The sequence below is a fragment of the Bubalus kerabau genome, chromosome 1 (genome assembly GCF_029407905.1).
Source record: "Bubalus kerabau isolate K-KA32 ecotype Philippines breed swamp buffalo chromosome 1, PCC_UOA_SB_1v2, whole genome shotgun sequence".
Lineage (NCBI taxonomy): Eukaryota > Metazoa > Chordata > Mammalia > Artiodactyla > Bovidae > Bubalus > Bubalus kerabau.
The window spans coordinates 129,742,629-129,886,807 of NC_073624.1; the positions used below are offsets into that span (position 1 = coordinate 129,742,629).

Consider the following 144,179-nt stretch of genomic DNA (forward strand, 5'->3'; position numbering starts at 1 on the left):
GTGTTAGTTTCAGGTGTCCAGCAAAGTGATTCAGGCTGCTGCTGCTGCTGTTAAGTCGCTTCAGTCCTGTCCGACTCTGTGCGACCCCATAGACGGCAGCCCACCAGGCTCCCCCGTCCCTGGGATTCTCCAGGCAAGAACACTGGAGTGGGTTGCCATTTCCTTCTCCAATGCATGAAAGTGAAAAGTGAAAGTGAAGTCGCTCAGTCATGTCTGACTCTAGCGACCCCATGGACTGCAGCCCACCAGGCTCCTCCGCCCATGGGATTTTTCTAGGCAAAAGTACTGGAGTGGGGTGCCATTGCCTTCTCCGGTGATTCAGGCTAGCTGGCATAAAACTCAACATTCAAAAAATGAAGATCATAGCCATCCGGTCTCATCACTTCCTGGCAAATAGAAGGGGGAAAAAGTGGAAACTATGACAGATTTTATTTTTGGGGGCTCCAAAATCACTGCAGACAGTGACTGCAGCCAAAAAATTAAAAGACACTTGCTCCTTGGAAGAAAAGCTATGACAAATCTAGACAGTGTATTAAAAAGCAGAGACATTACTTTGCTGACAAAGGTCTGTGTGGTCAAAGCTATGGTTTTTCCAATAGTCATGTATGGGTGTAAGAGCTGGACTATAAAGAAGGCTGAGAGTTGAAGAATTGATGCTTTTGAATTGTGGTGCTAGAGAAGACTCTTGAGAGTCTCTTGGGCTGTAAGGAGATCAAACCAGTCCATCCTAAAGGAAATCAACCCTGAATGTTCATTGGAAGGACTGATGCTGAAACTGAAGCTCCAATACTTTGGCCACCTGATGGGAAGAGCCAACTCATTGGAAGAGACCTTGATACTGGGAAAGATTGAGGGTAGGAGAAGGGGGCAACAGAGAATGAGATGGTTGGATAGCATCACTGATTTAATGCACATGAGTTTGAGCAAACTTCAGGAGATAGTGAAGGACAGGGAAGCCTGGTGTGCTGCAGTCTATGGGGCTTCAAAGAGTCTGACATGACTTAGCAATTGAACAATTCTTTTTCAGATTCTTTTCCCACATATGTTATTACATAATGTTAAGTAGAGTTCTCTGTGCAGTAAGTCCTTGTTCTTTATCTATTTTATATATGTAATAGTGTGTATCTGTTAACCCCTAAACTCCAGAAAAAAACATAATTTGAAAAGATACATGCACCCCAATGTTCATTGCAGTGAAGACATGGAAGCAATCTAAATGTTCATCGATGGAGAAATGGATAAAGAAGATGTGGTACATACATACAATGGAATATTAATCATAAAACAGGTAGCTTTAAAATTTTTTGTTGTTAATTTCTTTTTGATATGGATCATTTTTAAAGTCTGTATTGCATTTGTTACAACATCGCTTCTGTTTTATGCTTTGCTTTTTGGCCACAAGGGATGTCAGATCTTAGCTCCTGGATCAGGGATTGAACCCACACCCCATGCACTGGAAGGAGAAGTCCCCACCACTGGACTGCCAGGGAAGTCCCCAGAGAGATGATTTTAAAGTATTAATATTTGGTATCCCTGGCCTGGTTGTTATATGAAACTGGGCAAGAGTCTCAGCCAGATTAGTGAAATATGGGGAAGGAACAGCCAACACATTGGAAGAAAACATCTAATGACAAGTTTTAAAGTTTGGTATCGTCCAGATGCATGCTGTCCAGGGTTTTCTATCATTACCTGAAAAGCTCCCCCAAAACTTCATGGCTGAAAACAGCACCCACTTCATTACGGCTCATGATTGAAACCAAGCTCAGCTGGGAGATTTTTCTGTTGCGGGGGGCACTGACTCCCTGGGTGGTGTTCAGGCAGATGATCAGATCTGGAGGGCTGAGCCTGGCTGCACTCACGTCCCAAGCCTCACTGAGGATGGTGGAAAAGCTAGTTTAACCCGAACTGTCACCTGGAACACCTCCATGTGGCTTCTCCAGCTTGGCAGTTTACCTTGACTAACCTCAAGGTAACAAGACACCTTAAGTGGTGGCTTCAGGCTCTGAGAGAGGGGTGTTCCAGTGAATGATGTCCGAAGCTGGGGCCTTTTATGTGCCAACCTTGAAATCACCGAGCGTCATCTTTGTTGATTGAGTCATAAGCCCACACAATTTCAAGAGTAGGAAACACAAAACCCTACCCTTTGATGAGAAAAGGATCCAAGAATTTGCAACCATGTGTCAAAGCTGGCATACATGTGTATGTATATTTGAGTGTGCGATGATCAAACCACACGATGATCAAACTTGTGTTATGCAGTTGTTAACCCCATGTATGCCACAAAATGTGGTGTTCAAAGGGTCCTAGGGACTTCCCTGGTGGTCCAGCTGCTCAGAAGCTCCCAATGCAGGGGGCCTGGGTTCGATCCTTGGTCAGGGAATTAGATCCCACATGACGCAACTAAGAGTTTGCATGCTGCAACTAAAGATCCCGCATGTTGAAAGTAGGACTGAAGATCCCATGCACAGCAACTAAGACCTGGTGTGGCCAAATAAATATTTAACAACAACACAAAAAAGGATTCTGTGGATTGGGTTGTTGTTCACTCAGCTGTGTCCAACTCTTTGTGATCCCATGGATTGCAGCACACCAGTCTTCGCTGTCCATCACCATCTCCCAGAACTTGCTCAAACTCACATCCATTGAGTCGGTGATGCCATCCAACCATCTCATCCTCTATTGTCCCCTTCTCCACCCGTCTTCAGTCTTTCCCAGCATCAGGGGCTTTTCTAATGAGTCAGCTCTTCACATAAGGTGGCCAAAGTATTGGAGCTTCAGCTTTAGCATCAGGCTTTCCAATGAATATTCAGAATTGATTTCCTTTAGGATTGACTGGTTTAATTTCCTTGCAGTTCAAGGGACTCTCAAAAGTCTTCTCCAACACCACAATTCAAAAGCATCAATTTTATGGTGCTCAGCCTTCTTTATGAGGAGGAAGAAATCACATCCCCTCGGGGCATTGGCAGTGTTGTGGATGAGGTATGGCATTTAAGCTGGGGGCTGAAGGACAGGTACATGCAGTACGTTACAGACGGAGATTGGGGCAGAGACTGTGTGAAATACATGAGCAAAGACATTGAGGCCAAACAAGACAAAGAAACAAAAACCAAGAAAATAATGACACTGGGAGAAAAGCCATCATGATATACAGAAGGATAATGAGTGTGCTGCAGGAGCAGGTGACCTCAGGAGTCAGGAGGTCCCCTGACATGTCACACTGGCAGTGATCGAGAAGAATGGGGTAGGAAGAGCAAGTATTACAAAGCAAGTTGGAGAGCATGTTACAAGATAGTGTAGACTTGAGGTGATATTTTGCACAGAAGGGAGTTAGCAGACCAGGAGGGAATCAGGTTCTAAAAGAGCAGGGGACTGATGGGGGAGGTCACAGTTCCTGGAGACTGAGGAGCTCAGAGCGGTGGGTTAAAGACTTCACCTTGAAAATAAGCAGGAGCTGTTTTCCTCAGGGGTAAGAGGACAGAGGAGCCTGGAGGACTACAGTCCATGGGGCCACAGAGTCAGACATGACTTAGTTTTTAAACAACAACAAGAAGAAAGAAAAGAAGTGGATTACTGATTAAGACATTTTGAAGTGCAAAGAAGTAAAGGGGAGAGATTGTTTCAGTCCTCTGAGTAAAGTAGGAGGTAAAGCTCATTTATTGAAAGCAAAAACAACAACAATAAAAACAATTAAAAAAAAACTGATGAGGATGTTAAAGATTTCCATAAAAATTTCTAAGTAAGTGAACACAAAATGTTTTTCATTTTGTTATTTTTTTAAATTTCTTAAAGTAGGCACATAGGAATTCTACTAAATAATTTTGTTTATTTTTAATGTTTCTTTGAATTATAAAAATAAGTCCACTGTCAGGAATTCCCTGGTGGTCCAGTGGTTAGGACTCTGTGCTTTCATTGTTGAGGGTGCAAGTTCAATCCCTGGTCAAGGAACTAAGATCCCGAAAGTCACATAGCACAGAGCTTAAAAAAAAGGTTTTTCTAGAAAATTTGAAAAATAAAAAAATGTCAAAGAAATAAATGTCACCTATATACTCCACAATTGCACTCATCTCACACACTAGTAAGTAATGCTCAAAATTCTCCAAGCCAGGCTTCAGCAATATGTGAACTGTGAACTTCCTGATGTTCAAGCTGGTTTTAGAAAAGGCAGAGGAACCAGAGATCAAATTGCCAACATCTGCTGGATCATGGAAAAAGCAAGAGAGTTCCAGAAAAACATCTATTTCTGCTTTATTGACTATGCCAAAGCCTTTGACTGTGTGGATCACAATAAACTGTGGAAAATTCTGAAAGAGATGGGAATACCAGACCATCTGCCCTGCCTCTTGAGAAATTTGTATGCAGGTCAGGAAGCAGGAGTTAGAACTGGACATGGAACAACAGACTGGTTCCAAATAGGAAAAGGAGTTCGTCGAGGCTGTATATTGTCACCCTGTTTATTTAACTTATATGCAGAGTACATCATGAGAAACGCTGGACTGGAAGAAACACAAACTGGAATCAAGATTGCCGGGAGAAATATCAATAACCTCGGATATGCAGATGACACCACCCTTATGGCAGAAAGTGAAGAGGAACTCAAAAGCCTCTTGATGAAGGTGAAAGTGGAGAGTGAAAAAGTTGGCTTAAAGCTCAACATTCAGAAAACAAAGATCATGACATCTGGTCCCACCACTTCATGGGAAATAGATGGGGAAACAGTGGAAACCGTGTCAGACTTTATTTTTCTGGACTCCAAAATCACTACAGATGGTGACTGCAGCCATGAAATTAAAAGATGCTTACTCCTTGGAAGGAAAGTTATGACCAACCTAGATAGCATATTCAAAAGCAGAGACATTACTTTGCCAACAAAGGTCCATCTAGTCAAGGCTATGGGTTTTCCTGTGGTCATGTATGGATGTGAGAGTTGGACTGTGAAGAAGGCTGAGCGCCGAAGAATTGATGCTTTGGAACTGTGGTGTTGGAGAAGACTCTTGAGATTCCCTTGACTGCAAGGAGATCCAACCAGTCCATTCTGAAGGAGATCAGCCCTGGGAGTTCTTTGGAAGGAATGGTGCTAAAGCTGAAACTCCAGTACTTTGGCCACCTCATGGGAAGAATTGACTCATTGGAAAAGACTCTGATGCTGGGAGGGATTGGGGGCAAGAGGAGAAGGGGACGACAGAGGATGAGATGACTGGATGGCATCGCTGACTCGATGGACGTGAGTCCGAGTGAACTCTGGGAGTTGGTGATGGACAGGGAGGCCTGGCGTGCTTCGGTTCATGGGGTCGCAAAGAGTGGGACACAACTGAGCGACTCATCTGATCTGATCTGATCTGATAATGTATTTAACCATTCCTCTATTTTGAAATAGTTCAATTGTTCCTGACTCTTCATTACTTCATATATAATATAGATATACATTGTTTATGTATCTATATATGGCCTTGTCTATAAATCTTTGCCTCCCAGGTTATTTTTTTCATAGGACACATCATGGAGTCAGAGCACATAAAGTCTTTCAAAGCTCTTGAAACCTATCTTCAAAGGGCCTTTGTAAAAACGGTACACGGACTTTGACTCTCACCCACAGTAAGGGCGTTCCCTTGAAAAGAAATGCCACTTGGGAAAGCTCAGTTGCTTCTGGTAGTTGGCATACTGGGACCTTTCTTCACTCTTCATGTTTTAAAGAATTGGGATTCAGAAGTGTGACGTCCAAAACTCTGCCTTACTCTTCAGGTTCAAGGTGCCTGCCAACCTTGAGATTCCAGGATGCCGGTATTTTCACCATCATCAGATTGCTCAATCCTTAGGCCAGTAAAAGAAGATGGAAAGTATCCATCCCAGCACTTGCTTTGTTGTAACTGTGGCTTTGATTAAGAAGAAATAGGTGGGAAACTGTGTAGCTGGGAACCAGGGGCTTGGGTCCACAGCGCACAGCCCAGAGGTGTACACGCACCCACACACACACCGACACCCACACTGACCTCCAGCGCAGAGCCTATAAATGTACACCACACACACTCCCTCCCTTCGTTCCTCCCACCCCGCCGCGTGCACTCTGGTGCGCCGGGTGGGTGAACCCCGGCGGGTAGCTGGAGGAGCCCGGGGGCGGGGCGAGAAAGGGCGGGGCTCCTAGAGGCCCGGGGGGCGGAGCCCAGGGCGGACGCTGCCAGGCAGCGCGCGCAGCCCCCAGCTCAGCCTCCAAGTTTGCCCGGCGGTTTGGGGCGACTCTCTGGTTACCTGAGCCCGTCACCACGTCAGCGCCACATCATCTGGGCCCTTTCTGTTTGCAAGGAAACAGGAAAAGAAGGGAGGAAAAGCTCTCCAGAGCGGCAAGCCAATCGCGGGCAGCAGGCGCTGCGGGAGGAGCGCGCGCGCGGGCAGCGGGGCGGGCCCGAGGGGGCGGCGGGCATCCGGCGAGCGGCGGTCCGGTGTGCAGCGCGGGCCTTGCGGCAGGGCGGCGGGGAAGATGCTGCAGTCCCTGGCCGGCAGCTCGTGCGTGCGCCTGGTGGAGCGGCACCGCTCGGCCTGGTGCTTCGGCTTCCTGGTGCTTGGCTACCTGCTGTACCTGGTCTTCGGCGCGGTGGTCTTCTCGTCGGTAGAGCTGCCCTATGAGGACCTGCTGCGCCAGGAGCTGCGCAAGCTGAAGCGGCGCTTCCTGGAGGAGCACGAGTGCCTGTCGGAGCCGCAGCTCGAGCAGTTCCTGGGCCGGGTGCTGGAGGCCAGCAACTACGGCGTGTCGGTGCTCAGCAACGCCTCGGGGAACTGGAACTGGGACTTCACCTCCGCGCTCTTCTTCGCCAGCACCGTGCTCTCCACCACAGGTAGGAGGCCCGCCCCGCGCCCCCGACTCCCGATCGGCCCTTCGATCCGCCCGCCCCTTTCCGCCCTCTGTCCCTGTGCCCCTCCGGCGCTGCTCGCGGGGGACCGGCTCCGCGGCGCCGGAAGCCGGCGAGGTGGCCTTAGAACTTGGGGTTGGCCTCCCGGAGCTCTTGGATCGTGGTCCCTAAACCTTCAGCCTGGGCAGCAGCAGGGGTCCCCTCCCTGGGCTGCCTTCTTTGGTTCGCGACACTCTACCTCGAACTGCCCTCTTGGAGTCGTGCAGTCCTGGCGGCCGCGCGGTGAGGCCGGGGCTGATGGAAACTCGGGTGCTCCGTGGGCGCTCACCTTCCTCCCGCCCGCGTCTCGGCTGGGGAAGGCTGCCGAACCTTTAACGCGCTGAAGGGTCACTTTCCTGAGGGAGCCTGTCTTTTCATGATACGGTGGTGTTTCGGCTCTTTCCTACGTGGGGGCCCTTTCAGGGTAAGCCGAGTGACATCATTCTGCTCTTCGCAGGTGACCTTTGAGCGCAAAGGCGGATCCGATTTCTTTTCGGAGCGGGAGGAGGGGTGAGGGAAAGGAGCATCCGATAGCCTGTGAGCAGGCAAAATGGGGGCACCCTGATTCAGCAGTTTTTGGTTTTTCCAACTTTTCGTGTCCGAGGCCACCCTTCAACTTCCAAGCACCACTTGGTTCGCATGGCTCACCTGGCAGCACATTCGCGAATGGTGGGTGTCCTGGGGGCGGGCTAAGGCCGTCCCTACGCCTAAGAGCGTCGTAACTGTGCCACGTTGGGTGGAGAAGGCTGAGTTGTCCCAGCCATGGCTAAGTGGGGCACAGACACCTAAGGGGGGTTGTTATCCATTGGAATTTGGACCCCGGAAAGTGGTCTCGAGCATCCAGCGCAGATCAGTTCTTTGAACAGTCCGTCTTGGCTTCCACAAGGTCACCGGCTTCCTAGTTGCCAGCGACGTCCTGGAACCTAAGCCTTGTGATTTCCCTGCCGGGGACGTGGGGTACCCCACCCCCACCTTTACAGGTGAATCATCTTTCCGTTTCTCGGACTCTTCCTTCTCCCCACCCCCTCTCTGCCTCTCGCGGTTTATTTCTTTATAATCCCCTAGGGCTAAACCCAGTTGATTGTTCTGGTAGTTATTTGGTAATGAATAGTGGTAAGCCATCCAGGTATCCTGTGAAACAGTGATTCAGAAGTGTGGGGTGAATTACTATACTGACTTGAATTTGCCCTGCAATAAAAAGAAGTAGAATTCTAGTTTGTATTGAGACACTTTTTAAAAGTAGCCTTAAGACAGACCTGTTATTTTACTTTTTAACTTTTCCAACACTCCTCTTGAGCTTTTTTTTTCCCCTCCCCTCCTCGACCAGTTCTGCTTTCTTTGTCTTTCCTCGCTCTGTTCCCCAGAACTCAGGGTGCCTTTCCTTGGAGTATGTGCTAAATTGGGAATTGTTTTTTTTTTGTGCAAAAGCAAGTGGTTTCACAGAGCTGCAGAAGATCTACAACTGGGTCACGATGTTGGGTAAATATTATGGAGAATGATGATAACTTTTAGTACTTTCTAAGTAACAGAGTAAGGACAGTGTTATGAGGAAAAGGACAGGTTTGCTGCTCCTGGGCAGCACACTTCCATCTCTGACACAGCCCATGTACAATCTCAACATCACAGGCACGTAGTTAAATGTCAAATATATTAGTTTACATCTTGAACAGACAATTATTCCCCAGATTCCCTTCTGTCCCTTTTTGCAATTACAAAAATCCACAGTTCTTGTTAAAAAAAAAAAGATGGGGAAAGATGTCTTATTATTGGTATTCAAATTGCATTGTAGTTCCTAAGAAAGTGTGTATTCAGGCAAAACAAGAGTTCATTTAGGAAATCAGTGCAAGGAGCACTTAAGGATAAACTAGATGAAAAAGGATTGCCTCTTGGTTTGTAAAATTAGCAAAGCAATGAATTCTTGTTATTGATAAAATAGAAATTATTGATTCAAATAGAATTCTATTAAAATGTAGAATTGTATTCTGAATCAAAGATACTCTTCTCTTGGCTTGTATTGACCCATCCGCTGGTTTTGTACTGACTCATCTTCTGCCGTGTTTGATGTTCCATGTTTTTACTGGTTTTGTAGCAGAGGATCAGGTGATTTTTAGTCAATACATTATACTTCCTTACCAGCAAAGTGTTTTCCAGAAAAGTACCAGGCAACTCAAATCAATTGGAATTGTGGTTTATGCTTTTCTTCAGGTAGATTTTTTTTTTAATTTATTTTTTATTTTTGCTGTGCTAAGTCTTTTTTAAGGCACTTGGGGTTGGTTGCCTCATGCCATGTGGGATCTTAGTTCCCTAACCAGGGATTGAACCTGCATCTGCTGCGTTGGAAGGCAGATTCTTAATGATTTGTCCATCCCCTAGACATGCTGTAATTTTTTTTTTTTTTTAACTCTTCCACCATAGTAGATGGCAACTCACAGAGATTATCATTGCCCAATCAATCAGTGTGGTCAGCTCTTGGCCTGGCCAGAATGATAACAATTCCTGTTACAAAAATGTGGTTCTTGGTAGTTATCGTCATAATACGGAACATGAACATTTTATGGCAGAACCTTCTCATCCCAGAAAGCACAAGCTTCCATTTATGGGAAGAAGTGGGTAAAGTCTTCATGGTCTGTTTGGAAGAAGCCTTGAGTTGATAATTCAGTCATGTTCTTTTCATTCTCTTCTCTGCCAAAGACTCTGAACAATTTCCAGAAAATCATTTAACATCTCTTTACTTTTTGATTAAAAAAAAAAAAAAGATATAACAATGTCCACATAGAAATCATGAGGATGGAAAAAGTACAGTTTCACTTTTTCAAAGGGAAGGAGATGTGGACTTAAGAAATATTCACAATCTAAAAGTTGAGAGTTATGTTTCACTTGGTGGGAATTTTTAGGACTTCAAGCCCAGGAGACAGCATCTCAAGCGACTGTGAGAGAACTGCTCTGAGGAGGCAAGACGGGGAGCCAGGTTATATAGAAGTTTTGCAACCAAGGGCCTTGAACATCAAAAGATTAATGCTATGAATTAAAGGAAAACCAGATATCTCAGGTTAAAGAATTTAGTGCTTGTCTAGGTATGGGAAGATGCAAGAGTCTGGGCTCATGGAAATCATGACTTTGATATGTGCCTCATCTATCTCAGGCCAGTACCCTGTACTCCCATCCTGAGTTTCCTCACCAGCTCACGCTCCATGCTGGCTGCAGTGGCTGATGATGTCCTTCTTTATTGTTATGGCAGGAAAAATTCCATTTCTCAGAGGTTATTTTAGACTCAGCTATTTCCCACTTAGAACTTCCCAGGTGGTACAGTGTTAAAAAATCCGCCTGCCAATGCAGGAGATGCAACAGACAGAGGTTCCATCCTTGGGTCAAGAAGATCCCCAGGAATAGGAAATGGCAACCCACTCCAGTATTCTTGCCTGGGAAGTTCCATGGTCAGAGGAGCCTGGCGGGCTATAGTCCATGGGATCGCAAAGAGTTGAACACGACTGAGTGTGTGCATGCACGTGTTGAGGTGCACGCACCTTTGAGGTGATGCTTGGAGAGTAAGAAGTCACTTTTATTAAAGTTGTCTTTAGTAGCCAGATAAAATGATGATTGATCTCATTCATTCTTAAGAAGAGTTTGTCATGTCAGTTACTATGATTTGCTTCTTTTTCTACAAATTTTATTTGTTTATTTATTTATTTGGATGTATCAGGTCTTAGCAGCACATGGGATCTTCTTTTCATCATGCAGGATCTTTCCCTGCTACCCATGGACTCTCCGGTTGTGGCGTGTGGGCTCAGTAGTGCAGTATTTGGGTTTAGTTGCTCCTCATGTGGAATCTTAGTTCTTTGACAGGGATCAAACCCCAGTCTCCTGCATTGCAAGGCAACTTCTTACCCACTGGACCACCAGGGAAGTCCCACATTTGTTTCTTTATTCATTCCCCTAAACAGGGGTCTATCATGATGGTGGATGATGGAAATGCAGTTTACGACCTTTGCTGCTTTCTGAGCATGGGGCTCACAGATTGCTGAGTCCCCCTTTCTGCCATTGGTAGCATGCTGCCTTACCAGTGTTTACGAAGAGATGTTTTGAAACTTGTATTTAAAGAACTCAGAAAAGGAACTTAATTTACCTTGTTTTACAGGGGCCTTTGTTTTAGCCAGGGTGGTAGCATTGGTATTTTTCAAAAAGAGAAAGATGGAAAAGGTAATAGGAGATACCTGACGGATCCTTAGTCTTCAAATTATTTTCAGAAGGAGAAATATGTTATCACTAACAGCAAATACTTAATTGAGCTTTTAGAATAGAATCAGTTCAGTTCAGTTCAGTTGCTCAGTCATGTCTGACTCTTTACGACCCCATGAATCTCAGCATGCCAGGCTTCCCTGTCCATCACCAACTCCCAGAGTTCACTCAAACTCATGTCCATCGAATTGGTGATGCCATCCAGCCATCTCATCCTTCGTCGTCCCCTTTTCCTCCTGCCCCCAATCCCTCCCAGCATCAGAGTCTTTTCCAATGAGTCAACTCTTCGCATGAGGTGGACAAAGTACTGGAGTTTCAGCTTTAGCATCATTCCTTCCAAAGAACTCCCAGGGCTGATCTCCTTCAGAATGGACTGGATGGATCTCCTTGCAGTCGAAGGGACTCTCAAGAGTCTCCTCCAACACCACAGTTCAAAAGCATCAATTCTTCGGCGCTCAGCCTTCTTCACAGTCCAACTCGCACATCCATAGGATGGGTAAACTGTGACTTCTGGGCCAAGTCTGACCCATCACCTATTTTTGTGTCTCCTAAGGATGGTTTTTACATTTTCAAACAGCTTTCTAAAAAGTCAAAAGGAAAAAAGTACTTCCTGATCTGTTAAAGTTCTATGAAAATCACATCTCAGTGTCCATAAACAAATTATAGATGCACAGGCACACACCCATTTTCTTCTGTATTACAGTTGTTTTCCACCTGCAGTGGCAGAGTTGAGTAGTTGTGACAGAAACCAGAGGGCTGCGGGACCTGAAATATTTACTGTCCAACCTTTTGTAGAAAGTTTGCTGCTGCTGCTAAGTTGCTTCAGTCGTGCCCGACTCTGTGTGACCCCATAGACGGCACCCCACCAGGTTCCCCCGTCCCTGGGATTCTCCAGGCAAGGACACTGGAGTGGGTTGCCATTTCCTTCTCCAATGCATGAAAGTGAAAAGTGAAAGTGAAGTCGCTCAGTCGTGTCTGACTCTTAGCAACCCCATGGACTGTAGCCCACCAGGCTCCTCCATCCATGGGATTTTCCAGGCAAGAGTACTGGAGTGGGGTACCATTGCCGAAAGTTTGCTAATACCTGCTTAAAATAATGCTTGGAAGAAACGGTTCAGTCAGAGGAGTTCTAAGTGCCTGACTTCTTTTTAGAAAACTTTCTAGAAGACAGTTTAGCTCTTCAGGTTTCTTTGTGGTTTTTTAAGTGGTTTTCTATATTTAAATTACGTATTGCCACCCACAGCTGCTTCTAGAACAAATGATTAATATAGGATGTCACTAGGTTTGGTCAAATTTGTGACACTTTTTTTAATGATAACAAAGTTACACTTCACATTGGGATTACCCTATTTAAAATGTGTGGTGAATCTATATATTTTGTCTAGAGAAGAAATGACAAGGACAGGAATTCCACCAGAAACAAGCAAGTAAACTGTCAGTCAGAAGAGAGATCTGACATCCCACACACAGAAGTTTCTATTCTTTCTTTGCAGGAAAGGCTTTGGCCTTGCTTCTGAGCCTTTATACTAATTCTAACAAGTTAAATGATCTGGTTTTCAAGCCTGTAACAGCTAAAGAAAAGAAAGGCACAGCTCTGGGCAAACCTAAGTGAAAGGTCATGAAAAGGTATATACCTTAAAAACCAGGAAAATAAAAGGATCCTGTGTGCCAGATAGTGTTTCCACGGATTACCTTCCGTGTATTGCCAGGAAGTGATGAGGTGTAGTCATTATACTCACTCTACAGAGGCTGAGGCAGAAGTTTTGCTTGAGTGACGTCTCTAACTAGGTCACAGAGCTAGAAGTGATTGGCCTTGATTTGAATCCAGTGTCTAACTCTTTGGACCCCATGGACTGTAGCCCACCAAGCTCCTCTGTCCATGGACTTCTCTAGGCAAGAATACGCTCACATTGCAGGCAGATTCTTTATCATCTGAGCCACCAGGGAGGCCCGCTGAATCCAGACGTGTCTGAATTAAGAACTTGAGTTGCACCTGGTATCTGGGCATAGGAGGTTGTTTCCAGATGCATCCGGTTTCCCCAGATTTGGAAGTCGAAGTCATCATCCCCATAGTTCAACGTGTGTGTTTAGAGGTAGGGCCTTTAAAGGGGTAATGAAGTTAAAATGAGGAGCCAGTGAAAAGATGGCTGGCTGTCTAAAAGCCGAGGGAAGAGGCCTCAGAAGAAACCAACTTTGTAGACCCTTTGATCTTGGACTTCCAGCCCCCAGAACTGGGAGCAAATACATTTCTTGGTTTAAATCACCCAGTCTGTGGGAGTTTGTTGTGGCAGCCTGAGCAAACTAATATAGAATTACTCAGGTAATTATTTTTTAGTTGCATAAACAGAAATAACACCCCTCCCACAAGGAAATCACCTTGAATATTCACTGGGAGGACTAAAGCTGAAGCTCCAATACTTTGGCCACCTGTTGTGAAGAGCTGACTCATTGGAAAAGACCCTGATGCTGGGAAAGGTCAAGGGCAGGAGGAGATGGGGACGACAGAGGATGAGATGGTTGGATTGCCATCACCAACTCAATGGACATGACTTTGAGCAAACTCTGGGAGATAGTGAAGGACAGGGAAGCCTGAAGTGCTACAGACTATGGGATTGCAATGTGTTGGACATGACTTAGTGACTGAACAGTACAAATATAGAAGTACAAAGATAAATAATTTTTTAAACTTATTTTTTTATTGAAGGATAATTGCTCTACAGAATTTTGTTGCTTTCTGTCAAACCTCAACATGAATCAGCCATAAGTATACATATACCCACTCCCTTTTGAACTTCCCTCCCAGTCCTACTCCTCTAGGTTAATACAAAGCCCCTGTTCACATTTCTTAGCCATACAACAAATTCCCATTGGCTATCTATTTTATATATGGTAATGTAAGTTTCCAAGTTACTCTTTCCATGTATCTCACCCTCTCCTCCCCTCTCCCCATGTCCCTATGTCTATTTTCTATCTCTTTTTCTCCACTGCTGCCCTGTAAGTAAATTCTTCAGTACCATTTTTCTAGATTCTGTATATATGCATTAGAATACGATATTTATCTTTCTCTTTCTGACTCACTTCACTCTATATAATAGGTTCTATGTTCACCCACCTCACTAGAGCTGACTCAAATGTGTTTCTTATATGTACCACGACTTCTTTACCCATTCATCTGTTGATGGACATCTAGGTTGCTTCCATGTTCTAGCTGTTGGAAATAGTGCTGCAATGAACAATGGGATACATGTGTCTTTCAATTTTGGTTTCCTCAGGGTATATGCCTAGGAGTGGGATTGCTGGGTCATATGGTGGTTTTATCCCTAGTTTTTTAAGGAATCTCCATACCATGGTCTTCCATAGTGGCTGTATCAATTTACATTCCCACCAACAGTGCAAGAGCTTTCCCTTTTCTCCACACCCTCTCCAGCATTTATTGTTTGTAGACTTTTTGATGATGGCCATGCTGACCAGGGTGAGATGATATCTCATTGTAGTTTTGATTTGCATTTCTCTAATAATGAGCGATGTTGAGCATCTTTTCATGTGTTTGTTAGCCATCTGTATGTCTTCTTAGGAGAAATGTCTGTTTAGGTCTTTTCCCCACTTTGTGATTGGGTTGTTTGTTTTTCTGTCATTGAGTTGTATAAGCTGCTTGTATATTTTGGAAATTAATCCTTTGTCAGTTGTTTCATTTGCTATGATTTTCTCCCATTTTGAGGGTTGTCATTTCACCTTGCTTATAGTTTCCTTTGTTATGCAAAAGCTTTTAAGTTTAATCAGGTCCCACTTGTTTACTTTTGTTTTTATTTACATTACTCTAGGAGGTGGATCTTAGAGGATCTTGCTTTGATTTGTGTCAGCAAGTGTATTCCTGCCTGTGTATTCCTCTTGAGAGTTTTATAGTTTCTGGTCTTACATTTAGCTCTTTAATCCATTTTGAGTTTATCTTTGTGTATGGTATTAGGAAGTGTTCTAATTTCATTCTTTTACATGTAGCTGTTCAGTTTTTCCAGCACCATTTATTGAAGAGGCTGTCTTTGCCCAAGAGGCTGCTCTTGCCTCCTTTGTCAAATATAAGGTACCCATAGTTACATGGGTTTATTCCTGGGTTTTCTGTCTGGTTCCATTGGTCTATGTTTCTGTTTTTGTGCCAGCACCATACTGTCTTGATGACTGTAGCTTTGTAGTATAATCTGAAGTCAGGAAGGTTGATTCCTCCAGCTCCATTCTTCTTTCTCAAGACTGCTTTGGCTACTCCGGGTCTTCTGTGTTTCCATATGAATTGTGAAATTTTTTCTTCTAGTTCTGTGAAAAATGTCACTGGTAATTTGATAGGGGTCACATTGAATCTGTAGATTGTGTTTGGTAGTACAGTCATTTTCACAATATTGATTCTTTCTACCCAGGAACATGGAATATGTTTATGTCATCTTAGATTTCTTTCATTAGTGTTTTATAATTTTCTGTGTACAGTTCTTTTGTCTCTTTAGGTAAGTTTATTCCTATATATGTCTTTTTGTTGCAATGGTGAATGGGATTGATTCTTTAATTTTCTTAAAATCTTTCTGATATTTCTTTCTTAGTATATAGAAATGCAAGTGATTTCTGTGTATTGATTTTGCATCCTACAACTTTTTAAAATTCACTGATTAGCTCTAGTAATTTTCTGATACTATCTTTAGGGTTTTCTATGTACAGTATCATGTCATCTGCAAATAGTAAGAGCTTTACTTCTTTTCCAATCTGGATTCCTTTTATTTCTTTTTCTTCTCTGATGCTGTAGCTAGGACTTCCAGAACTATGTTGAATAATAGTGGTAATAAAATAATAATAAAAGTGGAAACCCTTGTCTTGTTCCTGATCTTAGGGGGAATGTGTTCAGTTTTTCACCATTGAGAATAATTGCTGTAGGCTTATCATCTATGGCCTTTATTATGTTGAGGTAGATTCCTTCTAGGCCCATTTTTTGAAGAGTTAATCATAAATGGGTGCTGAATTTTGTCAAAGGCTTTTTCTGCATCTATTGAGATGATCATATGGTTTTTATCTTTCAGTTTGTTAATATGGTGTATCACATTGATTGATTTGCATATGTTGAATAATCCTTGCATCCCTGGAATAAACCCAACTTGATCATGATGTATGAGCTTTTTGAAGTGTTGCTGAATTCTGTTTGCTAAAATTTTGTTGAGGATTTTTGCATCTATGTTCAACAGTGATATTGGCCTGTAGTTTTCTTTGCTTGTGTTGTCTTTGTCTGGTTTTGGTATCAGGGTGATGGTGACCTCATAGAATGAGTTTGGATATGTTTCTTCCTCTGTAATTTTTTGAAAGAGTTTTAGAAGGATAGGCATTAGCTTTTCTCTGAGTGTTTGATAGAATTCTGTGAAGCCATCTAATCCTGGGCTTTTGTTTTTTGGGAGATTTTTTTAATCACAGCTTCAATTTCAGTGCTTGTAATTAGGTTTTTCATAATTTCTATTTCTTCCTGTTTCAGTCTTGGAAGATTGAATTTTTCTAAGAATCTGTCCATTTCTTCCAGGTTATCCATTTTATTTCTATATAGTTGTTCATAGTAGTCTCTCATAATCCTTTGTATTTCTGCATTGTCTGTTGTAACCTCTCCTTTTCATTTCTAATTTTGTTGATTTGATTCTTCTCTCTTTTGTTCTTGATGACTCTGGTTAAAGGTTTGCCAATTTTGTTTATCTTCTCAAAGAACCACCTTTTAGTTTTATTAATCTTTACTATTGTTTCTTTCATTTCTTTTCCATTTATTTCTGCTCGGATCTTTATGATTTCTTTCCTTCTACTAATTTTGGGGTTTTTTGTTCTTCTTCCAGTCGTTTTAGGCATAAAGTTAGGCTGTCTATTCAATGTTTTCTCTTGTTTCTTGAGGTAGGATTGTATTGCTATAAACTTCCCTCCTAGAACTGCTTTTGCTGCATCCCATAGGTTTTGAGTTATCGTGTTTTCTTTGTCATTTGTTTCTAGAAATTTTTTGATTTCCCTTTTTGATTTCTTCAGTAACCTGTTGGTTATTTAGAAACATATTGTTTAATCTCCATGAGTTTGTGTTTCTCACAGTTTTTTCTTATAATTGATATCTAGTCTCAAAGCGTTCTGGTAAGAAGATGCTTGGTATGATTTCAACTTTCTTAAATTTACTGAGGTTTGATTTGTGACCCAAGATGTGGTCTATCCCAGAGAATGTTCCGTGTGCACTTGAGAAGAAGGTGTATTTTTCTGCATTTGGATGGAATGTCCTGAAGATATCAGTGAGAGCCATCTCATCTAATGTATCATTTAAGACTTGTGTTTCCTTATTCATTTTCTGTTTTGATGATTTGTCCGTTAGAGTGAGTGAGGTGTTAATGTCACCTACTATTTTTGTGTTACTGTCAATTTCTCCCTTTATGTCTTAGTGTTTGTCTTATGTATTGAGGTTCTTCTATGTGGGGTGCATAGATATTTACAGTTGTTATGTCTTCCTCTTGGATTGATCCCTGGACCATTAGGTAGTGTCCTTCCTTATCTCTGGTAATCTTTATTTTAAGGTCTATTTTGTCTGATATGAGGATTGCTACTCCAGCTTTCTTTTGCTTCCCATTTGCTTGGAATATATTTTTCCATCCTCTCACTTTCAGTCTATATGTGTCTTTAGGTCTGAAGTGGGTTTCTTGTAGACAGCATGTATATGGATCTTTTTTTTTTTTTTTTTTTGTATGCATTCAACCAGTCTGTGTCTTTTGGTTGGAGCATTTAATCCATTTAAATTTAAAGTCATTATTGATATATATGTTCCTATTGCCATTTTCTTAATTGATCTTTTTCCTTCTCTTGTATTTCTTGGCTATATAAGTCCCTTTAACATTTGTTTTAAAGCTGGTTTGGTGGTACTGAATTCTCTTAACGTTTGTTTGTCTGGCAAGCTTTTGATTTCTCCATCAATTTCAAATGAGATCCTTGACAGGTATAGTAATCTTAGTTGTAGATTTTTCCCTTTCAGGACTTTAAATATATCCTGCCATTCCCTTCTGGCCTGCAGCGTTTCTGCTGAAAGATCAGCTGTTATACGTATGGAGTTTCCCTTATAGGTTGCTTGTTGCTTTTCCCTTCTGCTTTTAGTATTCTTTCTTTGTGTTTAGTCTTTGTTAGTTTGGTTAGTATGTGCCTTGGTGTGTTCTCCTTGGACTTATCTTGTATGGGAGCCTTTGCAGCTCTTGGACATGATTGACTATTTTTTTCCATGTTGGGGAAATTTTCAACTATAATCTCTTCAAAAATTTTCTCATACCCTTTTTTTTCCCCTCTTCTTCTGGCACCCCTGTAATTGTCCCAGAGGTCTCTGTGACTATCCTCAGTTGTTTTCATTCTTTTTACTTTATTCTGCTCTTCAGAAGTTATTTCCACCATTTTATTTCCAGCTCACTGATTCCTTTTTCTGCTTCAGATATTCTGCTATTAATTCCTTCCAGAGTATTTTTAATTTCAGTAATTGTGTTGTTTGTCTTTGTATGTTTATTCTTTAATTCTTCTAGGTCTTTGTTGATTCTTGTATATTTTCCATTTTGTTTTCAACGTTTTTGATCATCTTTATTGCCATGATTCTGAATTTTTTTTCAGGTAGTTTGCCTATTTCCTCTTCATTTATTTGGACTTCTGTGTTTCTAGTTTGTTCCTTCATTTGTGTAATATTTCTCTGCCTTTTCATTTTATATATATATATGTATATATTTTTTTAACTTATTGTGTTTGAGGTCTCCTTTACCTAGGCTTCTAGGTTGAATTCTTACTTTCTTTTGGTTTCTGCCATCCTAAGATTGGTCCAGTGGTTTAGGTAAGCTTCCTATAGGGTGAGATTTGTGCTGAGTTTTTTTTGTTTGTCTGTTTTCCCTCTGATGGGCAAGGCTGAGTGAGGTGGTAATCCTGTCTGCTGATGACTGGGTTTGTATTTTTGTTTTGTTTGTTGTTTAGGCGAGGCATCCTGCACAGGGTGCTACTGGTGGTTGGGTGATGCCAGGTCTTGTATTCACGTGGTTTCCTTAGTGTGAGTTCTCACTATTTGATACTCCCTAGGGTTAGTTCTCTGGTAGTCTAGGGTCTTGGAGTCAGTGCTCCCACTCCAAAGGCTCAGGGCTTGATCTCTGGTCAGGATCGAAGATTCCACAAGTGGTTTGTTATGGCATTAAATGAGATTAAAACAAATACCCCAAAATGAGAAACTAAAGATGAACCTCAGACAAATGGCAGTTACAAAATCAGGCAAATAGTAATTAAAATAATGGAATATATGCATATACATATACACCCATAAGCAAAGTCAAAACAGTCCAACAAAAATAAAGTACAGTAGATTGATGCATCGAACAGAGAAATCAAAAATTATATCTACCAGTTAAGAATAAAACTAACTAAAGCACAAAATGGAAAACAAAACTAAAGCAAGGTGTCAAGTGGGGAATAAAACCATGAAAATAAAACTAACAAATATGTTAAGAGGAAAGGAAAGAAAGAAAAGAAAGAAAGAACAGATGTGCAAAGTTAAACAGAGGTAGATAAAGAAGATTTATATACATTAAAGGTTAACTGCAAGCAGAAAAGAATAGTAGGAAAAGCAAACAAAGGAATAAATATAGAAAAAATAATAAGAGGTTTAAAACTTAAAAAAAGAGAAAGAAAGAAAAAAAAAAAAAGGAAAACTCCACAGAGCTATAAAAGCCCAACATAGAGGCAGAGTGTTATAACTACAATTAAAAAAAAAATGTGACTGAGGGAAAAAAAAAAAAGCTCAAAAGGTTAATTAGATTTCATAGTGCCAAGAAAATCGACAACTACAGCAGAGGGGGAAGAAAAAGGAAAAGAAAAATCCAAAAGAATCTATAGAACACGTACAAACGTAGGAATAATAAATGTTTGTCTCGAGTCACTGCTGTCAGAGTCCTTCCCCTCGCTGGGGGTCACAGTCCCCCTCACCTCCCTAGGATGCCCTCCAACACTGTGCTGATCTCTGGACCTGCTGTGGGGGCAGCTCAGATTCTAGTCTGGTCCTACTCCTGTGTGTTCTTGCCTCCAATGTCCACAGCTATCAGAACTAGTGCGTTTTATTTTGTGGAAGCTCTCAGTAGCGTTTTATATATTCCATAGACACAAAGTCTGCCTAGTTGATTGTGTGGATGTAATCTGCAGCTTGTGCAGCTGGCGGGAAGGTTTTGGGTCTTCTTCCTTAGCCACACTGCCCCTGGGTTTCAATTGTGGTTTTATTTCCACCTCTGCATGTGGGTTGTCCACTGGGGGTTGCTTCTGAGGCTGCCCTGGAGGGCTTGGGTTTGCCCCTGTGAGGGCCAGGTGTGGAGGTGGTGCAGCTGCTTGGGTTGCAGGGGTTCTGGCCACACCAAGTACTCAGGGGTGTTGGCAGCCACAGCAGCAGAAAATAATAGTGTTCTAGAAGGGTATGGCAACCAGTACTGGCCAGTGCGCCCCAGTATTCTTGCCTGGAGAACCCCCCTGACAGAGAAGCCTAGCAGGCCACAGTCTACAGGATTGGAACGAGTTGGACACGACCGAAGCAATCCTGTGAGCACAGACTCAAGGTTTTTTTTGTTGCCTGTGGCAGCTCTGCATGAAGGTGGTACAGCTGCTTGGCTTGCAGGGACCCTGGTGGTGCAAAGTGTGCAGGGACATGGACTGCCTCCGCTGCAGGAGCTTTGGCCCTTTTTATGAGCCTCTTGTAGCTGGTGATCAGAAGGCCTCTTTGGCCAGTCTTTCTCTGTAGCTCCCCCCATTCAGACACTTAGAGGGCTCCCTTGCCTGGGGTCCTTCTCTGTTGTTCGGTGCATCAGGCCCATAGAGGGGCCCCCTGGCTGGGGTCCTACTCTGTAGTTTGGCGCATCAGGCACTTAAAGGGGCACCCTGGGTGGGGTCCTACTCTGCAGTTCAGTGCTGGCGTGTGGGGAGAGAGAGGCTCTGGTGGTGACTCATGACTCAGCAGTATCGCCTTACTTCCACGGCTGCCTGGTTTTCCTCCACAGGCATTTCCCACCACAGTCTCCTCCCTCGCATCCCCTCGATCTGTCTCTCTGTGGTCAACAGCAGCGCTCGCCCTGGGATTGCTCCACAATCCCTAAACTCCAGCTCCCAGCCCTTGTGCCTTCCAGGGGACCTGTGTCCCTGTCCAGGGTATGTATGGCTGCAGCAAGGACTATCTGATTCTCATTCCATTTAGGCTGCCACAGATCAGCTGTTTCACTCTCGACCTTAAATGTTTCTCCTCTGACTCAGACAGTTGCCTGATGTGGGGATCGGACCCCTGCTTACATTCCCCCACCTGCCGAGGGCAGGTCCAGTGTTAGTAAACACTCCTGTTTTTTCCCCTTGTTCCTTCATCCTACTGAGTTTTACGTGGTTCTATATATTCTTACCTCTGGTCAGGTACTCCTGTCCGCTCTCAGCTGGTGTTCTGCATGCACTTCTGTGTCTGAAGGTGTATTCCTGATGTATCTGTGAAGAGATGTACTCCACATCCACCTACTCCTGCACCATCTGTTGTACCTCAGAAATAACTTTTAATGTCCTTAGTATTGTAGCCAACATTTTCATATGCTTGGTTTAGACATCCTTGTTTTATTATAGAACACAGTCTCATAATTGATAGAACTGAAATATATTGAATTGATTATTGAAATCTCAAGAGCAATACTACAACGTGCTTAAGAAAGCAGAGATGCATGTGATAAATTTTAGAAACATTTCCACCCAGTGATGGTCAAAGAGTAGATACTCGTGTTTAATGTATAAACTCAGACCTGTCTATAGAACATCAGTCCTTTAGTATTTTTTTTTCAAGACTATAAATATGCTGTTATCTGTACCTATTTTATGACATCTGGGACTACTGTTATGATTATAAATGACAGTATCTTCAAAGAAATGATGTGTTGCTTTTATGACATAACTGTACGTCTTGTGAAGGATACAATCTTCAATTGTCCCAGGAGCCTCGGCGGAAGTCTGATGCGTGTTAGGGCAGGTAGTTTTATGGCGCCGCTTGTCAGATGACAGGTGGGGCAGTGCACCTGTTATGTGTGGAGGAGGAGTGTGCTGGAAGGTTGAAGCGAGTGGGACTGCTGATGCTGAGCTGTTTGGACCCATAACAAAGTCCACTTCACATAGGTCGACTCACTACACTGTGGTTTCAGGCATAAAGACGAATCATCCACAGTCTCTCCTTGGCTGAGTGTCTGTTCCCTGAGTGTCCCAGGCTAGATTTTGTCCTCAAGAGACATCATCTGATCCCAGCTGTGGCCAAATCCATGACTGCTATGCCATCACACTGCCTGTTACTGGCGGGAGACAAAGGCGCTCTCTCTCTTGCAAAGCAGCCAACTTTGAAGGTGTCTTCTTCACCCTATGATGTTTCTTTTTCTCTTTGGGACTCAGTTGGTGCTCTGACTTTCTTTGTTTCTTCAAGATGGATTCCTTGTCCTTAGAGTTGGTGGCCACTCTGTGTCAGGGCAGGGCCATGCCCCTAACCTGAGGCTAAAATGGAGAAGGGGCGGAGGTTGTCAGATTACCTGTTCCACATTTTCAACAAATAAAGACTATAGTTTTCCAAAAAAATACCACATTTTTGCTTGACTCTGCTGGGTTTCTACTTGCTCTTTTCCGATAAATTTCTTTAATCATTTAAGTCAGGATGGTGGAGGTATCGGAGAAGGTGATGGCACCCCACTCCAGTACTCTTGCCTGGAGAATCCCAGGGACAGGGGAGCCTGGTGGGCTGCTGTCTATGGGGTCACACAGAGTCAGACACGACTGAAGCGACTTAGCAGCAGCAGCGGCAGTGGAGGTATAATTTATATATGGGAAAGTATATCCTTTTTTAAAAACTGGAGTATAATTGCTTTACAATGTTGTGTTAATTTCTGCTGTACAGGAAAGTGAATCAGCTGTATGTATACATATATCCCCTCCCTCTTGGACCTCCATGGCATCCCTTTAGTTCATCACAGAGCACCCAGCTGAGCTTCCTGTGCTGTATATATAGCAGCTTCCCGCTAGCTATCTATTTTACACACGGTAGTGTGTATTTGTCATTTCCAGTCTCCCAGTTTTTCCCACCCTCCCTCTCCCGCCGTAACAATATGTCTGTACATATGAGAAAATATATATTTTTAAGTATATATATAGGGCTTCCCTCATAGCTCAGTTGGTAAAGAATCTGCTTGCAATGCCAGGAGACCCCGGTTCGATTCCTGGGTTGGGAAGATCCGCTGGAGAAGGGATAGACTACCCAGTCTAGTATTCTTGGGCTTCCCTCGTGGCTCAGCTGATAAAGAATCCACCTGCAATGCGGGAGACCTGGGTTTGATCCCTGGGTTGGGAAGATCCCCTGGAGAAGGGAAAGGCTACCCACTCCAGTATTCTGGCCTGGAGAATTCCATGAACTGTGTAGTTCATGGGGTCGCAAAGAGTCAGACATGACTAAGCAACTTTCACTTTCACTTTTAAGTGTAGCTGTATGGTGGGAAAATGCATACAGCTGTATACTTCAAAAGGATATATTTTCTCATTTGTATGGACACATGACATGGGGGAAAGGGAGGGTGGGAAGAGCTGGAAGTTTAGGATTTTCCCACCAGGGCCTTCCCAAGTTGCGCTAGTAGTAAAGAACCCGCCTGCTATTGCAGGAGACATAAGAGACATGGGTTCCATCCCTAGGTTGGGAAGATCCCCTGGAGAAGGAAATGGCAACTCACTCCAGTATTCTTGCCTGGGAAATTTCATGGACAGAGGAGCCTGGTGGGACTACCGGCCATGGGGCCACAAAGTGCTGGACACTGCTGAAGCAACTTAGCACGCACACATGCCTTTGTTATGCCCGTGTGTGTGTGTGTGTGTGTGAGAGAGAGAGAGAGGTGATGATTTTCCCACCAACATGATCAAGATACAGAATACATCCATCACCTTACAATTTCTTTATGCCCTTTTGTAGTTACATTCTTTTACCCAAAGTCAGAAACTGGCAACCCCTTTGCTTTATCTTTTCTAGAATGTCATATAGATGAAATTATATGGTATGCCAAAAAAAGTGCAGCAGGGGTTGGAGGTTTAGAGGGGTTGCATCTGAAAGGGTTGTATGATTTTTCTGCTTGAGCACAAATCAGACCAGCAGGGCTTGTCTGTTATTTTTTTTTAGCTGTGCTCATGTTTCCCTTCTTGATCCTATAAAACAGAATCAGTTCTTATGTTAAAGAGATTAACTGGGTTCTGTTAGACATGGGTAGTGTTTTTTAATTGCCTTCCATATGCTCAATCCCAGATCAGAGTCTCACTGTTTGCCTTAACTACTTGGGCCCAGGTTGACTTGTTCTGTGAAACCAAAGCCTGCCCTCTGGAGCCTGGGTGGATTGGTACCCATTGATGAGATTTAGGCAGAAAGCTTCTAGGGGGCTCAGAGACCCAATTCACACAGTGTCAGTAAAATCCTGACTGGTGGGTGCACAGCAGAGACAACAAAATCACACAGAATTTTAGAAAGTGCTAGTTTTCATTTCTCTTGAGTGTCGTCCATAGATTACACATGAGAATAAGAGTTGGAGTCTCTGATGATAATGTCTGGCCCTTGATGCTGTGGTGCCTCCGTGAACCAAGTTAAGCTGTTTAATCAGGTCAGTGCCTCAGCACCCACTGGTTTATTTGGATCTTCTAAAGCTGAACATACCTGATTGGTGAGCCTTCTGCTTCCTGGCTCCCAAAACGCCCTGTGTACCACCTTTGTGTGTGTGTGTGTGTGTGTGTGTGTGTGCGTGCGTGTACCACCTTCTATCTGAATCTTCCATTCTTCTGTTACAGCACTTACCACCTGGTACTGACATCATTTGTTTTCCTATCTCACCTCCCCCAAGAGCCGTCTTGAGGATAAGCACATTCTCAGTCTCCTTTGCATCCCCAGCCTCAGCAGGGCCTCAGGAAATGGCAACCCACTCCAGTATTCTTGCCTGGAGACTCCCATGGACAGAGGAGCCTGGCGGGCTACAGTGACTTAGCAGCAGCTTGTGCAATTTAAGGCACACTTCACGCATCAGAGCCTATTTCCTCTTCTGGAAAATGAGGAAGGTTCTGAAGATGTTTCAAGAGACCTTAGATATAATCTTGTTGCCTTAATGGGGAAACAGAGTCCCAAAGTGCTTTAATAACTTTTGAAGTTATTCATATTGTTGACTGAAAAGTTTTACATCATCTAAAAATTGAGAACAGTGTTTTATTCTGTGGTCATATTGAGGACTTCAAGCCTGGGGCACAACATCTCAGATAACTTTGAGAGACCTCTCTGAAGGAGGAACCAGGGTATAAGGGAGTTTTTGCAGCAAAGACCAGGTAGTCAGAACATCAAGAAGTTACCATTAATTAAGTAAAACCAGACATCTCAGGTTAAGGAATTTAGTGCTTTTCTATGTATGGGAAGATGCACAAGTCTGGGCTCATTGAAATCATTCCTTTGATTACGATCTCAATTCTCTGGGGCCAGCAACCTGTGCTTCTTTCAAATCCTGAATCACCTCCAGGGTGCACAGTTGGGCGGCTGTAATTGATAGCTTGATGGCTGCAACAACCTTTGTTTACTGATATATAGCAGGCAACATTTTTTACCCACAATATAAAAGCAGTTGTATTATAATATTGTACCTATTATAATACTGTATCTTATGTCTACTCAGTGCCCTGTGGAGGGCCTTAGCTTATCTATAGGAAAGACAAGGGGATTCTTCACCCAGAGTTTTTTGTTTCTTGGGTTTTTTTTGGCTGTGCTAGGTCTTTGTTGCAGCTCTCAAGCTTGCTCTAGTTGGAACATGGGCTTAGTTGCCCCGCTGCATGTGGGATCTTAGTTCCCCGACCAGGGATCAAACCCACATCTCCTGCATTGGGGATCTTGCCTTCCTAGATGTGTCCGTCTAGCAGGGGGAGAAATGCAGGAAACAAGATAACTAAAATACATAGCACTTCCTGTGGGGAAATCAGCAGAGGAGACCAGGGTGCAGGGAGAGTGCATTAGTGTGTGCTCCAGGTGGAGTGAGGTCTAGGAAAGGGGGTCTGTGATGAGGAAGCCAAAAACAGCTTTACGGAGGAGATGGCATTTTAGTAAAGAGCCGAAGGAGGTGGGAGGGCATTATACAGCTATTAGAGCCGAAGGAGGTGGGAGGGCATTATACAGCTATTAGAGCCGAAGGAGGTGGGAGGGCATTATACAGCTATTTGGCGAACTGTGTTCCAGGACCAGGTCCCCATGCTGGAGGGGCTGGAAGCCACTGTGACTGGAGCCCAGTGTGTGGGGAGTGATGGGGCACATGATGAAGGATGTCATGTTATTGGTTAATTGCCAAGTCATGTCCAACTCTTTTGTATCCCCAGGGACTGTAGTCCCCCAGGCTCCTCTGTCCATAGGATTTCCCAGGCAAGAATACTGGAGTGAGTTGCCATTTCCTTCTCCAGGGGATCTTCCCGACCCAGGGATCGGACCTGTGTCTTCTGCATTGGCAGGTGGATTCTTGACCACTGAGCCACCACGGAAGCCCTGGAGAATGTCACAGGCCATTGCCAAGCCTTGGGCTGTTCTCTCAGCAAGGTGGAGAGCCCTGGGAGATTTTGAGCAAAGGGCGGTGGAAGTTGGTGGTGAGAGTGGTTGGATTTTGTGTACCTATTGATAATAGAACCAAGAGGGTTTGCTGATGGCTTGGACATGATTTGTGAGACAGAGTGGTCAAGAGGGACCCCAGGGTTTTGGGTCTGAGCCCCTGACCATATGGAGATGGAAGGAAAGCTGGGGAAGGATCAGGTGTTGGGTAGAGCTCAGATGTTGGCCTGCTGAACTTGAAATCTCTCCTGGGTGTCCAGGGGTCCCCAGGAAGCATGCTCTCACCCTAGCGTGGTGGTCCTGGGGAGAATGTAACTGTGTTTGCCCAGTGGGCCGAGATTTTAGGTTACGTTGGTTTATCTGATGGCAAGAGGTTGTAGACTTGCACGGGGTAATACCTGAACTTGTCCTTGAAGGAGACAGTATCCTAAAATAGAAAAGACGGAGAAGAACTCAGATTGAAAATGTGAATTCTTTGGGCCGAGTTGTCCTTTGATGATTGCATTTAACCTTAGTTTAAACTGTGTACTTTAACCACCAGGCTAGGAAAGAGCATCTAAATTATCATATTTTTTTTTATTTATTTGTTTTCTACTTTAGTATTGCATGTGGAAAACTGAAGGGGAAAGGGCAGAAGGATTTGCTTCATATTTTCTTAAGTTTAACAATAGTATATTTACTACTTGATAATAGTTTAATGTAAAATTTATGTTATATATTTTCAAAGAAACAACACATACAATGTACAATCTTTAGTACATTTTTTTTTCTTTTAGGAGCAGCTAACATCAAAGTTAGATGATGTTAACCAACATCAAAGTTAGATGATGTTCAGATCAGATCAGTCACTCAGTCGTGTCCGACTCTTTGCGACCCCATGAATCACAGCACGCCAGGCCTCCCTGTCCATCACCAACTCCCGGAGTTCACTGAGACTCACGTCCATCGAAGTTAGATTATGTTAACTAACAGTCAGCTCCCGGTCTTGTTTTTGCTAGTCAAGACTATGGTTTTTCTAGTAGTCATGTATGGATGTGAGAGTTGGACTATAAAGAAAGCTGAGCATCGAAGAATTGATGCTTTTGAACTGTGGTGTTGGAGAAGACTCCTGAGAGTCCCTTGGACTGCAAGGAGACCCAACCAGTCCATCCAAAAGGAAATCAGCCCTGAATATTCATTGGAAGAACTGATGTTGAAGTACTGAAACTCCAGTACTTTGGCTACCTGATGCAAAGAGTTGCTCATTTGAAAAGACCCTGATGCTGGGAAAGATTGAAGGCAGGAGGAGAAGGGGACAACAGAGGATGAGATGGTTGGATAGCATCACCGACTCAATGGACATGAATTTGAGTAAACTCCAGGAGCTGGTGATGGGCAGGGAGGCCTGGCGTGCTGCGGTCCATGGGTTTGCAAACAGTCAACTGAGCTGAACTGAACTGAACATCAAAGTTACTGTTCTATCAAAGTTACTAGGTCATTTCTGTTTTTAGGAAGTAAATAAGAAAAAAGTGAATTTTTTTTTCCCCACAAGGGATCTAGACATTTTAGGAGTCTATCAGCTTCAAATAAACACATTTTCAGTTTGTAACAGATGGGAAAATTATCATGTGACTCTGAAAACCACAAGTAATTTTCACTTCTTCAGAGTATTTTGTTTTTTATGTTTACTGAATTACCACTCGAAATGATCCCATTTGTATAATATAGCTCCCTGCTCCTGGCTGATCCTGGTCTAAGTATCCTTTTCTTTTTCTAAAAAAAAAAAAAAAAATTTTTTTTTTGATGTCTCCTTCACTTGTGCATAGCAGGAAGGGAAGTGGAAAGTTTGAAACTAGAATTAAAAGGTTAAAGCAGTCTTGTAACTAAAATTCTTCAAATATTTGAATACCAGTTGCCAAGGCATTCAATTATTTAAAGACTGGTTAGGTGGATTATGTTAATTAAGCAGCAGGAGAGGCTGTTCCATGGCTGCCTGGGTGTCAGACGCCCCACTGAGAAGTTCTGGAGCCCCCAGGTCACAACCTGCCTGCCCCCAGTGCTGTGACATGAGCCAGGGCAGCAAGACAGCCCCCTGCGGTGACACGTGCTGCGCCCGGTGGGGTAAGCGGAGCCGACCTCACCCCACCACGGGGACCGGCAGTCTGCCACCTCCTGTGCCCCGCCTCCATGATACATCTTGTGTTTAAAGATGGAGAGAAAGGACAAAACTGAAATTAACAACAACAGCGACAAAAATGCGAACTCCTATTAGTAGTTTATGGAACACGATCTACATCTGCATTTGTTCTCGCGGCTCTGGCTGAACACCTGTGACTCGAAAAAATCATCTGAAAGAGGCTAAAAAGATACATTTGCCACTGAATTTCCTCTCTTACTTCAGTCACAACTGTGTTTTGTGTATTGATCATTGCTGGCCATCCCCTGCCCTCTCAGTGCTGTTTCATGCCACCTAGGGCTGGTTGGGGGAGTATGTGTCCAGGAGTTTTTCTTGCTGACCCTGTGTGGCCCTCTGCAGTGTCCACATGGCCAGCCAAGGGTAGGGGCACCTCTGGGCAGTGTCCCTCCTCGTCGCAAAGCAGGGCTGGCTTTCCCTCACTAGCCCGGGGAGTGGAGCTATGGAATAGGATTCTCCTCAGTGATACCAGACTGAATTAATATGACAGAGTATAGAGCAATGAGTGAAAAAGTGAGAATCGCAAATTATTTAATATTTTTAGGGTTTTTCAGATGTACTCAGTGACTCAATATAGACTTCAGTCAGTGTTACTTAAAGTGTTCTTTGAAGAACTTTAAAAAGTGAGCCTGAGTGAAAGGTGATGGGATGGGTGGTGCAAAAACCTTGATCAGGAGAACAGAAGGAGTCATCGTTAGCAGGAATCCATTGATGATTTCTCCAGAAGTCAGTTGTTTCTCTGTGCAATGAAGGGACTAAGCTTCTCCTCCGGCTCTAAAGTCCTATATGGTCCTAGGTCTTGGGAATGTCTACTGAATGCTTATATACTGCAGCCCACATACGGAGCCACATACAAATCCTAAAAGTCGGGACTTCTTTGGTGGTCCAGTGGTTAAGACTTTGCCTTCCAGTTCGGCAATGGCACCCCACTCCGGTACTTTTGCCTAGAAAATCCCATGGACGGAGCGGCCTGGAAGGCTGCAGTCCATGGAGTCGCTAGAGTCGGACACGACTTCACTTTCACTTTTCACTTTCCTGCACTGGAGAAGGAAATGGCAACCCACTCCAGTGTTCTTGCCTGGAGAATCCCAGCGATGGGGGAGCCTGGTGGGCTGCCATCTATGGGGTCGCACAGAGTCGGACACGACTGAAGCGACTCAGCAGCAGCAGCAGCATAGGGTGCAGGTTCAGTCCCTGGTTGGGCAGCTGAGATCCCATATGCCTTAGGGCCAAAAATCCAGAACATAAACAATAGAAGTAACATGGTAACAAATTCATTAAAGACTTAAAAAAGATCTTAAATGGTCCACATCACACAAAAAATTCTGAAGACATAAAAAAGACCTAAAAGGGATAACCACTGATCTCACAAATCCTGCAGCCCAGCTACAGAGGCAAAACTCAAACATAAAACCCTCAGAGAGCCATACTGGCGTAGACACCTAACTACTGAATTGGGTGGGCGCCTGGGGGCATCTGGGCTTTTCCAGTGGCTCAGCTGTAAAGAATCGCCCTGCAATGCAGGAGCCACAGGAGATGCTGGTTTGATCCCTGGGTTGGGAAGATCCCCTGGAGGAGGGCATGGCAACCTACTCCAGTATGCTGGCCTGGAGAGTTCCATGGACAGAGGCCTGGTGGGCTACAGTCCATAGGGTCACAAAGAGTCGGAGACGACTGAGCAACTGAGCATGCGTGCACAATGGGGGCAACTGCAAGATTTTGCGGAGGGGAACAGCTGGGCTTAGGTGTTCAGAGAAGCCTCATGTAGGTGACTGAGATGAACAAGCACATTGTGTGGCACAGAGGAAGGGGGATCAGAAGGACAGGCGTGTGTGCTCAGTGCAGGTGCCCAAAGAGGAACTGAGCCTGGCCTTCAAGAGAGTGTGGGTGGCCAGTCTCTCCCAGTCCAGAGCCATCTGTGGGCGAGGGGCTGAGAAGGACCTGCAGGTGGAGGCAAGCGCCTCAGATGTGAGAGGCCGAGTTTGCTCTGGACCTTGGGGGTTAATAGGGAGCCACTGCGGGTTCCTGCGCCTGCGCTATGATGAACAGCCTGGTCTGCAGACTGGCTTACAATGGGGGAAGCTAGATGTGGGGACCATGGCTCTGAGGCTTCTGCAGACATTCAGACACAGGTAGGTTGCACTGAAGCAGAGACAGAAGTGTCCAAAGGACCACCAGAGTATGGAGAGTTGCATGCATGTGGTATCTTCCTGGACCACGGATCGAACTGATGTCCCCTGCGTTGGCAGGTGAATTCTGGACCCCTGGACCACCATGGAAGTCCGCTCAGAAATGCTTGGAGGCAAATGCACCCCTTAGTATACAACTTTAAATTCATGATCTTACTCTGTTTTCTTCCTCATCAGATGTGGAAGTTTTTTTGTTTTTGTTTTTGTTTTAACCACACACGTGATCACATTTGCCAAGTCTACTTTTCCTGGCTGCCGCCTTATTGGAAAGCTGTGAACTCAAGAAACGAGTTCCATGTTATTCTCGTAGCCAAGATAGTTCCACAGTTCCTAGGTGAGCCTGAGAGAGATTCCCATACATCGAAATGTTAAAAACTAAAGCAAAATTTATCACATTTTTTAATTCTTTTCAAAGTCTGCCAAGACAAAGTTATGGTTACTAAGGGGGAAAGGGATGGAGTGGGGGTGGAGGATAAACTGAGAGTCTGGGATTAACCTATGCATGCTGCTGCTGCTGCTGCTGCTAAGTTGCTTCAGTTGTGTCCAACTCTGTGTGACCCCATAGAGGGCAGCCCACTAGGCTCCTCTGTCCCTGGGATTCTCCAGGCAAGAACACTGGAGTGGGTTGCCATTTCCTTCTCCAATGCATGAAAGTGAAAAGTGAAAGTGAAGTCACTCAGTCATGTCCGACTCTTCGAGACCCTGTCGACAGCAGCCTACCAGGCTCCTCCGCCCATGGGATTTTCCAGGCAAGAGTACTGGAGTAGGGTGCCATTGCCTTCTCAGCTATGCATGCTACTATATATAAAACAGATAAACAGCAAGGACCTACTGTATAACACAGGGAATTCTACTCAGTACTCTGTAATGACCTGTATGGGAAAAGAATCTAAAAAAGAGAGGATATATGTATATGTATAAACAATTCACTTTGCCAAACAGCAGAAGCTAATACAACATTGTAAACCAACTATATTCCAATAAAAATTAATTTTAAAAAAGAATCTGCCATTTAACCCCTGAGGATCCACCCTGGTGCATTTCAGGGTTAGACACCACTTCAGCTGCACCTCCCTACCCCATCCCCCACCCCCACCAGCTCTCCTTTGTCATATGTGCTCTCAGGGCAGTAAGAGCCCAATAAAAAGTCAATACAGAACTCTCCTGGGACTTCTTTGGTGGTCCAGTGGTTACAACTCCATGCTCCCAACACAGAGGGTTCGGGTTGGATCCCTGGTTGAGGAACTAAGATCCCACAGGCCACGCAGCATGGCCAAAGCACACACACAAAAATAGCAGTCCAGAGCTCTCGTGCAGCAGGTGAGAGGCAAGGCTTGCTTGTTTCCAGGAGACTAAATTAGCATAGGTTAAATATTATTCTTAAAATAATGTTACCCTTGCTGCTAAGTCACTTCAGTCGTGTCCGACTCTGTGCGACCCCATAGAAGGCAGCCCACCCGGCTCCCCCGTCCCCGGGATTCTCCAGGCAAGAACACCAGAGTGGGTTGCCATTTCCTTCTCCAGTGCATGAAAGTGAAAAGTGAAAGTGAAGTCACACAGTTGTGTCCAACTCTTAGCGACCCCATGGACTACAGCCCACCAGGCTTCTCCATCCATGGGATTTTCCAGGCAAGAGTATTGGAGTAGGGTTGCCATTGCCTTCTCCGAATGTTACCCTTACTTCCATTCTAATATGCTTTCTTGAATAGGAAAAAAAAAGTGTTACCTCTGGCCCGGAGAATTTTGCAGCATCCGCAGTTTGTTTTGTTTATACTAGTGTTGAGAATTCAAAATTCTAAAAGACACAATGGTTACTGATTATCAGTGTTTCCTTCCCTGTGTCACCAATTGGATATCACGTCAGGATGTATGCCCATGAGAGTGTGCCGTTCATTGGGTAGCTGATGTCTGTTTAGCTGTAGGGGAAAAGGAGAAGAATCATTGCTGGAAGACATGAAGTTTGATTAGCCCCACCTCATTATGTTTCTTCTTAATGCATAGGCTTTTAAACCCAAAAGTTATCAGCTCAAAAGCAGAAAATACTAACTCTAGCTTGTGCCCTGATATTTTAAAGAGGGTATGCAATGTGTTAACTCAGTGTGAATGTAATTGAATTCCCCCTTGCTTGTACACATGATGGTTTTCAAAGCTACTTTCTCTTTTACCGAAAAGTGCAATAAAGCCACCCATCTTCATCTACCCACTTGGCATGTTTTAGAAGGTGAGCACATTCAGGAACCCAGTGAGACGATTCCTTTGTTTCTGAGTGTTTCCAGCCCTCCTGTCTTTCCCTCTCACCTGTGCAATGAGTCTGGGCTGGGATCTAGCGATGTGTTCTTATAGAAGCATCCTCACCCTTCTCACACAGCCTGCTCATTCCTATGTGTGGTCTCATCAAAGGCTGATGTTGTTCAGTTGCTAAGTTGTGTCCAACTCTTTGTGACCCCATGGACTACAGCACACCAGGCTCCCCATCCTCCACTGTCTCCTAGAGTTTGTTCAGATTCATGTCCATTGAGTCAGTGATACCATCCAACCACCTCATCCTCTTCCACCCCCTTCTCCTACCCTCAAACTTTCCTAACGTCAGAGTCTTTTCCAGTGAGTTCGCTCTTTGCATAAAGTAGCCAAAGTGTTGGACCTTCAGCTTTAGCATCAGTCCTTCCAGTGAATATTCAGGGTTGATTTCTTTTAGGATGACTAATTTGATCTCCTTACAGTCCAAGGGACTCTCGAGTCTTTTCCAGCACCACAGTTTGAAAGCATCACTTCTTTGGCATGCAGCCTTGTTTATGGTCCAACTCTTATATCTGTATATGACTACTGGAAAAACCATGGTTTGGACTATACAGGTTTCATAAAAGGCGGATAGGTTCAGCCTTTTCCCTAGCAGGTAATCTGCATTTCCCCTTCAATGCAGAGGTAGTGAGAGTGTGTCTTCCAGAAGCTTCAGTGACTGACACTGTCTTCTGGTTTGATGATCCCCTCAGATTCAGGCAGAGCCCTGTCCTGGACCCTGGAGAGGGATTGTAGCTCAGCTTGTCTCTGCGCCTGAAGCCCACTCTGACTTCCAGTCCCACAGACCAGTGTCTGCCCAAGATGCCAGGACCCTCGAATCTTGGCATATGTGCTGCTGTGCTCATTGCAGGAGGAAAGTATAGCTTTGTGGACTAAGTAGGAACCAGACATTTTGCTGACAAACTTGAAACAGTTAATACGTGTTTTGTCTCCTTAGTTCGAGCAAGGTTCTTTTCGTTCCCCTCAGGCCTCCTGCCAAAGTTAATGATTCCTATCATGATATGTTCTGCATGAATTCACTTTTACATGGACATACTTGACCTGTTTCCTACTTTTTTCCCCTAAAAATACTAACTCTAACTTGAAGCTAATGAGTTTTGACATGCATACAACCCAGTCAGGATGATATCAGGAGAATGTTTTATTAGTGCTATTGACCAGGTAGGATGAGAAGGTCAATTCATGGACGAGAAGCCTCAAGGGTCCATTTTTTCATAATCCTGCGGTACTGGCACTCATCTTTTTTTGCTTTTTTTTTTTTTTAACTGCCTGTAGTCCCTGTTGAGATCCATTGGCAACATTGCTGTGGGCTCTCCTGGCAATGATTTGTCCTCTGTTTGCTGCTTGGACTTCACCAGTGGATCTGGTTTGATGGTCCCGGTAACTACTACTGCTTGTTGACCACATTCTGCAGGCCATACACAGAATGTGGCTTGTCTTGCATTTAATTGGGTCCTTCTGCTGTTCTACTTGGTGGTCTTGGTCACCTTTCCTGATTATCCTGGGTTTGTACCTCATCCCAGAAGCAACTCGCTGTTTCACTGTCCTGACCTGCCTGCCAGCTGCTCTCTCTGTCCTCCAGGTTTTCTTCCACATCAGATTCCTTTGCCGTTCAGCTCTCAGAACTTAGCTTTTGGAAGCTTCTCATCTCTTAAAGGCAATGGCACCCCACTCCAGTACTCTTGCCTGGGAAATCCCATGGATGGAGGAGCCTGGTAGGCTGCAGTCCATGGGGTCGCGAAGCATCAGACACGACTGAGCGACTTCACTTTTCACTTTTCACTTTTCACTTTCATGCATTGGAGAAGGAAATGGCAACCCACTCCAGTGTTCTTGCCTGGAGAATCCCAGGGACGGGGGAGCCTGGTGGGAGCCGTCTATGGGGTCTCAGAGTCAGACACGACTGAAGTGACTTAGCAGCAGCAGCATCTCTTAAAACAACAGTCTTTGCATTTGAAGATAAGACCTGGGAGACCATACTGTCTATTCTTAGAGATATTTTGAAACCTATCTTTCCAGGGTCCAGTGTCTGCCTGTAGCTCAGCGTCAGAGCTTCCTCCTTGGCCTTTACAGAGTTAGCTCTTTCTAACTTTGGTTTGATTCCGTGTGTCATTTCAGTGGAAACTCTGTTCCTTGCCAGTGAGTGAATTGTATGAAAATAGTTGTGGCATCCTTGAGACACGGGGGTGCAGGGTTGTGGGGTGGGAGGTAGAGAGAAGGTTGTAAGCATTTCAGGTTCATTTTGTGACTCTTAGAAAAATCTGCCCTGTGGTCGAGGGACTTGTCATTTGCATCCTCTGTCAAGTATGAAACAGTAAAAGCACTGTAATGAAAATTAACAATTTAAGAGGAAAACTCCATTTAGAGTATGTATTTTAGGGCTCTTCCCCAGGGCATTCTCATGTAGGTCAGTACATTTTAAAAAGCCAGATTAACATAATGTACTTGGGAAATGTTAATGGCTCATTAAACCTACTGTTTGGTTTTCTGAGGAATTCAGAAATATTCTTGAATCTAAGAATATTTACTGCTTTCCTTAAGCTGCCAATTTTATAAGACAATTTGGATGCCCATTTGATCCTTCTCTATAGAAGAACAAAAGTATGCTGCCAGTTTGTCTAAAATCTTGAATAATACCCTGTAAAATATTATATTTACTTAGTGTTTAGGGACAGTCTGAGAAGGAGACACATTTTGGTAGTTTCCAGTGTCTAAAATTCTGTGTTTTGTTTTTTGGGGCATACATTTTTTGTTTATTTTTGTTTGAGGGTGGGAAAGACAATTTGAAATGCGATGATGTCAGATGCACAAGATTTACCAAGAAAACACCCAGCCTCGTTAATGGTAGGTGCCAAGGGAGAACCATTTTAGCTTTTTGTACCCAGAAGGAGTTTTAGAATAGTCCAGTACACAGCAAAACAATAGTTCCATTTATTCATTCATTTACTGAGTGTTTGCTGGTACAAGAAATTGTAAAGACCAGTGTTCAGCAGTGACAATGAATTAAATCTGGAGACAGCAAGAAACACAAACACTCGATAAGGATATTTACATTTTTTCCTTTGCAATTTGTATATCATTTTGCAGTTTTTAGAATTGTTCTCATTGTGTTGCCTCCTTAGGCCCGGGTCCTGTAGACTTAAAGATGTGAATGTAAATATCCTGTTTAACTGGAAGCAGTTGGGAATGGAGTATGGGACTCAAACCCCAGTGCCCAGACAGTCCTGGGGGCTCTTTGAGAGAGTGAGGTGTGAGCGCCTGAGTGTCCAGAAGCAGGACTCATGGGATTGTTACGGCCATGCAGTACCTTGCGTATAGTGACTTCGGGTTCCTCTGGTTCTTCTTTGGAAACTTCTGCTAAAGATCCCGTGTTTACCCTTCCTTCAAATCACAGGCTTCCCTAGTGGCTCAGCTGGTAAAGAATCCACCTGCAATGCAGAAGACCCCGGTTCAATTCTTGGGTTGGGAAAATCTTCTGGAGAAGGGATAGGCTACCCACTCAAGTATTCTTGGGCTTCCTTGGTGGCTCAGCTGATAAAGAATTCGTCTGTAATTTGAGAGACCTGGGTTCGATGCCTGGGTTGGGAAGATCCCCTGGCGAAGGGAAAGGCTACCCACTCCATTATTCTGGCCTGGAGAATTTCATGGACTGTATAGTCCATGGTGTCACAAAGAGTTGGACACAACTGAGCAAATTTCACTTTCACACTTTCACTTTGGAATCACTTAATGCAAAGCTGAAAGAAAATCCAGACCTTCTCTTGAGCATCTGAGTCTGAAGTGGTCACTTTATCCAGATGGGACACTTTAAATATTGATAGAAAGAAAGAATTGTTTCTTTCCAAAGTTAAATTGATGTTTCATAACCCTTATTAGTACTTAAGGATTCTACCCTTTGTTCTAACACGGAAGGAAGAGTGTTTAAATGGAAATAGTTCTCCAATCCAATCTATCCATTGTTTAGGCCAAGTCTTTAAAATGGAATTGTCTTTTGGTAGGGGGAGGGGTGAATTCAGCAAAGCACAGAGGACAAATAAACTACTCTGTATGACCCTCTAATGATGGACTCATGCCCAAACCATAGAACGTACAGTGCCAAGAGTGAACTCTAATGTAAACCATGGACCCTTGGTGGTGAGTTTATGTGAGGGATGATGATGCTCGGGGAGGCTGTGCATGTGTCAGGGCAGGAGGTATGTGAGAATCTTTGTACCTTATGCTTAGTTTTTGCTGTGAATCAAAAGTGAACAGCTTTTTTAAAAAAATCTTTTTTAAAAAATGGAATTGTCAACAGCTGAAGTAGGTAAACACCCGTATTTTATTCTTTTTCAGGGACCACTTTAATATTCTGTTAATAGCAATTATCAATTTGTGAATGGAAAAATAATCACCTTTCCCATATAAATGGTTTACATATATACCTACTGGGGTGAGAGTACCCCTGAGGTTGTATTCACCCTGACATAGCTCAATAAATAATGACACTGCACTGTAAAATAAAAGCCTTATTTAGTGTTCATTCAGGCCACAGATACCTTTTGAGTTCCTGCTGTGAGCCATCCTCTGCTAGGCTGGAAATATGGGGGAGAAACAGAGTAAATACAATGCTTGCCCAAAGGGAACCCAGTCTGTCTCCAGGGCTGTTACATTTGTTGCTTTTCATATTTTTGAGTGGTTGAATAAAAATGGAAAATTTAAGCCAGTAGAACATCACAGCTATGTATTTTTTACTTGACATTTTGAAACGTCACATATGATCTGGTTAATAATGTACTAATGAGCCAACAAAACCAGTACCTTGGGTTTTTGTTAAAGATTAATTTATAAATGTGCTTCTGCCAAGTGAAGCATTATTTCATTCACTCATTTATTCATTCATATTGAACGAAATACCTTTTGGATACCTGCCATGTCCCAGGAACATTTTTAGGTGCTGAGGGAACGTCAGGGAACAACATAGACTGAAATTCCTACTGTAGGGTATACAGTCCAGAAAGGATGAATGATAATAATTAATATAAGTGACTTACAAAATTATAAGATATTTTACATAAAATAAGTAAGAAGGAAACATAAAGTAGAGCAGAGAAGGATGATACAAGGTTTTCACTGAGGAGAAGATTGATATTTTATTTTTTAAATATTCATATAATTTATTTATTGTGGCTTCACTGGGTCTTGGTTGTGGCCTGCAGGATCTGGTTCCTTAACCAGGGATTGAACTCAGGCCTCCTACATTGGGAACATGGAGTCTTAGCTACTGGACCATCAGAGAATTCCCAGCATTATTTTATATAAGGTGCCTTGCTGAGGCTCCTCGAATAGGCCACTTTTGAATAAAGACCTGAAGTTGGTGACTCCACCAGCCAAATGGATACTAGAGGAAAGACCATTCCAGACAGCCAGGACAGCACATGCAAAGGCCCTGAGTTGGGACTGAGCCTATCATGGAGCTAGGAGGCTGGTCTGGCTGGAGCTAAGTAAAAGTAGGGTGTAGTAGCAGATGAAATTGGAGAGATATGGGAGTCATATCAGGTAGGACCATATGGGCCATAATAGACTTGGGTTTTATGGACTTGAGCAAATGAGGCAAAACACTGCTGGAGGATTGGAAGCAGGAAAAAACACCATGTGACTCATTTCCCAGGGTCACTGTGCTGCTGTTTGAAGAGCAGAGTGTATGAGGCTGGACAGAGCAGGGAGTCCAGTTGGTGGACCATTACTGTGGTCCAAGTCACCAAGTTTGGTGACTTGGACCATAGTAGTAGAGTGGAGAATGGTGAGACGTGTCCAATCTGGGCATCCTTTAATGATAGAGACATATGTAAGATTTGCTATTAGATTGGGTGCATGTGAAAGGGAACACGAAGAGATGAGCAGACTGTAGGGCTTTTGGCCTGGATACAGGGAAGTGGAGTTGCAGCTGCCACCGACAGAGCGTGTAAACCCACGGAGAAGCAAGATGGAGCTCAGCTGTGGAAGTGTTAAGTTTGGATGCCTGTGTAATGGCCACGTGGAGATACTAGTAGGTGGCTGGATGTATGAGTCTGGGCTGTTCCACATTAGAGGTCAGAAAGAGGAGGAATCGAATGAAAGACTCAGAGGTGGTCAGTGACGTCATAGGAAAACCAGGTGATTGCCGTGGCCTGGAGGTCAAGTGATCAGTGATAGAGTTGTTGCGAGGAGGTGAAGGCCGAGACTGGCTGTCGTATTTAGCAATGGCAAGGTCAGTGAGTCGGTGTGGAGCCCAACCTGAGTAAGATTGGAAAGAAAATGAGAGTGTGTCCTTCAGTGGGTGGATGGATAAATCGTGGAACCTCCAGACAATGGAACATGGTTCGGTACTAAAAAGAAATGAGCTATCAAGGCATGGAGAGACATAGAAGAACCTTCACTACATATTGCTAAGTGAAGGAAGCCAATCTGAAAAGTCCACATACTGAATGATTCCAGCTATAGGACATTCTGGAAAAGACGAAACTATAGAGACAGCAAAAATTAGTGTCCAGAGGATGGGAAAGAGGTGAATCGGTGAAACACAGGATTTTTGGGGCAAGGAGCAGCTCTTCTGTATGGTACTATAATGATGGGTACATTTGTCAAACCCATAGAATGTGCAACACCAAGAGTGAACCCCGAGGTAAACTCTGGACCTCTGGTCCTAATGATATGTCAGTGTAGGTCCATCAGTTGTAATAAATACATCACTCTGATAAGGGATGCTGATCACGGGGAAGCTGTGTGGAGTCAGGGCGTCTATGGGGACTCTCTGTACCTTCTGCTCAAATTTGCTGTGAATGGTCCTGCTCTACAAAGTAAAGTCTATTAAAGAGAGAGAGAGGATAGGAATTGGAGGTAGGCAGTGGATAATAGTTTATGGTTTTGCTCCAGAGAGGAGCAGGAAACTGAGCAGTAGCTGGCAGGGAAGTGGAGGATCAGGGGAACGGTTACCTGCTTCTTTAAGATGAGAGAGCAGCAATGTTTGTGGAAAGAAGGTAGACCTGCTGTGGTGGGTACTGGTAGATGCATGGGCCTGGGTCCTCCTACCTGGGTGGAAAACTAGCCTCAAAAACAGAAAAGTTGGCAGTCATTTTCCAGGTGGGGAAATATGCTTCTGGGTTTTTGTGGGAAGTCTTTTCTGTTGGCTTATGTTTGCTCAGTGGGATGAAAATATAAGGAGAATTTGAAACAAAAGAACTTAAAAACTCATACTTAACCAGTGTTTCTGCCTATCTCTCCGTTTTCACTAAGCTAGCCCCCTCAGGTCATTCAAATTAAAATTTCCATTTGGCAATGTTTGTTTATCTTTTCCTAAGCACAGAATTACCAAGCTTGCAATGGGACCTCTGTGACTGTGGTCTATTTCCCTGGGCTGACCAGCGATGAGATTTCACCTTTACAAAACCTGCACAGTAGGAATTCTGCTTTATTAGTTAGTTAGGAATAGTTAGAATGCAATATTGCTTTGGGAAAATCTGGATTAAAAGTAAATCAATTCAGGACTTCCCTGGTGGTCCAGTGGTTAAGACTCCTCCTGCCAATGCGGAGGACATGGGTTCAATCCCTGCTTCAGGAAGATTCCACATGCTATGGGACAACCAAGCCCATGTGCCACAACTGCAGAGTCCACACTCCACAGCCCATGACCCACAACTACTGAAGCTCATGAGCCCTTGAGCCGGTGCTCTGCAAGAAGAGAAGCAACCGCAATGAAAAGCCTGTGCACTGCGACTAGAGAACAGCCTCCAATCGCCAAAACTAGAAAAAGCCGCACACAGCAAAGAAGACCCAGTGCAGCCAAAAATAAAAAACATATATACACAAATACATAAATTAAATTCAATTCGGTCATTTGGGGAACAAGAAATTCATTTTGCATTTTAAATGGTTCTGTTTATTGGACTGATTAGAAACAACATTTAAGGCCTTTAAGAGCAGAGATTCTCAGTGGCTACATAGGGAGAGGGAGATACACTTTGAATACTATTATATTTTATAATTATTATTTATCATGCTGTTAACCAACTCAAAGTTCATACTACTCACCACACAACAGGGCATTAAATTGAGAGAGAAGTTGTTGGGACAAGGAACATTGACTTTATTCGGAAAGTCAGAGGACTAAGATGGTAGACCAGTGTCCCAAAGAACCATGTTGATTAAGTTAGAATTCAGGCTTCTTTTATACCAAAAGGGGGTGAGGTGGCTGATTGGTGCAAACTTCTTGGTGTGGGAATCCTTTGTTCTTGCAGCTATCCACATAGGTCAGGTCGTGATGTTCCTGTAAACCTCCAACAAGGCAAATGTTGTGTTCTGCAACTTTTTATCACTTTAGAAATGGGAAAGTATTAGCTTTTAAGGGTCAGAGCCTTGGGTTGTCCTGTGTATTTCAGGGTATGAGACAACATTCTTTAACTTGTAGCAAAAGCAATAGAAGACAAAGGTGAAAGTAAAAGAAAAAAACAATCCAGGTCCAAATGGAGTCAGATTTGTTCTTCCCTATTACAATACAGATTACAGAAATTAATGTTTGAGGGAATATTCTGGGCTGTGGAAGAACACAAAGAGTTATCCCTTCCCTCCCCACCCCATGATGGATTTCTTATCCTAGTTTTGTTTATCCAAAGAGGGCATTGATTTTTCAAATTAATGAAGCCCTGATTTGGATATTCACTCTTACTGTCTTAAACAGTAAAACAAAGCCAAGTTAGCGTCAGATTTGAGGTGCTTAAAAGTGGGGGGACTGCACATGCCTTTACTTTCCCGCAGACTATGGTGAATGTGCCCACCCTAAACAGGAGGCTCTCTGCTTCTCTTTAATGAGGTCATACAAAGATGTGGGTTAGAAAGACAAAGTGACTCTTTCTCTCTTTGTGTTTTATTTAATGGTGTTTCCAAAAAAGAAATCTATTGAGAAAATGATGGCTTAGTAGAAGTGAGAATGTTTGCTAAGACAGATGGGCTGAAGCACTGCAGAAGGAACTCTGTTGCGCAGTGCTGTGAATGGTGACAGATTCTGGAGGCTGCTGTGCAGCGGGGCACGGAGACCACCCGCCTCCACCCTCTCCCGGCTTCCCGGCCTCCTGGCCTCCTCTCCACGAGGCGCTCTGTGCTCTTTCTGGCTGAGCCGCCCTACTGCGCAGGTGCAGGCTGTGGGGACCCAGCTGGTGGGAAGCAGGACATGATGACTATCCCAGCTCTGCTCCGTCGGCTCCATGACTAAGTTGAACCACACTCGGGGAAGTGTTTTATGCCAGAAAATAATATTTTTAGAAAGGGAAGAATTCATGTGATTCTATCAAGCAGCTTGTCCTTCCCCCGTCTGGCTCTGTGCAGTAGCGTGTGTGTCCACAGAAATGGCAGATACATCTTCCTGCTCCCTCAGGGTAATTGCCCATAAAACAAATGATGCTTTCATTTGTTTTATGGGAATAAAATAGAAACTTTTTGGGAAAATAAAATAGAAACCCAGTGATGATTAGTTTCCTCTGACCAAAGTCTTCCAAAGTCTTTATATATTTCACCCAGGTATATATTCACTAAAGACCGTTGACTTTGGGATTGGGCTTCAATCCTGAGGCACCAAAAGCAGAGGTAAATGTGTAGGATTTGGGCTTTTCAGCCATATAACCCTAAATCGAGTTTCCCAGGTGGCACAGTGGTGAAGAATCCACACGCCAGTTCACGAGACACGGGAGTCGAGGATTCACTTCCTGAGTCAGGCACATCCTCTGGAGGAGGAAATGGCAACCCACTCCAGTATTCTTGCCTGGAAAATCCCATGGACAGAGCATCCTGGTGGGCTACAGTCCATTGGGTTGCAGAGTCGGACACAACTGAACAACTGAGCATGTCATTGGCTTCACGTGCCTACCTCTTTTTTTCCTTATATAGAGCATTTCTAACCACTCACTTTTCCCCTAATAATAGTTTTTTGTTTTAAATGTTCTCTTTTGTTTCAATAACTATATCTTTCATAAGACAAGAAGAGTGTAGAGTCGTTCCTGTGTCTCTTTGAACAACCTGTAGCATCTCTGTGTGTTTGGTATATAATAGGTGTGTCATATAGAAAGAACATCACAACCAAAGCACAGTTCCTGATTTTTTTGAGCCATTTATGAGAAGGGTTGATTTTCCAGCTTTTATGTTGCTTGGTTGAATCGCTCTCTCCCATTAGATAGCTATACCTTGTATTTTAACACCAAATTGCCTTCTCATTTATCTGCCAAGAATATTTAAAGTAGGAGAATCTGAGAGATTATAATCATTCCCTGTGTGTTTGTGTTTAATACTTGATCCTTTTCCCGATAATATGTAGTGGGGGAATCAATGCTTTTTAGACTGTCCAGTGTTTAAAACGGAGAAGGCAATGGCACCCCACTCCAGTACTCTTGACTGGAAAATCCCATGGACAGAGGAGCCTGGTAGGCTGCAGTCCGTGGGGTTGCTAGGAGTCGAACATGACTCAGCGACTTCACTTTCACTTTTCACTTTCATGCATTGGAGAAGGAAATGGCAACCCACTCCAGTGTTCTTGCCTGGAGAATCCCAGGGACGGGAGAGCCTGGTGGGCTGCCCTCTATGGGGTTGCACAGAGTCAAACATGACTGAAGTGACTTAGCAGTGTTTAAAAGAACAGATGCAGTCAACTCATGAACTTGGTATTGTGGTTTTGTTACTGACCAGGGGTCTTGGCCTCCTTAATAAATAGAAATTGATCAGAGACCAGACAAATTCAGGCAAGGCTTTATTGGGGCCCCTGCTGAAGCCGGTGGAGGGGGGAGCAAGAAGAAACAACATGTTCTCTTGTTTGCTCACTCCCCAGAGGACGGTGAGGGTAGGGGTCTCCAGGAGTGTCCAGTGTCCAGGGGTTGAGCTGGAGGGGTGACTTAGGTTGTTTGCCCACGCTTAGGTGGTGGTGTGTGCAGGGGGATTGAGAGATACCCTGCTTTTGCTCCCAACCCCCTGCTTTTGCTCCTGGCTCCTCAGAAGTGGCAGTTGGGGTTTTGGTCTTTTTGTATCTTGTTGTCCCTAATTTGCCCTTCCTGTGCAGGGTGCAGGCAGCTATTTTTATTCACTTACAGTTTCTTTGTATTCTGTCTCTCGGGGAGCCCAGGAGGCATCTGTCCAGATGCAAGCACTGCACCAAGGCATCCCAGGTCCCAGCCGGTCTCAGATTGTTCCTGTTCGCTGGGTCGTGGTTTGGGTTTAGTTTTAGTAATCCTAACTTTTATCCTGAAAAATCCTTCCTGAAAAGTACTGAATGCTGGTTCCTTCCTCTAGGTCGCACTCCCCTGACCAGATCCTCTGTGCCACTCTCCCTCTGCCTCATTCTTGCCCTCTGCAGCTGCTGACCTGGGGTTTCAGGGTGAATGGGAAAAAACTGATTAGAAATTGAGCTCTGGCTGGGGAGGAGTAGGTGATGAGTCCTGCTATTTTTTCACTAGTCTCATTTTTTCAAGGAGGATTTGCAAAAGGGACTGTAAGCTCTCTTTCCAAAGAGAGATCTGAGATAAGAATTCTCTTGTCCAAACAGAAAAACAAGTCTCCCAGGTGTGTGGAAAGCAATAGGGAGAGAAAACCATATGATACTGGTTGGAAGAGTTTTTGGTAACATTGGAAATATGCTCCTCTGATAACATAGAACTTTTTTTGCACCATGAATAGTTTTGAAAAGGTGAGGAAACACTTATAAGAACTAGCCATTGTGCAGTATTATCAGTATGGGCTGAACTCTGAACCTGATTTATTGTAGGTGAGCAGATAAAGGTGAGGAATAAAGGAGCAGTTGGAATTCTCAGTGCTGAACTCTCAGGAACTGTGTGGAAGTCCAGCTTGGCTTCTGACCTAGTAGACCCATTCTAGTTCTCATTTCCTCTCCATGGAAAGACAAAACAGACTTGGAAGTCATTAATTAGAGCTAATGAATTGGCTTCAAAAGTTGTTTTCTTATCCAGTGAACTAATCCCTATGATGGAAATTTGGTAATAGTTTACATACATATTTTAAAAATGTATTTTATTGAAGTATAATTGATTTACAATGTTGTGTTAATTTCTGTTGCAGCAAAGTGGTCCAGTTACACATATACCTTCTTATTCTCTTCCATTATGCTTTATCACAGGATAGTGAGTATAACCTGTGCTGTATAGTAGGACCTGGTTGTTTATCCATCTTATATATAATAGTTTGCATATGCTCACCCTGAAGTCCCAATTCATCTCTCCCCTACTTCCCTCCTCCGTTTTGGCAACCACAAGTGTGTTCTCTGCATATGTATTTTTAATCTCTGAAAGTACTCTTGTAGATTGCTCTGAAAGAGGTGATTTTCTGGGAAAATGTTGAGAATAAGTGTCAGTTCCGTCTCGTGTCTGCCTGGAGCAGCCTCTTCTAACTGCTTTCCCCATAAGCAACACCTCTGAGGTTTCAAAGCCTTCAGTAGCTTGCCTTATGCAAGGCCCGGTGCTAGTTTTTCAGAATTAGAACAGTCTTATGGACTCTGTGGGAGAGGGAGAGGGTGGGAAGATTTGGGAGAATGGCATTGAAACATGTGTAATATCATGTATGAAACGAGTTGCCAGTCCAGGTTCGATGCACGGTACTGGATGCTTGGGGCTGGTGCACTGGGACGACCCAGAGGGATGGTATGGGGAGGGAGGAGGGAGGAGGGTTCAGGATGGGGAACGTATGTATACCTGTGGCAGATTCATTTTGATGTTTGGCAAAACTAATACAGTGTTTCAGGTTTAAAAATAAAATAAAATTAAAAAAAAAATAGAAGAAATCAAACATATCTTAGAGAAACATGTAGACTGATTATTATAATACAAGTGACTATCAATTAAGATTGCTTTCAGCTTCAGTAAATAAAAATCCAAATTTATAGTGGCTTAAGTTGATGTGTTGGTGGGGGGGTGATTTTTCCCCTAGCATCTGGCGGTGAGCAGTTGGTCTAGCTGGCACTGGTCTAAGCTGTTCAGCAAGGCAGATCCTTCCTGCCTGTCTCCCATCACCCTCGGGCCAGGCCCTCAGCATCATAGGATGGCTACCCGCTATTGGTGATAAAGCAGGAACAAAGGTCACCCAGACCAACTTCCCTCCAGCACATTTCCATGTAGATCTGATTATCCAGAACTATGCTGTGAGGTCACTCCTGGCTTGCAGGGTAATGAGGACAAGAACTGGGTGCCTCTGCCAGCCTCTGGTAGGGACGGTCGCGGGGGAAGGGCTGTGTGCCTTGGGCGTTGGCACAGCTATGCTGCGAGCACAGAGCAGAGGCAAGGTGTATGTGGACAGATCAGAAAGATGAAAGGGAGCAGCCATGTGAAATCAGGCAAGAGTGAAGGGCAGGAGATGTTCTGGGAGCATCTCCAGGTTCTCTTTGATCAGGCCTGAGCAGGCAGTGAGGCTGGAGACTGATGGGCCCCAAGCGTTCACCCCGGGGTCTGAGCCTTCGCCTTTTGCAGTGAGAAATGGCAGCAAGAGGGGTGGCAGAATGGGAGGAAAGCCACCGAGGGCTCTGGGCACAGAGCAGGGACGATAAGTCCTCCATCTAATAATAACAGAAAAAGCAAGGAGCAGGTGCCCCCTGCATGGTGGTGGCGGGCCATGAGTTGGGGATTATTCTCAGGCAGCTGATGGGTGGACAGTGGAGCCGTCCCCAAGCTGGTTTGAGGGGTGAGCTTTCTGGTTCATTCGTACATTTGCTGGGTCAGAGGTAGTCCCAATCTATTCGCCCCTGGGTGGTTGGGAACCGGCGACTGGGTTTGATGGGGAATATGTTGTTTCCCTATCTATTTGCCATGAAGTGATGAGACTGGATGCCACGATCTTCAGTTTTTGCATGTTGAGTTTTAAGCTAGCTTTTTCACTCTCCTCTTCCACCTTCATCAGGACTTGTCCATTGATGGAATTCATGTCAACCTGAGTTCATAGTTTGGCATTGCATTCTAGAGTATAAGGTTTTCTGATGAACTCCTGTTAGCAAACACTTTCCCCAGAGTGGGCTCCCTTTAAGCACCCTAGCTCCTCCACCCTAGCCGTGCTTCTCTTTGCTTATTGAGTACTCAGGCTGTGATACCTGTCATTCCTTGTTTACAGAATTCCTCTTTTACAGCGGAGGAGGCATGGAGACCTGGACTTCATAGCTGGGTTCGGGCTGCTCATGGGGTCTTGGACCAGCTTGGCAGGAACCATCATGACTCCTCCACACCCCTCCCCATTGCATGATGTGATGTGGTCAAATTCATATACATCACAGCTCAATGTCAACCCACTCCAGTATTCTTGCCTGGAGAATTCCATGGACAGAGGAGCCTGGTGGGCTGCAGTCCATAGGATCACAAAGAGTTGGACACAACTGAGCAACTAACACACACACAGATTGCTCACATCATCATCTGAGTCCACCTGCTCTCCCCAGCCACTCTCAGTGTAGACTGTTTAGACTGCGGAGGGAAAGAATAAGACAACAGAATCATCTGTGCTGTCCCAATCTCAAAGGAGCTTTCACAGTTCACATGTCTTGACAATAAAACTCCCGGCCATATCAGGGACATTCATGGTGCTTTTTAAACAGATACGCTGTGAACTCCTACACAGAGTCCACAAACAGTTATTCAGTGCTTCCTACTGATCAAGTGGCTCTTCTAGGCACTTAGGCTTGAAACAGTCGATAAGACATCTTAGTTAGTATGTAATTAAGTAAGGTGATATTTGGTGTGATGGGAAACTGAGATGGGGTAGTGGCCTCAGAGCGATGAGAGGGGATGGGACCATGTTAGCGAGGGTGCCCTGAAGCCCTTTCTTGAAGCAATGGTATTGGTCTGAGACCTGAGTGAAGAAAAGGAGCCGCTCCTGTGATCGACCTTGGACTTTTTGAAGAGGAGACAAAGGCTGGTGTGTCTAGAGGGTAGGATGTTAGGGAAGTATAGTAGGAAGTTTGATCAGAGAAGTACTTGGGGTTCACATCCCATATGGTCCTATGAAAGTGAAAGTGTTAGTCGTTCAGTCATGTCTCTTTGTGACCCCATGGACTATACAGCCTGCCAGGCTCCTCTGTCCGTGGAATTCTCCAGGCAAGAATACTGGAGTGGGTTGCCATTTCCTTCTCCAGGGATCTTCACAACCCAAAGATCTAACCCAGGTCTCCTGCATTGCAGGTGGACTCTACCATCTGAACCACCCAGGAAGTCCATGCAGTCCTATATATCATGGCCGTGAATTTAAGATTGCACTATATTTCCAGTATTTGCACTGAAAAGTCGTTGGAGGATTTTAATCTGAGGAAAGATGGGATTTGGTTTTCATTATAGAAAGGTAACCTTGGGACTTCCCTCATGGTCCAGTGGCCGAGGCGCTGCACTCCCAATGCAGGGAGCCCGGGTTTGGTCCCTGGTCAGGGAACTAGATCACACGTGTAGAAACAAAAAGATCCTGTGTGCCACAACTAGGACCCAGCACAGCCAAATAAATAACCAATACTTTAAAAAAGACAACCTTATAGTACTGAAGTGGGATGAATGGTGGTCCCCAAGTCTATGTCAGTGTCCTCACCCTGGATCCTATCACCTTATTTGGGAAGAGTCCTTGCAGATGTCACTGGGTTACACATCTCACAGTGAGATCACCTGGATGGGCCCTAACTGCCATGACAGATGTCCTGATAATGACATAGAAGAGGGGATGAGGAGATGATGCTTAGGGAAGGCCCGATGGAGCTGTAGGCAGACATTGGAGGGACGTGGTCACAGATCTCCAGGAAGCTACCTTCCTGGAGCCCCAGGGCCACCAGAATCTGGGAGAGCAAGGAAGGAGCCTCCCCTGGAGCCTTTGGAGGCTGTACAACCCTGGCAGCATCTTGGTTTCAGACTTCCTGCTCCCAGAACTCTTTAAAAAAATTACTTTTCTGCCATTTTAAGCCACCAAGTTGGTGGGAACTTGTGAAGGCAGCTACAGGAAAGTAACACAAGTGTCTCACAGCCTTGGCATACATCAGGGGCTGGAGGAGTGGAAGCGTGGGGAGGAGTGGGAGCTGGGTAAAGGGCTCCAGGAGAATAACCACGTGGCGTGCATCAGCAGCAGGGAGGATGATGAAGAGTGCTTTGATGTAAAACCCGTTTTGGAAGTAGAACCAATCAGATTTGCTGATAGATTAGAGGTTGGGGACACAGAAAAAAAGTTTTTAAAAAGATCTCCATGGTGTTTGGCCTGAAGAACCAGATGTCAGTACTGTTACCTGAAACAAGGAAGACTAGACTAGGGGAGGGCCTCCCAGGTGGCACTAGTGCTAAAGAACCCACCTGCAAACGCAAGAGACGTGAGAGACACAGGTTTCGTCCCTGGAGAGGGGCATGGCAACCCACTCCAGTATTCTTCCCTGGAGAATCCAATCCCATGGACAGAGGAGCCTGGCGGGCTACAGTTCATAGCGTCACAAAGAGCTGGACACAACTGGAGCAACTTGGCATGCATGCAGACTAGGGGAGGGACCAATTTGGGCTGGGTTTTTCAGAGTGAGAGGTGATGGTGGGGGCAGAGATGGTTCTGAGTATGACATAATGGAGACATCTTTTTGGATATATTAATTGAGATACCTGTGTCACATCTCTAAAGATGGGACTTTGAATAGGATGTTAGGCATGAATTTAAAAGCTCAGAATAGATGGGCTAAGTCGCTTCTGTTGTGTCTGACTCTTTGCAACCCCGTGGACTGTAGCCCGCCAGGCTCCTCTGTCCATGGGTTTCTCCAGGCAAGAATAACTGGAGTGGGTTGACATGCCCTTCTCCAGGGGATCTTCCCAACACAGGGATTGAACCCACGTCTCTTATGTCTCCTGCATTAGCAGGTGAGTTCTTTACCACTAGCGCCACCTGAGAAGTGACCAGAATAGAGGGGAGGACAAGTAAACTTGGGAGTCATTACAGTAGTAAAAAAACATATACCAACATCTGCACTCCATCCCAGACCAATTGAAATGAAATCTCTAAGGTATTTAAGAGTTCCCCAGGTGAGGCTAATGTGCAGCCAGGTCGAAGAACCGTAGGTATAAAGATGGAACTTACAGCCTTGTGTCTGGATGAGCTCATCCAAGACAGAACTGCCTCAAAGATGAGATGCTGCTGATGAGTCATAAGCAGACTTGGCTTATGGCTCTTGGGTGCCCATAGTTTGGGGTTGGTAGTGAGTATAGTTGAGGGCTAAGTCATGGAGGTCTCAAGTCAGGCAGGCTCACCACAGAGAAGGACCCTGAGGAGGGTCTGTGAGCTGGGAAACACTGAATAGAAGGGAGAAGCCAAGGGAAGAGAGTGTTTCCGGAGGGGTTAGTCAGGGGGTGGGGAGGGGGCTGTCAGCTTGATCCAATGGCAATTAGAGGTTGAGAAACATGAGAATGAAGCTACTTGGGGATTTTCAAAAATGAAAGCCACTGGCGACCTACCTCTTCAAAGGAGACAGACTCATTTGAACACAATGGTTTGGATGCAGCTCATGTTGAACCACAGTTCAAAACCATCAATTCTTTGCCTTTCTGCCTTCTTTATGGTCCAAATACATCCATAGGTAACTACTGGAAAGAATTGATGCTTTGGAACTGTGGTGCTGGAGAAGACTCTTGAGAGTCCCTTGGACTGCAAGGAGATCCAACCAGTCCATCCCTAAAGGAAATCAGTCCTGAATATTCACTGGAAGGACTAATGCTGATGCTGAAGTTCCAATACTTTGGTTACCTGATGTGAAGAGCTAACTCATTGGAAAAGACCATGATGCTGGGACAGATTGAAGACAGAAGGAGAAGAGGCTGACAGAGGATGAGACGGTTGCATGGTATCACCGGTTCGATGGACATGAACTTGTGCAGACTCCAGGAGATGATGAGAGACAGGGAGGCCTGGAGTGCTATGGTCCGTGGCATCACAAAGAGTCAGATACAACTTGGCAACTGAACGACAACATATTGAACCAGTGGAAAGAAGTACGTTTTTTTGTTTCTTTCATGTTTATTTGGCTGCACCGGGTCTCAGTTGCAGCATGTGAGATCTAGTTCCCTGACCAGGGATCGAACCCTGGCCCCCTGCATTGGGAGTGTGGAGTCTTAGCCATTGGACCACCAGGGAGGTCCCAGGAGATCTTAGATTGGGCCCATAGATCTTCCCACTAAACCTGGAGGGAGTGAGGGAGCCTCCGATAGGCTTGTTCCTTCTGTTTTCCCCTCCTAAAATCCAGCATATTATCTGTGAGCTAGAAAATTCTATTCAAAATGAGTCTATTGAGCCAAGTATTTCATCATTGGGAATGTGGCACCTGAATCCCCTTATGAATATGTCATCTTTATAAACGGTATGTCATCTGTTTTTGTTCATTTATATCTTTGTATTTTCCATCTGCCTGAGCTACAGAGGGAGCCTCTTTTGGGCCTGGGGGATTGGTGAGCTTTGAGTGATTTCTTTTGAGTGAGATGGTTTGAGCTGAATGAATTCATACCTGAATGTAAATGGAGTTGTCAAATCTCACTGCCTGGAACACAGTCGGAACTCAGCAAACATTAGTTGAAACTTAGAGCTAAAATCACCTTAAAGGCCATCACAGCTGCCCCACCTGAGGGTGCCCTGGGGAGAGGGCAAGCTGCCGTGGTGGGTGGGAGAGGCTGACCCTTCATATGCCCTCCACTCCCAATGCCCTTACCCCCCCTCTCCTCTGCTCTGCCCTCAGGGGTCCCACTCCCCTTGATGCTGAGTTGGGAGGGCTGCCATGCCTTTGGTTTCCAGCTTCAACTCCTCTTGTTTCCTTCTGGCACTCAGCACCCCAAGAATCTGTTCTGCCTCCTGCCCGCACCCTGGTAGTCTCACAGGATGATGAAGTCAGGCCCAGCGTGTGTGTTGGAGTGGATTGCGCTTCCTCCAGCCTCAAGGAGATAGCATTTTCCGGAACGCTGCTCATCAGTGACAGGTTGGCAGGACCAGGAGGTACTCCCTGGGCTGTGATCCACCCCCACTCCCAGCCTGGCAGAGGGACCTGAAAATTGTGTCCCCACATCTAGGAGCAGATAGCAGATGTACATGGACCCCTGGAAGCTCACCTAAGGAAGCCCTAGAACTGAACCCTCCTCCTCATTTCAGCCCCTACACATCTGAGTTGGCTACAGCCTGGGATTCTGTGCTCTCAAAGAACAATTGGAGGTGTTAACCCCTTTATCTGAGGATATTACGGAATTGTTGTTTAGCTGCTAAGTGGTGTTTGACTCTTTGCAAAGCTATGGAGTGTAATCCACCAGGCTCCTTTGTCCATGGGATTCTCCAGGCAAGAATACTGGACTAGGTTGCCATTTCCTTCTCCAGGGAACCTTCCCGACCCAGGGATCGAACCTTCATCTCCTGCATTGCGGGCAGATTCTTTACCACTGCGCCACCTGGGAAACCCAAGAAATTGTTACAGATCTCTTAGCAATTTAAAAAGTACATTTGACTGTATCTTAACGTTTGTGAGTACCACACCTTGGTGTCATAATTAATCTTCTGGTTCATGTGCTAACTTCCTGCACTGTCCTGTACCAAAGCAGGATTTCAAGGAGTAAAGAAAGATCTAGAATGTCCTTCTTGATGTTGTGTAGCTGGAAAACAGTTCTCACGCCCACAAGTCAAAGCCCTAACTTTTAAGTGTGTCGTTCCAGGTTATTTTCAACTATTGACAGAATTAGAGTTGCATAATGCATCCTCCATGTGCCCACAAGCCAGCTGTCAGCACACTGACTCTTCCCATTCTTGTCTCCTCCATCCCACATGCCTCCCTCGCCTGCTTTTGAGTTTTCCCAGGCATACTGTGTTGGTAAATTTTGGCCAAGCAATGTTGTGGTGATGTGACTCCAATCTCTGTGGCTTCCAGTAACCAAGGCACGTGTTCTTAGTGATCACACGTGGCTTTACTCTGTAACCAAAGCAGCAAGATGAGCCTCACCCTATGGAAGAGTTCCTGGGGCAGATCCCACACCCACTGGGCCATGACCCAGAGCTGAGAGAAGCGAGATTTCCTAGAAGGAAAAGTCAGTCATGTTGTCAGACCCTAAGAGGAGTAAAAAGATGTTTTGTATTCCCACATCATGGTGTGGTAGTGTTCCTATAAGTTTATCTGTAATCCAATGGCAGGGAGTTACCATATAAAGTTCCCTGGTTAGGAATGAAAGAAAACTTTAACAAACCTAGACAGCATATTAAAAAGTGAAGACATCACTTTGCCAACAAAGGTCTGTGTAGTCAAAGCTATGGTTCTTCCAGTAGTCCTGTGCAGATATGAGAGTCAGACCGTAAAGAATTCTTTGGCTGAGCACCAAAGAATTAATGCTTTCAAATAGTGGTGTTGGAGAAGACTCTTGAAGAGTCTCTTGGACTGCAAGGAGATCAAATCAGTCTATCCTGGAGAAAATCAACCCTGAGTATTCATTGGAAGGACTGATTTTGAAGCTGAAGTGCCAGTATTTTGGCCACCTGATGCTAAGAGCCAACTCATTGGAAAAGACCCTGATGCTGGGAAAGATTGAAGGAGGAGACAACAGAGGATGAGATGGTTGAATGGCATCACCAACTCAGTGGACATGAATGAATTTGGGGAGACTCTAGGAGATCGTGAAGGACAGAGGAACCTGTCATGCTTCAATCCATGGGGTCACAAAGAGTCAGACACCACTTAGCAACCGAACAACAGCAACAACAACCCCAGGGGAAGTTAGCATTTGAAAGACCCTAGCTTGGAATTCATTCTCCTGAAGGGGTAGCAGCAGGGACCTAAATATAGACTAGAATCCATGAATCAGCATAAGGGAGACTAGAAGTATTTTCAGGGATAAGATGGATGGTTTTTCATTCTAGTTATGAAGATTGACAAGATGTTTTTGTGCTCTTGCATAAAGAGGTATAAACATCTCTGTGAATCCAGCAAATGGATATCCTTCACTAAGGCATTCCAGCTCAAGGATTCTGCCCTGTTCAATGCTCTGCCACTTCACAAGGGATCCTGAGGATTCTGTCACCTGATTGGACCAGAAAGTGACTTCTAAAAGAGTGTGGCATCTACCTCCATGCAAACTTTCAACCTTACTGCTTGTTGCAGTACCTACATGAAAGGGAACTTAAACTTCCCTAAGCTTGTAACAGGTTGTGTGACTATTTTGTGCCTCTTTTCATTGTAATATACCACCTAGTAGAGAAATTTTATGGGACCTACAATTCTCACCAACCTTTTTTTCAATGAATTTTTATTGGGATATATTAGATGCTTTACAATGTTGTGTTAGTTTCTCCTGTACAGCAAAATGAATCAGCTATACATATATCCCTCTTTTTTGGATTTCCTTCCCATTTAGGTCACTACAGAGAAGTAATTCATTGTGGTATACAGTAGGTTCTCATTAGTGATCTGTTTTATGTGTAGTATCTTTAGTGTGTGTATATATATATCAATCCCAATCTCCCAATTCATCCCACCCCCTCTTTCTCCCTTAGTATCCATATGTTTGTCTTCTATGTCTGTGTCTGTATTTTTGCTTTTCAAATAAGATCATCTATACCATATTTTGGGTTTCCCTGATGGTTCAGACGGTAAAGAATCTGCCCGTGGTGCTGGAGACGTGGGTCAGGAAGATCCCCTGGAGAAGGCAATGGCAATCTATTCCAGTATTCTTGCCTGGAAAACTCCATGGACAGAGGAGCCTGGTGGGCTATAGTCCATGGGGTTGTAAAAGAGTTGGACATGACTTGGTGACTAAGCAGCAATACTGTTTTCTAGATTCCATACATATACATTAATATACAGTATTTGTTTTTCTGACTTACTTTACTCTGTAGGACAGTTTCTAGGTCCATCCACGACTCTACAAATGACCCAATTTCTTTCCTTTTAATGGCTGAATAGGATTCCATTATATATATGTACCATCCCTCTTTATCCATCCCTCTGCTGATAGACATTTAGGTTGCTTCCATGTCCTGGCTGTTGTGAATCACATAGTTTTAATCATGGAAATCCAGTAGGATCTACCCGCAAGAATGCGACTGTGGTGAGTGGCCACCTTATTGGGTCTCTTTACAATGAAGGGAGTGAGAAATTGAGAGGGGCCCTTTGGATTTTTCTGTTGGTGTTGGGGTAATCAGTGTTCTCCCCAGCCACAGAGAGTCCACAAAGTTCCTGTGTATCAGTTTGTTCCCTGAATGCTCTTGTTAGGTCTTTGGATGTTACCCGGAACTGCTTTAACCACCAGTTTGGAAGATACCTTGAAGCATAGAGGGAAGATTAAAATGTGTGCAGAAGACAGAGGAGAGAATACACATCTTCTAACTAGGATGCCTGGTGGCCAGTCTGGAAGAGTGTACACATTGACAGGATAATTCAGCTAGTTCCTTCAACATGCATAGGAGAGTTTACTCTCTCTGCTTCTTGTATACCAGCAACTATACTTTGATGTAACCCTCACAACACCTTCTGGAGGTAAGAGGTGTTATTCATATTTGACAAATGAGGAAATGAAGGCATACAATTTTGCAGGGCCAAACAACTAGTAAGAAGCAAAGCCAGCAAGAATTTCACAGTATAAAAAAGATATTTGTATTGTGACTCAAAGAAAATCTCAGGAAATTTAACTATATTAAAATAATATAATTTACCCAGCTCAAATATGACATGGTTTGACTCCTTGTGACCCCATGGACTAGCCTGCTAGGCTCCTCTGTCCACAGGATTTCCCAGGCAAGAATAATTGAAGTGAGTTGCCATTTCCTTCTCCAGGGGATCTTCGTGACCCAGGGATTAACCTGCGTCTCCTGCATTGCAGGTGGATTCTTTACAATCTGAGCCACCTGGGAAGCCCAACTATTAAATGGTGTATTTGTCCAGTTTCTTTTATGATTGGATTCTTCATAAGGTGCAAAACATAGGGTACAAATAAAATTAATAATAAACTCCAATATTCTTTTTTTTTTTTTAAGTAAAGCCAGGATTCAACTTTAGGACATCATATTCCTCGGCCCATTCGCTAAGCCCTGCCTTTAGTTTCAGTTCAGTTCAGTCACTCAGTCAGTCCAACTCTTTGCGACCCCATGGACTGTAGCACGCCAGACTTCCCTGTCCATCACCAACTCCCAGAGCTTGCTCAAACTCATATCCATTGAGTCAGTCATGCCATCCAACCATCTCATCCTCTGTTGTCCCCTTCTCCTCCTGCCTTCAATCTTTCCCAGCATCAGGGTCTTTTCCAATGAGTCAGTTCTTTGCATCAGGTGGTCAAAATATTGGAGTTTAAGCTTCAGCATCAGTCCTTCCAATGAATATTCAGGACTGATTTCCTTTAGGATTGACTGGTTTGATCTCCTTGCTGTCCAAAGGACTCTCAAGAATCTTCACGAACACCACAGTTCCAAAGCATCAATTCTTCGGCGCTCAGCTTTCTTTATGATCCAGCTCTCACATCTATACATGACTACTGAAAAAACCATGGCCTTTAGTTTACACGTGTGATACTGTAAAGGACTTTTTTGTTTGCACCTTCCTCCCTGTGTTCTCAATGTGCGAGAGCCTCTAAGTCTTTAAAGTCTGATGAAAGAGAAGAAGAAGTTTGTTCTAGGAACCTCTGCCTTTAAAAGGTACAGAGATTTTCCAATTAAGGGGAAGTGGACACCTGTGTTTTCCTTACATAAAACCTTAGGACATCACTGCTTAGTCGGATATGACTGAGTGATTAATTAACACTTTTTAGTTCTTCACTGGTAGCTCAGATGATAAAGAATCTTCCTGCAATGCAGGAGACCCTGGCTTGATCCCTGGGGATCCCCTGAAGAAGAGAATGGTTACCCTCTCCAGTATTCTTGCCTGGCGAATCCCATGGACAGAGGAGTCTAGTGAGCTACGTTCCATGGGGTTGCAAGCAGTTGGACATGACTTAGGAATTAACACTTTCACACTTTTTTCAAAGGGAGGAGTAGTTTAGTCCAGCAGGTGCCCACAGCTCCCACGCCTTTATACCATACAACAGTTTAGGACCACTGAGAGTCTGGAGTCAAAGTGAAAGTGAAAGTGACTGAATTGTGTCCGACTCTTTGCAACCCCATGGACTGCCTGCCCAGGCTCTTCTGTCCGTGGAATTCTCCAGGCAAGAATATTGAAGTAGGTAGCCGTTTCCTTCTCCAGGGGATCTTCCCAACTCAGGCATCGAACCTCGGTCTCCCGATTGCAGGCAGATTCTTTACTGTCTGAGCCAAGCTTTACAGTCTAGAGTAAAGCTTGGGATCAAGTAAGACCCGTGCTGCCTACCTGCAGGGCTGGGGGTTGGAATCAGAGCCAGTAAATGGTGTATTGTCTCCTTGTCGTCCAGCAGTTCTTCCATTACCTTTTGAGCCTGCCTTCCACAGGGCAAGGTACCCACTTGCCCTGTGAGTAAAAGAAATTGAAATCTGGATGTCTGCACAGCATCCATGCCCGGGGGAAATACCTACACAGATTTTCAAACCCTGTTGTAAAGGCGCATGACTGGGAAGCCTTTACAGTCTAAGAATTTTAAACCTCAGGGAAGTGATGGCCGCAAGATAATTATGTCAAACCTGAAGGCACACTTGAAGTGGCAGGTGGAAAAATCAATGCTTTGGTGAATAGATCAGAAAGCCTCCTTTAACATATTGGAAGTTTTGGAAGAACCAGACTCTTGTTCTGATGCTTTGTTTGGTTTTTCTTCATCTTATTGTCTCATTGTCACAAATTTCTAAGACATGGTCAAAATGAGGGAGAGAGGAAACTAACAATAATAAAAAAGACTAACTGGGGACTTCCCTTGTGGTCTAGTGGTTCAGAAACCACCTTCCAGTGAAGGGGACACACGTTCATTCCCTGGTGTAGGAAGATTCCACATGCCAAGGAGCCACTAAGCCCATGTGCCACAACTACGGAAGCCCAGTCCCCCAGAACCTGTGCGCCTCAAAAAAGAAGCCTCCACAATGAGAAGCCTGAGCACATGGCTAGAGAGGGGCCCCTGCTTGCCGCAACTAGAGAAGGCCCTTATGCAGCAACAAAGACTCAGTGCAGCCAAAAATAAATAAGTAAATAATTGAAATAAATAAATAAAAGATCAGTAAACACATAGTTCAAATCCCACCTCCCTTTTGCACTTACTGTTAGGACTTTGGTAAACAGTTTAATCTCAGAGTTTCTGTTTCTGGTAAAAAAAGTATTAGTCACTCAGTCGTGTCTGACTCTTTGCGACCCCATGGACTATAACCCTCTAGGCCCCTCTGTCCATGGAATTCTCCAGGCAAACATACTGGAGTGGGTAGCCATTCCCTTCTCCAGGAGATCTTCCTGACCTAGGGATCTTCCTGACCTGGGTCTCCTGCATTGCAAGCGGATTCTGTACCATCTAATCCACCAGGGAAGCCCTAGGTAAAATAGAAACGTACGTGTTCATCACAAAGATCTGATATAAAGATGAAAGAAGATGATGCTTGTAAAGCAAATGCCTGGGTCAGAACATCCCAAATGTTTTACATTCATTTTCTCTTTGGAACATCTTCCCAGGACTGCAGGGGAGTTGAGAGTTAACAAGGAACAAAAATGAGGGTATTGTAAAGATTCTGTAATTGTGTGTATTCCCTGACTCTTTCTACAGATTCCCAAGCTCATCTCCTCTTTCCTGTGTCTACTGTGCTAGATTCTTCCTGGTTTGGTTGCTAGAATAAGTTCAAACTTAGTACTGCTTGTATGTTAGCCCGATGGGCGTGCTTTCCTAGAGCTAAGCTCTGGTTTTGTTCTACTTCTGTAGGAAGTGTCCTTTTATTGTGCTGCTCTGGTATTTTGGGGCCTTGCTGACCCTGCAGAAACTGCCCCTCTCAGGCTTAGCCAATTCCTAGATGGTAAAAGGCCCACCTGTCAGCGTGCTTTCAGATTCCAACCAGCCAATCCAGAACCTCCTTTATCAGGCTGTTGCTCTGAGATCCTGTCCCTCTGCCCTAGTGCCAGGGGATTACCTAAGAGCTGGACGCCAGACAGCTGGGCCCCATGAAAGTATGTCGACTAGCCAGTCCTAAGCCTGTTTCCCCTACCTTGTCTGCTCCCTCCTATCAGAACCCACAGTACAGGGGGCTGCTTGGAATTCTGAGAAAGCTGTACTGAAAACCCAGACTAGTCTGGTGATGATCTCGTATCGGATAATGGGCCATGTGCTCCCTTCTTCCGGAGAAGGCAATGGCACCCCACTCCAGAACTCTTGCCTGGAAAATCCCATGGACGGGGGAGCCTGGTAGGCTGCCGTCTCTGGGGTCGCACAGAGTTGGACACGACTGAAGTGACTTAGCAGCAGCAGCAGCTCCCTTCTTCTGCCTCTGGTAACCTAACAAGGGCATGGAGTGACACTGTTCAGTGGATGGCCACTTGAGCAAGCTGGTGTTAGGAACGGTGTAGAGAGATTATGATCTGATGCTTTTTCACAGGAAACAGCTAGAACTATGATGGTTAGTGAAAAAATTGCCCTTGGCCACTGTTTCCTGGGCAGCACTACTATAGCAGGTATTTAACGTGTTCCTGCAAGTTTACTGAATGATGGCTGACCAGCACGAGCAGACCTGCTAGCATCTTGACCAAGTAAAGCTCAAGCTGAGTACCAGGTGGAGCAGAAGCCAGGCTCCAGCCAGGTATCCACCAACTCAGCGAGAATAGTGGAAAGGAGGAGGAACAGTTTGCAAAAGTGTCTGCAGCATATTTATTCCTCTGAGAAATTCATTTTCTTGAAGCAGGGCTTCATAAGGTGATCTTGGCTGCTGAGAATGTGCAGGGGCATGTGGGAGAAGACATTATAAGGATCTGTGTCTTAAAAATAGATTGAGGAACAAATCTGAAAATACGAAAAAAGGGAATACAGAAAAGATCATGGTAAATGTGAACTTTAGAGCTAAAAAGAGCATTCAAGAAATTTAAAAATTAAAATAAGCAGTGCAAGGGAAAGAAATGAAATGGTTGGGATCACTTAGAATTCATATTACTAGTGTGAGGGTAAAATGAATAAGCACATGCTTATTTTTTGTATGTTTTAAAATTTCATCAACACATAGTTGATTTGCTGTGTTGTTATGTTAGTTTCAGCCATGTCCGACTCTTTGCAACCCCATGGACTGCAGCACACCAGTCTTCCCTGTCCTTCACTATCTCCCAGAGTTTGCTCAAACTCATGTCCATTGAGTCGGTGATGCCATCCAACCATCTCATCCTCTGTCACCCCTTTTTCCTCCTACCCTCAATTTTTCCCAGCATCAGGGACTTTTCCAATGAGTCAGCTCCTGACATCCGGTGGCCAAAATACAAGCTTCGAGCATCAGTCCTTCCAGTGAATGTTCAGAGTGGATGTCCTTTAGGATTGACTGAAAGTTATTAATGCTTAGAAAAGAAAGCATTCATAATAGGAATCCCTAAATTGGCCAGGTGGCTCAATAAAAAATTTAAATTGGAAAATTAAACATTTTTGATTGGACAGCTCAGAACAAATGGTCGCTAAGCGGGTAGTAAACAGTGAAAAATTGCTTGTTGAAGCCGAGTCATCAGAAAGAAGACAATAGAACAACCATACACGCAATATACTGTTTATGCCAGAAACCAGCTGTTTTTCTGGAAGTCTATGTCTATGAAGCTAAATGCTTAGAAAAATTTCAGGAACTGTTGGCTACAAACTCATAACAATAATCCTCTGGAGACCTAGAGCTGAAGAGACGGTGGGTGGTTGAAAAGACCTTGGCTTCATTGGTTTTCTTTAAAGTTTCCCAGTGCACTTTTTACAGTGTACAGTTTTGATTGAAATGTTTGGCTGACATTTATATTGGCCTCTTAGGAACCGAACTCATCCTCTGGGCCAGGGGACAGCCTATCTCATTTGACCGGTGTCTCTGCCATTGTGTGTTTATTTGCAGACAGAATGCCAGATGGAGTTACCCACATCTAACAGTTAAGGGACTTCCTGGTGGTCCAGGGGTTAAGAATCCACCTTCTGATACGGTGGATGTGGGTCTGATCCTGGTTGGGGAACTAAGATCCCACAGGCCGGGAAGTGAAAAAAAGTTTTAGCAAGTAATAAGGAATATAGGAGTTCTATTGGACCTTATTCTGTGTTTGTATCACTGATATTAGTGCCACAAAAACAGTACTTTCCAAGGTTACCACTTGTTTGTTATGATTTCATGTTTTCATGTCCTATTTTTCATTGATGACCATTTATCATAATGGTTCACCCATGTGGCTTCTAAGTTAAATTCAAGAATCTGGGGCTCACGTGGCTTGTGCTCACATTCTCCAGGCCTTGATGGTTTATGTGCTGACCTGCCTCTTGACTCTAGCGTCACCCCTGGCTCTACGCTCCCCTGCCATCTTTGTGTGTGGGTCACACAGTCCTTTGCCTGTCCCTCTCCTTCCAGAGTCTCAGCTCATGTTCAGGTCCACAGAATCACTGGGAAAAAACCCAGTGAGCTCAGGTGGCTCACAGTCTAGTGGGAAAGAGATCTGAATAAGCTGAAGTCCAGGATTGCAAATGAAAGTCTTTTTAGGAAACATTGAGATCTCTACTGGGGTTGACTTCAGAGGTGGAGATTCTTCTTGTGTAGTTTTCTTTTTTTTAAAGTATGTGTCAAGCTAACTTAATGAGAAATGAATATGTTGTACCATATTATAGTAAATAATGTGACTAAATGACAGTTTTTTTGGTTGTTTTGGCCATGCCACATGGCTTGTGGGAGTTGAACCCTGGCCCTGAGCAGTGAGAACTTGGAGTCCTAACTACTGGGTCGAGAGGAAAGTCTTAAGACTATTTTTTATATGGGCAGGGTAACGGTGAGCATCACTTCTCTCAAAAGTATCAGATACACATGAAGAAATTGCACATTTGTGACTTGCTGTAGTGAACAAAATAGGAACCCACAGAGGGCCCTGATTCAGGAGGATATAAATACGAGAACAACCAAAAGACCCTCTATCCAGCACAGTGGGGCCCCAGATTGGATGTTAGTTAGCCTCCTGTCAGGGCTATTCTAGTTAAAGTGACAGAAGCAAATAGAAATGAGATGGACACCTTATCTTTGACAAAGGAGGCAAGAAATTACAGTGGAGAAAAGAATATCTCTTTAACAAGCTGGGAAAACTGGTCAACCACTTATAAAAGAATGAAACTAGAACACTTTCTAACACCATACACAAAAACAAACTCAAAATGGATTAAAGATCTAAATGTAAGACCAGAAAATATAAAACTCCTAGAGGAAAACATAGGCAAAACACTCTCTGATGTAAATCATAGCAGGATCCTCTATGACCCACCTCCCAGAGTAATGGAAATAAAAGCAAAAATAAACAAATGGGACCTAATTAAAATTAAAAGCTTCTGCACAACAAAGGAAACTCTAAGCAAGGTGAAAAGACAGCCTTCAGAATGGGAGAAAATAATAGCAAATGAAGCAACTGACAAAGAATTAATCTCAAAAATATACAAGCAACTCCTACAGCTCAATTCCAGAAAAATAAGCAACCCAATCAAAAAATGGGCCAAAGAACTAAACAGACATTTCTGCAAAGAAGACATACAGATGGCTAACAAACACATGAAAAGATGCTCAACATCACTCATTATCAGAGAAATGCAAATCAAAACCACAATGAGGTACGATCTCTCGCTGGTCAGAATGGCTGCTATCCAAAAATCTACAAACAATAAATGCTGGAGAGGGTGCGGAGAAAAGGGAACCCTCTTAGACTGTTGGTGGGAATGCAAACTAGTACAGCCATTATGGAGAACAGTGTGGAGATTCCTTAAAAATCTGGAAATAGAACTGCCATACAACCCAACAATCCCACTTCTGGGCATACACACCGAGGAAACCAGAATTGAAAGAGACACATGTACCCCAATGTTCATCGCAGCACTGTTTATAATAGCCAGGACATGGAAGCAACCTAGATGTCCATCTGCAGACGAATGGATAAGAAAGCTGTGGTACATATACACAATGGAGTATTACTCAGCCATTAAAAAGACTGCATTTGAATCAGTTCTAATGAGGTGGATGAAACTGGAGCGTATTATACAGAGTGAAGTAAGTCAGAAAAAAAAACAGTATGGTATACTAATATATATATATGGAATTTAGAAAGATGATAACAATGACCCTATATGCGAGACAGCAAAAGAGACACAGATGTAAAGAACAGATTTTTGGACTATGTGGGAGAAGGTGAGGGTGGGATGATTTGAGAGAATAGCACTGAAACATGTATATTATCATATGTGAAATAGATCACCAGTCCAGGTTCAATGCATGAGACAGGGTGCTCAGGGCTGGTGCACTGGGACGACCCTGAGGGATGGGATGGGGAGGGACGTGGAAGGGGGAGTTCAGGATGGGGAACACATGTTCACCCATGGCAGATTCATGTCAATGTATGGCAAGAAACACCACAATATTGTAAAGTAATTCAGATCAGATCAGATCAGTCAATCAGTCGTGTCCGACTCTTTGCGACCCCATGAATTGCAGCACGCCAGGCCTCCCTGTCCATCACCAACTCCCGGAGTTCACTGAGACTCACGTCCATCGAGTCAGCGATGCCATCCAGCCATCTCATCCTCTGTCGTCCCCTCCTCCTCCTGTCCCCAATCCCTCCCAGCATCAGAGTCTTTTCCAATGAATCAACTCTTTGCATGAGGTGGCCAAAGTACTGGAGTTTCAGCTTTTGCATCATTCCCTCCAAAGAAATCCCAGGGCTGATCTCCTTCAGAATGGACTGGTTGGATCTCCTTGCAGTCCAAGGGACTCTCAAGAGTCTTCTCCAACACCACAGTTCAAAAGCATCAATTCTTCGGCGCTCAGCCTTCTTCACAGTCCAACTCTCACATCCATACATGACCACAGGAAAAACCATAGCCTTGACTAGACGAACCTTTGTTGGCAAAGTAATGTCTCTGCTTTTCAATATGCTGTCTAGGTTGGTCATAACTTTCCTTCCAAGGAGTAAGCGTCTTTTAATTTCATGGCTGCAGTCACCATCTGTAGTGATTTTGGAGCCCAGAAAAATAAAGTCTGACACTTTTTCCACTGTTTCCCCATCTATTTCCCATGAAGTGGTGGGACCGGATGCCATGATCTTCGTTTTCTGAATGTTGAGCTTTAAGCCAACTTTTTCACTCTCCACTTTCACTTTCATCAAGAGGCTTTTGAGTTCCTCTTCACTTTCTGCCATAAGGGTGGTGTCATCTGCATATCTCAGGTTATTGATATTTCTGCCGGCAATCTTGATTCCAGCTTGTGTTTCTTCCAGTCCAGCGTTTCTCATGATGTACTTACTCTGCATATAAGTTAAATAAACAGGGTGACAATATACAGCCTCGACGAACTCCTTTTCCTATTTGGAACCGGTCTGTTGTTCCATGTCCAGTTCTAACTGTTGCTTCCTGACCTGCATACAAATTTTTCAAGAGGCAGATCAGGTGGTCTGGTATTCCCATCTCTTTATTACCCTCCAATTAAAATAAATAAAATAAAGTGACAGAAGCCAATCTGAGAAACTGTCACTTGGGAAACTGTCGTCAATTTGACCCCCTATCTTCTACCCTCCCCTAGAGTTATAGAATCATAACAGGAAACCCAGACATTGGAATTTCATTCCAGAACCCTGTTTGTTTCTTTTTTTTTTTAATTAAAAAAAATTTTGGCATATAGTTGATTGATTATTATGTTAGTTTCTGCTATATAGCAAAGCGAATCAATCATGCATATACACATATCCACTCTGTTTTAGATTCTTTTCCATATATGGGGAACCCTGCTTTTTAAGTTCTTTTTTAAGTAGACCTAGCCATGCTCTATCTTTTGTGCCCCAAAATTATATGAAAAACTTAAGGAACACCAAATATGTAAGGTATTGACATTTTGCTAATTACTTCCTAGTTTGTAAAAAATTTTAATATGGTTCCAAGATTTTAAAATATGAGCATTGCTATATGATTTATCTGGGGAGTCAACTGACATAACTTGAGTAAATTATTCACCACTTCATTACAATTCACTGGGACTGAAGGTTTCCATCTGGTGCATTCAACTGTCTATCGCAAAAAAATTGTTGTGTGCTCAGTAGAGCATTGCAAGTGTAGAGACTGCAGATGAGATGTAAATTTTACATTGTACTGTCCATTAACAAAAATTATTTGTATATTATTTATTTTAACATATTTATCTATTCATTTGGATGTGCTGGGTCTTAGTTGCAGCATGAGGGATCTTTAGTTGCAGCATATGGGATCTAGTTCCCTGACCAGGGATTGAACCCAGTCTCACCACACTCTCAAGTGTGGAGTCTTAGCCACTGGACCACCAGGGAGGTCCCAACAAAAATTATTTATGCAAACAGAAGGAGAAACTGGCTTTCAAGAAGCATTGCACTTCAGTGATATTTAATCTCTTAGTGGGAACATACTACTGACCAAGATAAGGCATTACCAAAGAGAGCCATCCTAAAGTCTTGGAATGATTATCGCCAATTGCTTGGAGATGACATTTTAGTAAATTTAGTAAGATTCTGATAAATAAAATTCTAATTCTTTTGTCATTTAGGAATAAAAATGATAGCCTAAAGTTATTTTAAGGCTAGAAATTATTTTTTTCCCCCTACTATTACTGAAATCATGTAGTTTATTGAAACAAATGGTATACAAAAGAGGTGGGCTGTGTGATATGGGAATGTTACACTTTTGGTGAAGATAATTCATAACAATGCCACCAAACAGTAATAAAATCATGGGCTTCAAGACTTTTTGGTAGTCTAACAGATTTAGCCAATCTTATGTTTTCTCTGCAAAAATGCTACCAAAGTAATCCATCCTTTACAGCCTGTGCTTGATTCCCATTGTCTCCTGGTACTTTCAGTCAGAGGTTCACTACCAAATTTGTGAATCACTTTCCAGTTGCCTTTGTTATGTTAACCACAATTTCATTATCCTATTCTAATTTCCAGATCTCTGACCATTAAAATATCCTTTCTCATTAATGCCTGGCCTGGCTCCAATTGGCCCCAATCTCTGTGATGTGAACTGCTTTACTCACAAACTCTTAATTCCTCTAATTTTTTTCCTCAAAAGTAAAGCTTTCACATTTCTCATGCTTCTTTCTTTTGCATGAATATTATTCAGCAAGCTTTCTCCATCTTCCATACTACTCTCTGGAAACCCTAACTGGCTCATCTCCCTCTTTAACCGTGCCTAGAATCAACCGAAGCATTCCAGAAGCAGCTGTGTGTTCGAAGACCAGATGGATTCGGGAACTAATGCTCAGAACAGTGGTTCTCAATCCTTCTGAACGCCTGAGCTTTGGCATCTCTTTACAGAAAAATGCCCACGTGTGGAGATGTTCAGTTCAGTTCAGTCACTCAGTCATGTCTGACTCTGCAATCGCAGAGACTGCAGCACGCTAGGCTTCCCTGTCCATCACCAACTCCCAGAGCTTGCTCAAACTCATATCCATCAAGTCCGTGGTGCCATCTAACCATCTCCTCAGTTGTCCCCTTCTCCTACCTTCAATCTTTGCATCAGGTGGCCAAAGTATTGGAGCTGCAGCTTCATCATTAGTCCTTCCAATGAATATTCAGGATTAATTTCCTTTAGGATGGACTGGTTGGATCTCCTTACAGTCCAAGGGACTCTCAAGAGTCTTCTCCAACACCACAGTTCCAAAGCATCAGTTTTTCAGTGCTCACCTTTCTTTATGGTCCAACTCTCACATCCATACAAGACTGCTGGAAAAACCATAGTTTTGACTATATGGACCTTTGTCAGCAAAGTAATGTCTCTGCTTTTTAAAATGCTGTCTAAGTTTGCCATAGCTTTTCTTGCAAGGAGCAAGCATCTTTTAATGTCATGGCTGCAGTCACCATCTGCAGTGATTTTGGAGCCCAAGAAAATAAAGTCTCTCACTGTTCCTATTGTTTCCCCATCTATTTGCCATAAAGTGATGGGACCAGATGCCATGATCATAGTTTTTTGAATGTTGAGTTTTAAGCCAGCTTTTTCACTCTTCTCTTTCACTTTCATCAAGAGGCTGTTTAGTTCCTCTTCACTTTCTGCCATAAGGGTGGTGGAGATGTTCAAACTGATGCAAATTCAGTAGGTTCTTCAGACTCCCTATTCATCCATAGCCTTCTAGGATTAACCACCCTGACTATTGTGCTGAGGTCGTGCATGGGAATAACCAGAGCAATCTCTTAGGGGCCACATAGACCAGGGCCTCACCTGGAAATCGGTAGAAAGCAGACAACCAGGAGGTCTGAAGCTGAAGCTTTTTCTGAGTTCTTTCTAAGCAGGATATATTTTAGAAATCAGATTTGAAAACCACTTTTCAGTTATAACCCCACGAGTGGGGTTTTGTTTTATTTTGTTTATTTTCCCCAGAAGCCAATTTCACAAAAAAGAAATTGCATTTAGTTGGCTTTTTCCTGAACTGACTTGTTCAGACATGTTAGTCCTTTCAGGATGAAGGCCTTGTGAGATTTTAAAAACAGTTCACTGGCTTCTCTTTTGCTAGCATTTATCAGATGAAGCATCTCTTGACTGGCTTGATTTGGGAATGTCTCAATTCTAGTAGAAAATAAAAAAGAAATATGTTGTGACCACTGGCCCTAATATGTGGGTTTTGGGGAATCCGTAGCATCTTGGAACCTACAGAAATGACAAGGGGGAGACATAGCACAGTTTCTAAATGTGCCATTACACAGCATCCTTTGATGTTCATTTCTCTTCCTCTTTCTCTTTCTTTTTTAAAAGTATTGTTTGTTTATTTATGGCTGCGCTGGGTCTTTGTTGCACATGGGCTTTCTCTAGCCTTGGTGAGTGGGGCTGCTCTCTAGTTGCGGTGCAGGGCTTCTCATTGTGGTGCCCTCTCTTGCTGTGGAGCACGGGCCGTAGCACGCATAGGCTTTAGTCCTTGGAGCACGGGGGCTCAGGAGTTGTGGCTCTTGGGCTCTAGAGCACGAGCTCAGTAGTTGTGGCCCATGGGTTTAGCTGCTCCACAGCATATGGCATCTTTGACCAGGGATCAAAGTTGTGTCCTCTGCATTGGCAGGTGGATTCCTAACCACTGGACCACCAGGGAAGTCCTGTCTTTCTCTTTTTCCTTGTCTGTACTCTCCTCGAGTCTTCCCTGTCTTTCCACTGTCCCCCTCATCTGCCTGGTGCTAGTGTTTTGGAAGCAAGGGTGTACTGGCTTTGGATCCTAATGAAGCTCCTCGGGTGGGGGAGTGGAAGGGGAGCAGGCTGGGGCGGGGAACATCCTCCTGGCAAAGTAGGTACCCCTGTCATGAATTTTCCCTGATGGCCCAAGACAGGGAGGAGTTAGCTCCTTCACACACAGAGCTTCTACTTCAGCCTGGCAGTGAACTCAAAAGAAGGCTTGATGCGTCAGGAAGAGCTAGGAAGATTTGATCCAGATCAAATGTATGGTATCAACTGTTGAATTGTATTGCAGTGACAGGATAGAGCTTTTATGTTTGCTTGTTGTTTTTGGCTGTGCTGGATGTTCCTTGCATGCACAGACTTCTCTAGTTGTGGTACCTCATGGCATGTGGAATCTTAGTTACTGGTCCAGGGATTGGTCCCCTGCATTGGAACATGCATTCTTTACCACTGGACTTCCAGGGAAGTCCCAACAGGATAGAGACTTTGAAGCACCAATCTGAATTTTATCTGGTTTTTCTCTTGGGTGTGTGGGGCAGAGGAGTGAATAAGAGGCATGTGGTTTGTTTTGTTTTTCTATTTTTTGGCCATGCCACGGAGCATGCAAGGTCTTGGTTCCCTAACCAGGGATCGAACCCTTGCCCCCTGCAGTGGAAGCTTGATGTCTTAACCACTGGACTGCCAGGGAAGTCCCAGGTGTGTGTGATTTATGAAGGTGTTTTCTACCTCCTCTCCTTGCAGGTTACGGCCACACCGTGCCCCTGTCCGATGGGGGCAAGGCCTTCTGCATCATCTACTCCGTCATCGGCATACCTTTCACCCTTCTGTTCCTGACGGCAGTGGTCCAGCGTGTCACCATCCATGTCACCCGCAGGCCAGTCCTCTACTTCCACGTCCGCTGGGGTTTCTCCAAGCAGGCAGTGGCCATCGTCCACGCGGTCCTCCTCGGTGTGGTCACCGTGTCCTGCTTCTTCTTCATCCCGGCCGCGGTGTTCTCTGTCCTGGAGGATGACTGGAACTTCCTGGAATCCTTTTACTTTTGTTTCATCTCCCTGAGCACCATTGGCCTCGGAGATTATGTTCCCGGGGAGGGCTACAATCAAAAATTCAGAGAGCTCTACAAGATCGGGATCACGTGTGAGTATCCGAGTTCACGGACTCTGTCCCAGGGCTCTGTGCTTCCCTGCTCCGCCTCGTCCACTCGGTGATCAGAGGCACTCATCAGAGCCCTGACTGCTTTCCATGGATGAATTTTCCATTTTGCCACCTTCCCATAACTTTCGTTTCATCATGATTCCCTTCAAAATTCTGTATGAAAACGTCTTATTATTATTGAGAGTTATTTTTCCCAGGCACAGAAAAGTACTGATCAGTTTCTTACTAGTAATGTAATAGTTATTTTATTTTATTTTATTCCTTAAAATCACTTTATTTGCATTGAGTTATGCAACATGTTACTTTTACATACAAACTTTTTTCTTCCTTTCATTATGTGTCACTTTATACTTTCTACATTTTTTCATCACTATCCCTCGCCCATCCAAGTAATATAAGTTAAAAGTTATGTTTTAACAAAAACAATCCAGTCAGTAAATGCACAGAAGACCTAAACAGATGTTTCTCCAAAGACATACAGATGCCCAGTTGGTATATGACATGAAATTCAACATTACTAATTATTAGAGAAATGCAAAACAAAACTATAAAGAGCTATCACCTGATACCACCAATCATATGGCCACATCACTAAAATATCTATACACAATAAATACTTTTGAGAGAATGTAGAGAAAAGGGAATCTTCCTACAATGTTGGTGGAATGTAAATTAGTGCAACCACTATGGAGAATAATATAGAGGTCTCTTAAAAAATAAAAATAGAATTATCATATAATTATGCAGATCCATTTTGGCATTTTATACAGAAAAGATGAAAACTCTCATTTGAAAAGATACATGCACCCCAATGTTCATAGTAGCCGTATTTACAAATAACAGTAGAGGACTGCACCTAAACACACACGTAAGAATGTACTACACAGAATAAGTTGCTACTGAACTTTTTAAATTTTAACAGAGTTGCTCTACTTTATTAAATATTTTAAGCTCAAGGACACCAGAGCTAGGATAACCTGTTAACAATCCATCACGTTCTTTCATTAACCAGGAAAATCATAAAGCAGTTGCTTATCTCATTTGTCCATCTGGTTCTTTTTTGAAGTTAAAATACGTTTGCTGCTTTCAGAATTTTTATATATGTAGGAACAAAACGGTGAATACATTGTTCAATGAAGTTCTTGGTGAAAATGAAAAAAAAAAGAATTTTATACATGGAAAATAGGCATTAAAATTCAGATGTCCAGTGACATTAAACTTTGAAGCAATTTTTAAAAATTCAATATAATACCATGGAAAACTTAGAAATTCATTCATAGAAAAATATTTATTTTTGTGTGTTCCTCTCCTGTCTTTTCACAATGCATAAAATTACATCATACTGTACATACAGTTTCCATTTCTGCTTTCCTAAGTATTTTTCAAGACTCAGCTCATGCCATGTCTTCTAGGAAATCATAATACATACGCAGGCAGTCAGATGTTCTGTCCTGGCCCCATCCTATGGTCTTTTTTTTTTTTTTTTTTTAAACCTGAAACACTGTATTAGTTTTGCCAAACATCAAAACGAATCCGCCACAGGTATATATGTGCTCCCCATCCTGAACCCTTAATGACAACAAAATGTGTAGTTGAACTACGTGTATTTTTAGCATTTCCATTAAACCATGCTCACCCAGGACACAGCCTTCGCTCATAAGTGCCCAGTGCTTTCAACAGTGCCTGGCTACCATGCAAGTTCAATAAATACTGAATGGTTACCAGGGTGATTTCAAATTTCCTCTAGTTACCATATTTATCTTTACTATCCACATATTATTTTACCAGGTGACTATACCATCACCTGGGGCTTCCCAGGTGGTGCTAGTGGTAAAGAATCTGCCTGCCAGTGTAGGAAACATAAGAGACGCGGATTCGATCCCTGGGTCAGGAAGAGACCCTAGAGGAGGGCATCACTCCAGTATCCGCCTGGAGAATTCCATGGACAGAGGACCCTGGCAGGCTGCAGTCCATGGGGTCACACAGAGTCGGATATGACTGAAGCAACTTAGCATGCATGCATGCATACTATCCTCTAGTCCTACTTCTATTGTCAAATATTTAGATTGCTTCCAATCTAAATGTTAGGAGGCATTATAAATTACATTATGACTTGAGGCTTTCTTGATGGCTCAAATGATACAGTCTGCCTGTAGGGCATGAGACCTGGGTTTGATTTCTGGGTTGAGAAGATCCCCTGGAAAAGTGAATGGCAACCCAATCCAGTATTATTGCCTGCAGATTTCCATGGACAGAGGAGCCTAGTGGACTGCAGTCCATGGGGTCTCAAAGAGTCAGACACAGCTGAGCATGCACGTACAGCACAGCAAACTTACCTGAAAGACATTTCCTCATTCTGCGTCACCACATACACCTTCACAGTGATCTGAAGACCAGGCGGGTCCTGAGGATGCTCGGTGTCCTGGGCTAGAAGATGATGGGTGGGGAAAACTGGCCCCATTCTGCACCTTTCTCTTCCCACCTTTTGTTCCATTCTGCCCTACAAGGTCCTTACATGGGGGTGGACACATTGCCTTGGTAATACAGCCACGTTCCATCAACATCCTCTTACAAACATTTGCCCCTGGGCCTGGGTGCATGTAGGGGTGCACACCAGTGATGCAGTGCCCTAGGATAGAGACCCTTGCAGGTACCATCACCCCTGCGGGGTGGGGACATTGTGCAGAGAATTTCCAAGTTTTAAATACATGAAACATAATCTGGAGTAAGGGTTGGCATGGGGTCCCAGAGGGCAAGCCCCATTGGCCCTGCAGACTCCTCATTCCATAGAAGAAGCATGATCAGAGTGGAAGGGCCTCTATATCTTAAGGCCCAGGTTAGGTCCATCTGCATTGGAAGGCAGATTCTTAACCATTGGACCACCAGGGAAGTCTGGGAAAACAGTAATTTTAAGTTGGTTCCAACATGTTTAAAATCAGTTTTCAGAAAAAAAAAAATTCATCAGAGAAAGGAACAAAAAAGTGAAAGTGAAAACTCTAAGAATAATAGAAGTCCCAATTTCATATCCCAGTGGTAAAATGTTTGAGGAATATTTTCAGAAAATAAATGAACTTGGGAAGCCAGAATTGGTAGCAAAATAGGAACAAGGAAGTCATTTATGGATGCAAAGTGACAGTTTTCTTAGGCTTTAATAATATAGCGTATTTTAGAAATAGCAGTGACATTGTTAGCTGAGCTAATTTGCAAATCTCCTTTTCCTTTATTCATTATTTAGTCAAACTCTTCAGTGCTGACAAAAATATCCATAGGATTTCAGACAAAAGCTGTGGAATTATAGCCTATCCACAAACTAACATACCTTTGGAACATTTATTTGTTCCACCCAGTACATCCCCTATGTAGAAATCCTAAAAAAAAAAACACACAGCAAAGTGATCTTTTACATACATGCACGCATGTGTGTGCTAAGTCACTTCAGTCGTGTCAGATTCTTTGTGACCCTATTGATTGTAGCCCACTAGGCTCCTCTGTGCATGGGATTTCCCAGGCAAGAATACTGGAGTGGGTTGCCTTTCCCTCCTCCAGGGTATCTTCCCAACCCAGGGATCGAACTTACGTCTCCTGCATTGATAGGCGGTTCTTTACCACTAGCACCACCTACATATATATACGTGTGTATACACACACATACGCACACTCATTTCTATTGTGGTTTATCACAGAATATTGAATATAGTTCCCTGTGCTGTATAGTAGGACCTTGTTGTTTATCCATCTTGTTGTATATACTAGTTTGCATCTGCGAATCCCAAACTCCCAATCCATCCCTCCCCCACCCCCCCACCCCCGCCTTGGCAACAAGTCTGTTCTCTATATGGGTCTGTCTATTTTGTAGATAAATTCATTTGTGTCCTATTTTAGATTCCATGTATAAGTGATGTATGGTATTTGTCTTTCTTGTTCTGATTTACCTCAGTTTGTAAACTGAAGGTCCATCTGTGTGGCTGCTAATGACAGTTTCATTCTTTTTGATAGCTGATGGTATCCCATTGTATACATGTGCCACATCTTCTTTATCCATTCATCTGCTGATGAACATTTAGGTTGTTTCCATGTCTTGGCTATTGTGAACAGTGCTACTATGAACACTGGAGTGCATGCAACTTTTCAAATTATAGTTTTCTCTAGATATAAGCCGAAGAGTGGGATTGCAGGGTTATATGGTAGCTCTGTTTTTAATTATTTGAGGAACCCCCGTACCATTTTCCAGTTGTACCAATTTACATTCTCTCAAACAATGTAGGAGGGTTGCCTTTTCTCCTCATCCTCTCTAGCATTTGTTATCTGTAGACGTTTTAATGCTGATGATTCTGACTGGTGTGAGGTGGTACCTCATTGTAGTGTAAATTTGCATTTCTCTAATAATTGGCAGTGAGACACATCTTTTCATGTGCCTGTTGGCTCTCTGTATGTCTTCTTTGGAGATATGTCTCTTTAGGTCTAGAACGTTAAGTCCCTCTTCATTTTCCTCTGGATCATCCCTCTTTGAGCCATGGAATTCAAAACATGCCCAGAAATCAGAGGAGGCAATGGATTGAATCATCAGCAGAAAGGTTGTGTCGTGAGCGGATCTCACTGAGTCGCCGTCATTTCTCTCACACAGGTTACCTGCTCCTTGGTCTTATCGCCATGTTGGTGGTTCTGGAAACCTTCTGTGAGCTCCACGAACTGAAGAAGTTCAGAAAAATGTTCTACGTGAAGAAGGACAAGGAAGAGGATCAAATGCACATCATAGAACACGACCAGCTGTCCTTCTCCTCCATCACGGACCAAGCGGCGGGGGTGAAGGAGGACCAGAAGCAGAACGAGCCCTTTGTGTCTCCCCAGCCACCCGCCTTGGCCGATGGCGCCTCAGACCACTAGGATAGGGCTTTGCTGGGCCGTGCCCGGGCACAGGCTCAGGGCACAGGCTCAGGGCGGTGGGAGGAAGCTTCTCTTGTTCATTTTGATGAGGATGTAAAAGCAGTACTTTTTGTAAAATGGAACAAAAGAAGCTTTTATTCCAGAAGACTGTCTAAAATATGAGAAAATGGCATCTGTACCTGTAATTCATATGTGACAAAATTATCTCGGCTTTACTAATAGGAGAAGAAGAATACTTGAAGCAGGGTGCCATTGTGGATAGAAACAGATTTTATACTTTTCATTGGGAACTTTGGGATTTGCATTTAAATTGTTTAGCTGATAGTTAAATAGTGACATTTATATTTAAAGCAAAAAAAAAAGGCATAGAGATGTGTTTTATAAATAAGTTTATGTGTACTGGTTTGCATGTACCCATCCAAAAATCATTATTTTTGTAGACTCTTAAGTTAAACCTGCTATTTATAATGACTAGATAACCATTAACTGTACATACAAATATAAATATGTTTATATTCTGTACATACGGTTTAGGTCACCAGTTCCTGGTATACTTCTTAACCCAAGGTTGTAGAGATTTTCCCTTTTGATTTCTCTTTATACTGAAGAATCAGAAGTTGCTGCAATAAAATAAGTGGAATAACACACTTATGCGTGAATTACTTTAGTATTCTGTTACAATAAATATTTCTGCTCACTTGGAATAGCTTGATCTGAAATGTCTACAATGTTTGTAAACATTTCTCTGGAGGTAAAGAGGTAACGAAGCATATGATTTTGTTAAAAAGTTAGGATACTTTATTTTGAAAGTACATGATGATTTGCAGTCAGCTAATATTAAAGCATCGGAGAAGGCAATGGCACCCCACTCCAGTACTCTTGCCTGGAAAATCCCATGGATGGAGGAGCCTGGTGGGCTGCAGTCCATGGGGTCGCTAAGAGTCAGACACAACTGAGCAACTTCCCTTTCACTTTTCACTTTCATGCATTGGAGAAGGAAATGGCAATCCACTCCAGTGTTCTTGCCTGGAGAGTCCCAGGGACGGGGGAGCCTGGTGGGCTGCCGTCTCTGGGGTCGCACAGAGTGGGACACGACTGAAGTGACTTAGCAGTAGCAGTAGCAATACTAAAGCATAGGACCCAAACACAGAAGCCCCAAATGAACATATTCTGTCAGATTAGTCTGAGAGGTTTTTTTAGTTTATAAGCTGAAATAAGTAAAAATTGTAGCTGGTTGCAATCTTACACTTTAATATATCAAGAAAATGTTCCCCCACATAGATAATATGTATGCACTCCTTTGTAGAAACCATAAAGGCAGCATTCAAATGCTGTACGCAATCCAAATACAGGGCGCTATTCGGATTTTTTTTCCCTCATCTTTTGCTGAGGCATGCAGTCATGTTAGTTCCCTGACCTGGGATAGAACTCATGCCCCCTTGCAGTAAATGCATGGTGTCTTAACCACTGGACCACTAGGGAAGACCCTGCTAGGAATTTTAGAAGAGAAAATTAGGCCTTTTATGATAATGAAAGCTCAGTGACCCACTAACCAAGTCCCGTCTCCCATCAGAGCTGCCCAGGAGGTGGTACTTGAAGTGTTGGTAAAAGTCAGCATCCTGCCGGTGAACAACTGAGCAGAGCATCCTTGCCTTGGGGCTACCTTGGCAAGCTCTCTACTGCCTCCTTAGCCATCAAACATCGTATCCCCTGACTTAGAACAAGGGCCTTCTATATAGTATAAAATCCCGTCTCAGAGCAACAAAGCCAGAAGAAGGAATGACATCCCCTCTGTAGCGCCTGGGACCCCAGCTCCTGTGATGGGGAGCTGTCCTCAGTGGATCCTTTCTAGTGTTTAATTCAAAACACGTCCTCCTGTCCCTCTGACCTGGGTTGTGCTGCCCTGTTAGCATGTTTCTGCCTATGTTCCTGGCTGGCTGTCTCCACAGTGGGAGACTGCTCACACTGAGTAGGTAATTGGTAAAGGGAGGAACTAGAGACTCCTTAGAGGATACATGCTTCATGGGCAGGCCTGAATTTGAGAAGTTCATGGGATCAGAATGATTGGTACCATGCAAAGATGCTAAAGAATATAAATTGGAAAAAAGGTAGATTATACCCACGGAATGCCATTACATTTTAGTCCAAGCAGGAAACTCATGGGCCACCACTGCTTGAGTCTAATCTGAGAGGGGAGTGCAAAATACAAAAAAACAAGGAAGAGCCTGAAGGGAAAATTCTGAGTCAGGGTGTCAATAAGCAGTTGAATGTAATACTTCACTTTCAAAGCTTCTGTAAATCTGCAAAGAATATGCTTACTAGGCCTTAATACCCTTCACATTGTTTTTGTTTTTTAGTATTTGTTTGCTTCCCTGGTGGCTCAGAATGTAAAGAATCTGCCTGCAATGCGTGAGACCTGGGTTCGATCCCTGGGTCAGGAAGATCCCTGGAGAAGGGCATGGCAACGCACTCCAGTATTCTTCCGTGGAGAATTCCATGGACAGAGGAGCCCAGCAATCTACAGTTCGTGGGGTCGCAGAGTTGGACACAGCTGAGCGACTAACAGGCAGTGTTTATTTATTTATCTGGCTGTGTCACGTCTTGGTTGCAGCACACAGGATCTTGGCTGCATCACGTGGGATCTTATTTGCGGTGCACAGTCTCTAGTTGTGGCTCGAGCTCAGGAGTTGTGCTGCATGGGCTTAGTTGCTTCCTTGCATGGATCTTAGTTGCTTAACTAGGGATTGAATCCACATCCCCTGCATTGCACGGTGGGCTCTTAACCACTGGACCACCAGGGAAGCTTCCTGTTTTTGTTGTTTTTAATGTGAAGCATAAGGTTTAAAAATGGAGCAGGTTTTGCTTCCCTGTTAGATATGAAATGTAAGGGGAAGTGTATTCCCCGGACTTTATTTCTGCCACTGGCCAGGGGACAGATGATGCACTGGGCTTCTGGAGGAGGGGGAAGCTGTGTCCTGGAGAACAGAAGCAGGATCCCCTGGGCATGGGTAAGGAAGTGGGAGGCTGGGCAGAGAGGCTCCGTCAGAACTGTCATTGGAACCTTCTGGTTGGAGATGAGCGACTGTGAAGTTGAAGGTCAAAGAAGGTGGATTCTGAAAAAAAGAATCGAAGCATGAAAGAGTATAATTTTAATTTTAATTAGGTCCCATTTGTTTATTTTTGCTTTTATTTCCAGTATTCTGGGAGGTGGGTCATAGAGGATCCTGCTGTGATGTATGTCGGAGAGTGTTTTGCCTATGTTCTCCTCTAGGAGTTTTATAGTTTCTGGTCTTACGTTTAGATCTTTAATCCATTTTGAGTTTATTTTTGTGTATGGTATTAGAAAGTGTTCTAGTTTCATTCTTTTACAATTGGTTGACTAGTTTTCCCAGCACCACTTGTTAAAGAGATTGTCTTTTCTCCATTGTATATTTTTGCCTCCTTTGTCAAAGATAAGGTGTCCATGGGTGTGTGGCTTTATCTCTGGGCTTTCTATTTTGTTCCATTGATCTATATTTCTGTCTTTGTGCCAGTACCGTACTGTCTTGGTGACTGTGGCTTTGTAGTAGAGCCTGAAGTCAAGCAGGTTGATTCCTCCAGTTCCATTCTTCTTTCTCAAGATTGCTTTGGCTATTCAAGGTTTTTTTGTATTTCCATACAAATTGTGAAATTATTTGTTCTAGCTCTGTGAAGAATACCATTGGTAGCTTGATGGGGATTGCATTGAATCTATAGATTGCTTTGGGTAGTATACTCATTTTCACTATATTGGTTCTTCCAATCCATGAACACGGTATATTTCTCCATCTGTTAGTGTCCTCTTTGATTTCTTTCACCAGTGTTTTATAGTTTTCTATATATAGGTCTTTAGTTTCTTTAGGTAGATATATTCCTAAGTATTTTATTCTTTTCATTGCAATGGTGAATGGAATTGTTTCCTTAATTTCTCTTTCTATTTCCTCATTATTAGTGTATAGGAATGCAAGGGATTTTTGTGTGTTGATTTTATATCCTGCAACTTTACTATATTCATTGATGAGCTCTAGTCATTTTCTGGTGGAGTCTTTAGGGTTTTCTATGTAGAGGATCATGTCATCTGCAAACAGTGAGAGTTTTACTTCTTCTTTTCCAGTTTGGATTCCTTTTATTTCTTTTTCTGCTCTGATTGCTGTGGCCAAAACTTCCAAAACTATGTTGAATAGTGGTGAGAGTGGGCATCCTTGTCTTGTTCTGACTTTAGGGGAAATGCTTTCAATTTTTCACCATTGAGGATAATGTTTGCTGAGGGTTTGTCATATATAGCTTTTATTATGTTGAGGTATGTTCCTTCTATTCCTGCTTTCTGGAGGGTTTTTATCATAAATGGATGGTGAATTTTGTCACAGGCTTTCTCTGCATCTATTGAGATAATCATATGGCTTTTATTTTTCAATTTGTTAATGTGGTGTATTACATTGATTGATTTGCGGATATTGAAGAATCCTTGCATCCCTGGGATAAAGCCCACTTGGTCATGATGTATGATCTTTTTAATGTGCTGTTGGATTCTGATTGCTAGAGTTTGTTAAGGATTTTTGCGTCTATGTTCATCAGTGATATTGGCCTGTAGCTGTCTTTCTTTGTGGCATCTTTGTCAGGTTTTGGTATTAGGGTGATGGTGGCCTCATAGAATGAGTTTACCTTCCTCTGCAATTTTCTGGAAGAGTTTGAGTAGGATAAGTGTTAGCTCTTCTCTAAATTTTTGGTAGAATTCAGCTGTGAAGCCGTCTGGACCTGGGCTTTTGTTTGCTGGAAGCTTTCTGATTACAGTTTCAATTTCCATGCTTGTGATGGGTCTGTTAAGATTTTCTTATTTCTTCCTGGCTCCGTTTTGGAAAGTTGTACTTTTCTAAGAATTTTAAAAAGAAACCCATGGGACAGATAAAGTTTGGCCCAGATGACTGCATTGATGAGTGGCTTCAGGGAAAAAAAATGCTTGCAAATGCCTGGAAAACAGTCAGTCATGCTCACACTTCCTACAGACCAGCCTTACGTGCCTTCTGGGAAATGAATGAAGAGATATTTACAAATCTGGTCAAGAAATGGTAACTGAAACAGTCCATGCAAAACATTTTTAACCTTTTACAACTATCAATAGTACACTGGTTTCTTACTAAAAGCAGCTATTATTTGCTCCAAATAAGAATTCATTTTAAATTGGCACAAGTGTGCATTGGAGGGTGATCTCTTACTCTGAATCAATGAGTAGACTTTCCCACTTGCGTGGCATGGTACACCCACTTGGAGATCTGCTGCCAAATCTTCCATGCTGAGGAGAGCTGTGATTTCCTGATATCCTCAATTCACGAAGGCAATCTTCTGGGGGTGTACTTTCAGAAATGTGTACATAGTCAAGCAGATTTAAAAACAACCCTTCCTTAGGAAGCTGAAACTGAAATAATACAATAGTTACTATTTACTTTATTCAACTGTACCCAGTAAGATTGCAGATCTGTCTCTTTAATACATTTAAACTTTTCCCTCTAAGTGATGTATTATTTTCCAAGAATTTTATTTATGAATATTTGGTATATCAAAGGCTTCTCTGTGAGGTGAAACATGGGATTGTTTGCTAAAGACTAAATTCCAGTATCTCACTTGTCTCATTTGTACTGTCAGATGTATCCCAACTGTAATATGTACTGTCAGACAACCTCAGCTTTCTAAAATGCAATAATGAACCCAGAAGCAAAAACGATTTTAAGTATTTTCCCAGCCTGGCAGTCAAGTACACGTACTAAGTTCCCTCTTGGCTTCCTTCCAAGTGTATACTTACTTTACACACAGGTCTGATAAAATTACTTCACTGTTTTCCCAACCCACTGAAAATAAAGCAGCATCTTGCTTCCCAATAGTTCACAGATTTTGTGTTAGCATACTTTCCATGTTATAATTTTTGCCGGTTCACTACAAAAAGAAAATTAAAACTCTCAAGATGCAAATTGGCAATAATGACCATGTAATTGCTTGGACAGCCTTAAATTAGCAGTTTCTCTGGTCCTGTAAAAGCATTCTGTCTTTGGTCTCCTGTGCGCTACACCTGGGAAGAAGCATTTACTTCCTGGTAGTTCAATGGTAAAGAATCTGCCTACCACTGTAGGAGACTCACATTCAACCCCTGGTGTGAGAAAATCCCCTGAAGAAGGGAATGGCTACCCACTCCAGTATTCTTGCCATGGACAGAGGAGGCTGGCGGGCACAGTCCATGGGGTCACAAAGAGATGGACACAACTGAGTGAACAACAGCAACTCTTAGGAGGGCCACTTAGCAGAAAAATGGTCAGACATTCCAGGAATTCGACAGTTTCTCTGCTGTTCATAGCAAGTTGTATTAATAAAAATCTGCTTGGCGCTTGTGTGAGGTTTGTGGCTTTGAGTGCATTACTGCTCCAGCTGAGAACCTCGTGTTAATTGCTGGTAAGACAAGCAAAGAGAGCAGGCTGCTGGGAGCTCGACACCGGGGACAGACCTGGATTAAGAAGAAAAGACCTGCCTTCTACAGCCTTCACAGGCTGAGCAAATAGCTCCTGGGATGGTACAATATTTTTTATTAATGTTGTTTCAATCACACAATTCTCATAACAATGTTAACTGTATTTAATATGCTCTGTTTAAGGAGATAAAGGAAAATGTATTCCCATACAAAATGATTAGAATGAGTTTTTAAGAGGCTTGTTTTTCAAGTGATTATTTCCACTATCCAGGAAATTCACTTAGACTAAGGATCCAACATGAAATATGAAAGTCAGCATGGTAACAAATGCATAGCTTTGCTGTCATTGGCATGTGAAGATGAGATCACTGCTAACATCTTCTGTAAGTAAATTACATATCTGGGTTCAATCCCTGGGTTGGGAAAATCCCCTGGAAGAGGGCATGGCAACCCACTCCAGTGTTCTTGCCTGCAGAATCCCATGGACGGAGGAGCCTGGCAGGCTACAGTGCTTCGGGGGGGCAAAGAGTCAGACATGACCAAGTGACTCATACATAATACACCATTTATTCCACTCATTTCCCTTTGTGAACTCTGTGTACCAACAACTCCTGGGACATGAAGGCACACTGGGAGCCAGACAGGTCCCAGTGAGAAGACACACCTCCCTGGTGAGGGGCTGCCTGCCCTCTGACATCCCACACTGGATCACTGCCAAGTTCACCCTGGCCTTGGATGGTTTCCCAGGATGGATGCCTCCTTGCTGAGAGGTTCTCAAATGATCTCCTCACCAAGACAGTGCTCAGGCATGTCCAGCCCAAGTGTACATCCCCAGGAGTTAATGGGAGCTAAAGGTATGTAGAGGGCCAAAGAATTGATGCTTTTGAACTGTGGTGTTGGAGAAAACTCTTGAGAGTCCCTTGGACTGCAAGGAGATAAAACCTGTCAATCCTGAAGGAAATCAGTCCTGAATATTCATTGGAAGGACTGATGCTGAAGCTGAAACTCCAATACTTTGGCCACCTGATGTGAAGAACTGACTCATTGGAAAAGACCCTGATGCTGGGAAAGATCGAAGGCAGGAAGAGAAGGTGATGATAGAGGTTGAGATGGTTGGATGGCATCACCGACTCGATGGACATGTGTTTGAGCAAGCTCTGGGAGTTGGTGATGGACAGGGAATCCTGGTGTGCTGCAGTCCATGGAGTTGCAAAGAGTTGGGCAGGAATGAGTGACTGAACTGAGCCTCTTCATCAGAGAAGGCAATGGCACCCCACTCCAGTACTCTTGCCTGGAAAATCCCATGGACGGAGGAGCCTGGAAGGCTGCAGTCCTTGGGGTCGCTGAGGGTCGGACACGACTGAGCTACTTCACTTTCACTTTCATGCATTGGAGAAGGAAATGGCAACCCACTCCAGTGTTCTTGCCTGGAGAATCTCAGGGATGGGGGAGCCTGGTAGGCTGCATAGCTCCAGACAAAATTAGAATTTGAAAAGATATATGCACCCCTATGTTCATAGCAGCACTATTTACAACAACCAAGGTATGGAAACAACCTAAATGTCCATCAATAGATGAATGCATAAAGAAGGCATGGTACATATATACAGTAGAATATTACTTAGTTATAAAAAGTAATGAAATAATGCCATGTGCATAAGTATGGGTGGACCTGGAGATTATCATATTAAGTGAAATAAACCAGACAGAGAAAGACAAATACTATATAATATCACTTGCATATGGAATCTAAAATATGACACAAATGAACTTGTCTATGAAACAGAAACAGACTCATAGACACAGAGAACAGACCTGTGGTTGCCAAGGAGTAGGAGGGGGAGGGGAGGGGAAGATTGGGAGTTTGGGATTAGCAGATGCAAACTACTATATATGGGATGGATAAACAACTATATCCCATTGTATAACAGAGGAAGCTATATTCAGTTCCACAACAGAAAAGAATATGAAAAAGAATGTATGTGTATAACTGAATCACTTTGCTTGTCATCAGAAATTAATGCAACATTGTAAATCAACTATACTTTAATAAAATTTACTTTAGTAATAATACTTTAATAAAATTTAAACAATCTAGTGTCTTGGCAAGTCAAAATAAACTTAGAATTCTGTGTCCAGAAAAATGAAATAGAGGTACTTTTCCCCACTCCTCCCATTAATTCAACCCTGCACATGATGTATAAAATAAACACAAGAAGACTCTGAGAAGTGGAGCCCGCTATGGAACTTCACCAACCAAATACCATAGGAAAAAAAAAAAACAATATAAACTGTGGTCCCACCTCTTCCATGCCATATATGCCAGCAAAGACAGAGTGGGGAGCCTAAACTTCTACCCTCGCCAGGCTATAAAAAGGCGCCCCATGCCCTCACTCAGGTATTGTCAGAAAAGGCCAAGCAGGGGCTACGGACTGCTCACCAAACAGAAACGAGCCTCCACTTCTGCCCAGTCACCCTGCCACACACACAGGATTGGCAGACTTAAGACACATCAGTTCAGTGTTGGGAAGTAGCAGCACTCCATGGACATTTTCAAATTTGTACACAGTATGAGCCTTCTGAGAAAAACCTACTGGCAACATGGGTCATGATGCTTGAACGGCAAGCATGCTTTGAAACTGAGAGCTTATGTATTGCTCTGTGCTTAGTCACTCTGTCTTGAGTGCTGAAGTGGGTTGCCATGCCCTCCTCCAGGGGATTTTCCCAACTCAGGGATCAAGCCCAGAACTCCCACACTGCAGGCAGATTCTTTACCGTCTGAGGTACCAGGGAAGCCCAAGAATACTGGAGTAGGGAACCTATCCCTTACTCCAGGGGAACTTTCCGACCCAGGAATTGAACTGGGTTTCTCCTGCACTGCAGATGGCTTCTTTACCAGCTGAGCTGCCAGGGAAGCCAAACAAAGAGCTGAACCCTTCATTGAAGTCCCCCCCGCCCCAACCAAAGTATCTGTGGGTAGAGCCTTAGGAAGGGACTGGACCCACAAATCACAAGACTGGGCTGTGAAGCAAGATGGTTCAGCCCAGAGATGCTACAAGGGGGAGGAATTTTAAAAGTCTTCTCTCATCTGGAGACATTTGAAAAGTGAAAGTGTTAGTTGCTCAGTTGTGTCAGACTCTTTGCAACCCCATAGATTGCAGCCCATTAGGCGTCTCTGTCCATGGAGTTCTCCAGGCAAGAATACTAGAGTGGGTTGCCATTTCCTTCTACAGGGGATCTTCCTGACCCAGGGATCGAACCCAGGTCTCCTGCATTATAGGTAGAATCTTTACTGTCTGTGCCACCAGGAAAGCTCTGGAACGCGTAGCTATTCCCTTCTCCAGGATATCTTCTTGATCCAGGGATGGAACCTGCATCTCCTGCATTGCAGGCAGACTCTACTGTCTGAGCCACCAGGGAAGCCCCCTGGAGACATGTGCTTACATTCAAAAAGGTGAAAAAAAAAAAAAAGCTGGGGGACTCTCCTCTCCCCAGATAGTATTTATTTGCAATGCAAAGCAAAGGCTTTTCTAGCTCTTTCCCTCTCTTCTTCCTCTCCCAACGTTCTTACCTTCACTTACCTTGCCCAGAGAAAAAAAGGACTGATGCCCCAGCCACCACAGTTTGGGGGTTCCTCTCCTGTGGTTCAGTCCTGCATGCGCAGGTGCATCATGGGAAGCTGGTCCTGCTACGGTGCTCTGTGAGCAACAATCTGTCCTGTGACCCAGAGACCTCGTGTTTCCTGTTCTGATAAATAAAGATATAAAACTTAACAGACTGGTTCTTTTGCAAGGCAAGTCTCACCTTCTGACAGCAATGCTTTTTCTAATGTCTTATTTCCTTTTTTCCAAAGTTGAGGGTTAGCAATCCAATTCTCTAGCAGGTGGCATGTTCTCATTGATCACGCCTTGCAGACCTCCTCCTTCCTCCCGTTTCTTTGAAGCTCTGACACACTTTGTGATTCATCCCACACAACAGATCTGCCCCTAGAGATTCCTGTTATGGATACAGAGACATCCTATTAGGGGGTCCTGCTCTTCCTACAGAAACAACTTAGTATTTGACATCCCCCTCAAAACTGTCGTTTCTTCTTTTGTTTACTTCTTTTAAATATTTAGGGAAAGTATATGCCTGCTGTTGAGAGAAAGAACATGCCATGTAAACCCTTCAACTCTATCTTTTTTTAAAAATTACTTTATTTATTCACTTTGGCTGTGCTGGGTCTTTGTTGCTGTGCATGGGCTTCTCTTGTTGTGGAGCACAGGCTCTTGGGCACTGGGGCTTCAGTAGGTGCGATTCCCAGGATCTAGAGCTCTGGCTCAGTAGTTATGCCTAGTAGGCTTAGTTGCTCTGAGGCATGTGGAATCTTCTTGAACTAGGGATCAACCCATCCATTGGCAGGTGGAGTTTTAACCATTAGACCACCAGGGAAGTCCTCAGCTCTATAGCTTATCAATAAAGTTCCAGATCATGCCGCCATATTACTATTGAATATGCACCTGTATGAATGAATGGGTCTTACGCTTCACGTTCAGCCCTCTAACTTCACTTTTACTGCCACTTCAAGTTCTACTTGTTTCCTGTTTTATTTACTGACATTGTAGGCACCAGCTCGGTGCCCATTTGTCTTGACTGCAGTCAGCTGCTGTTCTAATAGCCTCATTCTGCTAAAGTGCCAGCCTTCACCCCAGTGCTTGTGCTGGTGCCAGGCGTAACTCTGTCCCTGCTGTTTCTAATTTTCTCTTCCTTCCTCCTTTTTTCTGCCCTGCCACCTGCTACGTACCAATATGGCATTCACTTCTAGACTCTTCTGTTGTTTCAAAACTGCTTGCATGAGTCACGCTATTCCATCACAACCTTTTCTCTTATCTTCTTCCCCTCCATGGCTTGGCAACATCTCACACTCTGTCTCCCTTTTTCTCCCAGATGGATTTTTATATTTTGCTATTAAGTGATTTTGTCAGGCCATTGAACAGGAGCCATGGCTAATCCTGCCTTATTTCTAGTGTCTGGCAGAAGTGAGCTGAATATATGCCCAAGACAGGAGAGCTATGTGGGGAGTAGAAACTTCTTTTTACTTTACTTATTGATTGGCTGAGTCTTTGTTGCTGCACGTGGGCCTTCTCTCGTTTCAGTGAGAGGGGGCCACGCTGTAGTTGCGGTGCCCATGCTTCTCATTGCTGTGGCGGAGCACAGGCTCTAGGCATGCAGGCTTCAGTGCTTGCAGCACATGGGCTCAGAAATTGTGGTTCACAGGCTTAGCTGCTCCATGGGGTCATCCCAGATCAGGGACCAAACACATGTCCTCTCATTGGAATGTGGATTCTTAACGACTGGAACACCAGGGAACTCCCAGAAACTTCTTAATGCTTTGTTTATAGGGAGTTAAAACGTGGAAGTGAGGTTAGGGAACTAACATTTATTTTATAACACATTATGTCTTGAGTTCTTACAATGCAGCCTGCGCAAGTCTAGGCATTTGGGACATATCAATGAACAGAAGACAAAAATACCAATACTTGCCCCTCAGAGAGCTTACTTTAAGAGCATGCTTACTCTGCACTAGGTCCCATTTAGAGAATTACATACATTATCTCATTTTATCCTCTCAGCAACCCCATAAGCCAGGTACCAAGCCCAGAGTGGCATTGGGAGTGTTCTTTGATTGTCTGAGTCTTTGTTCTCTCATCTGTGATAAGTGGTCCATGCCTGTCTCGTAAAGTAAATACTAGGTGAGGACACTAAAATTATTGAGCACCGACTGTGTGCTTGGCATTTTTTTCTAGTTACTTTGTTAGCTTTTCCTCACCAACTCTACATCAAGTGTTAGGTTTAAAAAAATCTCAGTTATCAGAATAATAGAATAACCTGTCTAAAGTCACATCGCTACTAAGTGGCAGAGATGAACTCAAAGCAACTCCTGTAAGATTATGTATGCTTACTCAGAAATAATTCAGGGGTAGAGATGGAGGAGGAGGGATAAATTAGGAATTTGCTAGAGTAGTGAGATATAGTAGTGTGTACTATATCTTATACAAACTATACTATATTATGTGTACTACATAAAATATATAAACAAAAAGTCCTACTGGGCAGCACAGGGAAATATATTCAACACACTGTAATAAACCATAATGGAAAGGAATATGAAAATATACATGTGTGTGAGTGCTCGGTCACTTCAGTCATGTCCAACTCTTTGCAACCCATGGACTGCAGCCCACCGGGTTCCTCTGTCCATGGTGCTCTCCAGGCAAGAATACAAGAGTGGGTTGCCATTCCCTTCTTCAGGGGATCTTCCCAACCCAGGGATCAAACCTGAGTCTCCTGCATTACAGGTGAATTTTTTACTGCTGAGTCATGAGGGAAGCCTATATATATATATATATATATATATATATAACAATCATTTTGCTATACAGCAGAAATTAACATACCATTGTAAATCAACTATACTTCAATTTTTAAAAGCACAGCATTCAGGTGGGAAGTTATTGGTTTATCAACTATCTTTTATGTAAAAAGTAACAATGCAGTGCAAGGTAGATTTGTTGCTGTTCAGTTGCTCACTGGACTTTGCAACCCCATGGACTACAGCACACCAGGCTTCCCTATCCATCACCAACACCTGGAGCTTGCTCAAACTCATGTCCACTGAGTCAGTGATGCCATCCAATGATCTCATCCTCTGTTGTCTCCTTCTCTTCCTGCCTTCAATTTTTCCCAGCATCGGGGTCTCTTCCAATGAGTTGCTTCTTTGCATCAAGTGGCCAAAGTATCAGAGCTTCAACTTCAGCATCAGTCCTTCCAATGCACACCCAGGACTGATCTCCTTTAGGATGGACTGGTTGGATCTCCTTGCAGTCCAAGGGACTCGCAAGAGTCTTATCCAACACCACAGTTCAAAAGCATCAATTCTTCGGCGCTCAACTTTATTTATGGCCCAATTCTCACATCCATACATGACTACTGGAAAAACCATAGCTTTGACTAGATGGACCTTTGTCAGCAAAGTAATGTCTCTGCTTTTTAATATGCTGTCTAGATTGTTCATGGCTTTTCTTCCCAGGAGCAAGTGTCTTTTAATTTCATGGCTGCAATCACCATCTGCAGTGATTTTTATTTTGGAGCCCAAGAAAATAAAGCCTCTCACTGTTTCCATTGTTTCTCCATCTATTTGCCATGAAGTGATGGGACCAGATGCCATGACTGTACATGATTGTACTCAACATTCTTTTTGAATTTTGGGTTTTAAGCTAGCTTTTTCACTTTCCTCTTTCTCTTTCATCAAGAGGCTCTTTAGTTGCTCTTTGCTTTCTGCCATAAGGGTGGTGTCATCTGCATATCTGAGGTTATTGATATTTCTCCCGGCAATCTTGATTCCAGCTTGTGCTTCATCCAGTCCGCCATTTCTCATGATGTACTCTGCATAGAAGTTAAATAAGCAGGGTGACAATATATAGCCTTGATGTACTTCTTTCCTGATTTGGAACCAGTCCGTTGTTCCATGTCTGGTTCTGACTGTTGCTTCTTGACCTGCATACAGATTTCTCAGGAGGCAGGTAAGGTGGTCTGGTATTCCCCTCTCTTGAAGAATGTTCAATAGTTTGTTGTGATCCACACAGACAAAGGTTTTAGCATAGTCAACGAAGCAGAAATAGATGTTTTTCTGGAATTCTCTTGCTTTATCGATGATCCAATGGATATTGGCAATTTGATCTCTGGTTCCTTTGCCTTTTCTAAATCTAGCTTGAACATCTGGAAATTCTCAGTTCATGTACTGTTGAAGCCTAACTTGGAGAATTGGGAACATTACTTTGCTAGCATGTAAAATGAGTTCAATTGCACGGCAGCTTGCAGAAATAAAGTTCCTGCCATAAATAGCTTTACAACCTATTGGGGAGATAAGTTTCATCCAACTGTTACAATTAAAGCAAATTTTGAGACTATGGAAAGTAAGATAGAATCCAGATAAGTTGATTTGGGACACATGGAGATTTGTCTTCCATTCTGGGACTGATGCATCTCAGTTTTAGGGACCCTCAAGACATTTAATAGTTGATGGCCACAGGGCAATTTGACATGTGGTTGTAGATCTCAGACAGGAGAACCAAGCAGAGCTGTGACTATGGGCATTGGAGCTGTGAGGTGGGTGGAATGGTCCCGGACAATTTTGTAGAGTAGTAAGAAAAGATGCTGGCCAGGACAGGAGAATCCAAGGGACAGCAGCATTCAAGGCAGCAGTCTTCAAACTTAATGGTGCGCAAAAATTACTTCAGGTATTGTTTCCCAAACTCTCTCACCTCTTGGCATCCAGAGAAATGATCCTATTGATAAGAAACCTGGAATCAATGAATGAAGCCATTCTTGTAGGAGGATAACCAGCCCAGAGCCAGTGACTTTCTTTGCCACTAGCCCTAGAAAGCTGGGGGGAGGGGGAGCTACATCTCATTTAATTCATCTGTGGTTCACTGGTTGGGAAATTCTGATGGACAATGTATGCTAAAAACTCAGATTCTCAACCTATGTCCCCTGCAATTCTGGTTTAGTAGATCTGGGGCTCTAGATTTTCCATTAGCCTTGAGTCTGATTCAGGTAGGCTGATGATCTTCCTTTAAGAGATATAATTCTCAGGATCAGAAGGAAGAGGGATGGCTAATTCTCTGAGAAGCAGTGTCCAAAAAAAATGGGGGAAAACAGATTGAGGGATGTGGTATTGTGAGCCAAGCAAAGAATGTTCCAAAATAGAAGGAGAGGCCAAGAGTTATGATGCTGCCAAGAAGCCTGGGTAGGTATGAGCTGAAAGGATGCACTCAGTTAAGAGTAAAGGGAAGGGATTGCAAGCTTAGAGAGCCTGCAGGAACAGTGAGCAGAACACAGAATAAAGAAATAGAGCCAGGGACTTCCCTGGCAGTCCAGTGGTTAAGACTCTGTCTTCCAATGCAGGTGCTGTAGGTTCCAACCCTGGTCAGGGAATTAAGGTCCCACATGCCTTAGGATGTGGCCCCAAAAAACAGTAGACAGTAGTAGTGGAGGGAGGTGTAAGTTTGAGGAAAGATTTTTTTTAACTGCTTTTAAAAGATGTAAGACACTTGAACACCTTCAATATTTGAGAAGGAACCAGTAAAAGGGAGGAGGTTATTACTTATGAGAATGATGGGATAATTTGATCTCTCAAAGTCTCTGAGGGAGATGAGAGGTGGGAAGGTTGAAGGAGCATAATTTCAGAGAACAGCTGTAATCATTTCAAGAGAGCTGTTCAAAGTTGTACTTTTCCCCCAATGGATAATCATCAGAATTACTAAGGAATATAGAAAAAAATTAAATTTCTCTCATTCTCCCCACTCCTGGAGAGTCTAATTTAATAAATATGAAGATTTTAATACAATAAAAACATAATAACCATATTCTTTAAAAGCCCTTTACGGAAGTCTGATAATTAGTCAGGCTCTAAAACTACTGACAATGTTCATTAACTCATGAAAGATCACTTTCTCTTAGTCCTTCCCAGAAAATAAAGACTGAACACTTCATTGGGATGAAAACAAAACATTCTGGGTTTGAGTATTTGGAGGTTGAGAGTAGGTTCAGTTCATCTTTGTCCAAACAGCTTGCAAAGACCAAGGCTCATCTCTTTTCAAAACTTAGTAACAGCTTTTCATTATCTGAGATGCCGCTGACCTTGAGTATGCTTGTATTTTGTCATTTATAGTGGTGGGAATATAAGAAATTAGAAAAACCTGTTTCAGAAAGTAGAGGATGCAGATGAACTTACCCTTAAGTTCACTTTAGAAACACAAATAGGGCATAGGGTTTGCACAGTGACAATGCGGAAATCAGAGCCACGCGCTTCAACAACTGGGACGAAGAACCAGGACTGAGATTGCAGATATCTGGTTCAATTTACAGTTCTGGAGTATCTGCATGTGTCATTAGGAGCCAGACATCAGTTTTCTGATCTATATAATTGTAGGTAATAGTTCCAGTCCCTAAATGCCTTTTGGAAAGGTCTTAGCATTAAAATGACATAATAGATGCAATGGCACTTGGTAGAAACATACCATATAGACACAATTATTGGCCAATGACCTCAATGAAAAATGTATCACCCTAAATAGTTTGTCTGAAAAATTGGGCTATAAATCGTGAAGGAACTTGGCTTCCTACATGACACACCACTTCCATTTACTTCCTATTAGAATGAAAATAATGTAGCAGTATTTTCTGGCACTTTAAAAGTTTACTGATTATGGTGACATGATACGTGGATGATATAAAAATATGTATAAAACAGCAATGTTAACCTTACTCAATGTTTTAAGCTATCAATTTCAGAGATCCCTAGTTTCCCAATACACATGGAACAAGAGCCTTTTTTTATAAGCCTTGAGTTTTAAATGGGTATTAAATCCCCTTTTAACCCTCCTCCTCTTAGTTGCCACTTAAAATATACGAGAGGTCTAAAATGGATGTCTTGTCAACCCCAAAGCCTCTCCTGTCTCAGCAGAGGGCACTATTATCATCCCTTGCCACTTAAACCCCAAACCGAAGATTTATCCTTTTACCTCCTGAAACCTCATACCTTTTTCTCCTTCAATTCACTAGATACAAACATATCAGATTCTTTTCGGCTGCTCAAACAAGACAAACCTTTTTTCACGCCTAGGCTTTTGAATTGACACGTTACATTGATGCCAAGGCATATATTTTAACACATTTTAATATCTCTGGAATCAAAATGTGTTTTACATCAATGAGGATTTACAATGAAAATTACATTGTCACTTTTCTTTCTTAGAGGTAAAATGCACGCATGTGTGTTCAGTCACTTCAGTTGTATCTGATTCTTTGCGACTCTATGGACTGTAGCCTGCCAGGCTCCTCTGCCCATGGGATTCTCCAGGCAAGAACTCTGGAGTGGGTTGCCATGCCCTCCTCCAGGGGATCTCCCCGATCCAGGGATTGAACTCACATCTCTTATGTCTCCTGCATTGACAGGCAGTTTCTTTACCTCTATTCCCCCCTGGGAAACCAAAGGTACAATCAGTTCAGTTCAGTTCAGTCGCTCAGTCGTGTCCTACTCTTTGCAACCCCATGAATTGCAGCACGCCAGGCCTCCCTGCCCATCACCAACTCCCGGAGTTCACTCAGACTCACATCCATCGAGTCAGTGATGCCATCCAGCCGTCTCATCCTCTGTCGTCCCCTTCTCCTCCTGCCCGCAATCCCTCCCAGCATCAGAGTCTTTTCCAATGAGTGAACTCTTCACATTAGGTGGCCAAAGTACTGGAGTTTGAGCTTTAGCATCATTCCTTCCAAAGAAATCCCAGGGCTGATCTCCTTCAGAATGGACTGGTTGGATCCCCTTGCAGTCCAAGGGACTCTCAAGAGTCTTCTCCAACACCACAGTTCAAAAGCATCAATTCTTCGGCGCTCAGCCTTCTTCGTGGTGTCTTAAATCCAATCGAAAAACAAAAGCACCAGTGCCCTCCCCTTCTCCCAAATCCTGTGCTCTGGCTCAGTCCTAGCCTCTTGTGACAAGTCCAGCTAACTCACCTCCTGCTCAGGCAGATGCTCTGGAGCCATTTTCTCTGAAATTCCCCTCCACCTCCCATCTCATCACAAGTTCAATTCCATTGCAGGGGGCCCAGGTTTCATCCCTGGCCGGGGAACTAGATGCCATGTGCCCCAACTAAGACCTGGCACAGCCAAATAAGTATTATTTTTAATTTACTATTTGAAATATATCTATCTGTAAACCCATCATTGGGATGAAGGACAAGGGAGTCTCAATTCCAAGGCTTGGGTAGCAGCATGGATGAGAAAAGATTTCCTCCTCTAATTTTGTGGTATTGTGACAGAGAAGAACAAACCTGACTCCACATTGAATCCAGTCCTTTAGCTCTAACCCGTCTGCTCTGTTGCCTATACTCAGTCACCCTGGCTCTGCACATTTGTAAAAGAATGTTGCCTGTAGCCTGAAATATACCTAACAGCTCTTTTTCAAGTCCTCTGCCTCCCAAGTTTGACCTTTAAAGGTAGCAAAAATACTTTTCCCTTCAATAGAGATAAAAAGTTCAATAGAGAAAATAACAGCCTTGAAGGTATACAGGAACTTCCTGACCAGAGGTACATGGACAGCTGCAAGAACAAAGGATTCGGGCACCAAGAAGTCTGCAATGAAAAGTCATACTTCCTTCCCTTTAGTATAAAAGAAACCTGAACTCTAACTCAGGGCAGATGGTGCTTTGGGGCAGCTCTCTGCCATCTTCTCTGTCTTCTGGCTTACCGAGTAGAGTCACTATTTCTGGCCCCAATAACCTGTCTCTCAGTGTGTTCCCAGCTGTACTAGAAATATTAGCTTGAACTCGGCAACAGCGTGTCAGTGTAAAGAAAAAATGTTGCTCAGCATTCCAGTTATACAGGGATCAAGCCCTTACAGCCACCCGCTGACACTGCACCCTGGGGGGAATTCAAGGTAGAAAAAACAGGAAACTCTGTGCTTTGGATAAGTGGGCCCCTGGTACTTAAGATGCATATTTAAGGAAGAATTTCAATGGCCTTAGATCCTTGCATCTTTCTATATGTAGAAAAGACTAAAAACATTAAGCTGATGTATCTGTTCTTTGTTTTAGCAGTACTCTTTTATATATATAAAATCTTTTATACATATAAAATCTTTTGTATATACATATAAAAATCTCACATATAAAAATATGACCATATGTATATACTGGCTTCTCCCCTACCTCTGCAGAACAGTTCCTCAACCGTATAAGAGAACTGTCTCCCAAGCTATAGTCCTCAGTAAGATCTCTGAATAAAACTGAATCTCACTGCTCTATTTTTTTTCTTACATGTTTTTAAATTCTGTAACAATTTTGATGACAATGAAGGGATCCAGAGCATCTTTCCCACCATCTGAACCCTAGGAAGACCTGGAGCCTTGGTGCCAGCAAGGGCCCTCATGCCTGTCTATCTTCTTGGCAAGCTCAGATGAATTTGGTTGAATCTCTCTCGATTCTCCCATAATTGGTTAATAATCCTGAGTTTTTTTCAGTGGTGGATAAACTCCTCTCTGTGAGGGTTAGATTTTCTTTGTGCTTATGTTCCAAAAGGGGTACCTGTATCTGCCAGCTGGGAGACACTGGGAGACTTTGCTCAGCTGAGAGGCACTGAGGTGGTGGGTTGGGTGATATAGTAGGAGGCTGACCTGACATCTTTCATCAGTTCAGCTACCTTAATGGAGTTTATTGGCATAAAAGTGAAGATGCCATAGGAGAGGGCTTCCCTGGTGGCTCAGGGTAGAGAATTTGCCTGCAATGCAGAAGACCTGGGTTTGATGCTTGAATCTGGAAGATTCCCTAGAGAAGGAAATGGTTACCCACTCAGTATTCTTGTCTGGGAAATCCCATGGACAGAGGAGACTACAGTCCATAGAGTCGCAAAGAGTTGGACATGACTGAGTGACACACACACACACACACACACTACTATAGGATAGCTCTTAGTTCCAAAGGTAAGGGACACTGCTCCTCCTAGCTGGTAACGGCTTTCTCAGGCAACTAAGAAATTTACAGGAGTGGTGGAGGCGAGTCCTCACACAGGGCAGTGGCCCCATAGAGAAAACCAGTCATTGCTTTAAAGAAGCGCGCCCGCCTGGGGACAAACACGGGCTTGGTCATCCGGGGCTCCGGAGTGTACACGGTAGTATCAGACTGCCTGAGGGAGAAACAGAGATCAGAAAAAAAAGAGAAAAAAAAAAAAAGAGCTGACATGACTCTATGGTGACACCTAGCGGAGTTAAGCTCAAAACAGCACACTGGCTCACCACAAAATTTCGTTAGCAATTTTATTCTGATAAACCAACTCTAAAGGGGGAATAGAGATTCCTAAACAGAGAAACAAGGGTTGCCAGATAACCTCTGACAACACCCCAGATGCATGCATGTTCGTGTTCAGTTGCTCACTTGTATCCAACTCTTGTGGCCCCATAGACTGTAGCCCATCAGGCTTCTCTGTCCATGGAATTCTCCAGGCAAGAATACTGGAATGGGATGCCATTCCCTCCTCCAGGGGATCTTCCCTACCTGGGATCAAACCCCGGGTCTCCAACATTGCAGATTCTTTACCAGCTGAGCCACCCGGAAAGCTCCACATCCCAGACCAGTTTATGGAATTTACACTAGCAAGTACTTACTGGATTTGGAACTAAAGAAATCTCGCCCTAAAAATGGCCAAGATGAGAGTCTTTTGACATCCCCAAACTGGTTTTTTGTATGCAATTACAGAAAAGCAGACTGATAAAACATCGGTTCAAAATTCTGACCCTAAGCAAACAAAAGTTCTTCTAGGAGCATGCCTTTGAGATGTAAATATCCTACCAAAGCTCTCAGAAACTCTTAACTTCCTCTTATCTAGACCACCTATGGGCTTCCCTGCTAGCTCAGTTGGTAAAGAACCCACCTGCAATGCAGGAGACCTGAATTCCATCCCTGGGTTAGCAAGATCCCCTGGAGAAGGGAAAGGCTACCCACTTTCCAGTATTCTGTTCTGGAGAATTCCATGATCTGTGTAGTCCATGGGGTCACAAAGAGTTGGACACAACTGAGCAATTTTCACTCAGACCAGCTCTAATTCCTGAGACTGAGAAGAAAAAAAATAGAGAAAAGATCTTTTTAAATTCAAATGAGTAAGGTTAACTTAATTCAACGATTATTTTTAAACTAGCAAGTTTTCTATTGTGATACCTAATTCATTACTATATTTTTTTAATTTATTTTATTTTTAATTGGAGATAACTACTTTACAATATTGTATTGGTTTCAGCTGTACACCAGCATGAATCAGCTATAGGTATGCATATGTCCCTCCCTCCTGAAGCTCCCTCCTACCTCCCACCCCATCTCTCCCTTCTAGGCTGTCACAGAGCACCTGATTTGTGTTCCTGGCACCATATAGCAAATTCCCACTGGCTATCTACCTATTTTATGGGTTTCCCAGGTGATAAAGAACCCACCTGCCAATTCAGGAGACATAAGAGACATGGGTTTGATCCATGGGTGGGTAAGATCGCCTGGAGAAGGGCATGGCAACCCATTCCAGTATTCATGCCTGGAGAATGTCATGGACAGAGGAGCCTGGTGGGCTACAGTCCATAGGTGTCAGGAAGCATTTAACAGGAGCCTGCCTGTGTGCTGTTTTGAATCTGTCAGAAATTCTCTGTTCCTTATTAATTCCTGAATATTCAAGAATTAAGAGGAGAGGCAAGCCTCTCCCGGGGGCTGAGGAATCCAGGTATTTCCTTTGTTAGTTTTTCTATATGGTGATAAGTACTCTCTTCCTTTTTATGAACCATATGGTAAAAGTGATTATTTACAACTCTCTCTCTAATATGGATTGCCTATGTTTTGTAAGTCTGGAATTTTAATCTTTATCTTTGCTGAGAATAACTACAGTATACATGCCCACACCATGTTGATTAAAACACCTTTGCTCCATCAGAGCTTTGGTCCCCTTGTCTTTCCCTCTCTCTCTCCCTCTCTCTCTCTCTCTCCCTCTCTCTCTTTTTCAGACTGATCCCCTGGAGCGCAGAGGCTCTCTAAGTTCACTTTCCTGCCCGGGCTTCTAAGACCCTCTCGAGAAGGCTTTCTGCACCTTCACCCCATTGAGAGGGCGCCTGAGGCCTTCGTGAACAGAGCAAGCCCTGTGCAGGGGCTTTATTGGATTTCTGCGTAAACCAAGGAATATCAGCCTCTTTCTCTCTCCTTTACTTTCTCGTCGGTCGTCTCTGGACCACCAGGTTCCAGTCCATTAAAGGACCTCAACATGTACGGTCACAAAACAAACGAAGCACAGCACAGCACATTTGTTTTGCATATGGTAATGTATATATTTCAGTGCTACTCTCTCAAATCACCCAACCCTCTCCTTTCTCCACTGTGTCCAAGTCTGTTCTTTATGTCTGCATCTCCCATGCTGCCCTGAAAATAGATTCATTGGTACCATTTTTCTAGATTTACTATATATGCGTTCAGTCAGTTCAGTTCAGTCGCTCAGTCATGTCCGACTCTTTGCGACTCCATGGACTGCAGCACGCCAGGCTTCCTTGCCCATCACCAACTCCCGGAGCTTGCTCAAACTCATGTCCATTGATCAAGTTGGTGATGCCATCCAACCATTTCATCCTCTGTCATTCTCTTCTCCTTCTGCCTTCAATCTTTCCCAGAATCAGGGTCTTTTTTCAATGAGTCAGTTCTTTGCATCAGAGGGCCAAAGTACTGGAGTTTCAGTTTCAGCAGCAGTCCTTCCAATGAATATTCAGGACTGATTTCCCTTAGGATTGACTGGTTTGATCTCCTTGCAGTCCAAGGGACTCTCAAGAGTCACCTCCAACACCACTGTTCAAAAACATCAATTCTTTGGTGCTCGGCTTTCTTTATGGTCCAGCTCTCACATTCATATATGACTACTGAAAACACCATAGCTTTGACTAGATGGACCTTAGTTGGCAAAGTAATGTCTCTGCTTTTTAATATGCTGTTTACGTTGGTCATAACTTTTTTCCAAGGAGAAAATGTCTTTTACTTTCATGGCTACAGTCATCATCTGCAGTGATTTTGGAGCCTAAGAAAATAAAGTCTCTCACTGTTTCCATTGTTTCCCCATCTATTTGCCATGAAGTGATGGGACCAGATGCCATGATCTTCATTTTTTGAATGTTGAGTTTTAAGCCAGCTTTTCCACTCTCCTCTTTCACTTTCATCAAGAGGCTATTCATTTCCTCTTCACTTTCTGCCATAAGGGTGGTGTCATCTGCATATCTGAGGTTATTGATATTTCTCCCAGCAATCTTGATTCCAGCTTGTGCTTCATCCAACCTGGCATTTCCCATGATGTACTCTGCATATAAGTTAAATAAGCAGGGTAACAATATACAGCCTTGATATTCTCCTTTCCCAATTTGGAACCAGTCTGTTGTTCCATGTCTGGTTCTGTTGCTTCTTGACCTGCATACAGATTTCTCAGGAGGCAGGTAAGTTGGTCTGGTATTCCCATCTCTTGAAGAATTTCCAACAGGTTGTTGTGATCCACATAGTCAAAGGCTTTGACGTAGTCAATGAAGCAGAAGTAGATGCGTTGCTAAGTTGCTTCAGTCATGTCTGACTCTGTGCGACCCCATAGATGGCAGCCCACTAGGCTCCTCTGTCCCTGGGATTCTCCAGGCAAGAATACTGGAGTGGGTTGCCATTTCCTTCTCCAATGCATAGAAGTGAAAAGTGAAAGTGAAGTCTCTGAGTCGTGCCCGACTCTTAGCGACCCCATGGGCTGGAGCCTACCAGGCTCCTCTGTCCATGGGATTTTCCAGGCAAGTGTACTGGAGTGGGGCACCATTGCCTTCTCCATGATGCGTTACTATATGGCATTTGTCTTTCTCTTTCTGACTTACTTCATTCTGTGTAATGGGTTCTAGGTTCATCCACCTCATTAGAACTGACTCAAATGTGTTCCTTTTTTATAGCTGAGTAATATTCCGTTGTGTATTTGTACCACATCTTCTTTATCCATTCATCTGTCAATGGACATCTAAGTTGCTTCCATATCCTCCTATTGTAAACAGTACTGCAATGAACATTGGGGTACATGTGAATGACTACATTTTTAAATAAAGCTAAAAGATTTATGGTAGTGTTTATTTATATTCTTTGTGGATGTTTTAGATATGACATATTCCACCTTTGGAATGTATTTCCAAAATTAGTTTGTAAAAGAACTCTATTTGATTGGCTTAAAGAAAATTAGAACTTCTCTGATGGCTCAGTAGGTAAAGAATCTGCCTGCAGTACAGGAGACACAGGATTTGATCCCTTGGCCAGGAAGATCCCCTGAAAAAGGAAATGGCAACCCACTCCAGCGTTCTTGCCTGGGAAATCCCATGGATAGAGGAGCCTGGCAGGCTACAGTCCAAAGGACTTCAAAGAGTTGGACATGACTGAGCAACTAAGCTCACAAAGAAAATTAAGTCTTTATATAACTTCTTAAAAATAAAAATTTACAAAAAAACCTAACTTAAATGAATTTCAGTTTCATGTGATATGGGAAATATTCAGTATTAAATTAATATTTGGTATCAAAGTTAGCTTAAATTTATTGATTTAGTTAATACAGACATGTTAAACTCATCAACATTAAGTATAATGCTTTTATTGTACCTAGGTTTATTAGAAATCAAATATTTGATCATATTTGTAATAAAAATAACAGAGATTCTCTAATCTCTGTTACAAAATTTATCATCAAGAAAATGAACTTGGTATGATGAAATTTTTATAAGTAAATTAAATGTAAATAAATAAAATTTTTAGGTAAGCTCTTTAGGAATAATTATGTTTCATGGCATGTCTACTTCAAAATAGTTGGCCCCAGATTTTTAGTAATTTGAAACTTTAAAGTTTTGCTAAATTAAGTTCGATGATGAAAATTTATTGCTTTTCTAGATCATTCCTGAGAAACAGGGGCCTGACTACAAGGTGAAGTGTCCAGAACCTAGAAAGTGGGACCAGTCCTTGTGCAGACCAGAATTAAATGAGTGGACTAGAGCTGAAGGCAGAAAATCTAAGAAGGAAAGGATTATTCCTGTCTTTAGACAGAGGGAAGGTGAGATGGGTGGCAATGAGGTCTCTTTATAAAGTTAGCAAAGGTGATGATGCAATGGCACATGTCCTTACTCCAAGGTACATAAAGATGTCTTATCCTCAAAAGAAAAGTGAGGAACTTTCCTGGTGGCCCAGTGGCTACGACTCTGTGCTTCCAATGCCAGGGGCCCAGGTTCGATCCCTGGTCAGAGAGCTAGATTCTTCATCCTGCAACTGAGAGTTCGAATGCCACAACTAAAGATCCTGCACGCTGCAGCCAAGACTGATGCTCCCACGTGTCAAAAGGAAGATGAAAAATCCCATCTGTTGCGACTAAGACCTGGAGCAGCCAAATAAATAATAATAATAATAATCAGTTTCCAAATTCCTTAGAGTGAAAACTCTTAGGAGACAATGCTGCATGCCTCTCATCCTTGCTGCTTTATCCTGTGGTGTGGAGTCAGCACTCCCCATTCTCCTGTGTGCAACAAGCCACAAGGACAGCTAGGAGCATCCAAGGCTCCCAGGCTGCAGGAGCTGCTCCCAGCACAGAGCTGCATGCTCCTTGTCTGGCTGGCCTGTTTCTCTCTGAGTCATTCTGAGTCCTATGAAATGTTCACATAAGTCACATTTGAAAGGAAAATGTCCTGGGAATCGTGCCACATGTGAAGTCAAGCAAATGGTGCCCAGCCTGTGTGAGTGACCTAGGAAGGCTGACCTTCGGCCAGTGACACCCCAGGTTGACTATTCATCCATTCGCACCCCAACCCTCGGAGGCTCACAGCTGAGAAGTGCTGATTCTCACCCCCTGGGGCCCTGTGTCAAGGGTTTCCAGATCTTGGATTTTCTTAACAAAACCACATGCCAGCATTGCCTGCTCTAGGTAGAGGAAAGCGATTCAAGCCTGATTTGTTTGTTTTTCAGGTGATGACATTTCTTCCCACCCCCTGAGGTATTCCGACTCAGTCCTCCACTCTCGTTTACTCTCACACTTAAAGTGTTTTTTGCTTTTTACTTTAAAGTAAAACATTTGAAGTTTTACTCTGACATTTAAAGTAAAATGATGTCAGACTCATAGACACAGAGGACAAACTTGTGTTTGCCAAGGGGGAGGAGGTTGAGGGAGGGATGGACTGGGAGTTTGGGATTAGCAGATGCAAACGATTATGTTACATAGAGGAAGCATAAACAGCAGGGTCCTACTGTATAGCACCGAGAACTATATTCTATATCCTATGATAAACCATAATGAAAAAGAAAATTTTAAAAAGAATGTAGTATATGTATGAGTCACATTGCTGTACAGCAGAAATTAATACAACATTGTAAATCACCTACACTTCAATAAAAATAAATAAAATATAATTTGTAAATGAAAAAATTTTTTAGAAATGAAGACAAAAAAAAAATTATTTTTGTCAAAACAGAAGCCCAGGATGGAAAAGGAAAAGAGTCATCTTGACCAAAAGCTTTGCTCGAGGCTTGGCAGGGATGTGACAGTCTAGGTTCTGGCTAGAAGCTAGAAGCTGTGCTTTTACATAAAATTAAATGAAGAGTCTTCTCCTTGTAGCTGAATCACCAGCTTCTGCTAGTGGAAGCAGATGGAGTCTGGCAGTGCTGGGAAGAGGGCTTCCCAGGTGGCGCTAGTGGTTAAAGAACCTGCCTGCCAAGGCAGGAGGCTTAAGAGACGCAACAGGTTCGATCCCTGCATTGGAAAGATCCCCTGGAGGAAGGCATGGCAACCCACTCCAGTATTCTTGCCTGGAGAATCCTATGGACAGAGGAGCCTGGCGGGACACAATCCATGGGGTCGCAAAGAGTTGGACACAACTGAAGAGACTTTAGCACACACAGTGCTTGCTGGGAGGACTCCTGGTTCCTCTGAGGCCCTTCCCTTGGTCCTTAGCTCTGTGCTCCTGGAAGCCCAGACAAGCTCTCCTGCTGCTTACAGCGGCCCCACATGCTTACAGAAGGGGCCAGCAGTGCTGCAGACCCAATAAAATCTTTCATTACATGGACCAAAAAAACCTTCAAATTCCTGACTCCCTTGTCACAGGGCTTCTACAACCCAGGAGCCACTGGGCAGTCAGATCAGTTCAGTTCAGTTCACTTCAGTGTCTCAGTCATGTCCAACTCTTTGAAACCCCATGAACTGTAGCACACCAGGCCTCCCTGTCCATCACCAACTCCTGGAGTTTACTCAAACCCATGTCCATTGAGGCGGTGATGCCATCCAACCATCTCATCGTCTATCATCCCCTGTCTCCTCTTGATTTCAATCTTTCCCAGCATAAGGGTCTTTTCAAAAGAGTCAGCTCTTTACATCAGGTAGCCAAAGTACTGGCGTTTCAGCTTCAGCAGCAGTCCTCCCAATGAATATTCAGAACTGATTTCCTTTAGGATGCTTGGATCTCCTTGCAGTCCAAGGGACTCTCAAGAGTCTACTCCAACACCACAGTTCAAAAGCATCAATTCTTCAGCAGCTTAGCTTTCTTTAGCTCTCACATCCATACATGACTACTGGAAAAACCATAGCCTTGACTAGATGGACCTTTGTTGGCCAAGTAATGTCTCTGTTTTTAATATGCTGTCCAGGTTGCTCATGGCTTTTCTTCCAAGGAGTAAGCATCTCTTAAGTTCATGGCTGCAGTCACCATCTGCAGTGATTTTGGAGCCCCCCCAAAATAAAGTCTGTCACTGTTTCCACTGCGTCCCCATCTATTTGCCATGAAGTGATTGGACCAGATGCCTTGATCTTAGTTTTCTGAATGTAGTTTTAAGCCAACTTTTTCACTTTCTTCTTTCACTGTCATCAAGAGGCTCTTTAGTTCTTCTTTATTTTCTGCCGTAAGGTGGTGTCATCTGCATATCTGAGGTTATTGATATTTCTCCCAGCAATCTTGATTCCAGCTTGTATTCCTCCAGCCCAGCATTTCTCATGATGTACTCTGCATATAAGTTAAATAAGCAGGGTGATGATATAAAGCCTTGACTTACTCCTTTCCTGATTTGGAACCAGTCTGTTCCATGTCCATTTCTGACTGTTGCTTCCTGACCTGCATACAGGTTTCTCAAGAGGCAGGTCAGATGGTCTGGTATTCCCATCTCTTTCAGAATTTCCCACAGTTTATTGTGATCCACACAGTCAAAGGCTTTGGCATAGTCAATAAAGCTGAAATAGATGTTTTTCTGGAACTCTCTTGCTTTTTTGATGATCCAATGGATGTTGGCAATTTGATCTCTGGTTCCTTTGCCTTTTCTAAATCCAGCTTGAACATCTGGAAGTTCATGGTTCACATATTGCTGAAGCCTGGCTTGGAGAATTTTGAGCATTACTTTACTAGCTTGTGAGATGAGTGCAATTGTGTGGTAGTTTGAGCATTCTTCGGCCTTGCCTCTCTTTGGGACTGGAGTGAAAACTGAGCTTTTCCAGTCCTGTGGCCACTGCTGAGTTTTCCAGATTTGCTGGAGTATTGAGTGCAGCACTTTCACAGCATCATATTTTAGGATTTGAAATAGCTCAACTGGAATTCACTGGCCAGTGCTCACTGGGCAGTGTTGCTGGCCAAAACCTTGGCTTTCTCTGTCCACTGAAGCCAAATAAAAAAAATATGGAAACAGAGTTTGGAGGAAATAGAAAGGTGGTTTTAGTTCTCAGCCAGCAGAGAGGGGAACACCGTAGGCTCATGCCTCAAAAACTGTGTGCTGCCCTCCTCAGCGCCCCCAGCTCCATGAAGAGTCTGGGGGACTTTATATAAGATGGGGGCTTGAAGTTAGGAGTCAGTGATGAGGAACAAAGGTGTTTGGATCTTGACAAAAACAGTTATAGGCTAGGCATCAGTAACTCAGTAACTGAGTCCATTACTGGCAGTTTGGTGGCTCAGTGGCCTTCTTTCTGACCTGTAACTACAAGGGAAAGGGTGTTGTAAGGGTAAACACCAGATACAGGATATATTTAGCCTAGAGTCAAAGCATCACTACCAACAAAGCTAGTGGAGGTGATGGAATTCCAGCTGAGCTATTTCAAATTCTAAAAGATGATGCTGTGAAAGTGCTGCACTCAATATGCCAGCAAATTTGGAAAACTCAGCAGTGGCCACAGGACTGGAAAGCTCAGTTTTCATTCCAATCCCAAAGAAAGGTAATGCCAAAGAATGCTCAAACTACCACACAATTGCACTCATCTCACACGCTAGCAAAGTAATGCTCAAAATTCTCCAAGCCAGGCTTCAGCAATACGTGAACCATGAACTTCCAGATGTTCAAGATTGATTTAGAAAAGACAAAGGAACCAGAGATCAAATTGCCAAAATCCATTGGATCATTGAAAAAGCAGGAGACTTCCAGAAAAACATCTATTTCTGCTTTATTGACTATGCCAAAGATTTGACTATGTGGATCACAATAAACTGTGGAAAATTCTGAAAGAGATGGGAATACCAGATCTGCCTCTTGAGAAACCCTGTGGTCATGTATGGATGTGAGAGTTGGAATGTGAAGAAGGCTGAGCGCCAAAGAATTGATGTTTTTGAACTGTGGTGTTGGAGAAGACTCTTGAGAGTCCCTTGGACTGCAAGGAGATCAACCAATCCATTCTGAATGAGATCAGCCCTGGGATTTCTTTGGAGGGAATGATGCTAAAGCTGAAACTCCAATGCTTTGGCCACCTCATGCGAAGAGTTGACTCATTGGAAAAGATTCTGATGCTGGGAGGGATTGTGGGCAGGAGGAGAAGGGGACGACAGAGGATGAGATGGCTGGATGGCATCGCTGACTCGATGGACATGAGTCTGAGTGAACTCTGGGAGTTGGTGATGGACAGGGAGGCCTGGCGTGCTGCAATTCATGGGGTCGCAAAGAGTCGGACACGACTGAACGACTGATCTGATCTGATCTGATCTGATGCAGAGTACATCATGAGAAACGCTGGGCTGGAGGAAGCACAAGCTGGAATCAAGATTGCTGGGAGAAATATCAATAACTTCAGATATGCAGATGACACCACCCTTATGGCAGAAAGTGAAGAGGAACAAAAAAGCCTCTTGATGAAAGTGAAAGAAGACAGTGAAAAAGTTGGCTTAAAGCTCAACATTCAGAGAACGAAGATCATGGCATCTGGTCCCATCACTTCATGGCAAATAGATGGAGAAACAGTGGAAACAGTGGCTGACTTTATTTTTCTGGGCTCCAAAATCACTGAAGATGGTGACTGCAGCCATGAAATTAAAAGACGCTTGCTGCTTGCAAGGAAAGTTATGACCAACCTAGACAGCATATTGAAAAGCAGAGACATTACTTGGCCAACAAAGGTCTGTCTAGTCAAGGCTATGGTTTTTGCAGTGGTCATGTATAAATGTGAGAGTTGAACTATAAAGAAAGCTGAGCACAGAAGAATTGATGCTTTTGAACTATCGTGTTGGAGAAGACTCTTGAGAGTCCCTTGGACTGCAAGGAGATCCAACCAGTGCATCCTAAAGGAGACTAGTCCTGGGTGCTCATTTGAGGGAGTGATGTTGAAGCTGAAACTCCAATCCTTTGGCCACCTGATGTGAAGAGCTGACTCATTTGAAAAGACCCTGATGCTGGGAAAGATTGAGGGCAGGAGGAGAAGGGGAGGACAGAGGATGAGATGGTTGGATGGAATCACTGACTCAATGGGCATGGGTTTGGGTGGACTCCGGGAGTTGGTGATGGACAGGGAGGCCTGGCGTACTGTGGTTCATGGGGTCGCAAAGAGTCAGACAAGTCTGAGCGACTGAACTGAACTGAACAAAGGAAAATTAGCTGTGAATTGTAGCTGCTGCAGAGCTGAAAAGAAAAGTTTTAGTCGCTTATTTGTGTCTGACTCTTTGTGACCCCATGGACTGTAGCCCGCCAGGCTCTTTTTTCCATGGGGTTTTTCAGACAAGAATACTGGAGTGAGTTGCCATTCCCTTCTACAGGAGATTGAACCAACCCAGGGATTGAGCTGACCCAGGGATCGAACCCAGGTTTCGTGGATTGCAGGCAGTTTCTTTACCGTCTGAGCTAGCAGGGAAGCCAGGGCAGAAAAGCAAACTTACTTACAGACATGCAGAGTTAGGAGCAGTTAAAGTAAAAAATAAAGGAATGTTCAGGCCTGCTCACTGTTCTTTTTATCTTCTTTGTTCTCAAGAAAGGAAAGAAAGCATCTCTTTCCTCTTTTTTTCCTCTCCACTGCAACAGCGGGACATCAAAAAGCCTGTGTTTGCCACTACTTCCCAGGCAGAGTGGTCCCTTGAAGGCAGTTTTTGATCTGCTTAAACCCTGGATTCCCAGTAATAAATCATACTGTTACCATTTTAATTAAGTCATATGAGAATGAGTCATTTCTCTACAAACTCATCAGTCCCCTATGTCAGCAGGCAGATGGCAGGAGAAGGGCTGTCCACGGGCACAGAGCGCTGACTGATAAAGGGCTTCTTGTTTAATGATGAAGGGGACCCAGGAGAGTCAGGCTTATAATGGTTGAGTAAAAGAGGCCTGTCCGCACCTCAGTGACTGGTCGAGGTGACCAGGTAAGTGCCCTGCTCTTCCAGCAGCCACTCTGCAGCTGTGAGTCAAGGTCACCCTGCAAACCAAGATGTCCTTGGGAAAGGAAGCAGAAACTCTGAACAGATCCATCAGTCACTTGCGCCTCCTGTTTTGTTTTTTGTTGTATCTTTGATAGGCTCTGAGATCAGAAAAATAAGAAAGTTGGAGATGTGTAAGGGAAGGGTCTTGCCCTTGACAAAGAAGCAGAGGTGATTATAGAACCAGCCAGACAGCCTGTGAGGCCAGACAGAGTGTGGGGAACACCTGGCCAGATGCCTGGGGGAACAAGCTGGCATTTCGGTGACTGCTCACACATTGGCAGAACTGTGCATCAGGTCACAAGTCTAACGGCCTCACAGGTGCCCCCGCCAGGAGTCCAGTTGAACAGGTAAGGCCCTGCTCCTGTGCAGACCAGCTGCCTCTCTGATCGTGGTCCTGTCCTGTCCTGAAGAGGACCCCAGTGTTGTCCTTGGAATCTTCCATGAATCTCCCGTTACTCTAGCTCTTGTTCCCCAGACCAGACAATGCCTCCCCACAGGTCTCTTCTCAGAGTCCTGGCCCTCCTTGTTCCCCAACATTAAAGTGAAAATTTTAAGATGTTTTCATCTAGCTCAGGAAACCTCAGGGCTCCACAGGCCCTGGTGAGAAATGGAATATCTCCTGCCACATCAGGAAACAAAGATGCCATAGTCATCAGCGATTGCAGCCCTCCAGTGTGAGCCAGTGAGCCCTGAGGACACTCAACAAGGAAAAGAATACCCGCCATCTAGCAGCCATCAAAATACCGTCACTCCCTGTGGTGAGCCCTGAGGAAACTCAGGACGCCAAAACACAGGATACTGGCCCCAGATAGCTGCAGTGCATATCAAAGGAATGATTTCCCTGAGTCCAGAATCGTTCATCTTCCCATACACAGAAATGCACTAAACTCCTTAACTTGAGATACTATCTGGTTTTCCTTTAATTTATAATAATCTTTTGCTGTTCAGACTACCTGCCCTTTGTTACAAAACTTCTATACAACTTGGCTCCTGCCCTCACCTCCTCTGAGCAGTTTTTTCTCAGGGTCACTTGAGATGCTACCTCTCAGCCTTAAGTCCTAAAAGTGAACTTAACTCTCAACTTTTCGGTTGTGAATGTTTTTTAAGTCCATGCTGGCACAGGAGCCTCAGGCCACCTTGCTCAGGCCTAGAGCGCAGGCTGCCTAGCCTCACCCACATTGATTATTCTCTCAAGCTCTCCTGAAGCACACTGCTCACCTGTCAGAATCCCTGACAGCAGGTGCCTAGACATAGCAAAGGATAGATTCATCACTCCCCCTGGGTTCTTGAACCTGGATGCAGAGGCCTCTGAAGGGGCTGAATCTGTGGCTGTGCTCAGGTACACCGGGAGCCAGAAACATATCCAAAGATCCTTCTCTCACACAGGACACGACTACTGCCTCCAGGATGGAAAGCTTGTCTTGCATAAACCCAGTCTCCCTTCTGAGTCCTGAGTTGCTGAATGTCTTTCCCCCTCTGTCCAAAGAGGAGGAAAACTTCCTCCAGGAATTTCCCTATTGAAACATTACATGAAGAGACCAGCTCTTGGTCCTGAAGAAATGACTTTCCACTACTTGGAAACCAAGTATTGGAGGTCTCTGGGTAATAATGTACCAATGGAATGATACTATTTGGAAAACAGAAGTTTGCTTTAAGGATAACACTCTTACTTAAACCTGGTTCAGATGGAAAATTCTTCCCTGAAGTTGATTACATAAGTACAGAAAAAATATTTGATAAGGAAATAAAATATAATTAGAAATGTATATATACATATAATTTTTAATATATGTATAATGGTTTCAATTAAGATGCTAAATAAGAAACTTTCCTCATGATCTGTTTGTATTCTAATTCTTTCTTTAAAATCTTAAGTCCTTAAAAATTTTTTAATTTAGTTTAATTATTTAAAGAATAAATTTCAGTTAAGTCACTCAGTCATGTCCAACTCTGCGACCTCATGGACTGCAGCACGCCAGGCTTCCTTGTCCATCACCAACTCCCGGAGCTTACTCAAACTCATGTGCATTGAGTCAGTGATGCCAACCAGCCATCTACTTCATCCTCTGTCGTCCCCTTCTTCTCCCGCCTTCAATCATTCCCAGCATCAGGGTCTTTTCCAATGAGTCAGTTCTTCACATCAGGTGGCCAAACTATTGGAGTTTCAGCTTCAGCAACAGTCCTTCCAATGAATATTCAGGACTGATTTCCTTTAGGATTGACTGGTTTGATCTCCTTGAAGTCTAAGGGACTCTCAAGAGTCTTCTCCAACACCATAGTTCAAAAGCATCAATTCTTCAGTGCTCAATTTTCTTTATAGTCCAACTCTCACATCCATACGTGACTACTGGAAACACCATGGCTTTGACTAGATGGACCTTAGTTGGCAAAGTAATGTCTCTGCTTTTTAATATGCTATCTAGGTTGGACATAGCTTTTCTTCCAAGGAGTAAGCATGTTTTAATTTCATGGCTGCAGTCACCATCTGCAGTGATTTTGGAGCCTAAGAAAATAAAGTCTCTCACTGTTTCCACTGTTTTCCCATCTATTTGCCATGAAGTAATGGGACTAGATGCCACGATCTTAGTTTTCTGAATGTTGAGTTTTAAGCCAACTTTTTCACTCTCCTCTTTCACTTTCATCAAGAGGCTTTTTAGTTCTTCTTCACTTTCTGCCATAAGGCTGGTATCATCTGCATATCTGAGGTTATTGATATTTTTCCCAGCAATCTTGATTCCAGCTTGTACTTCCTCCAGCCCGGCATTTCCCATGATGTACTCTGTGTATAAGTTAAATAAGCAGGGTGACAATATACAGCCTTGACATACTCCTTTCCCAATTTGGAACCAGTCCGTTGTTCTGTGTTGTTCCATGTTCTGTTGCTTCTTGACCTGCATACAGGTTTCTCAGGAGGCAGGTCAGGTGGTCTTGTATTCCCATCTCCTTAAGAATTTTCCACAGTTTGTTGTGATCCACACAGTCAAAGGCTTTGACTTAGTCAATAAAGCAGAAGTAGATGGTTTTCTGGAAATCTCTTGCTTTTTCAATGATCCAGTGGATGTTGGCAATTTGATCTCTGGTTTCTTTGCCTTTTCTAAATCCAGCTTGAACATCTGGAAATTCACAGTTCACATATTGCTGAAGCCTGGCTTGGAGAATTTTGAGCATTACTTTGCTAGCGTGTGAGATGAGTGTAATTGTGCGGTAGTTTGAACATTCTTTGGCATTACCTTTCTTTGGGATTGGAATGAAAACTGACCTTTTCCAGTCCTGTGGCCCCTGCTGAGTTTTCTAAATTTGCTGGTATACTGAGTGCAATGCAATATACTTTAACGGCATCATCTTTTAGGATTTGAAATAGTTCAAGTGGAATTTCATCACTTCCACTAGCTTTGTTCATCGTGATGCTTCCTAAGGCCCACTTGACTTCACATTCCAAAATGAGTGATCACATGATTGTGGTTATCCGGGTCATGAAGATCTTTTTTGTATAGTTCTTCTGTGTATTCTTGCCACCTCTTCTTAATATCTCCTGCTTCTGTTAGGTCTATACTATTTCTGTCCTTTATTGTGCCCATCTTTGCATGAAATATTCCCTTGGTATCTCTAATTTTCTTGAAGAGATCTCTAGTCTTTCCCATTCTGTTGTTTTCCTCTATTTCTTTGCATTGATCACTGACGAAGGCTTTCTTAATCTCTCCTTGGTATTCTTTGGAACTCTGCATTCAAATGGTATATCTTTTCTCCTCTGCCTTTAGATTCTCTTCTTTTTTCAGCTATTTGTAAGACATCCTCAACAACCATTTTGCCTTTTTGCATTACTTTTTCTTGTGGATGATCTTGATCACTGCCTCCTGTACAATGTCACCAACCTCCATCCATAGTTTTTCAGGCACTCTGTCTATCAGATCTAATCCCTCTAATCTGCTTGTCACTTCTGCTGTATAATTGTAAGGGATTTGATTTAGGTCATACCTGTATGATCTGGTGGCTTTCCCTACTTTCTTCAATTTAAGTCTGAATTTGTCAATAAGGAGTTCATGATCTGAACTATAGTCAGCTTCCGGTCTTGTTTTTGCTGACTGTATAGAGCTTCTCCATCTTCAGCTGCAAAGAATATAACCAATTTGATTTTGGTATTGACCATCTGGTGATGTCCATGTGTGGAGTCTTCACTTGTGTTGTTAGATGAGGGTGTTTGCTATGACCAGTGCATTCTCTTGGCAAACTCTGTTAGCCTTTACCCTGCATTGTTTTGTACTCCACGGCCAAATTTTCCTGTTACTCCAGGTATCTCTTGACTTCCTACTTTTGCTTCCAGTCTCCTATAATGAAAAGGACATTTTTTTTTGGTGTTAGTTCTAGAAGGTCTTGTAGGTTTTCATAAAACTGTTTAACTTCAGCTTCTTCAGCATTACTTGCTGGGGCATAGACTTGGATTACTGTAATACTGAGTGGTTTGCCTTGGAAATGAACAGAGATCATTCTGTCGTTTTTGAGATTGCATCCAAACACTGCATTTCTGACTCTTCTGTTGACTATGATGGCTACTCCATTTCTTCTAAGGGATTCTTGCCCACAATAGTAGATATAATGGTCATATTTGTTAAATTCACCCATTCCAGTCCATTTTCATTCCTAAAACGTTGATTCCTAAAACGTTGATCACTCTTGCCATCTCCTGTTTGACCACTTCCAATTTGCCTTGATTCATGGACCTGACATTCCAGGTTCCTATGCAGTATTGCTCTTTATAGCACCAGACATTACTTTCATCACCAGTCACATCCACAGGTGAGTGTTGTTTTTGCTTTGGCTCCATCTCTTCATTCTTTCTGGAGTTATTTCTCCACTGATCTCCAGAAGTATATTTGGCACCTACTGACCTGGGGAGTTCCTCTTTCAGCGTCCTATCTTTTTGCCTTTTCATACTGTTCATGGGGTTCTCAAGGTGAGAACACTGAAGTGATTTGCCATTCCCTTCTCCAGTGGACCACGTTTTGCCAGAACTCTCCACCATGACTCATCCATCTAGGGTGGCCCTACATGGCATGGCTCATAGTTTCATTGAGTTAGACAAGGCTGTGGTCCATGTGATCATTTTGGTTAGTATTCTGTGATTGTGGTTTTCATTCTGTCTAAAAATGAATTTAGCTTTCCCCCCAAAAAAGTGTTTTTGTTTTTTGTTTTAGCTTGAAGTGTTCTGGGCTTCCTATTTTTATAGCACTTCAAAATTAAAACTTAAAAAGTAACATGCTAAAGTTGAAAACCCCAAAATAGATATGCCTTGATATTATATCATAATAATGTGGCATTCTCAAAGCTCATTCATTAAGTGTCTAGAAATTTCCTAGAATGTATGACTTAAGAAAGCAAAACTGTTTAAGTGAAATCTCAGAGAAATAGTAGCTTTATTATAAACGTTAATAATTTCCTGTACAAGACATGAATTTGGAGTAGAACACAGTAGGGCAAGAGGCATCCATTTGGCTGCAGTAATTCTGGGAGCCCTCTGGAACTTTCTGTCCAAAGATTGCAGCCAAAGTAGTATTATCCTGAAGCTACCAATTAGGATTTTGGCTCTCTAATTCTCCAGTTTCCTGGCTGTGGCAGACTTAGCAGTTATTTGGGGTATTGTTCTGTGGGTCTTGCTGGCAATTCTGTAAGAACTTTGCTCCCTGTATTAAGCCCCTTTTGATTAAAATCCCTGGAGTGGTTTGGAATCTCCTTCTGACTAATGCAAAACTAATCCTTCCCTTTATATCACAAAGAAGATATTATTTCCCCCATTTTATAGGGGAGGGATGTAAGGTTTCCTGATCATTTATTTCAGTGAGTTATTCCTACTTCTCTTACCCTCTTGGCTTAAGGAAAAATAGTTATATGAAGAAATGTGGCTTATCATTGTGAGAAGCATGGGATGTACTTAATCATAGATAAGAAAATATGTGAGATGCTCATTAAATAAACTGAAGAAGGCAGTCTTGGACTTCCTCTTTATTAATCTTCAGGTCTACCTGTTTGTAAGATAATCATACCTGCCAAAACCCATGATGCAGGAATTGTTTTTGTTATATGTTGATGCAGAGCGATTATACACACCGCGGGCTATGAGAATGCATCTCACAAATCTCCAGCCACAGGGAGTTTAATTGGGCAAAGGATGTGGTTACTGTGCCCTAAAATCTATCACTGATAGGTTTGGCCTGAAGCCATGATGCTCAATCAATGACTGAGGGCAGCAGGGTCAATAAGCAGGGCATTTCCAAGAGCCCCTTGATACTCTGACATCTGATTTATGTATTTCCTCATGGTCCAACTGAACCTTTCTCAGATGCAACCATCCTACCACACTCTCTTCTCTCCTTCACTGAGCATTAGATTTGCAACAAGGTCCAGCAACTTTCCTGGAATTCCACAGGTCCCTCCCATTCCCCCTCATGTGTATAGCTCCTAGTAAAGTCATTGGTGTTTAATCCCACTGTGGCATCAGCTTCTTAGAAGACCTGCACTAACACATATACTCAATACCAAAAGGAATACAATCTCATTCTCTGCAGTTGACCCCTAGGAATAAAGACACATTTCTAGGATAAACTATATATTATAGTCCGGCAGAGGATGAGATGGTTAGATAGCATCATTGACTCAACAGACATGAGTTTGAAAAAACTCCTGGAGATGGTGAAGGACATGGGAGCCTAAAGTGCTTCAGTCCATGGGGTCACAAAGTCAAGACATGACTGAGTGACTGAACAGCAACAAATGTTTTAATACTTGTAGGAGATATCTTAAAATGCCTTTATAAGCATATACTTGGCACCAGGTACTGGTATAAATTTTTTTTTTTATATTTCTAGTGAGGTCATAATTTCACTAAAGCTGAAATTGTATAGGCAACATATACATGTTAATTTTGGTCTTTCTATTGAGCCCTACCTACCAAGTAGAAATAAAAATTTAACTTTATTCATATTTTAAAAGTTAGACTGATCTGACAATTTGTGTCATCCCTTTAGTGCCAAATTTCTCTTGAATTTAAAAAACAAACAAACAAACAATGGTTTCTCTGACAGCTTCTCCCATTCCCCGCCTCCAGTCCTGAAACGGTGGCCAGGCACACAGAGGGGATGTCACAAGGGAGCCTGTGGAGGAGGCAAAGACTCTGGGTTCCCAGTTCTTCGCTTTCTGGTCTCTCCCTTCTTGCTCAGAATCCCACGGGGCCAGTAGTGACTGGCTTGCTCTCATCTTGGTTTCCACTGATGCGAGTCTCTGTCACATCCTCCATTCAGCCCCTAACTCTGACAGTCCGTTGCCAGTACCTCCCATGGAGTTCACTTGGCCCTGTCACAGCTGGTATCATGATCAGACCCCGGGTCTCATCTCAGTGTCCATACTGTGTGGGGATTAAGGGTGGCTGTAGCAGATAGTACTTCTAAAGTGACATGGCTATGCCCTGGTAGAAGAGGCAGGACTTTCAGGGTTTGAATGGGAGGCAGGAGCATCAGTGCCTCCAATCCCACCCTTTGTGAAAGTTTTAAAAACTATTTACTTATTTAATTTCTTTGCATCCGTTCTTAGTTGAAGCACATGGAGTCTTTGCTGCATCATGGGGGATTCTTTGTTGCCGTGCACAGATTCTCTAGCTGTGGCTCACAGGTTTAATTGTTCTGGGTCATGTGGGATCTTAGTTCCTGGACCAGGGATTGAACCTTCATCCCCTGCATTGCGAGGCAGATTCTTAACCACTGGACAACCAGGGAAGTCCCCCTCCATGTAAGTTTCACCTTCCTAAAATTCCTCTCCCTGCCACCCCACACCTCCTGCTCATGTACCCACACACACACATAGTCGACCAAACCTCTAAGGGGTGATGTCTACTTTCTTCCTCCTTTGCTCCTTTCTTCCACCATGTCCCCAAGCTTTCTCTCATGTCATATCCTTTCCAGACTTGAGATATTCCACTAAGCCTTAATGGACAGTGGGGAGCCCCAACTTCAGGATGTACATTGTGGGGAAGTAGGATGCAGAGTGTTCAGTGTGCTTTCACAGTTCGGTACAGAGGTAGAGTGTATTTGGAACTGGTAGCTCCCATCCCTCACTTTGTCCGACAGCCTCCCGGTTCTACAGCTCCCTATTATGTCAGGGGATGGTCATCACAGAAGCTCAATCAGTTCAGTTCAGTTCAGTCGCTCAGTCATGTCCGACTCTTTGCAACCCCATGAACCACAGCACGCCAGGCCTCCCTGTCCATCACCAACTCCCAGAGTTCACTCAGACTCACGTCCATTGAGTCAGTGATGCCATCCAGCCATCTCATCCTCTGTTGTCCCCTTCTCCTCCTGCCCCGAATCCCTCCCAATATCAGAGTGTTTTCCAATGAGTCAACTCTTTGCCTGAGGTGGCCAAAGTACTGGAGTTTCAGCTTTAGCATCATTCCTTCCAAAGAAATCCCAGGGCTGATCTCCTTCAGAATGGACTGGATGGATCTCCTTGCAGTCCAAGGGACTCTCAAGAGTCTTCCCCAACACCACAGTTCCAAAGCATCAATTCTTCGGCACTCAGCCTTCTTCACAGTCCAACTCTCACATCCATACATGACCACTGGAAAAACCATAGCCTTGACTAGACGGACCTTTGTTGGCAAAGTAATGTCTCTACTTTTGAATATGCTATCTAGGTTGGTCATAACTTTTCTTCCAAGGAGTAAGTGTCTTTTAATCTCATGGCTGCAACCATCATCTGCAGTGATTTTGGAGCCCCCCTAAATAAAGTCTGACACTGTTTCCACTGTTTCCCCATCTATTTCCGATGAAGTGATGGGGCCAGATGCCATGATCTTAGTTTTCTCACGGAAGCTCAGCTGGAGTCTATTCTTCCATCAGTGAGTGAGTAAACCATGTAACACCCTGAAATAAATCTCCTGCCACTTAGAATAGCAATAGTGGATTCTGTTATTTGCTGCCAAACACTGACGAAATTAACACCATATGGAAATTGCTTAGTTGTCTGTCTTTCTCATTTCGCTATGGAGTTCCTTAAAGACAAGGGCAGAGATTTCATTTCGGTAGCATCACTGATGAGCACCACACCTGGGCTCTAGTAGGAACAAGGAGGAATTCTTCCTAAGGATGAGATACCATGGGGATGTGGAGCAGAGTCAACCAGCAGCTTTGTTGAGAGCCATAAACTTTTCATTCTTCATTCAAGGCCACCAGGATCACTGGGCTTCTCATTCATAGCTTTGCCTTAGCACTTGAAAAAGATATTTATTTTTATTAAAGTATAGTTGAAATCAGTATAATACTTTTCACCTGAGTGATTAGTCAAATCGGATTTTAGATCACTTATAAGAATATTTGAAGAAAATTCTGTGAAGAAGGGAATGGAAATCAGCTCCAGGATTCTTGGTGGAGAATTCTCTGAACAGAGGAGCCTGTGGGCTAGTCCATGGGGTCGCGAAAGAGTCGGACATGACTGAGCCACCAACCAACAATAGCAACATAGCTGATTTACAATGTTGTGTTAATTTCAGGTGTACAGGAAAGTGATTCAGTTATACATACACACATATATATATATTTCAGATTCTTAACCTTTAGGTTATTACAGAATATTGAGTATAGTTCCCTATACAATTGGTCTTTGTTGGTTACCTGCTTTACATATAGTGCCTTAGCATTTTATCATTTACTGTTTTTGTTCTAGCCATTATCTTCTGTGTAAAAAGCCAATAAACTATATTATTTCCATGATATGCTATTTGCTTACCATATTTCCTTGAATTTGTGAATTTGTGATGCTTTATTTTCTGCTTTATTGACTATGCCAAAGCCTTTGACTATGTGGATCACAATAAACTGTGGAAAATTCTGAAAGAGATGGGAATACCACATCACCTGACCTGCCTCTTGAGAAACCTATATGCAGGTCAGGAACAACAGTTAGAACTGGACATGGAACAACAGATTGGTTCCAAATAGGAAAAGGAGTACGTCAAGGCTGTATATTGTCACCCTGCTTATTTAACTTATATGCAGAGTACATCATGAGAAACGCTGGACTGGAAGACACAAAAGCTAGCATCAAGATTGCCGGGAGAAATATCAATAACCTCAGATATGCAGATGACATCACCTTTATGGCAGAAAGTGAAGAAGCACTAAAGAGCCTCTTGATGAAAGTGAAAGAGGAGAGTGAAAAAGTTGGCTTAAAACCCAACATTCAGAAAACTAAGATCGTGGCGTCTGGTCCCATCACTTCATGGCAAATAGATGGGGAAACAGTGGAAACAGTGAGAGACTTTATTTTTGGGGGGCTCCAAAATCACTGCAGATGGTGACTGCAGCCATGAAATTAAAAGACGCTTACTCCTTGGAAGGAAAGTTATGACCAACCTAGATAGCATATTAAAAAGCAGAGACATTACTTTGCTGACAAAGGTCCGTCTAGTCAAGGCTATGGTTTTTCCAGTAGTCGTGTATGGATGTGAGAGTTGGACTATAAAGAAAGCTGAGCACAGAAGAATTGATGCTTTTGAACTATGGTGTTGGAGAAGACTCTTGAAAGTCCCTTGGACTGCAAGGAGATCAAACCAGTCAATCCTAAAGGAAATCACTCCTGAATATTCATTGGAAGGATTGCTGCTGAAGTTGAAACTCCAATAGTTTGGCCACCTGATGTGAAGAACTGACTCATTGGAAAAGACCTTGATGCTGGGAAAGATTGAAGGCAGGAGGAGACAGGGGAGGACAGAGGATGAGATGGTTGGATGGCATCACCGACTCAATGGGCATTAGATTGAGTAAACTCCAGGAGTTGGTGATGGACAGGGAAGCCTGGTGTGCTGCAGTCCATGGGGTCACAAAGAGTCAGACACGAATAAGCGACTGAACTGACTGACTGATTTTCCAGTATGGTGCTTTTTTCCCCCAGGATGTAAGAGTTAGACTATAAATAAAGCTGAGTGCCAAAGGACAGATGCCTTTGAAGTGTGGTGTTGGAGTAGACTCTTGAGAGTCCCTTGGACTGCAAGGAGATCAAATCGGTCAATCCTAAAGAAATAGTCATTGGAAGGACTGATGCTGAAGCTGAAACTCCAATACTTTGGCCATCAGATGCGAAGAACTGACTCATTGGAAAAGATCCTGATTCTGGGAAAGATTTAAGGCAGAAGGAGAAGGGGATCACAGAGGATAAGATGGTTGGATGGCATCACCGACTGGATGGACATGAGTTTGAGCAAGCTCCGGGAAGCCTGGCATGCTGCAGTCCATGGGATTGCAAAGAGTGGAGCATGACTGAGCAACTGAACTGAACTGATGGTGCTTTAAATAGATATGTTATTTATATTAATTTCTTTTGTCTTTTGTGGGTTTTTCAGCTTATCTAAAAGTGATTTTATGACAGTTGTATCAAATGTTAATCTTTTTTGTAAGAAATGTCAAACTCAGATGAACGAACATGGTAAGAATTTCATAAGGTGTAAGAATCTTTATGGAAACAGTCTGATACGTTCTGGATTGTTGTTGCTATCAAATGAAATTGTCCTCAAATTTTCTTTGAAGAAGACAGTTACTTTGGGGAAGCTCTAGGGACTGTTTTTCTCCGTCTCTTTTTCTCTCTTTAAATATTTATTTATTTGGCTGCAGCGAGTCTTAGCTGCGGCACATGAGATCTAGTTCCCTGACCAGGGATTGAACCTGGGCACACAGCACTGGGGTAGTGCAGAGTCTTAGCCATTGGGTCACCAGAGAAGTCCCAGGATTTTCTCTCTATTGGTGATAGATACAAGGGTCAGTCTTCTAGATGGTGGCTGAATATAACGTTGTAAAACATTTCATCTTGAAGAAGAACATTTATTTGTTCTAAAACTCTATTAACAACAATCCTGTAACTTTAATCCTAAATCACTAGCTTTTAATCAAGACCAAATCCTCTGCTCAGAAGGCAGTATTAAATCACCTTTCATGCTGCAATTTCAGATTTCTCCATTGTGTTGGGATTAAACCCATGTTACTATGCTAATGGATTTAAAGATTTTAGAAGAGGGAGAGAAAAAAGGGAAAACATATTATGAAATTATTAATAACTTCTTGGTCTCCTTGACTACACAATTCATGGTGCTAATCCCCTGACTACAAGAATAGTTGTTGCAAAACCGATCTTATTGATACATGCATGCATGCGTGTCAGTCTCTGTTGTGTCTGACTCTTTGCAGCCCCATGGCCCACCAGGCTCCTCTGTCCATGGAATTCTCCAGGCAAGAGTAGTGGAGTGGGTTGTCATTTCATACCTGCATACTGTTAAGGAGAATGACTGAGTATGTTATGTTTCTGTAGAGGAATTGATTATATGTGTGTCAAATCACACACATGCTTTACACACTCAGTCATGGAACGTCCACAGCCTTTTCCCATCCCTCCCTCTCTGAGTTCCTCTTCCCTGCCCACTTCATCTTCCTTGCTTCCTTCTTTTTACTTTCAATCTTATTTTTTATTACAAAATGTGGTTTTACTAAGCCCCCTTCAGATCCTCAAACTAAGCAAATGAAATTTTGTCATCTTTATATTTTGCCTACTCTCTGCCATTGATCAACAAGAGATTTTATAAAAAGGCATATTTGCATATATATTGAAAACTAAACCCATAGAAGAGTGCACAGTGAAAAAAGCCAAGTTTTTTCTTCATGCCCCCCTATACTTTCTCAGTATCACTTACTAGAAATACCATTATTAACTTTAAAAATATATATTGCATATGTATATGTATTCATATGAATGTCTGTGTATATTATATGTAAGGATTAGACATATATGTGTGTGTATATGTATATATAGGTAAGGAAATAGATTTCTATTGTGTGTGCGTGTTTGTATAGATAGATACACATACAGACTTAGATCTATATATGTGTGTGTAAGGATTGATGTATATTTTAAAGTTAATAATGATTGTTATTACATAGCCTTGATGTTTTCATCTAAATTATAGTTTGGACTGCTTTTAATTCTTCTTAGTATCATTGTATAGATAGACCATAATATGGGCTTCTACTTTCTTTTATTAGGTGTTTTTTCCTGTTTTCAAGATTCATTTGTTTGTTATTGCAAAGTATTAATCATTTTTAGTTATCTATTATGCTTGATTGTATTTATTATTAATTCATTGCCTAGGTTAGATCATGGTTAATTGTCTCCTATTATTTTGAGTTCTGCAGAGATTATGCTTTGTTCTTTACACACAGTGGACTGTATTGAATAGAAATTCTATCACTTACTAGGTAAGTAATTTGTTTGATACTAGTGAAATCAAATCTATAAATTCTGTAATGATGTTATCTTAGAAAGACCCTTGATTTGTGAAGGATATTATGTAGGTTGAAATTTGTTGTTGCTGTTGTTCAGTTACTGAGTTGTGTCTGACTCTTTGTAGCCCCATGGACTGCAGCTCACCAGGCTCCTCTGTCCTCCACTATCTCCTGTAGTTTGCTCAGATTCATGTGCATTGACTCAGTGATGTTATCTAACAGTCTCATCCTCTGCCTCCCTCTTCTCCTTTTGCCTTCAATCTTTCTCAGCATTGGAGTCTTTTCCAATGAGTCAGCTCTTCAGCGTTTTGGCCAAAGTATTGGAGCTTCAGCTTCAACATCAGTCCGTCCAGTGAATATTCAGGACTGATTTCCTATGGGATTGACTGGTTGGATCTCCTTGCAGGCCAAGGGACACTCAAGAGTCTTCTCGCATCAGCTCTTTGGTGCTCAGCCTTCTTTATGGTCCAACTCTCACATCTGTACATGACTACTGGAAAAACCATAGCTTTGACTATACAAACTTTTGTTGGCAAAATGATGTCTCTACTTTTAAATAGCTGTCTAAATTTGTCATAACTTTCCTTCCAAGGATAAGCATTTTTTAATTTCATGGCTGCAGTCACCATCTGCAGTGATTTTGGAGCCCAAGAAAAGAATATTTGTCACTGCTTCCACTTTTTCCCCTTCTATTTGCCATGAACTGATGGGATTGGATGCCATGATCTTAGCTTTTTGAATGTTGAATTTCAAGCCAGATTTTTCACTCTCCTCTTTTACCCTCATCAAGAGGCTCTTTAGTTCATCTTCACTTTCTGCAGTTAGAGTGATATCATCTGCATATCTGAGGTTGTTGATATTTCTCCCAGCAAACTTGATTCCAGCTTGTGAGTCATCCAGCCTTGCATTTTTGCATGATGTACTCTGCATATAAAGTAAATAAGCAGGGTGACAATATACAGCCTTGACATACTTCTTTCCCAATTTTGAACCAGTCAACCAATCAACTCTACCTCTAACAGTCCAACTCTAACTGTTGCTTCTTGACCTGCATACAGATTTCTCAGGAGATAGGTAAGGTGACAGGTAAGGCTGAAATTGTACAACATCACTATTTTTTAGCTTGTATGTCAATGTGCTTTCAAATGTAATAAACCAGTTTTGAGAGTACCTTCTATTTCCTGTATGCTGGCTGAGCAGACAGGAGGAGGAGACCCACATCCACATGCATCATGTTTGAGTTATTTTACGACAATGTCATTTGCCATAATGGACTCTTTTTTTCTTTTCTCCCAGCCCACCATCTTTCCCAACCCAACTATCACATGTGGGAAATAGGAGAAAGAAGCTGTTACGCTTAAGAAGATGAGGGCTTTCTAGATATATCAGCTCAGATAATGCAAGCTTCTGTGCAAGCAGATCCCCAATGCCAGAGATTTACCACAGTGGAATTTAATTTGTACTGATGTCAGTTCAGTGTGTGTGGAGGGGGTGACTTTCCACACAGTGACTAAAGATTTGGTTCCTTCCATTTCGTGACTTTAGAGTCCTTTAGTTCTGGCCAGAAGACAGCAGTAGTATTTTAAAGAATGTCCGATGTTGTTTGAAAGTCAGTAGAAGCTGAACAATCAGCAGATTGCTGGAGAGGGAAGAATGAAAGCAAGGCTGGCTGTTACGTGAGATGAATATTAAGTCTCACCATGCTCTGGCAAGCTGACCTTCACCGTGGGGTTCTCTGCAGGAAGGTGAATTTTTCCTTACAGATAGTGGTTGGTGAACACTGCCCACTCTGAGACTCTCCTTTTCCCATGATTCCATTGCTAACCAACTCCTTCTGACTCACACATTTTTCTTCCTAGCATAAGCCTGCCATATCCAGGAGGCTGCAGGCCATACTGATTCAGGATAGAGTCCTAAGCAGCACCCTAGAGCAAGCCCTAGTTCCTCTGCCAACCCCACCCTCCTCCAACAGTGAGGGCCCCCGCACAGTGCTCACTTTGAGTACCTGGTGAATACGGCTCACACTTTAAACTTAACAAGATTCATCACTGAAACAATTCTAAAGAATGCAGAGAAGATGGAGACATACAACCATAAAGCTTCAATGACTCATATCTTGTAGATGATGTATATATCCACAACACATAAATATATCTCATGAGCCTATTCAGGGCTGGGGCATTAAGGTTCCCATTTCCAGAATCACATCCCCTGCCTTCACTGATTATGTCAAGATATTCATGTAACTTTTAAAAAGTGCTAATTTGTTTATTTATTACTTTATTTATTGTTTATCTATATTCCTACTTGTTTTTCCTCTCTTGTATTATTTTGATGTAAATTATTTCATCTGTGAATATGTCAGTGTGTATCTCTAAAAGATAAGGATCTATTTTTTAAAATTTTTACTGGAGTACAGTTGATTTATAATATTGTGTCAGTATCTGCTGCACAGCGAAGTAAGTCAGATATACATATACATATATCCACTCTTTTTAGATTCTTTTCCCATATAGGTCATTACACAGTATTGAGTAGAGTTCCCTGTAAAGCAGGTTGGTTCTTCTGCGTTATCTATTTTATATATAGCAGTGTGTATCTGTCAATCCCAATCTCCCGCTCTGATCCCCTGGTAACCATAAGTTTGTTTTCTACATCTGCAATTCTACTTCTGTTCTGTAAACAAGTTTATTTGTGCCCTTTTTTAAGATTCCGCATATAAGCAGTATCACACGATATTAATCTTTGTTTGACTTCCTTCACTCAGTACGACACTCTCTAGGTCCATCCATGCTGCTGCAAATGGCATTCTTTCTTTCTTTTTAAGGCTGAGTAATTCCATTGTGTATACGTACTACATCTTCTTTATCCATTCCTCTGTTGATGGACATTTAGGTTGCTTCCATGTCCTGGCTATTGTAAATAGTGCTGCAATGAACACTGAGGTGCATGTATCTTTTCAAATTATGGTTTTCTGGGGGTATATGCCTTGGAGTGGGATGGCAGGATCGTATGGTAGCTCTATTTTTAGTTTTTTTAATGAGCCTCCATACTATTCTCCCTAGTAGCTGCACCGATTTACATTCCCACAAACAGTGAAAAATGGCTCCCTATTCTCCACACCCTCTCCAGCATTTACTGTTTGTGGATTTTTTGATGATAGCCATTCTGACCATTAGTCTGAGTTGATACTTTATTGTAGTTTTGATTTGCATTTCTCTCATAATTAGCAATATTGAGTATACCATTATCACATCTAAAATATTACTAATAACATCACCAAGTATCCAGTAGGTATTAAAGTCTCCAATTATCTCATAAATGTCACGAATTTTTTTTTACAGTTTTTTGAATCTGGATCTGATTGGTTCATCAATTACAACTAGTTGATTTATCTTTTAAGTGTCTCCCCTATGTTTCTTTTTTCCTTGTTATTTATTTGTTGAAAAAGTCTGAATTCAATTTTTTTAATTTTTAAATGTTTTTACATTTGACTTTCCGTAGGGTTCCGAAAGCCTTAGCTCTCAGAGCCCTTTGGTCTCTTTAACAGGAGCCCATGTTTCTCTACCTCGGGACAAGAGGTTGGTTTCTAAGGGCTTCAGACACCTCACCGTTACCCACTTCTCCCCACCATCCCTCGCCCACTCCCTGACGAGTGACACAGAGAACATTCACTATTAGTCATCATTAAGGATGATTTATTGTAACATTTAGTAAGGTGTTCTATGCCAAGCAAACAAAAACTCTGCAAATGTTTCTGGTAGGAAATTAAGTAGTTTTGTGAGAAATGGTTGGGTTAAAGAGAGTCATTTTCCATGAAGTGAATGCATGGCATTTGTGAAATAATAGAGAAAATATATATTGGTCTCTTCTGGTTCCTGACACAGAGCTCTTAAAAGCCTAAGTAATACGACCATTGGGAACATCTTCTGTTCTTATATTTGGTCTCTGACCCTGGTTCCTGACACAGGGCTCCAAACCCCCTGAGAATTCCTTTTGCTCTATTGAGGTGACTCCAGGTGGGCGCCTGAATGACTCCTGATTGAAGGCTGATCATCAGCAAGCTGAAGCCAGGATTAGAAGTTTGGAATGTTCAGCCCCACCTCGGATCTCCTAAAAGGTAACTGAGGCTGGAAAATAAGCTACTGACTCATCATGCCTACATGAGGAAGCCTCTATAAAAATCCCCAAAGTTTGGCAAGCTTTCAGGGTGGGGAACACATGCTGAGGGGAGGGTGGTGAGTTTAGACAGGCATGGAATCCCTGTGCCCTTTGCCATATACCTGGCCTGAGGCATCTCTTCCACGTGGGTGTTCATCTGGATCTTTTATCATACCCTTTATAGCAAACTGGTAAATGGTAAGTAAACTTCCTGAGTTCTGTAAGTTGCTCTAGCCAATTAATTGAACCTGAGGAGGGGTTCCTGGGAACACAGGTCCAGATGACAGCTGATTTGCACAGATATCACATTTTAAAAAATATTTATTTGTATTTATTTAACTGTGCAGGGTCTTAGTTGCAGCATGTGAGATCTTTAGTTTTGGCATGCAAACTCAGTTGTGGGATATGGGATCTAGGCCAACTACAGGGATGGAACCCGGACCCCCTGCATTGGGAGTGCAGAGTCTTAACCACTGGACTGCCAGGGAAGTCCCAGATACCATATCTTTATTCTAAAGAATTTTAAAAGTAAATTACCACTCTGATAATGTAACAGGAGCACTGTTCAGGGATGGCCCCACCAAGGGAAAGCTCCCTGAATTTGCACAGGTATCAGAATTTTACTTATATGCTTATGTCTCACATCACTCACCAACCCTCAGATATAGAGATATTTTCATAATAATTCATTTGATGACTGTATATAGTTCCCACAGGTGCCCTTCAGAGATTCTGAGAATCTCCCAACTTACCTCCCATCCCAGACTAATCTCTGAAGTTTTCCATTACCCACATGTGTCTGTATCCAGCAGAAGGTCAATGACTATGACTTTGACCATTGTTCATTGTTCAAAGGTTTGATCCACAACTTTAAAAAAATATGTACAAATGTGCTTTATTCCTCATATCCTGTGCTTGGGCAAAACTCTCCAAGATCACCTGAAACAAGGGCAGGCTTGTCACATGCACTTAGTAACATGACACATCCCGACCTACGGCTGCTGGTAATCACTCTCTCTGTCAAAGAGAACATTTCTCCTCCGCATGACTTCATCTGCCGGCTGCAGCTGAAAAGCTGATCCCACAACTCCATGGGTTCCAGAACCTCTCATCTGATCAGGACACGTGCCAAGTGCACAGGAATGAAGCAACACTGAAGATGCACAGATGACCAAGTGTTGCCCGGGGAAGCTCCTCTGGGACGGGGGGAATGGCAACATCCACGGCTAGCAGAAGCTTGGGTTACGCTACACAAGGGCTTAGCAATAGGACTCTGTCACAGGAGCACCAGGCCACTGTGACCTGACATCTCAGACCCCAGACCGCCCCATCTCTCACCAGAAGCCCCCTGATTGCTAAATGTGTCAGATGTGCAGACACAATAATGGATATTAATAGGTGAGTGTTGCTTTCATTCATTCACAGGACACCTTTCTTTGGAGCATCTCTTTTGGTTTTACTAGGAACCAGGTGCTCTGAATCAAAGGTGACTAAAACCTACTTCCTTCTCTGAAGGGATCCAAGGTCCAGCATGGGGGAGGCGACATATCCAGGATGTGGTGACAGAGCTATCTGTGGGGAATGATAAGACCAGAAGGCGAACCCAGAAATCAGGCTGGGGAGGCATGGAAAGCAGCCCAGAGACAGTAAGACTGGTACTGTCTGAAGTTATGATGCTTTTCATTTCCTAGAGATGACCCTAGTGGAGGAAATCATCAGCAGAATGGGACAGGTAAATTGAGTAAATATTTCAGAGAGTGGGGAATTGGGGATGATTCAAATCACAATAATTGAGTGATTTTTTTTGGACAAAAAATTATTTTTAATTTTACATAGAATCCACAAGAATTACAGTGAACTCTGTTAGAGGAATAGAAACTCCTAAGATGCTTTCTCATCTTGAGATAGAAGTAGATAGATGACATTATTCCTCTCTCATCTTCCATCTCTGGGCGTGTGTGCATGCTAAGCTGCTTCAGACATGTCCAGCTCTTTGTGACCCCTATGGACTGTAACCTGCCAGGCTCCTCTGTCCATGGGATTCTCCAGGTAAGAACACTGGAGTTAGTTGCCACTCCCTTCTCCAGGGGATCTTCCCGTGGGACCGAACACGTGTCTCCTGCATTGGCAGGCAAATTCTTTATCATTAGCGCCTCCTAACCAGCAGCTATTCTGTTTGTTTATTTCTGTTCAGCTGGCAGGAGACAAGGCTGGGTGGTTTGAGGCCTGAGTCCTTCTTTCCCAGAGAAGCCCTTGAAACGCCCCCTAGTGGAGAACCAAGGATGATTGTGGTGAATGCAACCCAGCTCAGCCCAGGGTGCAGGGAAGACTGAGGGCCATGGCATCGTTGGTTATTAGCACTGCCTGTGCGCTGGGTGGGCACCAGCATTTACACGCTGGCACTACTTGCAGTGGGAGGAAAGTCTGTGTTGTTTTTATTGTTTTCTGAAAAGTGGAATTGTAGTAGGGCTACCATTTTAATACTCAATGATGTCCCTTGGAAGATGCAGGCAATCCAAGAGAGATGTAAAAGGTTGGTGGTTGGGGCCCTGAAGGGGTTTATTCACATGGTGCAAAGAGAAGCTGCTTGAGAAAATGAGTCATCTTAAGACACAAGAGGGCCACGGTGCTGAGGTTTATTCTAGGGCCAAAGAAAGTGTGGGAGGGAGGGAAGATTTTGAGAATAGTATAATATTTGCCGTCTGATTTTTTTTCTAATCTTTTGGCCACTCTTTATGGCATCTTAGTTCCCCAACTAGGGATCGACCCCTGCATCCCTTGCCTTAGCAGCACAGAGTCTTAACCACTGGACCACTAGGGAAATCCTCATCTGACTTTTCAATAAGAATCTTAAGACAAGACCGCAGGGAAGCCCTAAAAACATGTTGCTGCTGCTGCTAAGTCACTTCAGTCATGTCCGACTCTGTGCGACCCCATAGACGGCAGCCCACCAGGCTCCCCCGTCCCTGGGATTCTCCAGGCAAGAACACTGGAGTGGGTTGCCATTTCCTTCTGCAGTGCATGACCCAACAATAAAACAACAACCCCATTAAAAAATGTGCAAAGGACTTGACTAGATATTTCTCCAAAATATGGATGGCCAATATACACATGAAAAGATGCTCAAACATCACTAATTATCAGGGAAATGTAAATCAAAATTGCAATGAGATAGCTCATACCCATTAGGATGTCTACCATCAAGAAACCAAAAACAAGTGTTGGAAAGGACACGAGGAAATTGAAACTCTCTCAATCGTAAAAAAGAATGAAATAATGCCATTTGCAGCAACAAAGATGGACCCAGAGATCATGTTGCATGGTTCTTTCTTATCCAGAGGCTTCACCACTTTCTGGCCAGACTGGAGGAGGCAGAGTCTTTGGCAAAAATGGGAATTTCAGAGCTAGGTCATTCAGTCATTGTCCCCAGAAGCACTGTCCCCCTTTAGAGATGTTAACGGAGCACCCAGCAAAGGTCCTCCTGCTTCTCAAAGGCCCTCTCACCCTCTCCTCTCCTCAGGCGCCTCCAGCGACACAAAGGAACCTGGCCTAACCCTTCGAAGCCAGAGATTCCAAAACCTGACTGTTCAATTGATGGGGTAGCAGGGAGTGGGTAGAGGCAAGACAAAGACAGTATAACTTTTTTTAAGGTTTATTTATTTCTGTATTTATATTTGGCGGCACTGGCTCTTTATTGCTGCATGTGAGGGCTTTCTCCAGGTGCAGTGAGCTGAGGCTACCCTTCACTGCAATGCGCAGGCTTCTCTCTACAGTGGCCTCTCTTGTTGAGGAGCAAGGGCTCTAGGCCAGCAGGCTTCAGTAGTTGCTGCTCGCAGGCTCCAGAGAGCTGGTTCAGTCATTGTGTGGGTGAGCTTACCTACTCTGTGGCTTGTGGGATCCTCCCAGTCCAGGGGTGGAACCTGCATCCCCTGTATTGGCAGGAAGATTCTTAACCACTAGACCACCAGCGAAGCCCCAATATAATTTTTAAAATAAAGTATTGTAAATAAAACAAGACTACCTTATCATCTCAGTAAACAAAGGATACTACAGCCATCAAGCCATCAGTTTACAGCCCCCCATCCTGTCAGTGAGCCTTGAGGGAAATCAGCGTGGAAGCAACACCCTGCCCACTGCCAAGCCCTCAGCCACTTCAGCCACCCCCAACTGTGCACCTGAGGGGACTCCTGATGGAGAAGAACGGGATGCACAGGCCGGGAGAGTTAAGGTGCGAATCGAACAAATGATTGCAGTGAGCACAGACTCTTGCATCTTCCCGTACACAGAAAAGGGCTAAATACCTTAACTTGAGAGGTCTGTTTTTCTTTAATTAACAGTAATCTTTTGATGTTCTGACTACCTGGTTTTTGTTGCAAAACCCCTATACTTTGTGGCTCCTCTTCAGAGCAATCTCTCAGAGCTGAGATTTTGTGTCCCAAGCTCGAAGATCTCAGGATGTCCACTGAATAAAGCATAATTCTCAACTTTTAGGCTGTTAATTTCTCTTTTCTTTAGGTGACAGTATCTTGCCATGATGGATGGTGGGCCCGGTAGCAACAGCGCTGTCTCCTCAGCACAGTTGTCAGAGGCCCTTGATCACTGAGCTCCCTGGAGAGTCCAGATCCGTGTTATCGGAGGAGCTGGTGATAATTCTACTCTTAAACAATACTGACAACCCCTGCATGCTTTTCCGAGATCCTCTCCCAAGGGGGAGCTCAGCAAACTTCAGAGATGCAGCAGAAGAAACTGCCTTGTCAACAGTTATGTGGAGTAGACTTTGAGATCTATTAGTGAATCACTCAGTATACATGGTACTTTCCAAGTAATGGGCCTAGAAAATGGAAGCTTGGTATCCTAAAGAATTATTAGGGGAACCACTGATGGAACCCACTGTCAGTGGGGACCCACCCTGGCCAGGCCCAATAGTAACCACTGGCATGAGTTATTTTTAACAGGAGGTCCTGATAAGGAATGTGGAACTAACAAGCTACCACTGTTACAGTGAAACGGAAAAAAAAAGAAATGAGTTTTTTATTTTCCTTTTCTTAGAACAAGAAGAGAGCAGTGAGGAGGCCTGAGCATGCCTAGTTTTTTTTTTTTTTTACTTTAACTGCTCCTAACTCTGCATGTCTATAAATAAGTTTGCTTTTCTGCCCATAACTCTGCAGGAGCTCCACTTTGCACCTATTTTCCTTGGACTGTATGCTAAATACATTGTGTATCTGGTGTACCCTTTCCCTTGTAGTTACAGAAAGAAAGCTGCAGAGCCACGGAACTGCCATACTCGATTACTGCGCTAGTTATGCCAGTCTATGACTGGTTTTGACAAGATCCCAGCACCTTTGTTCCTCATCACTGACTCCTGACTGCGACCCTGTTACCGGCCAAAATATTGCCCTTCTCTGTCCACTGAAGCCGAATGAAAAATACAGAGACAGAGTTTGGAGGAAATAGAAAGGTGGTTTTTATTCTCAGTCTGCGGAGAGGGGAACACAGTAGGCTTATGCCTCAAGAACTGTGACCCCACTCCATGAGGAGTCTAGAGGCTTATATGAGGCCAGGGCTCCCAGTCAGGAGTCAGTGATGAGGGAAAAAGGTAATAGGATCTCGATTTTTGCCTCTTGCTTTGTTTCAAGGCAGTCATAAACTGATGTCAGTAACCCAGTAATTGAGTCTGGCAGTCAGGTGGCTCTGTGGCCATCTTTCTGGTATATAGCCACGAGGGAAAAGGTGTTGAAAAGGTAAATACCAGATAGGGGGTGTGTTTAGCATAGAGTCAAAGAAGAAAATGTGACCTGTAGCTCCTGCAGAGTTAGGGGGCAGAAAAGAAAACCTAGTTACAGACTTGCAGAGTTAAGAGCAGTTAAAGTTTAAAAAAAACTAGGAATGTGCAGGCCTGGTCACTATTCTCTTTATCTTCTTTGTTCCCAGGAAAGGGAAAGAAAAACTCATTCCTCTTTTTCCCTTTCACTGCAACAACCCCTCATCTTGTATAAGCACTGAGATTCCTCACGGCGGGGCACAGGAGGGGCAACGTGCAGTCTACTCTCTTCCCCCCTCCACCGGCTGAGAATGAAAACCACCTTTCTATTTCCTCCAAACTTTACCTTCTTATCCAGCTTCAGTGGGCAGAGAAAGCCAAGATTTTGGCCAGTAACACCCCCAAGTGGAAGAATTTGAGAAAGGTCAAAAGGAGAGAGGAGATCTCAGCCCAGATCCCAGAATCCTCCTCGCTGGAATCAGTCTTGGCTGAGAGATGCTCACGCTACCAGGAAGGACCCTGAGTCAGAATGATTGGCCAGAGACAACCTGGAAACTAATCCTATCACCATAAAACCTGACGTGTGAGCCACTTGGCAGAGCAGTTCTCCTGGGTTCCCTTACCCTGCTGCTCTCTGCCCGGGCTCCGTTTCCCAATAAAGTCTCTTGCTTTGTCAGCACATGTGTCTCCTTGGATAATTCATTTCTGAATGTTAGACAAAAGCCTACTCTTGGACCCTGGAAGTGGTCCGCCTTCCTGCAGCACAACCTCGTCCCAGAAGCCTTTCCCAGAGATACCATCACCTTGGTCCCTCTATTAAGAACTGCTCCAGGACTGCCTGGCTGCTGGGTGTGCCTTTATTGGTGACTATTTTTAGAAGCTGAATATCTTGCCAAAGAAACTTTGAGCCACAAAAGTACCTAGCCCAGAGCCTTTTGAGTAGTCAGCACTGAATCTGAATTCTTTGGGTGAATAAATGTACAGATGACCTTAGGGCTCCTGCACTTGGAATTCTATTCGGGGCCCTTATCCTACTTTTCCAGGCACCGTTTCCCTGAGTGAAAGCAGCCTCCCTCCTGGGAGGAATCACTGACTCTCTTGTTCCATCTGATTTTCTTTCTGGAAGGCACAGTGCTAAGGACAAAACAATCAGCACTCCGCCTCCCCCACCGCCCCCCTTGCAGGGACACAGATTTAGCCTGTCTGCCCTGCAGTGCCCAGGGGGACTCAGCAGCTCTGTGGGCTCCTGCTAAAGGCTTATCTGCATGGCCAGGCTGCACCCACTGCTGCCACCAGGAACCTGACACCCCTGACACATCAAGGGATGCACTTGACATACGCTTATGAAAAATGCGTCAAAATTTTGACATTTGGTCCAGAGTCAGACCAGCCCCATCCCTTCTGGGAAGTCACCAAGGCCCTAAACACCTGAGCTTAGGCATCCTCAGGCTTCTTGCCTCTGACCAGATCCTTAAAGTTCTCCAGGAAGAAGGAACCAGGTCCTAGCAAATGATGGGTCAGTACATATCAGCCTGATATGTTCATGCAAAGAAGAGGAATGCTCTGCCAAGCACACTCAGTACCCTGGTGCCCTTAGAGTCTGGTCACGTTTGCCCGAGGGAAGCCAGGGCAGCCCTGGACAGCTGGGCCTAGCCTCTGGTCATGCGTGACTGCAGGAAATGCCATTTCCTCCTGGGCCTGTCCCCATCTGTACCAGTCTGCACACCTAAGGTCCTAAATTACTCTGCTTTCTGCGTTCATAACCAGCTATTTCACAACTATTTTCTATGAGTTGGGCCTGTTCCTGAACACTTTACATGTTATCGATTCACTTGACCTTTAGAATGTCTACTAAAAAATTATTTGCAACCTAAAAACCTAAAAAGAAAAAAATTATGTTTTATTCGGTGGGAATTTTCAGGACTTCAAACCCTGGAGGCCACATCAAAACTAACCCTGAGAAAATTGCTGGGAAGATGCAAAAGTATAGGCTCACTGGAATCATTCCTTTGATATGCACCTCAGCTCTCTGCAGCTACAATCCTGTTTTCACATCCTGAGCTTCCTTTCTTCAGGGTTCTCTATAGGGAGTGGCTGCCATCTGATGACTGCGAGATAGCAAGTATTCTCCTGCCTGAGTTCCCTCCGGGCTCACCAGCTCAATGTCCATTGGTAGCGGCAATTGCTGATAGCCATGAGATGGTTTGTTTACTGGTATGGCAGGAAATATTCCCTTTATCAAGAACAACCCCAGGAATGAGCACTGTTATTGCCTCTGTTCTCCACATGAGGCATAGAGATTAAGTAACTTGCTCAAGGTCACCCTGATCATGAATGATGGAGATAGACTTAAAGGGAAGACCCCAGACACCAGAACTCACTACTCAGTGAAATCTTGTCTTTCACAGATGCATTTTTATCTGACCCACAGAGTGAGTGAAGTGAAAGTCGCTCAGTCGTGTCTGACTCTTTGCGATCCCATGGACTATACACAGTCCATGGAATTCTCCAGGCCAGAATACTGGAGTGGGTGGCCTTTCCCTTCTCCAGGGGATCTTCCCAACCCAGGGATCGAACCCAGGTCTCCCAAACTGCAGGTGGATTCTTTACGAGCTGAGCCATATATCTGACTCACAGAATATGTCTGTCCAAATTCCTTTGCACAGAACTTAGTGCAGTGATGTAAGCTTCAATGCATGCAACATATATTTTTAATTTTTATAATAAACAAACTTCGTCTATCTTGGTGAAGATTCTTGGACAACCTGCAGTCTCCAATCAGACTATTCTCTTTATCCTCTGGCCCAACTGTGTTACTGAGTCCAAGCTCATTCTGCTCACTGCACTATACGCCAATAAATCCAAGAGACGAGGTCTTGAGGCAAGGAATACAGCTTTATCTGGGAAGCCAACTGACCGAGAAGATGGCAGACTGAAGTCTCAAAATATCCCTCTTGTCGGGACCTAGATGCCAGGTTCTTTTATGGATCAGAAAAGTGGGGAAGTGAGGAAACAAAGTAAAAAGACCATTTACGTTTTGCAAATATCTCTTAGAATGGCAAGCCTCAGGCAGGAAGATGTGTTAGTTTCTTTTTCTGATAGTCATTTCATAGGTGGTGTGAAATGAGATATCTCCTGCCATATCAATAAGCAAGGATGTCTCAGCTATCTGTGATTCCAGCCCTCTAAACAGGAATTTCTGAGCCGTGCTGACAAGCGGTGCCACTTCCTACACAAGGAACTTAAGGATGTCACAGCCGTTAGTGATTAAAGCCCTGTGAGCTAAGCAAAGGCAATTTAAGAGTCAGGCAGAGGAGGCGGGGTTCTCTGAGGGGGGGCATTGTGTATGATTATTTGGGGCTTCCCTGTTGGCTCAAGTAGTAAAGAATCTGCCTGCAATGTGGGAGACCGGGGTTCCATCCCTGGGTCAGGAAGATCCCCTGGAGGAAGGAATGGCTACCCACTCCATATCTTGTCTGGAGAATTCCATGGACAGAGGAGCCTGGAGGGCCACGGTCCATGGGGTCACAAAGAGTCAGACACAACTGAACAACTAACACTTTCACTTTCACAATAACAAAAGCAACAAACACAAAGGTTAGAGTCAAACAGATTCAGCATGGAGTCAAAATTAGAGTTATACCTGTAACTATAGAGTCCAGTTATAACTGGACCACTAAGAAAGCTCACCTCTTTGGCTTCAACTCGGCTGCTTTTCCCCTGGCTTTTGGCGTAGGAGTCACTTGATAGACTAGGTGGTAATGCTGCCAATTGTAGAGAAATGATTCCCTGTCAGTTTCCAGTTTCTGCCATTACCTAAAGGGACTGCCCAGAGCAGCCTCAGCTGGCGAAGAATTTGCTTTGCTGGCTTCCAGACAATTTATTGTCATTAAGAACATTCTGCTCTCTCTTTGCTGTGGCCCATCATTTTGTGACAAAGCCCTTAATTCATGTGACATTATTTCTTTTCTCCTAGAGGCACCCTCTTCCCCTGAGATCCCAGGGAATGCTTGGGGCACTGACACCAAGTCTCAGTTCCTTGTCTATAAAACCGTGTTAGTCCTGCTTCCAGGGCTTCTGCAAAACTGTGATAAAAACGGTTCCGTGGCCACCTGCAGAGAAATTAAGCCGAGAGGCAACATGTCCATAATTAGCTCTGATAATTTTCCAGGGATAAGTCACAGATGATCTGTTTCAATTCCATATAGGTCCTTGCATCCGCCTACCATCTAGAAAAAGCTCATCCTTTGCCCTTGGCAGTGACAGGCAGGTCTTTTCAGAGACTCGGAGAAGCCAAAATTGCATTTTTCAAAGTGCCAATCTATATTTAGCTGGATGAACTGCCTAGGGCTCTGTACCTGCACTATCTGAAAAAGCTCCCCTTCACCTTTACAAGGTCATATGGATCAAGCAGACATTGATTCTGCTACCCAGGGGACCCAGAATCACTCCAGGACAGAAAATGCTACACTGGGGACAAAAAAGCGGATGTCATTCCATTCAACTTTGGCAAAGTGCAGACACAGGAAAGAATTTTCCCAAGGTGAGCATAGAGGTCCTGGCCTTCTCCTGGTAAGTGAATTTCAAGTCAATGTTAGCCAGAACGCAGAATGAAGTCTCTGAATCAGAAAGTCTTTGCCAAGACACCCTCAAGCTCCCACTCCAACTTTGCTCTCCTCTCCTCTTTGAAAAGTAAAAGTGTTAGCCACTCAGTTGTGTCTGACTCTTTGCAATACCATGGACTGTAGCCCACCAAGCTCTTCTGTCCATGGAATTCTCCAGGCAAGAATACTGGAGCGGGTTGCCATGCCCTCCTCCTGGGGATCTTCTCGATCAGAGATTGAACCTAGGTCTCCTGCATTGCAGGCAGGTTCTTTACCATCTGAGCCACCAGGGAAGTCCTCTTCTCTTTCATCTGGCTTCTATTATTGTTCTCCCTTTTTCTCCTTCCTTCCTTTTATTTTGTTCTCATTCATTAAGCTCTCATTCTACTTTGTGCAGTGTGCAAGACATCAGTACTATTATCCTCAAAGATTATTCAGTAAAAAATTACTGCTTCTGTTAGAGGGTTGGACAAACCGACAGGCAGTTTTAGGAAGTATCACAATAGGATGGCACCTAAGGAGGGAGGCAAAGAGGGAAGGAAGAAGAGAAGAAGGGAGAGACGGTGCTCAGCCAGTCTGAAAGGTACCTATGAAGGCTACCCAATGAGGGTAGCACAGAACTGAGTTATTGCTCTTCCCAGCCGATAAAGCCTCCCAGTCTTAGACTATCCCGTACACAGGGAGCACTTTCCTTTTTGCTCCTCAGTGAAGTTCACGTGGGGACCAAGAAAGTGATGTCAGTGACTGACGATACGTCCTCCTGGGGGCCCATCACCAGCTCTGCGGGGCATCACTTCTGGCTTCCTTCTACTCTTCACATTCTGGCCTGGGGTGATGAAACCTACAGCTCTTCTTAGAGGTTAAGAAAAGGTCTATAACTTAGAAAACCACAGAAACTAAACAGTCATACTCCATTGTTGGTGTTCAATTGCTAAGCCATGTCTGACTCTTTGCAGCCTCATGAACTGCAGCATGCCAGGCTCCTCTGTCCTCCACTATCCCCCAGAGTTTGCTCAAATTCAAGTCCCATACATACTCCATTATATGAGGCAAGTATTTCAAAACTTATTACCCACCTGTTCAAGGCATAGGAGTTCTGGGAGTCCATGCTATGCCATCAGCCACCAATATAAACTGCTTAACCAGGGAATGGAGATGTCTAGTACTGAATGTGCCTTGTTAACTCCAAGAGAGTCTTTTAAATAAGAGATTTTGCCCTTGGCTAAAAGCTGTCTTGCAAATGAAAAGGTGTCTTAGGGAATCTGTACACAGTCACAGATTAGATCTGACGCTGAGAAGAAGGGGCCAGGTGGGTCTCCAATATCTTAGGACTCTGCGAATGAATTACTGTGTGAATTATTAGAGACGTAATTCTTCTTTCTGAAAGTGAGCTCTAGATGCCACATTTGGGGTCTTGATCTAGATCACCGGGTTTGCATCCCGGCCCACTCAGCTGCAGGATCTTGGCCAGTCTTTCTGGGTTTAGTGCTCTCACTTGTAAAATGAAGACGACAGTTGTTCCTGAGTCATAAGCTTGTTGGGAGAATGAAGTGAGCTAATACATGTTAAGGCCTTAGAACAGCATCTGACAATGATGTTGAATAAATATTAGCCAATCTCTATTTGGAAGTTGTTTTTCCATCGTGAATAGAAAATACTAGATTTTTAGCTACTTCTGTTTCACTGAATTCCAGAATCTGATTCCAGTTAATTAGGGTCATATTAAATGATGTAACTTTTGCCGGTTCCTACTCCAGTATATTGTCCTTGACATAAATGATATTGTATATATACTTTTCATGCCAACAGAGCTCTTATGAATGAATGAAATAAGCTCATTGATTTCTTTTATAGATCTTTCCCCCTAATTTTCAATTGAAGGCATATTTACTCTGCTTCTCTCTTCAAAATGTATATTTAGAAATCTTCAAAGCTTATAGTTTATAAACAACACGCCAGAAATAAACAAATCATCACTTTTTTATGCCTCCTTTACTTTTAAAAATAGAATGAAGGTTATGTTTTTGAACTCTTATTATCTCACTGCCAAATTGGGAGTTTTTCCTTTTACCTCCAAACAAGCACTTTTTTTTCTTTTGAACTAAACTGAAGTGCCAATGAGTCACCACATCAATAAAAATGGTTCCAAATCCAGTCAGAAAAGTCAACCAAATATACTAATGTGGTCGCACTTGAAAGGAGCAGAGTATGCCATCCCAGAATATGACTATAGGATACCCACCCCAAATTGTGCTGGTTTGGTATATTGATTATTTTGAGCTATAGGTACTTAAAAGACAAAAAACGAAAGGGCAGGCTTTTTCTGAACTCCTCTTATCTGCCTAAAGGCAAATCCTCCAAAAGTGACTCAGTTGTCATAGATCACCTCCCTCAGGAGTTTCTTCGACCAGGAATGATTGACTTTTGTCACAGGAGAGGAGACTAGAAAAGATACTACATGGGAATGGAAATCGGTACAGCCACTATGAAGAGCAATATGAAAGTTCCTCAAAAAACTAAGAATAAAGTTGCCATATGATCCTGAAATCCCACTCCTGGACACACATCCAGACAAAACTATAATTCTAAAAGATACACGCACCCTAATGTCCACAGCAGCATTACTTAAAATAGCCAAGAAATGGAGATGCCTTAAATGTCTATCCATGATGAGTAGATGAAGAAGATGTGGCACATGTATTCAATGGAATATTACTCAGTCATACAAAAGAATGGAATAATGCCATCTGAAGCAATATGAATGGACCTAGGGATTATCATACTACATGAAGTAAGTCAGAAAGAGAAAGACATATACAATATGGTATCACTTACAAGTGAAACCTAAAACACAGTACAAATGAACATAGGAACAAGACAGAACGAGACTCTCAGACACAGAGCACACACTTGTGGTTGCCAAGGGGGTGGAGGGGTGGATTAGGAATTTGGGATTAGCATATGCAAACTATCGTATAAAGAATGGATAAACAACAAGGTCTTACTGTATAACACAGGGAATTGTATTCAGTATTCTGCTACAAATCATAATGAAAAAGAATATATATGTGTGTAAATGAGTCACTTTGCTGTATAGCAGAAATTAACATAACACTGTAAATCAACTATACTTTAATAAAACTAGAAAAAAAATTACACCACACTCAAACTTTGTCACAATCCATCACACCTCCCATCTGTTCTTCCAAAGGCCCACTCATCTTCCCTAAGAATTACTTACTCTCCTCCAAAAGGCCTATATTCCCCTTTCCACATCCTTATTCAGCCTAAATTCCAAGCCACCACAGAGAGTTACTCTCTGAGGTGTAACTTCAGAGTATCTTCCATAAATATATGCAGTACATGTCAGTAAACTTCTGTTTGCTTTTCTTTCATTAATCTTTTACAGGGTTCTCGGCCAAGTACTGAGAAGGGTGGAGGGAAAGTTATTTTTCCTCCCCTACACATGTAAATTATGTCCAGCTGGAAATCAATATGGAAATTTGACTTGACTATGTAAACAGAAAAGCTTAGGAGAGAAATTATTTGTTTTTTTACTTTCACATTGGAGAAGGGTCTCTCTAGTGTCTAATGCATGAAATTGAATTATGGTTTTTTTCAGATTGCTCTTTCCTTTTGAGTATATTATTATAATACAAACTCAGATCAGTCCCCTCTTTTTACTACATGAACTTGTCACTGTCTTCATTAGGTGCTACTTTCCCAAGGCCTGTATTTCACTCTGACTTTTCCCCCACTCACATAGAATCGGGCTTCCCTGGTGGCTCAGATGATAAAGACTTTGCCTGCAATGTGGGAGACCTGGGTTCAATCCCTGGGTTGGGAAGATCCCCTGGAGATGGAAATGGCTTACCCACTCCAGTATTCTGGCTTGGAGAACTCCATGGACAGAGGAGCCTGGCAGACTACAGTCCATGGGGCTGCAAAGAGTTAAAGACAACTGAGCAATTAAGCAGAGCACAGTGCATAGAATCAGGTTGCCAGGTACAATACTGGATGCCCTGGGCCTATATACAGAAAAAAACTCTAATTTGAAAAGAAATATGCAGCTACTGGGGCTTTACAGGTGGCGCTAATGGTAAACAACCCTCCTGCCCATGCAGGGGAGGTAGAGACTTGAGTTCGGTCCTTGGGTAGGGAGGGCATGGCAATCAACTCCAGTATTCTTGCCTGGAGAATCCCATGGACAGAGGAGCCTGTGGGCTACAGTCCATGGGGTAACAAAGAGTCAGACATGACTGAGGCGACTTAGTACATATGCATGCATGCAGCCCTATGTTCATAGAAGCACTATTCACAATAGCCAAGACATGGAAGCAACCTAAATGTCTATCGACAGGAGAATGGCTAGAGAAGACGTGGTATATATACACAATGAAATATTACTCAGCCAAATGTGACATTCAGACAATGAATGATTATTTAGTATTAAGTACATCCCATGCAATATTTGGCTTTGGGTTTTATTTTCTAAATCTGGCAACCCTAATTCAGAGGCTTTGCCGATCCTAAACAGGTAAATCAAAAGAGCTTAGGCAATCAGGATCCAGAACATAAGCAGGCTAGATTTTATCGTACAATCGATATTTAATTTTTTTAAGTTGGAAAAGGACAACCAAGCTAGGAGAGTAACAAAGTGTGAAAATTAAATATATATGAACAGTTTAATATTTAAATAAAACAAAATTATAGTTAAATGATTCTGGTGTAGACACTGGTATTCTACAATCCAGTAACTAGAGTTTAGTAGTAAATAATTCATCATAATGGAAATTATTAATATTGTATTGATATAATGAAATGAAATGTTTGTGCATGTAGTTGGAAGACATCATTTTTGAGATTGCTGTGGGGATAAGGAAGTGGTGGGGAGACTACTTGATCTCTGGGCTCTCACTAGAGAATGTGGCTGCTGCTCCCATTTCCAACTATCTGAACTTAATGAAGCTGCTCTTCTGCTTTTCTTTAAGCCATACTGACTCCAAGATATCAGTGATTAATTTTCTAAAATTCTAAATAGTTGGAAATAAAAGACTTACCCCCAAATTCCCTTAGCTGGGTCTCTGAGAAGTTGGGAAATAATTGGACCCCTCACCCCTCAAAATGGCTGTAATAGTTCTTTTCTGCATGTTCATATCCTATCGCCCTATGACTTTGCAGCTTTTTCTATCAAGAGTTTATTTCCCTGTGTCTTGATTCTGGCCTAGGATTGTCTCTTATTTTGCAGCAGAACTGCAAAAATAAACAAATGGGACCTGATCAAGTTTAAAAGATTTTGCAGAGTGAAGGAAAACATCAACAAAACTAAAAGATAAGCTACAGAATAGGAGAAAATCTTTAAAAATTATGTGACTAACAAAGGGTTAATACCAAAACTATACAAACAGCTCATACAACTCAGTAACAACAAACAACAACAAAACCATTGCAATCAAAAAATGGACAGAATACCTGAGTATACATTTCTCCAAAGAAGACATACAAATGGCCAATAGAGAATGCAAATCAAAACTACAATGCAAACAGAGAATGCAAATCAAAACACCTCACACCAATCAGAATGGCTATCATCAAAAAGTCTTAGATAATTAGTACTGGAGAAAGTGTAGAGAACAGAGAACCCTCCTACACTGTTGGGGGGTATGTAAATTGGCACAACCACTATGGAGAAGAGTATGGAGTTTCCTTAAAAACCTAAAAATAGAGCTACCATCTGAGGCAGCAATCCCTCTCCTGGGCATATATCTGGAGAAAACTCTAATTCAAAAAGATACACAGATACTAATGTTCATTGCAGCACTATTTACAATAGCCAGTACCTAGAAACAACCTAAATGTCCATCAATAGACGAATAGATAAAGAAGATGTGGTACATATACAGAATGGAATATTACTCAACCATGAAAAAGAATGAAATAATGCCATTTGCAACCACACAGATGAACCTAGAGAGTACTGTGTTTCGTGAACTGTCAGACAGAGAAAGACAAGTACTATATGGTAACATTTCTATGTGGACTCTAAAAGATAACACAATTGAAGAGGCTTCCCTGATGGCTCAGATGGTAAAGAATCTGCCTGCAATGCAACTACATGATACCATTTATACGTGGACTCTAAAAAACAAGACAATTGAATCTATCTACAAAATAAAAACAGCAGACATAGAAAACAAACTTATGGTTACCAAAGGGGAAGGGGGGGAGGGACAAATTAGGAGTATGAGTTTAATAGATATACATTATTGCATATAAACTAGATTGAAAACAAGGATTTATTATATAGCACATAGAACTATATTCAATAGCTTATAGTAACCTATAACGGAAAATAATCTGAAAAATATGTATATAATTGAATCACTTTGTTATACACCTGAAACACACAATATTGTAAGTAGACTATATTTCCATAATAATACAAAATGTTTAAATGCAGTAGAACTGATGTCCCAGCTCCAAGTTTGATCTCGAAAGGCCTTGTGTGCTCTGTTCTCTTTCTCACAGCTCTGCCAGCTGCCATGTGAGCCAGTTTCGGCAGGCTGGAAGATAATGGAGGATGAGAGCACATGGACCATTGAGGAGGCTTTCCAAATGAGGCCTCCTTGACCAGTCTCCCCTAGATGAGCCACCAGCTGACCAGAGATACAGGAGCAAGACCAAAGAGATGCAAGTTTGATCCCTGGGTTGGGAAGATCCGTGGAGAAGGAAATGGCAACCTGATCCAGTATTCTTGCCTGGGAAATCCCACGCACAGAGCACCCTGGGGGACTACAGTCCATGGGATCGCAAGGAGTTGGATACGACTGAGCACATATACATACACAAACACACCTAGCATTTAAGATTGCTGCATCCTCAAGGCTACAGTTTGAACTCTGAGTTATGAAGCTCAGTTTTCTGCAGTAGGCATATGAACTTCCACAAGATAAAAAATTTCCCACAACCAGTCAGCAAAGGGTAATTTAAAGGCAATATCAACAACATATGTTCTTAAAACTAATGTCTCAAGAAGTACACTGTATATATTAATAAAATTTTTTTTTAATTAAAAAAATAAATAGAACAAGGTCATCAGAAAGAAATTTTCTCTAACAGCAAGGATTACCTTGCTCTCCTACAAGTGTTATCATGGGACTCACTCTTGAAGCTGTTTATGTCCTCTTTCTTGGTTTTTTTTTTTTTTATTAGATTCATTTCTGTAATCTAGGAAAAAAGCATGACTCAATTTTGTCAAATGTGACCCAAATCGTGCATTTGTGAAATCTATCCTTTGAAGAGACCCAGAAACAATCACAAAAGTAGAGTCCTGAATGACTGGTGATTAATTTTGTCCTTGTGCCCCGAAGTCCTTCAAGATGGGAAAGGAATTAAGACCTTCACTGAAACAGCATCAGTGAAGGGATAAAAATGGCCAATTACAGTCAGATACTTCATGTCCTTGGCCTCCAGGCACCGCTTTTCAGCAACCTCTGCTCTGACTTCACTTCATTCTCACTTACCAGAATGAAATTGGCCATTTCCAAGAGGGAGACCCAGGGCTGGCTCAGAGCTTTAAGAATGAATCTGCATTGGCATACCAGGCAAGGCTCAACAAAAATGAGGCAGCCTGCGGGCCTGTTTTTCATTGACCGCATTTTTAATTACTTCCATTTTGCATCTAGTCCAAATGGAAAGGAGATGAAAATAAAGTATAAACCACAGTATCATAATTTTAGGAATTAGAAGAAATGGCAGCAGGCATCTCATTATAGCACTGTGTCTGTAGGAGGAGCAAATTCTCCCAGAGCAGAGACATCGTGATGGCTTTGATTCTGTCAAATAACAAATGACAATAGCCTAGAGAAAAATTTGAGTGAAGCTCAATTACGCTGTGTTGCTAGAGGATCGATGTGTCAGAGTTAAAAGCTATGAAATAGATTTAAAATGATAAAAAGCCATGTGAAAAAAACTGTTCAGTGGTATTTTAAATATACTTCTTATGAATTCCTATGTATATCACAGTCGAATCCACAAACCAGCCAGAATTCAAATTTGTAGAATACATTTATGTTTACAAATCTACTCTCATTCTAATGATGTCTGGTTTCTGGATGTTTTGAAATATGGAATGTTTGACACATTTACCCCTAATAATTTGTTCCTAATACTGGGGATGAATACAAGTTACATTTATTATGTTAAAGTTCTCAGACATACAATCTTAATATTTAACAGCTTTATTAAGATATAATTCAAATGCCGTACAATTGTCCCATAGGAAGGGCATCAATGATTTTTAGTATATTCACAGTTTTGCAACCATCACTGAAATCTAATGTTAGCATATTTTTATCAACCAAAAAGAAACTTTGTATCCAAGAGCAGTCACTCCTTAATGTCCTCTCCAATCTTCCCTACTTTTGGTTTAGGCAGCCACTGATCTACTTTCTGGAGAAGGCAGTGGTACCTCACTCCAGTACTCTTGCCTGGAAACTCCCATGGATGGAGGAGCCTGGTGGGCTGCAGTCCATGGGGTCGCTAAGAGTCGGGTACGACTCAGCGACTTCACTTTCACTTTTCACTTTCATGCATTGGAGAAGGCAATGTCAACCCACTCCAGTGTTCTTGCCTGGAGAATCCCAGGGACGGGGGAGCCTGGTGGGCTGCTGTCTATGGGGTTGCACAGAGTCAGACACGACTGAAGTGACTTAGCAGAAGCAGATCTATTTTCTGTCTCTATCAGATCAGATCAGATCAGATCAGTCGCTCAGACGTGTCCGACTCTTTGCGACCCGCCAGGCCTCCCTGTCCATCACCAACTCCCGGAGTTCACTGAGACTCACGTCCATTGAGTCAGTGATGCCATCCAGCCATCTCATCCTCTGTCGTCTCCTTCTCCTCCTGCCCCCAATCTCTCCCAGCATCAGAGTCTTTTCCAATGAGTCAACTCTTCGCATGAGGTGGCCAAAGTACTGGAGTTTCAGCTTTAGCATCATTCCTTCCAAAGAAATCCCAGGGCTGATCTCCTTCAGAATGGACTGGTTGGATCTCCTTGCAGTCCAAGGGACTCTCAAGAGTCTTCTCCAACACCACAGTTCAAAAGCATCAATTCTTCGGCGCTCAGCCTTCTTCACAGTCCAACTCTCACATCCATACATGACCACAGGAAAAACCATAGCCTTGACTAGATGGACCTTTGTTGGCAAAGTAATGTCTCTGCTTTTGAATATGCTATCTAGGTTGGTCATCACTTTCCTTCCAAGGAGTAAGCATCTTTTAATTTCATGGCTGCAGTCACCATCTGTAGTGATTTTGGAGCCCAGAAAAATAAAGTCTGACACTGTTTCCACTGTTTCCCCATCTATTTCCCATGAAGTAATGGGACCGGATGCCATGAACTTCATTTTCTGAATGTTGAGCTTTAAGCCAACTTTTTCCTTCCCCTCTTTCACCTTCATCAAGAGACTTTTGAGTTCCTCTTCACTTTCTTCCATAAGGGTGGTGTCATCTGCATATCTGAGGTTACTGATATTTCTCCCAGCAATCTTGATTCCAGCTTGTTTCTTCCAGTCCAGCATTTCTCATGATGTACTCTGCATATAAGTTAAATAAACAGGGTGACAATATACAGCCTTAATGAACTTCTTTTCCTATTTGGAACCAGTCTGTTGTTCCATGTCCAGTTCTAACTGTTGCTTCCTGACCTGCATACAAATTTCTCAAGAGGCAGATTAGGTGGTCTGGTATTCCCATCTCTTTCAGAATTTTCCACTATAGATTTGCCTATTCTGGGCATTTCATATAAATGGAATCATATAACATGTGGTCTTTTGTGACTTGTTTCATTTACTTAGCGTGTGTGTGTGCTCAGTCGCTTCAGTTGTACCCAACTCTTTCCAAAGCTATAGACTGTTGCCCACAAGGCTCCTCTGTCCATGGGATTCTCCAGGCAAAAATACTAGAATAGGTTGCCA

General features: G+C 43.2%; 1 protein-coding gene across 1 annotated transcript; it reads left to right on the forward strand.

Annotated features, from left to right (window-relative positions):
* Positions 1-6,212: 6,212 nt before the first annotated feature.
* On the forward strand, positions 6,213-75,311 carry KCNK1 (potassium two pore domain channel subfamily K member 1). Its single transcript, XM_055588427.1, has 3 exons — positions 6,213-6,827; positions 69,369-69,764; positions 74,407-75,311. Exons 1-3 carry the CDS (start codon positions 6,473-6,475, stop codon positions 74,664-74,666), a joined length of 1,011 nt encoding a protein of 336 aa, XP_055444402.1. The 5' UTR covers positions 6,213-6,472; the 3' UTR covers positions 74,667-75,311.
* Positions 75,312-144,179: the final 68,868 nt, after the last annotated feature.

What these genes read in the sequence shown, in the direction of transcription:
- KCNK1 (XM_055588427.1), top strand. Translation starts at nt 6,473, where the DNA reads ATGCTGCAGTCCCTGGCCGGCAGCTCGTGCGTGCGCCTGGTGGAGCGG. An exon ending in CACCGTGCTCTCCACCACAG is followed by an intron (nt 6,828 to 69,368) that starts GTAGGAGGCCCG and finishes CTCTCCTTGCAG; the next exon opens with GTTACGGCCACACCGTGCCC. An exon ending in CTACAAGATCGGGATCACGT is followed by an intron (nt 69,765 to 74,406) that starts GTGAGTATCCGA and finishes TCTCTCACACAG; the next exon opens with GTTACCTGCTCCTTGGTCTT.